This window comes from Phocoena phocoena, chromosome 6 (assembly GCF_963924675.1).
Source record: "Phocoena phocoena chromosome 6, mPhoPho1.1, whole genome shotgun sequence".
In the NCBI taxonomy this organism is placed as follows: domain Eukaryota; kingdom Metazoa; phylum Chordata; class Mammalia; order Artiodactyla; family Phocoenidae; genus Phocoena; species Phocoena phocoena.
This window is the reverse complement of record NC_089224.1, coordinates 66,100,361-66,244,539: the sequence shown is the minus strand read 5'-3', so window position 1 is coordinate 66,244,539 and position 144,179 is coordinate 66,100,361. Positions and strand designations below refer to the sequence as shown.

Here is a 144,179-nt window from a genome sequence, read left to right as displayed (position 1 = left end):
TATTGATGCCCTTATTTATTTTATGAGAGGGGGTTTCCACTGGATTTTTCCATAAATCATCCCCTAGGCTTTTAACCTTTCAAAAATTATTTTGAACTTCTGAGTGGTGACTTTTGCTCTCATGGCTCCTCAGTAACGACTAAGGAGACTTCAAAGATGTGTACCTCTCATTCTATTCATTTGGAACCACATGACCCCTTCACTGTTTAATAAAATGCACTTGAAACTATTACTCGATATTAATGCATTTTAAATGCCAGAAAGATGGTAGGTACACATAAGAAGAATAACTAAAGCAATAATTCAGTGTCAGTGTTATACCAACATCCATAAAGGTCTAGAGTCATATGTTTACAATTTCAATCGAGTCCTAACTGATTATGACTATTGAGTTTGAAGAGAGTCCAGGTAAAGGGGAAAACTTGAGCCAGGATTTGGAAACAGGAATATGCAAGGTACATTTGAGGAATAGAAAACTGTCCAGTTTGGCTAAGTCATACAGTAGATCATAAAGCAGAGCAAGAGATAAGGCTGAAAGAAGACACTCAGAATATAAATCAAGGGTTGAAAACCAGACTGAGGTATCTGTACATGATTCTGAGGGCAATAAGGGCATGCTGAATATTTTTAAGCATGGACCTTGCTTGATTCAAGCCAGGCTTTAGGAAGATTAACAGAGCAGTGTCTTGCAGAACAGAATAGAGCAGTCAGGGGAGAGCAGGGAAATGGAGTCAGGATTGGAATCAGGGGGCCCCATTAGAGCCATTACAACATTTCCACTTCGATGGTCCCAGGCATCTCAAACCTAAGATCACCAAGACAGAACTCTTCATTTTTTTTCCCACCAAATATACTCCTCCCTTAATCTGCCCCATCTCAATAAATGGTACCACCATCGATCTAGTCCCTCCAATCAGAAACTAGACATCACATTGGACTTCTCCCCTACTCCTACCCCAACATTTGATCCATCAGGAAGTCTTGACAGCACTACCCCAAAAAGACACCCTTTATCCAACCACTTCTCTCCATTTTCCCTGCCCAAACTCGAGTCTGGGTTTCTGCACCATAAACCTTCACCTGAACAGCTGCAACAATCTCCTGAGTGGCGTCCCTTTGCTCACATTCTGTAAATGGCACCTCAGAGAGTTCTGTACAATGTGTAAATCAGATCATATCACCTTCCAGTTTACAACCCTCCAATGGTTGTCTGTTGGGTTAAGGATAAAATCCAAACTTATCTTAGCCTAAAAGGCCCTATATATTCTGCCCTCTACTTAAGCCTCAGATTTCATTTCTCTCTTCCTCTTATTTATGATGCTTTAACCTTCTCCCAGTCACTTGAACATATCAGGCTTATTCCCACCTCACGGTCCTTTTTAGTCTCTGGGAACCGTAGTGTAACTAAAAACAAAAGCCAGTGGAGTAGCAACTAGGACTCATTCTTTCACTGTGAATTTTTACAGAGCAGGGATGAGATCTCACTCATTAAATCTATTCATAGCTTTTCAACAGCCACATGTAAAGATTTTTGGTTTGTAGTTGCAGTAGCTATCGTAGAAATTGACGGTAATAAAGAGGGTCTTCTCGTGGAGAGCACCCAAATAGAAGACTCTGCTAGCTTGTTTCCTCCCCTTGACTCTCTGGAGTGACGTTTGGTTGACACAAACCAAAATATCAAAGGTGGTAGTGGGAAAGGAAGGGAGGGCTGAGATTTCTTCTGCAAAAACCTGCTCTGAGGCCGCATGGACCACTCCCACTCCATCTCCAACACTGTTCTCTCCACCATGTCAATTTCTCTCTAGAACTCTTGGTTCATTCAAATACACAAAGCTTCTACTACTTCATGTCACTGTAAAAGAACATATTCCCTTTAACATGTAAACATTTCCTCCCTTTTCCTACTATGTATCTTCTCCCAATCATACCCCCCAAACAAACCCATCCTTAATATTTTAAAAAATATATATCCAAAACATTTTCTATGTATATATGCATCACTGATTTTTAAAAGTTATCTCAAAATTCTGTGGCTGAAAAAAATCTTTTTTCTTTCAGCACAGGGATTCTATAGTTTGAGACTTTAGATAGGGAATGATAAGAATGACTTGTCCCACCTCACAGTGTTTTGGGTTCAGCTGATTATTCAGGAAGACTCTCTCACTTGATGCTGGAGACTGAAACCAACTGAAGATTTGATCACTCACATTCTGGAGCCTCAGATGACTCAAAAATTAGGACTGTTGACTAGACTGCTCTATTTCCTGAAAGAAACCTCGGCTAACACAATAGGAACAAAGGTGGGGACTGTACCCAGGCAGAAGGAAAAGCATCCACATACCAAGTTTCCCTGGTGAGAGGGAGCACAATGCATTAGAGGTAATGAGAGAAAGCCAGTGAGGCTAGACACATACACACACACAGCAAGAGTGAGAAAGAAGTCCTAGGTGAGGGGCTAGACCCCACATGCCCTTATAGCCCAGTTTTAAATTTGTGTTTTACCTTAAGAGCAATGAGGACCCAGTTAAAGTCTTAAGCAAGAGGGTGAGGCATTGGGGGTTAGGACTCCAACATATCTTTTGTGGGGGGACACAATTCAACTCATAACACATGCTAACAGCATTCCACTGTTGCCAGTCCCTTGATGCTCCACCATGGTGCTCCACCATTTCTTGTACGTTAGCTGGGGCTTTTCCACACCACTATAAATGTTCCCTTCATTAAAGTCTCTTCGGTGAAACCCTTCAAGTGTGCCAGTGTTGTTCTGGGACCCTGACTCATAAATCCATTTTGAGAGCTATTTAATAAATAAAATGGGATGGACTTGGTGATGGGCTGCATGGGTAGGGAGTGGAAATAAGAGAATGGGAAATATCAGGTATAATTCCCAAGTTTCTGTCTTGTTGTTTATTGATGGGTGTGGTACCTTTCACTGAGATCAGGCATGCATAGAAGGACCACTGCACAGGAGATAACATATGTTATGACATATGAAGAATGCATAACCCACAAAAAAAAAACTTGAATGTCTGTGCATGACAGAGTTTATATGCTCTGGACATATAAAGTCAGTCAATTTGGATTCAAATTCTGGCCCTGCCACCTTATTATTTGAGCCACCTAGGACCTTATTATGTCCATTTTTATCTGTAAAATAAACATCACAATATCTGTGTCATAGTGTTGCTGTGAGGATTAATGAGAAGAGCCATATAAAGCACTTAGCAAAGTGCTTGACATTTAGTAAGGGCAATAAGTGCTAGTATTAGCCAGTATTACTCTTACACACTTAATTTCCATCTGGGGAAAGTATCACCAAAAATAGAGGTTTTGAAATGATCCGCGTGAATGTTGGATTTAGGAAATAGGAAATAATTCCTATTTTCCACTGCAAATTTAAAACTATTTTAAATGTACTGCAGGACTAGAAAAAAGAAAAAAGTTGCTAGCAGGCTTGTACTTCTAAAGCTTTCTCTTTTCTATTTCATTTTGAACTCAGTATGCCTATTTAAAACAGTTACTAACCTTGATGCTGGATATCCATTGGAGATTTGGATAAATTTCAAAGCAATGTAGATATTCTAGGATGTCAAGGGGGCTTTGGAAAATTATGTAGTCTGATGTCTAATTCTTGGATGAGGAAATTAAGATCTGAGAGGTTAAATGACTCATCTGAGGTCACACAACTAGAGGCAGAGTTGGGACTAAAATCCAGGCCTTGGGACTCAGAAACTGGCCCTTTCATCTCTAACATGGCAGCCCCCAGCAAAACAGTCCAGAAAGAAGGCACCCATCTACAAGCCGGGAAGAGAGCTATCACTGAAAACAGAACCATGTCAGTCCTTGATCTTGGAATTCCCAGCCTCCAAAACTGTGAGAAAATAAATTTCTATTGTTTAAAAAAAAAAAGTCCAGAAAAATGTTTATTGCACAAATTTTAAATTTATATGATGAACACAACGCTACTCTAAAAAAGTATATATATAAGTTAAAATGAAGAACGAGGCACCAAAGTAGGAGTTCAAAAACATACTGGAGAGCTTCCCTGGTGGCACAGTGTTTGAGAGTCCGCCTGCCGATGCAGGAGACACGGGTTCGTGCCCCGGTCCGGGAAGATCCCACATGCGGCAGAGCGGCTGGGCCCGTGAGCCATGGCTGCTGAGCCTGCGCGTCCGGAGCCTGTGCTCCGCAATGGGAGAGGCCCCAACAGTAAGAGACCTGCGTACCGCAAAAAACAAAACAAAACATACTGGGTTTTGATAAATTCACTCTAACAACTTCGTTTGAAAAATAGGTGAATGCTACCAAACGTAAAAATAGTGGGAAGCAGCCGCATAGCACAGGGAGATCAGCTCGGTGCTTTGTGACCGCCTGGAGGGGTGGGATAGGGAGGGTGGGAGGGAGGGAGACGCAAGAGGGAAGAGATATGGGAACATATGTATATGTATAACTGATTCACTTTGTTATAAAGCAGAAACTAACACCATTTAGTTAGTTAGTAAAGCAGTTATACTCCAATAAAGATGTAAAAAAAAAAAGAAAAACAGATGAATGATGATTTAACTGGCATTTAAAATTTTTTAAATGTATGTTCTTAACGAGGTGTCTGACTACTTTTACATATGGGAATAGACTTTTCTCACACTCCTGAACTATGAATTGTCATTTTTGGAGTTTTATTTTGTAGATTTGGTGATTTTTTTTTGTCCTCTGCAGCAATGAATTAATGCTGTGTTCAAAAGTATTCATCCTAAAGAGATTCTATTTTATTTTATTTATTTATTTATTTTTGCGGTATTTGGGCCTCTCACTGTTGTGGCCTCTCCTGTTGTGGAGCACAGGCTCCAGACGCACAGGCTCAGCGGCCACGGCTCACGGGCCCAGCTGCTCCGCGGCATGTGGGATCTTCCCAGACCAGGGTACGAACCCGTGTCCCCTGCATCAGCAGGCAGACTCCCAACCACTGCGCCACCAGGGAAGCCCAAGAGATTCTATTTTAAAGAATTCAGACTCAATAAACCAATAAAATGGTTATATACCTTTTAATAATCAACCTGGTTTTCAAAGATTGAGTTAAAAAAAATCTGAACATTACAACTGAGTCAATCTTGTTGTGATATTTGTGTGTAATTATGTGGAACCAATGAAATCAGTTTTCCTGCTTAGATATAATTAAAGCCAGAGATATTTATTTCTCCAAATCATCTTTTCTAGTGAAAAAAAAGAGGAGCTATAAGAATATGAAAAATTTCAGGGCAAAATTGGAGAAAAAATTAAAATACACTTTCTGATGTTGGGAGAAAAGGGTGTAATTTTTTGTATTTAAAAAGAGTATGTTGCCCCAAGAAAACCATAATTCAAAAAGAGTCATATACCACAATGTTCATTGTAGCTGTATTTACAATAGCCAGGACATGGAAGCAACCTAAGTGTCCATCAACAGATGAATGGATAAAGAAGATGTGGCACATATATACAATGGAATATTACTCAGCCATAAAAAGAAACGAAATTGAATTATTTGTAGTGAGGTGGGTGGACCTAGAGTCTGTCATACAGAGTGAAGTAAGTCAGAAAGAGAAAAATAAATACTGTATGCTAACACATGTATATGGAATCTAAACAAAAAAAAAGGTCACGAAGAACCTAGGGGCAGGACGGGAATAAAGACACAGACCTACTAGAGAATGGACTTGAGGACACAGGGAGGGGGAAAGGTAAGCTGGGACAAAGTGAGAGAGTGGCATGGACATATATACACTACCAAACGTAAAACGGATAGCTAGTGGGAAGCAGCCACATAGCACAGGGAGATCAGCTCGGTGCTTTGTGAACACCTAGAGGGGTGGGATAGGGGGTGGGAGGGAGACGCAAGAGGGAGAGGATATGTGTATGTATAGCTGATTCACTTTGTTATAAAGCAGAAACTAACACACCATTGTAAAGTAATTATACTCCAATAAAGATGTTAAAAAATAAATTAAATAAATAAAAAGAGTATGTTGGGTAGACATAATAGTTAAGAAAAAAGCCAACCTAACTGAACTGGATTATGTTAAAAGAATTCTATTATCTCAAAGACTTGGTATCCATAGCAACTGAGACATCTCTATACTTACTTTTTCTATCCATAACAAGGGAAATAAATAGCCAAAGAGCTTGCTATTTCCTGATGTCATTATATCATAGCTAATAAATCACTATTTGACTGAGACCCTTTAACAAACCCTACTGTTGTTTTACTTTAAAAACTGGACCCCCCCCCCAAAAAAAGAGAAGAAATAAGAAAATGTAACCAAAACACAGGAATGAAAAATCAGCTCACAAGGGAGAGTTGCAACAGCACATCTAAAGAGGGAAGGAGTTACTCTCTGAACTTGGCCCCATGCTAGCTGATGCCCAAGGCAGAGAAGCATATTCTGGGCTCCTGCCAAGCTACAGGTCACTGGTCCTCTGATCATGCAGATTCGCTTGGTTTGAAAGGGAGTCCAGACCCAGTCAGGCCAACCGCAGACAGACCAAAGATATTTTAAACAGAATGTCCAACCACTGACAGAGGTGTGCCTTTTGCATATATAATTGATTGTAGTTACAGAATAACTTTTTTCTTTAATTAAACATTTGCTGTATGTCTATATGTACCAGTCACTGTGTGTGTAAGGTGCTAAGGATGTTAGATGTGAACAAGGCAGTCCCAGCTGACAAGAGGTTCACATCTCGTGTGGAACCTAGATATATCAAATTTTCTACTAAGAGCAGAAGAGACTCATTAACATCCATCTATGATGGGCACATCATTATATAATATCCTTAGTACACAGGACAGTTTTTTGCAAACAACTGACACAAAATAAATGTTGACTGAATATAAGAACTCAAGGGTATGATCAGGATGAAGCTAACAAACAACATTGAAATTATCTGTAAGAGGGAGATCTTCAAAACACAAAACCTCAAGTTTTAGTTAATGAAAGGAATGCAGTTTAAAAATTGTTATAAATAAAGATAAATAAAATTAAAGTTTTCAGAAATTCATGAGAAAGCTGGGATTTGAATCTATGCAGCCTGGCTCCAGAGATTTCTTTCTTTTTTTTTTTTTTTTGGCCACACAGCATGTGGGATCTTCCCCAACCAGGGATGGAATCTGTGCCTCCTGCAGTGGAAGCTTGAAGTCCTAACCACTGGACCGCCAGGGAAGTCCCTCCAGAGATTTCTGTGCTTAACCACTGTACTATGCCACCTTTTAGAGCAAAGCAGAACAGAAAAGGAGGATGGATGTTAAATTCTTTCTACAGCTGCAGTAATTAAAAAATAAAATAAAATAAAACCAGTCCAAAAGTGCAAACTGCAAACCTTTAGGAGCCAAACATACAGTTTGAATTACATCTATTCATTCATTCATTTATTCAACAAATATTCATTGTGCCTCCCTGAGCCAGGCATTATTCTGAGCACTGTGGTTTTCATGTATAAACACTTTAAACCATTGCTCTCATGGTCTCTTTTCTCCACAGGATTGGCTACCTTCAAACACACCTATGATTTACTTATTTATTAAGCTTATTGTCTCCTCTTAACAGAATGTACATTCCATGAGGACATAAAATTTTGTGTTTTGCTCCCTGAGAAAAACTGTCCTTAGAACAGTGCTTGGAACACTGTAATAAACATTTGTTGAATGAATGAATCATGGAGTTTACTTTTTAGTGGGAGATAACGTAGGTTTTTAGAATGAAATAATACTTAGGAATATGTGCCGGGTAAGATCACAAATTTCCTGTGCCTCATTTCTCTAAAATACAGCAGAGATAACTCTTAATTACTATTGGATTTGGAAGGACATTGTAAGTTTTAAGCTAGATGTGCGAACACTTTGGAACCCAGGGAAGATTGTGGTCCCTAACATACAAGAAAGCATTATAGTTTCTGTTTCTAAATGCCTTCTATTTTAAAGTATTAGGGAGATAAATCTGAATGTGTATTTATTATTTTCAGTGTTACTCCAGCATATCAATAAATGTTACAGGTAATGCAATGACCAGGCATCCTGACCTCACAGATGCTCAAAACCCCACACTGGCCAACATCCTCACTATTTTAGGTATTTTATCCCTATATTTGTCTTCCTTCTTTCAGCAACCCTTTATCTTTTAAAGATTTGGGGGAATCCCCTGGTGGTCCAGTGGTTAGGACTCCGCCCTTCCAATGCAGGGGGCATGGGTTCGATCCCTGGTTGGGGAAGTAACATCCCGCAAGCCCTGCAGCACAGCCAAATAAACTAACAAAATTCCCTCCCCAGCCATAAGCAAACATTAATCTACTTTTTGTCTCCATAGATTTCCCTATTCTGGATTTTACTTCTGAGTAGAAGCATAAATATGTGGTCTTTTGTGACTGGCTCCTTTCACTTAGGATGTTATCAAGGTTCATTCAAGTTACAGTATGTTTCACTGTTTTATTTTTACCTTTTGGCCAAATAATGTTTCATTGTATGGATATACCACCTTTTGTTTATCCATTCATCTGTTCATGGATATTTGGGTTGTTCCCACCTTTAGGCTATTATGAATAATGTTGCTATACACATTTATAGGCAAGTTTTTGTGTGAACATATGTTTTCTTTTCTCTTGGATATATACCTAGGAATAGAATTGCTGGGGCATGTGGTAACTATGTTTAATCATTTGAGGAACTGTTTCCAAAGCTGCCACATTTTACATTCCCACTGGCAGCTTATGAGTGCTCCAATTTCTCCACATCTTCAGCAACACTTGTTATTATCTGACTTTTTAATTCTAGCCATCTTAGTGTAGTGTCAACTCACTGTGGTTTTGATTTGCATGTCCCTAATGACTAATAATGTCAATCATCTTTCCATGATTTGTATATCTTTCTTGGAGAAATGTCTATTCAGACCATTTACCCATTTTCTAGTTGGCTCATTTGACTTTTTCTTATTAAGTCATAAGAATTCTCTATATATTCTAGGTACAAGTTCTTTATCAGATGTGTGATTTGCAAATATTTTCTCCTATTCTGTAGCTTGTCTTTCTTGATTGTGTCCTATGAAGCACAAAAGTTTTTAATTTTGATGAAATTCAATTTCTGTTTTTTCTATTGTTGCTCCTGGTTTTGGTATCATATATAAGAATCCTTTGCCAAATTCAAGGTCATGAAGATTTACCCTATATTTTATTCCAAAAATTTCACAGTTTTAGCTCTTACACTTAGACCTTTGGTCCATTTTGAGCTGACTGTTATTTAAGGTGTGAGGTAAGGTTCCAACTTCATTCCTTTGTATGTGGTTATCCCATTGTCCTAGCACCATTTGTTGAAAAGACTATTCTTTCCCCATTGAGTGATCATTGGCATCTGTGTTATAAATCAGTTAACCATAGAGGTATTTATTTATTTATGGACTCTCAATTCTACTCCATTGATCTGTGGTAGCCCTCCTTAAAGGGGGTACATTTGTTCCAAGATCCCCAGTGGATACCTGAAACCGTGGATAGTACCAAATCCTCTATATACTATGTTTTTTCCTATACATAATACCTATGGTAAAGTTTAATTTATAAATTAGGCACAGTAAGAGATTAACAACAATAATAATAAAATAGAACAAGAGAATATAACAATATACTATAATAAATTTATGTCAATGTGGTCTCTCAAAGTATTTTATTGTACAAATTTAATGCCCTTTTCATCTTAACTAAGTACGTATCATGCACTATGGCCATAACTTTTGTAGTTTGAGGTACAACAGCAAAACTAGCATGAATTTCCTTTTTCTTCCTCACAATTTCATGGACAGAAGATTTGTTTTTACTGTAGAACTTAGCAACTTCAGCATACAATTTCTTTTCTTTCCTTATTAAGTTGAGAACTTTCACCTTTCCACTTAAAGGAAGCATATCTTTGGCATATCCAAACAGCCAGCATCACTACTCTTGCTCTTTGAGGCCATTATTAAGTAAAGTAAGGGTTACCTGAATATAAGCACTGTGATACCACAACAGTCAATCTGATAACCAAGGTAGTTACTAAGTGACTAACAGGTGGGAAAAACTGGACAAGGGGATGGTCCACATCTCAGGTGGGATGGAATGAAATATTGTGGGATTTGATCATGCTACTCAGAATGGTTCACAATTTTAAACTTGTGAATTATTTATGGAATTTTCCATTTAATATTTTCAGACTATGGTTGACTGCAGGTAACTAAAACTACAGAAAGTGAAAACAGGGGTAAGTCTGTATATGTCTATTATTGTGCCAGTGCCATGCTGTCTTCATTACCATTGTTTTGTAGTAAACTTTGAAGTCAGGAAGTATGAGTCCTCTTATTTATTCTGTTTGCAGGATTTTTTGGCTATTTTTGGCCCCTTCAGTTCCATATGAATTTTTTTTTTTTTTTTTTTTTTTGCGGTACGCAGGCCTCTCACTGTTGTGGCCCCTCCCGTTGCGGAGCACAGGCTCCGGACGCGCAGGCTCAGCGGCCATGGCTCACGGGCCCAGCCGCTCCGCGGCACGTGGGATCTTCCCGGACCGGGGCACGAACCCGCGTCCCCTGCATCGGCAGGCAGACTCTCAACCACTGCGCCACCAGGGAAGCCCCCATATGAATTTTAACATAAGTCAATTTCCACAGTTGGCAATTTCTACAAAGAAATCAGCTCAGATTCAGGTAGAAATTGTGTTGAATCTGCAGACCAACCTGGGGAGTATTGCCATCTTAACAGCGTAATTTTTCCAATCCATAGATCTGGGAAGGTTTTCCATTTACTTAGATCTTAATTTCTTTCAAAATTGTTTTGTAGTTTTCAGAGTATAATGCTGAACTTTTTTGTTAAATTTGTTACTAAGATTTCATTCGTTTTGATGCTACCATAAATGGAGTTTTCTTAAATTCGTTTTTGGTTTACATGTTGCAAAGTATATAAAAATACAATTGATTTGTATCCTTCAAACTTTGGGTATGCCCTCAGTAAGCCTGGGATGACAGTGATATTGGTAGGGCTCCCTTTTTTTATTCTTTCTCTGACCACACCCAGCTGTTAAAATCCACTAATTGCTAGCTAGTTGTGCTATTGTTTTGTATAACACCCATAAACAGCTCCATAAATTAATCCTATCAAATTATGGCTCCTTTGAAGGAATGGTTTCTGATATCAGCATTTGGTATTTGTTCTCACCCCAGGAGGGTTCCTTCCAACTGTCTTATTCTGGTGCTCTCTTGCAAAGTAGCCAAGATGTAGCCAACCTCCATCTAAGCTCTATTTTATTAAATCCACAAATTTGCCTCACAACTGCATTTCACCACTATTTCCACTGTTCTTTGGCTTGTATTTCTCCATGGTTTATTGTGAATGAAGTCAGTTTGGGGGGGAAGAGATTGATTGCTGTCTATTTTATGGCCTGCTTCTTTGCCCAGGTGAAAATCTCTGAGCCAGGGCTCTGGAGCTGGGGGTGGGAACAAAGGCAAATTTCTCTCTGAGTGACACCTGTGCTCTAGGAGCTGCGAACTTGGTGGATGGGGGAGGCAGGAGCCTGAGTTTGCTTATCCTGGCGTGAAGCCACTATGTCATAAGCTGGGGTAAGGGTGATGGAGCCCCGGTACTCTCAGCATGTCATGCGCAAGGTAAGTCACCATTCCGTGAGTGGGGCCTGATGGGAAGGGTGCCCTCATTTATTGATTGTACTGATCCAGGCCTTAGCCTCAGCAACAGAGAGTTGGAGAGCAGGATAAGAAATGCTGAAGTCCTATGGAACCATAAAAGACCCAGAATTGCCAAAGCAATTCTGAGGAAAAAGAACAAAGCAAAAGGCATAACCCTCCCAGACTTCAGACAATACTACAAAGCTTCAGTAATCAAAACAGCATTGTATTGGCACAAAAGCAGACATATGGATCAATGGGACAGAAGAGAGAGCCCAGAAATAAACCCACACACCTACAGTCAATTTATCTTTGACAAAGGAGGCAAGAATATACAATGGAGAAAAGATAGTCTCTTCAGAAAGTGGTATTTGGAAAGTTGGACTGCCACATGTAAATCAATAAAGTTAGAACCCACCCTCATACCATACACAAAAATAAACTCAAAATGGCTTAAATATTTAAATATAAGACATGACATCATAAAACTCCTAGAAGAGAACATAGACAAAACATTCTCTGACATAAATCATACCAATGTTTTCTTAAATCAGTCTCTCAAGGCAATAGAAATAAAAGCAAAAACAAACAAATGGGACCTAATCAAGCTTACAAGCTTTTGTACAGTAATGGAAACCATAAACAAAATGAAAAGACAACCTATGGACTGGGAGAAAATATTTGCAAATGATGTAACCAACAAGGACTTAATTTCCAAAATATACAAACAGCTCATACAACTCAGTAACAGAAAGGAAGAAAGAAAGAGAGAGAGAGAGAGAGGGAGGGAGGGAGGGAAGGAGGGAAGGAGGGAGGGAGGGAGGGAGGAGGAGGAAGAGAGAGAGAGAGAGAGAGAGAGAGAGAAAGAAAACACAACCAAAAAATGGACAGAAGGCCTAAATAGACATTTCTCCAAAGAAGACATACACATGGCCAACAGGCACAGGAAAAGGTGGTCAACATCGCTAATTATTAAGAAATGCAAATCAAAACTACAATGAGGTACCACCTCACACCGGTCAGAACAGCCATCATTAACAAGTCTACAAATAACAAATGCTGGAGAGGGTGTGGAGAAAAGGGTACCCTCCTACACTGTTGGTAGGAATGTGAGTTGGTACAGCCACTGTGGAAACAGTATGGAGGTTCCTCAAAAAGCCAAAAATAGAACTACCATATAATCCAGCAATTCTACTCCTGGGCATATATATGGAGAAAACCATAATTCGAAAAGATACATGCACCCCAGTGTCCATTGCAGCACTATTTACAATAGCCAATACATGGAAGCAACCTAAATGTCCATCAACAGATGAATGAATAAAGAAGATGTGGTACATATATACAATGGAATACTACTCAGCCATTAAAAAGGATAAAATAATGCCATTTGTAGCAACATGGATGGACCTAGAGATTATCATACTAAGTGAAGTAAGTCAGAAAGAGAAAGACAAATACTATATGATATCACTTATATGCGGAATCTAAAATATGACACAAATGAACTTATCTACAAAAGAGAAATAGACTCACAGGCATAGAGAACAAACTTGTGGTTGCCAAAGGAAAGAGGGAGTGAGGGAGGGATGGACTGGGAGTTTGGGATTAGCAGGTACAAACTATTATATATAGAATAGATAAACAACAAGGTCCTACTGTATAGCACAGGGAACTATATTCAATATCCTGTGATAAACCATAATGGAAAAGACTATGAAAAATAATGTATATATATATATATATATATATATATATATATATATATATATGAATCACTTTGCAGCACAGCAGAAATTAATACAACATTGTTAATCAACTATACTTGAATAAAGGAAATTTTAAAAATAAGAAAGAAATGCTGAAGTCCTTTTTCTCCTGGGAAGAAAGCCCTCCAACTGGGAATGGGGAGGAGAAAGATCCCTGTCCTGTTGGCTGCAGCAGTCTGGCATGAAGTCTGCCTCACTGAGCTGGGAGAAGAGAAGGAGAGAGTGCTCCTCGTTCACCTTTCTTACCAAATTTTTGTAGATTTTCTTGAATAGATGTTTCTTCACTTGCTGTTTGTTCTTAGGACCATTTCCAGAGACTTTAATATTTTTTAAAGTAGTTTTCAGCAGTTTCTCTGTGAAGCAAGTCATCAGATCTCCTCACACTATAATGCAAGAAGTCCAGCAAACCTTCATTTTAATGGGTTTATTCATTGCTAACTTATAGCAGAATGGCTATGAAGTACATGCTGTCCATTCATTAATGTCAAATGGATTTGTATCAACTAGTCCCCAATTAATAGCGGCAAGGTCCCCAATTAATAGCGGCAAGATGCTTATGGTGAAACCATGCTTTGCGCTGGTGAGATCACAGGCACTAACAGAAAACAGCTCATAGAAGTTCTCGGTTTGTCAGTAATCAGATAGACACCGTACACTAACACAAATGATTAAACTTCTAAAACTCAACCTGTTGTATGGGCTTTGAAGAAGCTGTGAACCAATTAGTCTTTTTATCTTTCAGAAACAGCCTGGAAAACAGGATCTTAATTCTAGCTCAGCTTGATTTCTGGGCTGAAAATAAGAGATGTCGGTGATATAAAACAGGGAACAGTTGATTAAATCTCATCTGAATTTTAAAAGCTAAATGCTTGGAAAAGCTCTAGTCATTTGCAATAATCACATTTACATCTACCTTGATGAAAATGAGGTACTGCTAAACCTCAGAATCATTCTCAGCTCTGGAAGGCATTTCATGTTGTCTAAAGTCTTCAGAGAGGTGCCGAGGAAGCACCTGATGTTACATTGTGAATATATTAAGAACACAGAGTCCTTTTGTTTCCAGTTGCGCCTTTCCTTTGATGCTAAAACCTAGCACCCAAGAACTACCAATGAGTTTGAAATGTCCGATGCAGCGGACATGGGTTCGTGCCCTAGTCCGGGAAGATCCCACATGCCACGGAGCGGCTGGGCCCCTGAGCCATGGCCGCTGAGCCTGCGCGTCCGGAGCCTGTGCTCTGCAACAGCAGAGGCCACAACAGTGAGAGGCCCGCATACCGCAAAAAAAAAAAAAAAAAAAAAGATGTTTCGGGAGGAAGAGAGATGTGTTGTGCTCAGATATAATTATTTGACTTTTGACTCTAGGGGTTGCTATTTCCCAGTGGACTTAAAAAAAAAATCATTCCCATAATGATTTTATATCTTCTAAGCGGAAAATATGGGAACAGCAGGGGACTGACATTTCATTCATTAGGTTGGAACTGAGGTTTCCCACACTGATGCCTCTGGGTACTGAAAAGGCACACTCTTCCCAGAGAATAACCTCTCCCCCACATCTGTGTGTCCAGCACCAGCATGAGGTGGTATTTATTTAGCTGGGTCTCATTTTGTAAGTTGTCTTTTTAATCCTTTCTTAGAATTTATATATACCATATTAGTTTTCCTTGCACTTACAAATCGAGTGATAATAATGTAAGTGGATACATATATGTGCTTACTATATACCAGAATCTGTTCTAATGGCTTCGTGTATATTAGTTTACTATTCACCACCACAACCTCAGGAGGGATGTGAGGCATAAAGAGGTTAAATAAATTTCCCAAGGTGAAACAGCTGGCAAAAGGCAGAGCTGGGGCTTGAAGCTCTGGCAATCACTACAATGGACTGCCTCCATATGAATAATAACTTAACATTGCTTCTTGAGGCAGCAGAATAAGTGAGCAGTAGAGTGGTCCAAACAAAGTCAGAATGGCTTTAGGGCTCTATTCTCTCTGCTTACTAGTTCACTATTAGGTGAGGGTCTGTATACACACATACAGGTATGTAGGAATGGTGTTACTATAATGGATGTGGAAGTTCCAGTAGGCAGATAAAAGTAACATACTGAACTGATTACAAAAGATTTACATAGGCATTTTAGCATTGCAAGATGAGCTTAAGGTTGAGACTGCTGGACCAATAAATAGAACCAGATATGCAGATGTGCTTTCTAAGGAATCAACTTATGAAGAGTCTAACATTTCCATTAAAAAACAACTTTAGATTATTCACTGAGAGAATCCAAAATCATCTTCTACAGTAATAATGAAACCAAAATTTTACAACCCATCCCAACACAAATATCACCCTCTCATTAAAATCACTAATTTCCAGTTCAGAAAGCCAGTCAATCCTCACAGCTAGCTATATAGGAACCAACACCCAATCAAGGAGATTAAGTGGCTATGCAAAGAAATTATCAATTGTCTGTCAAGAATTAGTGTTTCTTAATGTGAAAAAGGTCACTTAATTTGGCCATTTGGAGTTGCAGACCAGGTAGCTGTGTTTAACCTGGAATCATCATTCATACAACTTAATGAACTACAAGCTCTTTGAGGAGCAAAGATCATGTCTCACACATTTTTGTATATCTTTTTCTGACACGTAGTAGGCCATCAAGAAATATTTATTAACTTATTTTGATGCAGTAATTCCTATAAAATGTTAGAGACATGCATCATACATAATTTATTATACATGCACAGTTGGTCAATCAGGCAATTTCCATATGCACGAAGATTGGAAAAACCTGAGCTATGAACCCCTGTCCTGCATATGCTTTTTGGACCTCAGTTAAACGGAAGGGAGGGAAAGTATCATATCCTCCAGTAGAGGGAGCCAGACTTTAAGCGTTAACCAGATCACAATTTATTCCATAGTACTGTGTGCCAGATCTAGAAAGAGGAAACAAGAATTTTGATACATAATCTTCATTTCTGGGTCTTAAATAACACAGTAAAAATGGTATCATAGAGACCGACACTAAAGACAGGATTTTTCCTAGCAATAAATAGTAATTGTTTCTTCTGTTTCAACCATTCTCTATCAATTTCATCAGAAGTGGTAGGAGTTTTACAAACATTTACTCAGCTTGTGAGTTCAAGTTCAAGTAAAACTTAGATATATAAAGGTGTCACTACAGTTTGGTCATTTTTTTTAAGTGGGAACTTTTTCATTTACAGGTAAAGAGAAAAGTCTTTTTGTTTTTTATTGAGATATAATTGACATAACATTGTATTCATTTTAGGCATACAACATAATGATTTGATACATGTATATATTGTGAAATGATTACAATAAAGTTGGTTAACATCCATCACTACACATAGTTACAATTTTTTCTTGTAATGAGAACACAAGAAAAAAATTAAGATTTTTCTTAATTTTTAAGAAAAAAAGAAAAATTAAGATTTTTCTTCAAGTAAATCAAGATTTACTTTCTTAGCAACTTTCAAATATATAATACAGTATTATTAACTATACTTCTCATGTTGTACATTACATCCACAGGACTTACTTATCTTATAACTGGAAATTCGTACATTTTGACCACCATTTCCTCCACTCCCCATCCCTGCCTCTGGCAACCACCAATCTGTTCTCTGTATCTATGAGTTTGGTGTTTTTTGTTTGTTTGTTTCTTTGTTTTAGATTCCACATATCAGTGAGATCATATTTGTCATATCATATTTGTATTTTTCTTTCTCTGATTTATTTCACTTAGCATAATGCCCTCAAGATCCATCCATGTTGTTACAAATGGCAGGATTTCTTTCTCATTTTATGGCTAAAAAATAGTTCGTTTTATATATATATATATATAAAAATAATATGTTTTATCCATTCATTCATCAGTGGACAGTTAGGTTGTTTCCATGTCTTGGTTATTGTAAATAATGCTATAATGGTCCAGATATCTTTTCGAGATAGTGATTTCATTTCCCTTGGATAAATACTTAGAAGTTGAATTGCTGGATAATATGGTAGTTCTATATTTAATTTTTTGAGGAAACTCCATACTGCTTCCCAAATTTGCAGCAACAATTTAAATTCCCAAGAACAGCGTTACAAGTGTTCTCTTTTCTTCACATCCTCTCCAACATTTGTTATCTATTGTTTTTTATAATAGCCGTTCTAACAGGTGTGATGTAATATCTCATTGTGGTTCTGATTTGCATTTTCCTGATTAGTTATGTTGAGCATCTTTTCATGTACCTGTTGGCCATCTGTATGTCTTCTTTGGAACAATATCCATTCACTTCTCCTGCCCATTTTTTAATCGGATTGTTTTCTTTTTCTGCTGAGTTGTATGAGTTCTTTATATATTTTGGATATTAACCCTTTATCAAATATATGCTTTGCATATATTTTCTCCCATATGTAAGTTGCTTTTTAATTTTATTGATGATTTCCTTTGCTGTCAAAAACTAAAGATTTTAACAAATATATATGGAATCTATAAAAAGAAAGGTTCTGAAAAACCTAGGGGCAGGACAGAAATAAAGACGCAGATGTAGAGAATGGACTTGAGGACACGGGGAGCGGGAAGGATAAGCTGGGATGAAGTGAGAGAGTGCATGGACTTATATATACTACCAAATGTAAAATAGATAGCTAGTGGGAAGCTGCCGCATAGCACAGGGAGATCAGCTTGGTGCTTTGTGACCACCTAGAGGGGTGGGATAGGGAGGGTGGGAGGCAGACGCATGAGGGAGGAGATATGGGGATATATGTATATGTATAGCTGATTCACTTTGTTATAAAGCAGAAACGAACACACCATTGTAAAGCAATTATACTTCAATAAAGATGTTAAAAAAAAACTAAAGCTTTTTAGTTTGATGTAGTCCCACCTGTTTATTTTTGCTTTTGTTGCCTTTGCTTTTGGTAGCAGATCCAAAAGGTCATTGCCAAGGCCAATGTCAAGGAGCTGCTTTCGGGTTTCCCTGGTGGCACAGTGGTTAAGAATCCACCTGCTAATGCAGGGGACATGGGTTCAAGCCCTGGTCCAGGAAGATCCCACATGCCGTGGAGCAACTAAGCCCACGCACCACAACTACTGAGCCCGCGCACCACAACTACTGAGCCCACACACTACAACAACTGAAACCCTCGCACCCAGAGCCTATGCTCCGCAACGAGAAGCCACCGCAATGAGAAGCCCGTGCACTGCAACAAAGAGTAGCCCCCACTCGCCACAACTAGAGAAAGCCCGCATGCAACAACGAAGACCCAATGCAGCCAAAAGTAAAATGAATAAATTTTTTTAAAAAACGGAGGTGCTTTTTTTCTAGGATTTTTATGGTTTCATGGCTTGGAGTCTTACATTCGGCTCTTTAATCCATTTTCAGTTGATTTTTGTGTATGGTGTAAGATAGGGGTTCAGTTTCATTCTTTTGCATGTGACTCTCCAGTTTTCCCAACACCATTTATTGAAGAGACTATCACCTCCTCATTGTAAATTCTTAGCTGCAAAGTCTTCATTACAGTATTTTGGGTGAAGAGGTCAAGATGGCAGAGTAGGAGGATGTGGCGCTCACCTCCCTCCACAAACACATCAAAAATACATCTACATGTGGAACAATTCTCGTGAAAAACTAACAGGAACTGGCAGAAGAACTGCACAATCAAAGCTATAAGAAAGGTCTCCATGTAACCGAGTAGGTTGGAAAAAAAGGCATCAGGTTGGAATCTGCGCCCCAGAAGGGTTCTGAAAGGAAGAGAAGGTCCACATGGGTGGACCCTTGCCCTGGGAAGTGAGCAAGTTGAGCCACAGTCTGGGCATCCCAGTCCTGGGGTCCTGTGCAGAGGAGACAACCCCCCCTCCATGGCTGTTGGGAAAACTTCTGGGACAGACAGAAGGGCTGGAGAAGCCTGGACGCTACTCGCGAGGAGTGTATGCGTGCTGGCTTGCCAACAGTCAGGGCGGAGAAAGCCTTGCACTGATGGCTGCCGCCTTGCCGCACTCCTCAATCTAAAGGGGAAAGCACACCAGCCCTGCTCATTCTACACCACAGCCTGGTGTGAGATCTGGGCCAACTGAGCCCTGGGAAAAGATTCAGTCTAGCTATGCAGAGACAGACTGGGGGGCCTGGGGTGTGATCTGGGTGGGGCAGAGGTGGCCATTGGCAGTGCAGGCATGGGGCGGTAGTGCTGCAGGAGTGTACAGCAGGTCATCTCCCAGAGCACTCTGGCCCTGCCCACTCCATACCACAGCTTAGTGCTACATCTGGGGCAGACAGATCCTGGGAGAAGACTGCCACAGAGGCAGCCCACATCTCTAGCAGCAGCACAGCCACCTCAATTCCTGCAGCCACAACACCCTGACTCCCAGTCCCAACCTAGCGAATATTCTGGCCCCAACCACTCCACACCACAGCCTTGCACTAGATCTGGGATGACTGCAACAAGGGAAGGGATGCTATCTTAGGCTGTGCTTATACAGAGCCACGGACACCCACACAGGTGGCACATCAGTCCTCTGTGAGCACACAAACCCCACTTGCTTTAGCAATCGCCTCCTTTAGGGCACAGCATGCACTCAAGGGGAATGGAGACTGACTGAGATTGGCCCTCAGGGCTTCTATTCCAACAACTGGGGAGCAGACCACACTCCTGACAAGGTGGTGACAGCCACAGAGCAGAGGAGAAGTCCCACCTCACACCCTGCACAGGCTTTAGATCCCTCAACACCAACCACACGCCCTATCAAGGTGATAACGTCCAGCAAACCTTGAGGAAAGACGTGGCTGGTGTCCATATCAAAAATAGCCCTCACACCAAAGACACTGGACACACACAGTCTACAGAGGGATGCTCCCACATAAAAGCACTCCTTCAAGACCACAATAGATAACTGTTTCTCCTAAATTCATAGAGTCTGAGAAAGTTAGGTAAAATGAAAAAGCAGAGGAACTACTCCCTATTAAAAGAGCAAGAGAAATCCCCTGAAAGAACAAATAATGAAACAGAACTCACTACTCTACCAGACACTGAGTTCAAAAAGGTAATAAAAATGCCAACTGGATTAAGAAAGATCATCAATAGAAATGCAGATCACTGTAACAAGGAACTAGAAACTATAAAGATGAACCAATAAAAAACAGATAATTCAACTTCCAAGATAAAAAGCAATCTAGAAGCAATGAATGGCCGACTAAATGACACAGAAGAACAAATAAGTGTCATGGAATATAGAATAAGGGAAATCACCCAATCAGAACAGCGGACAGAAAGACAAATTTTTAAAAAATGAAAGCAACATACAAGGTCTATGGGGGATAATATAAAGTGTGCCAACTTATGCATAATAGTGGTTCCAGAAGGAGGAGAAAGAGAGAAGGGGATCGAAAATACATTTGAAGAAATTATAGCTGAAAACTTCCCGAACCTATAGAAGATGGATATCTAGGTACAGGAAGCACAGAGGATCCCAAGCAAGATGAACCCAAACAGACCCACAGCAAAACATATCTTAATTAAAATGGCAAAAGTAAAAGAGAGGATTCTAAAAGCAGCAAGAGAAAAACAGAGAGTCATATACAAGTTTTCTAAGAATTTCAACAGACTTCTTCGATCTCATCCTATCCATTAACTTCCCCCTCAGTCTACTTTAGTGATGCCCCATTCATCTATTCAACAAATATTTACTGAGCACTAATTATGTGCCATACTCTGTCCTACATACTGGGCATACAGAATTGAAATACTCCTGTTCTCATGGAACTCACATTCTATTTATACTCAGAACTAGCCCAGCCTGAATATCTTAACCTCTGGTAATATACTCTCTCATCACAAGCTCACACCCTTTTCATTTTCTCATCCACTCACTCTTCCAAATCCCATAATTCCATCCCACAAGGTCCTCCGGTCTCTCGGCCACTCCATACATCCACACTTGACCACGCTTTCCTTCTTAAAGAGTTTGGACCCATGCACATAGTACAGCACTTCAGCAACACTCTTAACAGTTTCAACTGTTTAACCCTTTTATCTACACACCCTCATCCATGATGATCTTCTTACTCTTCACAAGTAAACTCAGTTTTAATTACTAACTATGTATCCACCACAGAAAACTCTCATAGCTCCAGATCATTCTTCTGGGCCCCATTCCATTATATCCAACTACCTGTTAGACGTCCCCACCTGGAGGTCCCAAATTCAACATGTCCCAGACAGAACTCATCTTCCTCCACATTCCCACTTTTCCTTTGGTGCTCTCTATCCTCATCAGTGGTACCACCATGTCATCTTGGACTCCTACCTGTCGCCCTCCCTAACAAATTAATCACTAAGACCTGCCAACTGTAAATCTTAACCTTCTCTGTGTGCTGCTCTCTGTCCACACTGACATCATCTCTCTCCTCACTCTTACAGTAGCTTCTTCACTGGTCATTCTGCTTCTAGTCATGCTCCTTCCAAGCATTCCTCCACACTTCCTTTGAGTTATCTTTCTAATCATATTTCTTATCATATTACTCACTGCTTAAAGCTCCTAATCTCCTGGATAAAGTCTTTTCTTCTCCATGATATATATGGCTTTTTATGATCTGGCTCCCGTCTTCCTCTATTGCCTCAGTGTCTTAGTCAGTTTTGACTACCATAACAAAACACCATAGACTGGGTGGCTTAAACAATGAACATTTATTTCTCACAGTTCTGGAGGCTGGAAGTCGAAGATTAAGATGCAAGCAAATTCAGTGTCTAATGAAGTCTCTCTTCCTGGCTTGCAGACAGCCATCTTCTAACTGTGTCCTCACAGGTGGGGAGAGAAGCGGGTTGGGGGGGGGCAAGCTCTGGTCTCTTCTTATAAGGGCACTAATCCCAAAATAAGGACCCCACCCTCATGACCTCATCTAAACCTAATTACCTCCCAAACACCCCACCTCAGGTCAGACACCCCACACTGGAGGTCAGAGCTTCAACTTACGAATTTCAGGGAGGACATAAACATTTAGTCAATAACACTTAGCTTCCATCACTTCCTGCCACTCTCCCAATCAAAGAATTTTCCAAAATTCATCCTGCCTCTGTGACTTTTCTCTAGCTGTTACCTCTGTCTAGAATTCTCTCCTCATCTCACCTTGTTCAATGTTAACAATACTCACTCTCTTTTAGGCAAATGTGTACTCTTTCATCATGTTTCAACTCATGTGTCCCTCCTTATTGAGTAGCCTTCTCTGACTTTCCCCTAACAGACCAAAGAACATCTCTAGAATTCCATTACATTTGCACACATATCCATTATAGCAATTATCATATTACTGTCTATTTATAGATTTATTTCCCATATAATCTATGGTTTTAGATACAAGCCAGTCCTAGGTGTTTAATAAATATTTGTGGAATGAGTGAGTAAGTGTATGGACAACATACATTTCTAACAACACAGCACTACTAGGTCTTCTTCTTTGAAATGTGTTTACTATTCAGAAACTATTTATAGTCCACATTTTTTTAAATGTTGAAAAGCAATTTGGCAAACTTCTCAAGTTCAGCTGTTTTCTTCAATAAAGTTTTAAATTGAAGTATAATATACATATCGAAAATAAGCATACAAAAGCTTACAGCCCAGTGAATTTTCACAAAGTGAATATAGTGTGGTAACTACCATACAAATCAAGAAAAGGAGCATTATGCTCCCTGAAGCAGCCCTAATGCCCCTCCTAGTCATATCCCCCAAAATAATCACCTTTTCAACTTCTAACATTCTAGATTAATTTTCCCTTAATTATATGTTGAACTTTTTATAAATAAAATTACAGAGTGCTTTTTTTCATCTGTGGACCCTTTTCTGTACTTTTCACTTTTTTTTTTTTTTTTTTTTTGCCTACCAGATTTCTTTTTTGGAACTAGTTTTGCTGAATGCATGTAGAAGTATTTTAGCCATTTAAAAAATAAGGTATTTCATCCAAGCAAATCAGTTTATGGAAAAAACAAGTTTCACATCACAAGTCTTGGCTATCAAATATTAAATATCACATCTTTGTGACAATTTCTCAGCCAACATCTTCAGGTGCCAGCATTCATCATACATGCTTTTTAAAAAATGTTTAAATAAAATTTTCATTTTAGAATAGTTTTAGATTTACACAAAAGTTGTGAAGATAGTACAGAGTTCTCATATATCTCTCACTCAGTTTTCCCTATTATTAGCATTAGAATGGTACATTTGTCACAATTAAAGAACTAATGTTGGTGCATTATGATTAAGTCCCTACTTCATTCAGCTCTCCTTAGTTTTTATGTAATGTTCTTCTTCTGTTGTACGATCCCATGCACGATGTCACATTACATTTAGTAATCACGTGTCCTTAGGCTCCTCTTGGCTATTACAGTTTCTCAGACTTTCCTTGTTTTTGATGACCTTGACAACTTTGATGAATACTGGTCAGATATTTCATACAGTGTCACTTAATTGGGATTTATCTGATTTTTTCCCATGATTCAACTGGAGTTAGGGGATTTTACAGGAAGACCACAGAGGTCAAGTGCCATTTTCTTCATATAGTATCAAGGGTATATACTGTCAACATTACTTATCACTGCTGATGTTGACCTTGACCACCTGGCTGAGGTAATGTTTATCAGGAGTCTCCACTACAAAGTTACTCTTATTTCCGCACTTACATATGGTACAGTTTGGAAGAAAGTCACTATGTGCCGCATACACTGAATAAATTGGACGTTATGCTCACATGCCCTACTGTTCTGTTTAGTTCTTCTGTTTAGAACTAAAATTCTAGAAATATTTTCTACTGTTTAGTTCTAAAAGTCTAGAAATATTTAAAAATTTCATCACTGATATTTTCCCATGAATAATCATCACCTTCACTCCACATCAGCAGCAACTGAAAGGTGAGATGATCCATTTATCCTCTACTCAGAAAAACTCCTTCCCCTACTCCAGGACTTCAACTGAGGCAAGCTCATCTTCAGAGAAATCGAAGGTTCTTTAGCATGCCATCTGTCTGGCAATCTCTTGAGATACTTTTCTCTGCCTGATTTCTCTGAAGTGAGAGGCATTAAATTTGCCTCCACACTTACTTCATCTACTTTTTTTTAAACCGTCTTATCGTGCCTCTCAATTACCCATTTCCTTGAGTTTTTTTTTTGTCTTTCATAGCTACTGTTTTGCAGTTATTCAATAAAATCAGAAATGCCAACAGCTTTTCCCCCTATTTTCCTGCTTTATGAAAGAGCTTTTTGCATACTCCACTGAACTTTAAACTACTTATGAGAAAGAGGCATTCTGAAAGAAATGCTCTTTGCTTTATGATTTCCCTATGTTCTTTTCTTTTCTTCAGCTGGCTTGAACAGAAAAGTGTTTTCAGATTCCTGTATTTGCTGGAGCCTTTTAGAAATATTTGTTTAATGTACTTGAGTTTTTTAAAAGCCATTATTTACACTATGCAATTTGTTTTTCAAGCATTGACTAAGGGCTTTCATGTGGCCAATTCTTGGGTCTCATTAAAAAAAAAAGCCCAATCAACTCTTTAATTGCCAGTGTTATATCAATTATCTTATCAATATACTATCTGAAATGTCTACTCAGAGTTTGTATAATTTTTTAATAAAAATGTGAATTAAATAATCAAAAGTGTACAATATTGAAAAATATGCTACTTTTAATCCATTTTTTCTCTTCTCACTTTCCAATTACTACTTGAATTTCTCCTCTCCCAAATATTTCTAAATTTGCTTCAGATTATCCCTTTCAGTTTGTTTTCTTACCTGGCAACTCTATCCATTTGTATAGACTTAAGTTTAATTAAATGCAATTTTTTTCTGATAGTTCTTAAGGTTAGGCTAAGAACCGACAGAATCTTACATTCTCATGTTCAATAAATAAATGGACATTTATTAGGCATCTACATGAATTCAACACATTAAATTTTAAGGTAGGACTTCCCTGGTGGTGCACTGGTTAAGAATCCACCTGCCAATGCAGGGGACACAGGTTCAATCCGTCGTCCGGGAAGATCCCGCATGCCGCAAAGCAACTAAGCCCATGCGCCACAACTACTGAGCCTGTGCTCTAGGGCCTCCGCACCACAACTACCGAAGCCAGTGCACCTAGAGCCTGTGCTCCACAACAAGAGAAGTCACCGCAATGAGAAGCCTGCGCACGGCAACAAAGAGTAGCCCCCACTCGCCACAACTAGAGAAAGCCCGTGCATAGCAACGGAGATCCAATGCAGCCTAAAAATAAATAAATAAATAAAAATTTTAAAAATTCCAACCAAAATATTTTTTTAAAAAGTTTTAAGGGGGTCTTCCCTGGTGGTGCAGTGGTTGAGAGTCCGCCTGCCGATGCAGGGGACACAGGTTCGTGCCCCGGTCCGGGAAGATCCCACATGACGCGGAGCGGCTGGGCCCGTGAGCCATGGCCGCTGAGCCTGCGCGTCCGGAGCCTGTGCTCCGCAACGGGAGAGGCCACAACAGTGAGAGGCCCTCGTACTGCAAAAAAAAAAAAAAAAAAGTTTTAAGGTATAAAAAGACTCTTGTTAAGTCCTTGGTCTGGTAGTACAATATAGAATAAAATATTTATGACCTATGAATACTTGATTCTGCCTATAATAAAATGATAATTGAAATCCTAGGCCACAAATTTTAGTGGCTTTTAATGAAAATCTCAGAGTGAAATGTGACACAAGCAGTTTTCAGAAGGTAAAGCAGAGTTAGCCATTACCCTTCATTTAGAAAGATAAGGGAGAAAGAGTAGAACATGTAAATGCCAATTACCATAATATTTAAGGTAAATCTATATTTTGTCATCATGAAGTTGGGTTTCTGTCTAAGTCTGTTTACTAAAAGAAGTACTTGGGCTTTTTTTCCTTATTAGTGGTATTGGAAATTCTTCCTTTTTGGAAATTAGGAAAATACCTTTATTATTTCTAAAATGTTCCAATATTCAGGGTAAAAGCCATGATAATGGCTTTTTCACAACTTCAAATATTATAGAAAAATGACTTTCCACCTTCTTTACAGAATTCCCCCCCACCCCCCACCCTAAATTAGACAGGGCTCCATGATAGCTGACACAGGGCAGGAAGGAGGGACAGAGAATACAGCAGGTAGAACCAGGGCTGTCTTAAGCAGCCCGAGGCTTTTCCGGCACATTTAAAGCCCAGGCTGAGTCCCAGAAACCTGTGAGCCCTGTGAGGGAGGCTCAGCCCACACACATCTGTGGCACACTGAGGCTGGCCTCTGTCTCAGAGGCAGCCCTCTGTCTCAAAGGCAGGCCACCCACAGAAGGCCTGCAGCATGGCACTTGCGGCTGGCAGGCCTCAGTATTGGAATTTTTTAAAAAATCTACTTCACCTATGAATATGGTTCTTACTAGACACTCAATAAATATTCATTTTGTTCCCCATCCTTATTTAGAAAATGCTTAGAGTGATGTTTTCCCTATTTTCCATGAAATACTAATATCCCAGGATATATGAAAACATATTCCCAGCAAAAATGATTTTGTGATGAAGTAAATCCAGGAAATGTTAGATTAAATAGGGGTTAGCTGCCTTCTGTTCTACAGAATTTCTCAGGGTCTTTAATATTTGAATGTGCATTGTAATGCTCCAAGACAGGGATATGGTATATAGTATTCCCCAACAGCATTTGGCCAACAGAACACTTTCTTCAAGCAACACCTATTAAATCCCCAGATCAAATTTTGGGAAGTGCTAGATTAATAGAAAGAGCAATGGAGAAAGAAATTTAAATGACTGCTGGGAGGACAGTGATGCTGTTAATAGCAATAGGAAACAGGAGAGATAAGTTTGCAATGGAAGACTATTTCATTTTGAACATAATGAGGTTCCTTTCCTGTCTGGTGGAGATGAGCAGCATATATGAGACTCAAGCTCAGGAGGGAGGTCAGGTTATCAGTTATTATTGATTAGAAGTCCTCTACTACACAGTCTCGGCACTCTGATCCATTGCAATTGCTGTGAGATAGGTCACAAGTAAACTTTTACTAATATTGCTTAAAATACCAAGTTTGCAAAAGCTTTACACTTTCAAAGAAAATAGAGTATTATAGAGTTTTCTCTACATAATGATATGAAGAAAATTTCTTTTCTCAGCAACTGCTGAGGAAATGGCTACTTTGATAAATCTGAGGGTTGCAGCTGGGCTTTCAGGGCCACAAATCAATAGTAGTAAGCAGAGATTCCCTGCATGAGACAAGGAAAAGGGTGTGAGTTCAATTCCTGAAATAGAAAAGGGGAGAGAAACTATATGAGGATTTGATGAATGGAGGGATGCAAGAGAAGGGGGAGGAGGAAGAGACATGAGAGCAGAGACACTTAATGGGGGTTTTCTATTAAATTGTCACGTGCTATATGATTTAACATCCTCACGTCCCAGTAACTGAAGTAAGTTTTCAAAAAACCATATAATGAATGTGGTTTGATTCTTTTTTTAAAGAAAGCAATCATTTGTTTAGCAGAGTACCAAGACAACACCCAGTTGCATGAAAAAAAGGGACAGCCAAGATCCAGGTGACTCACTTGATGGACTTTGTTGGCTACCTGCCCAACATCTGCTTGCTCCTTCTTTCTTCTTCACACCCTGCTTTGCTTCAGGTAACCATGCAACAGGGTCCAGTGGAAGCCAACCCCATTTGCAGCTCAGGAGGAGATTCCAGTTTGTCTAAGCCAATCATGGTATCCCCCTTGCCAGGGATAGTTTTAGGAATGTGCATATGACCCAATTCTGGCACTGAGATTACATGAAGGAGACTTTCAGGAAAGTTGTCCTAGCTTCTGAGAAATGCATCAAAGAAGAGACAATCATTCTCTTTCCTCTGAACATTTTCATGCCTGGACATGAGGCCTGGAACAGCTCCACCCGTTATGTAGCCAGTCTGAGGAGGGCAGAGGCAAGAGAACTCAAGAGCCTAGACACAGCAGACCAAGGGCCTGTCCTACCTTTGAACTTCCTGTTCCATGAGATCATAAATGTGCTTATTGTTTAAGCTAGTCTAAGAATTTTGTTTCTTGCAGGCAAAAGTATATGAACTACGTGTGCCAATAATAAATTCGCTCTCACTGACCCGCATTCTGAAAAGCTTTCCCAGGTGGGAGAGAAAGCAACACAGTTAAACCCAGCCCACCTAAATATTTTATAATCTGCAGTCAATCTAATCCATATCATACCTTTGTAAACTGCTTTAGTGACTGTCATGCCCGCCCTCTTCCCCCACCTGAAAGCATTCTATGCACTATTACATTAGTCAGGGTTCTCCAGAGAAACAAAACCAATAGGGTGTGTGTGTGTGTGTGTGTGTGTCTGTGTGTGTGTGTGTGTGTGTGTGTGTGTGTGTGTAGATAAACAGATAGGTAGATAGATAGATAGATAGGAGATAGATTTTAAGGAATTGTCTCTTGTGATTATGGAGGCTGGCAAATCCAAAATCTGCATGGTGGGCTGGCAGGCTGGAGACCCAGGAAGAGCTGACGTTGCCGTTGAAGTCTACTGCAATATTCCTTCTTCCTTAGGGGAGGTCAGCATTTTTGTTCTCTCCATCAAATGACTGGATGAGGCTCACCACATTATAAAGGGCAATCTGCTTTACTCAAAGTCCGCCAATTTAATTGTAAATCTCATACAAAAACACCCTCACAGAACACATCCAGAATAATACTTGATGAAATATCTGGGCACCATGGCTCAGCCAAGTTGACACATAAAATTAACCATTACAACTATTTTTTTAGTTCCAAACCAATTTCTTCAGACCTCATCGCACTTTGGGCAAATTCAAGGCATTATGTCATACACGTGAATATTTTCTGTCATTGGCATCATGATAAATAAAAGAATAAAATCAGTTCTACATAAAGGTAATAGTTGAATCCAAGATATTGTATACAGAAAACAGGGTAAAAGTCAAACCAGGGAAATACCTGGATATTAGAGGTAGGAAAAGGAAGACATCCAGCAAAGAGGAGTTGAAGAAGGGAGAGGCAGTGCATCCACAGTTCACAAAAGGAGTCTAGGGTCAACATTGACACTGCTGTGAGAAACAGAGGGTGCCAGGGTCCAAAAGACAATGTTGGGACTAGATCTGTAAGAGCTCATCTGTTTAGGGATCCAAGCAGGAAATAGATAACATGCTCAATCTGGGCTATTTAAGAAGCATTTAATAAAGATAGTATTAAAAAGGTATGGGGGACTTCCCTGGTGGTCCAGTGGCTAAGACTCCACGCTCCCAATGCAGGGGGCCTGGGTTCGATACCTGGTCAGGGAACTAGGTCCCACATACAGCAACTAAGAGTTTGCATGCTGCAGCTAAAGATCCCGCATGCTGCAACTAAAAGATCCCGCATGCTGCAACTAAGACTGACACAGCCAAATAAATAAAATTTTTTAAAAGGTATGGGCAGTGTGAGAAGGAAGTAGGGAAATGACAAGGGTTAACGAAGTACCCAGGTACTATTAACGAGGAACAAAGAATGTGAACATTGGAGAAGTATTTACCTTCCCTAGGTCAGAAGGCACTTGGGAAAGGAGAGGTTCCTGGAACACAATGACTGCCTGACAGGAGCTGTGACCATCTGTCAAGGGATAAAATCAGCCTGTATCAACCCAGCCAAGAGGGAACAGGGCAGGGAAATACTATGACCTCACTCTCATTTCTTCCGTTACCTGTTAGTACTCCCATTGACTAAACCAATGGGAAGCCAGAGTAGGGCTGTCAGATAAAATACAAGACACACAGTTAAATTTGAATTTCTGGTAAATCTAAGTGTTTATATTCATATGGCATGGGACATACACTAAAAAATTATCGATTTACTGGAAATTCTAATTTAACCAGGTGACCTGTGTTTTCATTTACTAAACGGGTCAACCCTAAGCCAGAGGGCAATGGAGTCTACTGAAGCATCTCTAAAGTACAGCCTCTCAGGGTCCAGAATAGGAGGAAGTGTGGGGAGTGGATCCGAAGGGCAATAGTTGATATGCAGCACAGATGAACGCAGAAGCCAGACAGGAAGGAGTGGGTGGGCAGAAGGTGCAGACAACTAAGTATTGTCCATTTTTTGAGAATGACACAGTGGTTTGAAAGAGTAGCAGGATTAAGGGGTGGGATGCATAACCGATGTAACAAGGTGCAGAAGGGACAACCTCTCAAAAGCCCAATTGGAGAGGCCAGGGCCCTTTTCCTTCCAATTTGTGGGACTGCTTTAATGCTTCTCCTCCAAAGGAAGTCACCTATGTTTCTCTAGTTGGTGCACTGGATGCTCTCTAGAAAACATTCTTGAAGGATAAAGATCTAGAAAATGAAATTTGTGGATAGGCAATACTTTTAAGATTTTATATGTAACTTTTAACCAGATTGCTCATTAGTATTAACAAACTCAGGAGAATAGAATAACCTACTTCTTCTCAAGACTCCTCAGAGTTGAATTATTATAATTCTTTTCTTCAAGTACATCTCTTCATTACATTGCTGTATACCAAGACTGCAGACTGCCTGCCTTCTCCTGTTACAAATTTTACTATTTGGTCAACCTCTATATTTTTAAGACCCAGGTACTCTTAGTATAAATTGAGCTTTCATAAAGAGAATATAAATTTTAAAATAATATTTTTATCTGGAAGATGGGAATTGGTACCCACCATCAATGTTGTTTGTCTTTTTCTTTTAATTGCAGCTCTGTAGAGTATCTACTTCCATGGTTAATTCTTGGTCATCTATGATGCTGTAAATAGGTATACCATGGAGAAGTCAAATTTGAATGTCATTCATTTTGATATTTTGGTTACTTATTTCAGCCTTTTGGTTTGTTTACTTGTTTTACTTCACTGGGACAGCTGCCATCCACTCCTAGTATATGATAGGAAGGTGACATAAGAGTAAGTTAGTTTGTATACAGACAACAAAAAAAATGACAAAATTCTGTCACTTACTCATTAAATATTCCTCAAGCCCATAACACAAACAGAAGGCATGAGTAGAGATAAAATAAGCCATCACGAGTGACCTTCAGAGTACTTATGAAACAATTTCATTTTCTACAATAAGAATTTTGAGTGAGGAGGGCTGAGACAAACACAAAAAGGCAAACTATACCATATTAAATATTTATCCTCAAACATCCGATTCATGACTGTCATTCTCCAAGTTTACAGCTGCCATGGTCTGTTACACTTTAGATAACCAAGTCTGTACAATGACTGTGGACCTGAGAAAGGTAGTGTGCATACTGATTTACTTTCGGTGCAGCATTTCTTCAAAACAGCTTTCCTCTCAGCTCCTCTTCCACGCCAGCTTTTCAGCTCTCAGTCTCACCAGCTGCCTTCATCACACCTATTGTGCGACATCATTCAACTTTCACCATCTTTGGGACATGAGCATTATTTGTTCAAATTGGCGCTCTGGTTTGTGAGCAAATTTTTTTTTTTACTTTAAGGAGGATTTCAGTCACAGTAATGGATGCTCAGGCAAACTGCCTTGCCATACAGGACATAAAATTTTCTTAGGCCAATTTTGCCACTCCTCCCATTTCCCAAGATTACCACTGAAGCTCTTGGTAATATAAACCTGTTAATTATCTGAGTCTTTTTAGCTAAAACCATTCTGATCATATGGATTGCAATTATTATCAATTACCCATGCACTCACTATACCAGCATATGATTATGACAGATGTCTTTATGCCAATTCCCTCAGCATTTCTGAGTGCCCACTGTGTTTTAGACACAAGTGAACCCCAATGAGTAGACATGATGCCTGCTCTCCAAAAGCTGTTAAATGGTAGTAAGAAAAGCAGGTGAGTGCCACAATAGAGAGACACACAAAAAGCACAAATGACTGGGGAGCAACCAATCCCAGACTTAAGGAGAATGAGGGAATATTTTAGAGGGGGAATGTTTCTCAAACAGTCAGAAATGGTCACAAATCTATGTTTTGAGCCTCCAAGTCCATAGCATCCTTTATCTTCTAGTTCATAAAAACAATGGCTGATAAATTACATGGAAAAACAAGGATTTCACATACACATAACATCAGGCAGAAGGTGGTTGGGCTAAAGAAGTAAAGAGCTAGCTTTCTATTAGGAGGATCAGGTGGGCCATGGATTGTGTGGCCATTTGACAAACTGGCCACAACACAGGACACTGGAAAGTCACAGGCTAAATGAACAGTATCTCCTTAATCTCCAAGAGTTGAATCATACTTGCCTCAGCAGTGAGGATATGGAGTTCTGAGCTCATTTTCAGGCGATCTTGGTTTGCATTCCAACAAGTCCCTTCACCAACCGGAGGCTTAAGTGCCAAAGTGAAGTACTAATGATAATCACACACACACACACACACACACATGTACATACGCACACACGCACATATACACATCCAATATCCACTGAAGTTGTTGTGATGATGAAATGTTATAGTATACTAAAAGTGCTGGCACATGTTGGTTCTCAGCTCTGGTAACTGACTCTAAATCTGTACGTTCTGTACTCTAGCCCCTAACCACTTTTAAGAAACTCAGTTTAGTCTCCTCACCTATGTAACTGTTGCCTCCTCCAACTTCTAAGCCTGGATGACTTGGCTTCAGGGTATCAGCAAACCTCCCGAAATGGTACGCAGCATTGGATGGGTGGTACTGTCCTACAGTGTGCCAAATTTAAGGGCTGGCTGCCTCCCTGAGCTAGAAACTGCTTTAATCCTTTAACTGCAATGAGACAGTTCTAGGATACCAAGAGATAGAGAGAAGTCAACACATTATTTTTTTCTTATTCCTTCATTCTCTATTTGCACTATTTCCAGATCTCTGACAAAGGAGGAACTCTTCACAATTTTCAGCTATCCAGGACCCCTGAGTGGCGGGGTTCACTTTGTCTCAGGAATGGATCCAGAGGGGTTATCCTAGCCCATAACTAGGCTCCATGAAGACCAACAACTACATGAGCAAAGGGCCTCAAGTGACAAAAAAGCACCAAATTATGTTATCAGTTTAACACAAATGGGGAAAACTCCCTCTCTATTCTCTAGTAGAAATACTGGACAGGAGGAGGCATAATTTCTGTACAAAGGATTTTCGTAAGAAGCATGCAACAGTAAAGACTGTGGTAGATTGTAAAAATGGACACAAATTACCCCCTCCTTCTACCCACACTCTTTGGTAGAGCCCACCCACACAGACTCCAGGCTGGCCTCTTGACTTGCTCTAGACAGGCTTTAGTAAACATGACACAGGCAGATGTCTGACAAGTCCTTGTGCACAGAAGCATCCCCATTTGCTGCTCTTGGGATCCCTGCCACTACTACCAAATGAACAAACCCAGTCTGTTATGCCACATGATGAACAACTCATGGCCAGGGCGTCCCTGACATCCCAGTTGTCTTTGAACCAAGTGCCAACCAGGAGAGGCCATCCTAGAACTGTCCAGCCCCAGAACACAGAAACCACCCAGTGGACCACAGAACAATAAGAAATAACATTTGTTAAGTCAGTATGTTTTCAGGTGGTTAGCAAAAGCTAATTGATAAAATTACGCATTCTCTTTCACGGTGGCCAAATATAAACACATTATGTGTGTGTGTGTGTGTGTGTGTGTGTGTACATATATACATATACGCATGTATACTTTGTCTTCTGGAAGTGGACACACAAACCTAATATGAACTTGTTAAATATTCACAATTTAGTTAATCTACTTCCAAAGGAAAGGAAAACTTCATTACTTGGTGATGTTAGAATGTTTCCCAATGTTCTTAACAGGAATATTTGTAACTTTTTCAGGGCAAAAGGTCTGGATTTCATTAGATCATCAAAGGAGTTTATAAGCACAGCAGGTTGAGATTCACGCTTAAAGGGGAAATTCTAGTACTAGGGAAGAGTGTTAGAGAATGAGATGAGTTTGATTCCTGCAGAGCAAGCCCTAGTTATTACCCTGACAAATGAAAAGTATAACTATGTGATGAAAAATTAAAGAACACATTCCCCCAGAATTTTATGAATAATTTCAATATTACTTTATTGACTTACTGTACCATCATTATCACTACCATTATCAAAAATATTGATTAAACCATATACGTGCATTATAAATTTTCACTTGACAGTGCCTGCCTACAAGATCTTCCAAGTTCTATTCATTTTCAAATATTCTGTGGCATTGGAACAGAAATTCCAGTATTTGATTCTAAATGAAAGCTTCTAAGCTACTTCTCAAGCCCAAACAAAAATCTTTTTTTTCAGATTATGTGTTCCAGTTTTTTTGAAAATTATGTTACAAAAGGTTATGATCATAAAAGCTAAATAACCCAATTTAAAAATGGAAAATGGATCTGAATAAAGATTTCTCCAAGGAAAATACTACTTCTCAAGCCCAAACGAAAATCTTTTTTTTCAGATTATGCGTTCCAACTTTTTTGAAAATTATGTTACAAAAGGTTATGATCATAAAAGCTAAATAACCCAATTTAAAAATGGGAAATGGATCTGAATAAAGATTTCTCCAAGGAAAATACACAAATGGCCAATAAGCACATAGAAAGATGCTCAACATCACTAGCCATCAGGAAAATACAAATCGAAACCACAACTAGACACCACTTCACACCCACTAGGATGGCTATAAACAAAACAATGGAAAATAACAGATGTTGGCAAGTATATTAAGAAATTGGAACTCTCATGCATTGCTGGTGGGAATGTAAAATACTGTAGAAAATAGTTTGGCAGTTCATCAAAAGGTTAAACATAGAGTTACCATATGACCCAGCAGTTGCATTTCTACATATATGCCCAAGAGAAATGAAAACATATGTCCACACAAAAACTCATACATAAATATTCATAGCAGCATTATTTAAAATAGCCAAAAGGAAGAAGTAACCCAACGTCCATCAACTGATGAATGGATAAATTGTGGTATAGCTGTAAAATGGAATATTATTCAGCCAAAAAAGAATGAAGCACTGATACTTCATTCAACACGAAACCTTGAAAACATTATGTTAAGTGAAAGAAACTAGTCACAAAACACCACGCATCATATGATTCCACCTATATAAAATATCCAGAAAAGGCAAATCTATAGAGACAGAAAGAAGATTAGTGGTTGCTTAGAACTGAGAGATCGGGAGGGAATGGGGAATGACAGTTAATGGATATGGGGTTCACTTTGGGGGTGGTGAGAATGTTCTAAATTGATTATGGTGATGGTAGCACACCTCTGTGAATCTACCAAAAATCATTGAATTACATACTTTAAAAGGGTGAACATTATGGTTTGTGAATCATATCTCAAAAAAGCTGTTAAATTTTTTATAAAGCTCATGATCTTAATATTTGGGACACTGATTTATTGTGAGATTGTTAGGGTTTTCCACTTTGATTTACAATATTTGCCTCACGCTTGCCCTACCATAGCTATTTGGAGTGGGCTTTCAGCTACTGGCAAACTGCACTGTTGCTGACTCTAAAATAAAGTTAGCTTTTGGTCAACATAGCTTTGAGAAAGAATCTGCTGCTCTATTCTTTTTTTTTTTTTTTTTTTTTTTTTTTTTTTTTGCGGTACGCGGGCCTCTCACCGTTGTGGCCTCTCCCGTTGCGGAGCACAGGCTCCAGACGCGCAGGCCCAGCGGCCATGGCTCACAGGCCCAGCCGCTCCACGGCATGCGGGATCTTCCCGGACCGGGGCACGAACCCGCGTCCCCTGCATCGGCAGGCAGACTCTCAACCACTGCGCCACCAGGGAAGCCCTGCTCCTCTATTCTTGATGGTGGCTGTGCCAGGCACTTCTGTCTCTACCAGCCTGCCACCACTACTCTGTGTCCCAGAGGAAGGACTTCACTATTTCTGGCTAGAGTCTTGGTGAATCTGGAGTTTCTCTGTACCTCTAGAAAAAGGAGCACTGAAATCCAGGGGGTGATTTTCCTCTGTAAATAAACCAGTGAGCTGGCTGGGCCCTGCTTCTTGTCTTCATCTGCCAGCTCCATATTCTAGGGGTTGGGTCTGGTATCCTCACTTCCTGCCTCAGCACAAATGGACTCCTAGTATAAACCGGTGAATCTGAGATTACTCTATATTTCTAAGGTAAAGCGCTTGGCCCACTCTCCATCTCTATTTTCTACATCATATACTCCGGGATCTTGATGCCTACTTGAACTTAACCAAACTTGCTGTCTCTACTATTAGGATGTGGCTTCTGCCTTTATTGTCCTAATCTCAGTCACCAAGAAGCTGCCAATTTTGCCATTTTTCTACCAACCCCTTCCCTCTACAACTTGTTATTTCATATTTGTCTGACCTCTCCTTAGGTAAAGGGTCACATTGCCTCCATAAATAAGTATACCAGGTGAGAATAACAGCAAAATGATGAACTCACCCCCATCCAAAGAGGGTCTCCTATCATATCCCTGCTGATTGTTGCTGTATCAAAATCAGACCACTGCTGCCAGATCTGCAAATGTGCCAAGGACATAAAAATTCAAATTTTAAAGTATAATGTCCTAGTCTATAAAATTGGGCTCAATTTTTTAAGATTAATGAAAAAAAACACTCTGAAGACTAAATAAAACTTATCTGTAGGCCAAATTTAATCAAGGACCACCACTGCCATACATCTACTTGGGATTTGCCCAACCAATTATCCATTCTCCCAGCAGCAGTCTGCATTCTGCCATAGTGAGCTCACACCAACAGTTCTGACATAATAACACATAAAGGCCAAAAGAAAAATACTGACCAAATATGAATGCTAACTGTATAAACACACAAGATACAGTGTTATTTTGGTGTCTCAGGTGGAATCCTATGAAGTATACATGTGGAACCATCAGAAGTCAGTGTGGTCATTTCCTAAGGAAGATACTCTCCGATGATCATATCTGAGTTCCACTTTTTATTGTTTGAAATGGTCTTTGATACTGGTGAGGTGAACCATTAAAGAAGTTATCTAAAGAAATCCAAATCAACACAAAATAATTATACCTGAAAGATCTAGGTAATCTCTATTTTTTTCAAGGCATCATTTTATTCTACTAGTTTAAATAAAATCCCTCTAATTTCATTCTCCTTCTAACCAAACAAAAACTGATTTCTAAATTGATCCCTCATGGCAGACCCAGGTCATTTATGTAAAATGCAATGTTATAGAATTGTGATGATATAGAATTCCTGCTAAAGTAGGTGAATTTTTTTCTAAGTAAAAGGCATTGTTCAAAGGTAATGATATGGCCATTAAGACTTTTTCTCCTTCCAAAAGGAAAAAAAAAAATCAAATGATGAGTAGCTTGACATATAGATTTGCATTCTTCAAACATCTGTCCACCCTAGATAAACTTGATTTTGATTTTGATTAAACTTGAATTTGTAGTCTGTGGAAAGAAAGGTAATCCTAGGCAGGTATCCCCTAGAATACGTAATATATAAAGAATTAACAAACTAATGCACCATTGTGAAGCAATTATACTCCAATAAAGATGGCATGTACATATATACACTACCAAATGTAAAACAGCTAGCTAGTGGGAAGCAGCCACATAGCACAGGGAGATCAGCTCGGTGCTTTGTGACTGCCTAGAGGGGTGGGATAGGGAAGGTAGGAGGGAGACGCAAGAGGGAAGAGATATGGGGACATATGTATATGTATAAGTGATTCACTTTGTTATAAAGAAGAAACTAACACACCATTGTAAAGCAATTATACTCCAATAAAGATGTTAAAAAAATAATAAAATAATTAAAAAAAAGAATTAACATTATGTATTTATATATGATATACATATTTATACATATATATTTGTGTATATGTACAGACACACTTTAAAGCAGCTATAAATTATAGTAAAACTCTGCTGGTGAATGCTTCCTTGGCATATCCATATTTTCTTTATTTATTATCATTTCTCTCCTCACAAGGCTTATAGTTTTCCCCATATTTCGCTAATCAAATTAGCATTTATCATGAAATACTCTTTCATAAATTTCTTTTTTAAAGAAAAACAATGAGAGTAAATTTAACCTAGGCCAAAATAAATAAACCCATCCTCAGAAAAAACAAAAGTTCAAATGTACCTCAAAGATCAACTAGAACTTATTTATGTAACCCTGGGCAAGCTACTTGAACCTTTATGAGTCTCTGCTCATCTGGAAAACGGGAGTGCAAGTCAAAACAACTGCTAAGATTTATTCTAAATCTAACACTAGATGATTGGATTTTCCATTAAACCCCTAAAGTTTCACTAAGATTCCGTCTGCATCGCTGCTACTTCATACAATAAAAAGTGTTATATTGTATAAGGAAAAACACCATGCTGAATGATAATCCACAGAGCAGCTAGCCACCATAGATATGTTAAAGTGTATAAACAGACACACTCCTCCCCAATAAACACACACACACACACTCAACATTATTATAGGGCCCGTGTTGCTCAAACTTAAGCCATTTGAGTTTCATGTAGAATTTGAGTACCACCTAAATTTTTATTCACTCAAAAGTGGAATTTAAGTTATCTCTTTTTTTTAAATCAGACACACCCTAAGCAATCATGAGCTTGATTGTGTTAGCTTTTTGCATTTTTTCCTAATAAAATTTAAAATAAATCCAGTCAATAAAATAAAGTAACATAAAATAAAATTCCTCCAAGTACCATCTAGAATTGGGTTATATACCTTCAGTGGAAAACATACTAAACTTTGGAAAATACCAGAGTAGCTTATAAAAAGAAAGATATACACACTGGTCTAGAATATAAGATTTTGTGTTAAAGGAATCTATTATTGTAATATTTCCACTGCATTTATTAGGATAGAAAATCATCAACTGCTACATCCATTACCTTTCATTAGTTATAGAATCTGATTCCATACATTATTTTAAAAAGGGAACAACAAGGCCACTGGTTAATGGGTAGAGTTTTTGTTTTACATATGAATTGGCATAAGTCCCACTCTCGTCATGCCAGGTGTTGATGCCAAATCTTTTGGAACCATTTAGATCTGTGAACTGAGAACAGCATTTTCTGTGGACAACTGAATAATCATCATCTTGACAAGGATAACCCTATGGGGGGAGGGAGAAAGATAATATTAAATGACTAAAATATGTAAAAAGGAGTGATTTCCAAAAGTTGATCTTTAATGTGTTAGTTGTATTATGATCACAGGTTAATTTTCCAAAAATTGATTAATTTAATCTCTCAAATTACTAACACCTCTTGTATTTGGCTATTGCATTTATAAGTACTTCTAATTCTGAAAGAAGAATCTAGTTCATGGCTGTTTTATTTATAAAATTAAAATTATAAATTATCATATATGTGAATTTTTCTAAACCATAAATATACAGCATAAAGAACCATTTAAATTGTATGACCATCTGCAAAAAGACAAAAACAAGTACAATTTAACTACCATTCAATATCTTTTTTACTAATATGTTATAATCATTCCAAAGAATAATATCTTGGGTTATATTTTTAATAATTGCTATCAAGTCATACTTGCCAGCAAATGCCAAGCTAGAAGATTCATTCCTATGAGAAATTTATATCAGTATAACCCAGTATAATATTTAAGGTATTTATCCTTAGAGCACTTCATAAAAGCTTCTATAGTAATAAAACAAGACACTATCATTGACCATTTCCCAAAGGAAATATTGATTCTCTCAGATTATATCAAGGGTAATGGTAGACAAGAAACATAAAGCCCTTGCACTGATTATCTAATTTCTGCTTCAAACTGGTACTAATTTTAAAGCACTAGGACAATATTGAAATTAAATCACCAAAATGATAAAACAGTGAAAGAACACCAAAATAGTTCTAACCTTAGATTGGCTTTATTGAAAATAAATGAAAATTCTAACCATATAATAATCATTATAGTGTCTATTTATTTACCTAGTGCCTATTATGGGTTGAACACGGTAGTTGAGTATTTACAACTTTTAATCCACAACAGGCTCTGAAGTAAGAATTATTACTCCCACTTCACATATAAGACCATTTGCTTAAAATCTCAGGAGAGAATCTAAAGAATGCTACTGATTCAGCCAGGGCTTCAAGCTATCTACCTGTAAGACACATTATCCCACCAGCACCCTCATGAAATTCTTAATATTTAAGAGATAAAATATATAAACAATAAAATCCAAAAGCTACATAATATCCATGTCACTTTCTATATAGTTTTGGGCTTTTGCTTTGTGTTGTTGGGGGTCTATTTCTTTGGGGTTTGTTTTTGGTCAGCTAGAGGCCCTTTAAATGAGATTAGAGCATCACTTGCCAAACTGCCCTCTAAGTAGGCGGCAGGATCTGCTGATTTCTACCCCAGTTGCAGTGGAACTGAGGACAGCTTCACAGGCGACGTCAGCGCCTTCCTTTAGCATCTCCCAGACAGAGTGGACAATATATTTTGATATGATGAGTGACAAGAATAAATGTGATGTTTTAGGAAAAGTATTCCAGCCGCAGAAGGTACTAAAGACTGAAGGTGAAAAGGACCGGATTCCAGAACTATGATTAGAACTGGATCTCAACAACTCACATATCATTAACTGATGGATGTATAAACAATTCACGATGTGGTCTATTCACACGATGAAATATTATTTGGCAATAAAAGGAATAAAATACTGATAGTTGTATAGCATAGATGAACCTTGAAAACATTATGCGAGGTGAAAGAAACTAAGCCAAAAGACAGATTGTATGATTCCTTATATGAAATGTCCAAAATGGGCAAGTCCACAGAGACAGAAAGTAGTTTTGCCAGGGGATAGTGGGAGGGAAGGAATGAGGAGTGACTATTAATGGGTGTGACTGGATCACGAGGCACCAAGATATGTGGCTAAACATTATTTGTGGGTTGTGTCTGTGAAAGTGTTTCCAGATGAAATTAGCATTTAAATTGATGGACTCAGTAGTTTGCCTTCCCCAGTGTGGGTGGGCATCATCCAATCTGTTGAGGGTCTGAATAGAAGAGAAAGGCAGACAAAGTAAGAATTGGCCCCTTCCTGCCTGATTGCTCAAGCTGAGACATTAATCTTATCCTGCTCCTTGGTACTCCTGGTTCTCAAGCCTTCAAGCTCGAAGTGAATTACATCACTGGCTTTCCGGGGTTTTCAGCTTTGGTTTTGTTTCTGTAGAGAAACCTAAATACTACAGTGGGTATGGGGTTTCTTTTGGGGGTGATGAAAATATACTGAAATTGACTGTGGTGATGATGGTATGACACTGGAGATACACCAAAAATCACTGAATTGTATGTTTTAAAAGGGTGAATTTTATGGCAGGTGAATTAAATCTCAGTAAAGCCATTATTTTTAAAGAGTGGTAAGTAGGGGTGTGCAATTCTGAAGTTAGGAAAACTAATTAAGAGAATGTTTGTTGCCTGTTAACACATAAAACTGAGTGCCTCCCATTATCAGAGATGTATTGGTAAACCAGCTCCCCCCACCAAAAAAAAAAAGCCCACACAACTGATTTGTAATATTTGACAATTTCTGTGGTATAAATACTCCTGCCATGGTTGACTTCAAGCTACCAAGTGAAGTCAGTAGTGAACATTGAGTTGGGAAGACATGAGCATGCTCATCTCATGCAAACTTTAAGAGATGACACCAGCTCACCATGAATCCACTTCTCCCATTTCACATTGTGTAGTAGCCATGCAGTTTGAGTAGATTAACCCCCCTCCCAGTCTAGGGGTAGAATCTAATTGGCCTAAGACAATAAGGACAATCTCACTCCACTCTCAAAGACAGTGATTGGTTCAGTGTTAGGCATGTGACTTGAGTTTGTCCAAACAGCTTAAAGCCTGAGATTTTGTTCAAGGGTTTGGGGGAAAAACATTCTTTTTCCACTATTGGACATAAGTAAGGAAGCATCTAGCCCAGGTTGCTGTTGGCAGCCTGCCTACTATCAGTATAGCATGAAACCAACACCATAAAAGGCAGGCTTGAGAGTCAGTAAAAAGTATCAATGACATTGCCATATCAATCCTTTCCTGAAGCCAGACTTTTCAAATAAATACGTGCCAATAAATTACTTTTACTGTCTGATCTGGTTTGAGTTGGTTTTTGCACAACCTACTAAAAGCATCCTAATACATACTGAATAATCTGCAATATTGAAACACCGAGGTTCTGAGAGTTAGAGCAAGGAAATAGAGCAAAAACAAGGGAGCAGCTGGGCATATATAAAAAAGTAGGAGTCAAGGCAAGCAGTAAATTTGTGCCTAAGCATATACTCAGGAATTAGAAGGATGTAAACATGGAATAGGTGAATAAAGAAGGTTTTCAAAAATAAGAACAAACTATTAGGAACCAGGAGGGTATAATTGTTATAAGGAAGCAGAACAGAGTATGTTTTCCAAAGTTTAATACAAAAGGCACAAAACAGAATAGAAAAAAGCAGCTTCACCAAGAAGGTCCTACCTCAGAGGACCTTTATATTGACTGCAATTAATACCCAAGGCTAAATTGAGATGGTGGGAGTTTTGGACAAGTGAGTAACTTGGTGTACCTCTCAAACCAAGTATACAGGGAGGGCGTAATCATTCAAAATTATTAGTAGTTTTCCCTTTTTGGTGTGTGTAACCACCCATTTTCCCAAGGGGAGATCAAAATTTGTTTTAGAAAAAAAATGGCAACCAAAATGCAAAGTAATATCACCTTCTAATGCAAAATAGGGTTTTTCCGAAAGACAACAGCCTTGCAATCCAGTTCAGTCTTGAAGATTTTAGAATATCAATGACCATACCTGGAAGACTCAGATCATAGATTTCTCCAAGTATGTAGAGAAAACATCCTTTGCCATGAAGGCTTAAACAAGAGTTGGAATGGAGAGTAGGAAGATAGGGAAGAAGTCTGGGGCATTGTAGGAAGACGAAAATAAGGGAAAAGTAAAGCAGGACAGCAGAAACAGTCGATGCATTTCCCAATTTTCCCATCTGTTGACTTAAATCAGACAGTCTCATTGACATAGACAGAGTTTCATTGATGTGGACAGAGGGAAGTGCACTGGATAAATGAAAATAATGGCACAAAGGTATAAGGGGTCTCCTGGCCCCCCATCTCTCATGAGAACTCAGAACAGACCACCACTCAGGCTGTTCTTTCATTTGCCTGGGGCACAGCCAAACCCAAACTGGCGGAACAGCGTGGTCAGGCAAAGGGAGGCTCTGAGAATCATCAGTTCTGAACCACGTTTGTATCCTGTGGCATAAACAAGACCCTGAAGTAGTTGTAAGTCTGCAGAGGGAGTTCAACTGTTAGCTGCAGAGCTGAGCATTGGAGCTAGGTACTGAATGGGAGTCACAGAAGGCTTCTGTGGGGCCCACAGTATCTATGGAAGTGGAAATGAGGCTGAGTCATCTCAAACATGCCATCTCAAACATGCCATGAGGGCTCCAACAAAGCCCAGAGAAAAAGAGTGAGAAACAGAAAAAGACTGACAGTTAACAACAGCCACAGACTATAGCCACTTATGCTGGCAAGGGAAAGAGCAACAAGCTGGACTTGAGATATCATCCCAGTGACTACCACACAGAAAATGCTGCTCTTCCCCTCTGGCATCAGGATGCTAAGTTGCACCCCTCTGTCCATATACCCGGATGCCATCTCAGAGAAAGATACAGTTGCTATTGCTGCATAACTGGCCAACCCATACATAGCAGTGTAAAACAGTAGCCATTTCCAGATTCTTTGGGTCAGGAATTTGGAAAGGTACAGCAAAGCCATCTTATTGCTTCACAATGTCTGAGGCCTCAGTTGGGAAGACCTGAAAGCTGAGAGTGACTTAAGTGCTGGGGTTGGAAACGTCTCTCGTTCCAATTGGTAGTTGATGCTGGCTATCTGCTGGGACTTTAGCTAGGACTGTTGATGGAACAACTGTACAACAACTCCTTGTGCCTGCCTGGGGTTCCTCACAGCATGGTGACTGGGTTCTGAGGATAAGGATGGCAAAAAGAGAACCAGGAGGAAGTTGCGTTACTTTTAATCAACTACTCTGGAAATCGCATAGCATCACTTCCATCATAGTTACAGTTCACCCAAATTCTAGGGGAGGTAACATGGACTCTGCCTCTCAATGTGAAGAGTGTCAAAATCACATTGTAAGAGCATGTGCGATGCCATCACATGTTGCAACCATTTTGGGAAAATAACAATCTGCCACAGGGAGAAAAGTAGGGTGTGTTGGGATTCCTAAGACCACCCCTAGATACAGTGACTTGCCAGGAGGGCTCATAAAACTCAATATATAATTGTACTTGTGGCTATGATTGATTACAGCAAGTTGATTCAAAGCAAAGTCAGCAAAGGGAAAAGGCACATGGGCTAAAGTCCAGAAAAAACCAGGTACGAAATTCTGAGACCAAGAGCCCCCCCTCAGTGAGTCACACAAGATGCACTTAATTCCCCCTGCCATGTGTTGTGAAATGCTATCTACTCGGGAAGCTCATCAGAGACTCCAAGCCCAAGATTTTTCTTGGGGGCCGGTCACACAGGCACCCTCTGCCTAGCACATACCAAAATTCCAGACTTGCAGAAGGAAAACAGGTGTTCAACATAAACCACATTGTTTGTGCAAACAGTTTAGACACAGTGAGCTACTCTTATTCAGGAATTCTTACCTCTAGATGCCAACCAAAGGCCAACCTTGTAAGTAGGACTTATAACAGATAGCAGTCTCAGATCTGCTTTTCTACACATAGGGTATGGGAGAGGATCTCTGAGAAGGTGAGAGTTTTTTCAAGGAAGGTTAAATATCTCCTATAGGAACTATTTGAATTATGGAATCAGACTAAGCTTTAAGAGTATTGAAGAGTTAGTGTTTTCCCACTGGTTATGGGCTCGGGAAGAGGGCCAGTTATCAGTTAGACATACTTCCTCTGCATATGTGAGTTGCAGATAGTCGTTATGGTTTCAACACCCTAACATACTATTTAAATGTTTATTCAACAACTATTTAGTGGGGGTGGGAAGAAGTATTTAGAAACTGTGTATAGAAAGAGATTCGTGAATTATCACACATTATTGGCTGATCCACTATTCTGGGGCCACACAGACCCTGAGTTCTGACAAAGTTTACTTAAGATAGGACAATCACTGCAAGCTTTTTCTGAGTCCTCCAGATAGATGAGGGTAACTGAAAGCATTTGTCTGAAGTGTGGAATGGGTGGGCATCAGAGCACAACAGCTTAAGAGGGGACTAGAGGAGACATTTCACAGAAAGAATTTAGAGGACTTACCAGCCTAACTGGGGATAAAGAACCAAAGATGTTCCATAACTTCAAACCCAGATGTCTGAGAGAGTTCTAACACCACTAAAAAGAAAAAAAGAGACATGGAGATGGAGAGGACTTGTTTAAGGAGGGAAATGATGAGTCACTTCTCAGACAGTTTTAATTAGAGATGACATCAGTACAAAATGTTTATTTTAAAGGCAGTGTGGTGGGACAGATGTCCTGGAGAGAAGTCAGTGCCCTGTGCACAGCAGTGATCATTGGCTGGGGAAAGAGCTATAAAGAACATTACTGGGATCATGGACTATATTTGAATATGGACTGTGGCTTAAATAATTATACTGTATCAATTTTCCCCTAGGTTGAAAACTTTACCATAGCTATGTGTCTTTGTTATTAAGAAATACACATTGAACTGTTCAGAGGTAAAGGGGCACAAAGTCTCCAGCCTATTCTCAAATGGTAAACAATCGCTGACTCCAGGTAAAGATTATATGGGAGCTCCTCTTGCTAGTCTTGTAACTTTTCTGTAAGTTTGAAATCATATAAAAATAAGTTACCCCAAAAAAGTGATGGTTATAGAGTCATGGGAGTGGATGAATTCTCTGAGATTATGTAAAATGAGAGGAGCAGGGTTCTAGGACCCAAATCTTTGGGACATTCATGACTGGGTTCATAAAGAAGCCATGAAAGACAGAGAAGAAAAGGTATGGAGAGAGTGTTGCAATGTCATGAATTCTGAGGAAAGGGAGGGCAAAGAATGCTGCGGTAGCCAACTGCTCACTTCCAAAGAAGCATCACAGAGGTCAAGACCAGACAAAACACAACCAACAATAAGAGCCAATCTCTTTTCACCTTTGAGTGTGCTGATTCAGAGAAGGGTTGAGGAAGTTGAGTGAAACATCCTGATAGAAGACGGAAAAAAGTGTCAGAGAAAAGAATGCTAAGGGCAAACAGGCCCTGTAGAAACAGGAACCACTAAAGACCCAGCAAGACAATCACTCTAGGGAAAATCTGCGTTAGGGTTAATAAAGCTTTCTTCTTCCTTTTCTTCTCTTTCTCTTCCTTCTTCTTTTTAACAGATCACAGAAAGACAGGTTAGGATATTACAGAAGGGTCCTCTTGAGTCCCCAGTCGACCTTCCCTCATTGTGAAAGACAAATAGAACACAGTTTTACCACTTATATCAGGAAAATGTATCAGTGTATCTTTAAGTGATGGGTATCCAATTCTTAGATTCCTATCCCCTTCCCACCCTCATTCCCATAGCCTCTAAGCATCAATATCTCTCAAACCTTTCTTTTTTTAGAATAAGATGACATTACTGTTTCTTAGACAACCATATACCCAGTCCTTACCCATTTTTTCCCAATCTTCCAAGGGGTTGTTCTGTGGTTACACTTATTCTTATTTGATTTCAACCTTTTTATTTAGGACCTTTTATTTTTCATAGTTTTATTTTTCAAGGTTATTTTCAATTTTAGGCCTGCCTTCTGGAACATCAGTAACTCTGCCTAATTTAATATTACAAGATAATTTGAAAGCACAGTCTCAATTCCTTCATCTAGATAGCTCATCCATAAAACTATATAATGGGTTATGTTTCCTGGCCAAATCAGTTACTGCAAACTAACCTTGTGTCCACCATTATGGATAGCTATTAGCCACCTGGCATTCATACAGCAAAGGTCATTCTTCCCTAGCATGCCTATAAGTATCCTCATTTGGTGTACTCCATTTACTCTTAAAAAGGTATTGAGGCAACAAGCTTATTTATTTGAATGTCACATTGGATGGAATGAAAATAGATATTAAAGTAGATTGCTGTGATGTTTTGTTTGATTATTTTCAGTATATATTATGTATAAAATTCTTCCCCACTTACGTGCACTTGACTGAAGACCCACCTTCCCCTAGTAAGGTTGTCTTCTAAGCACACATGCAAAGTGATGTGGGAAGAAAAGAACAATTCCTGTACAGCCAAAATTACTTTACTAACCCTGGGGATCACATGGATAGGCATCTTAGACAGATCCCTTCACTACTTTTAAAATGATTTCATTCCTATTGGATATTTTTTCTCCCAGTGATTGAATTACAGATAAGAGTAATTGGCAAATGCAGCTATAAAGAACATGTAATTAGTTGGATATATTATTGTTACCTATTTAAGAAACCTTTACTATCTCTTTTTATTTGATAAAATTTTACAAAGAAGAAGCATTTGTAAGAAATACAGGTATTCAACTAAAGAAAAAATAGTTATGGGAAATGCAGGGAATTGTATGCTGTGAATATAAGTATAAACATCTATATCATTAATGAGTCTGGTCATCACGAAGAAAAATATGGAGATCTACATGAACAATCACATCACAAAATAAGCTGACTTTTTTTTTTAAAAAAGTACAGATTTTTACATGTATGTTAATGAAAACCCAAAGACGTGGTTAAGTGGGTCTCCGAGGAACCCTGGTTCTTTTTCTTTATATAAATTTATTTATTTTTGGCTGCGTTGGGTCTTCACTGCAGTGCACGGGCTTCTCATTGCAGTGGCTTCTCTTATTGCAGAGCACGGCGTGTGGGCTTCAGTAGTTGTGGTGTGCAGGCTCACTCGTGGCACACAGGCTCTAGAGCACAGACTCAGTAGTTGCAGCGCACAGGCTTAGTTGCTCCGTGGCATGTGGGATCTGCCCAGGCCAGGGCTCGAACCCGTGTCTCCTGCATTGGCAGGCGGATTCTTAACCACTGTGCCACCAGTGAAGTCCCTAAGCTGACTTTTAAAGACTAATATCATTCAAACTTTAGTAATGGCCAGCATCAAAAACTAAGCAATACACTATTAAACCTTAGTTATTGACACGTTTTTCTTTCTTATGCACAAATTTTGATTGTTCCTATCATTTTAATATAAAAAATAAACATCACCTTTCTTATTCCTCAGTCTACATTCTATGAGGACACTTGCCACTGTTTTATATTTATAGTGGTGTGGTTAGATATAAATTTGAGGCCCAGGGTTCTTGATTTTTCAATTCTTTTTCTTTCTTCTTTACAAAAGTCAAATATGCTCACTATAGAAATTTAAAGATAATCAAAAGGAGGAAAATAAAATCTCCCAGAATCCCAAGTTCCCTGAAGTAGAACTGAGCTTTTATGACTTGACTCAGAAACAAAAGGAGGTCATGGTTACTTAACTTCAGAAAGCAACATAAGATTAAGGTACACTATCAAAGGAAACAGGGTTCTTTCCACTAAAAGGACACATGCTAAAAAATACTTCGGGATCTGAGTTTCCTGAGAATCAAAACCCCAAATTTCTCAGCTGTTGGTGATACATAAGGTGAGCAGGAGTTAAAATATTTATTTTTTAATTTTCAAGTAGACTTGAATTAAACATCTGCCAAGGTACTTATTCAAAAAGTATTTGGTCATAAATAACTATTAGGATGAGAAAGGGTCAATGAGAATCAAATCAAATCAAATCACAGAATTTGAGAGCCAGAGAACTCATAAAGATCTTTCTGTCTATATCAGTGAGAGTTCTCCAGAGAATCAGAACCAATAGGAGACAGATAGAAAGAGAGAAAGAGAGCATAGAGAGATATGATAGACTATCTACCTATCTTATCTATCTCTCTATCTTATCTATGTATCTACCTGTCTCTGGGGAAGCCCTGTGGAGCTATATGAGCAGCGGCCAGCAGATCCTAAAGTTGAAGCTGGGGCCTAGGAAATGCAGTCCCTTAGTGCTGGCAGAATGCCATGAGACTCAGATTCAGAATTGTTTGCCTATAAACTACAAAATCATGCCTGTATGTATACATATAAGGTCAGCACACATATGTGCAACACACATTGAATTTAGGTGGAGGAATTTAGGTGGAGGCATGAATTTAGGCGGTGGAAGGCCATCATCTCCTTCTGAACCCAAGTAATAGAGGGCTGTTTCTCTGGTTAACTAGCAGCAGCATTTTGGAACACCTTGACATTAATCAAAAAATACTATGTACAATCATGTGGCCCCCTTCCCTCTTCTCCAATTCCACTCCCCCACCAGCATCTCTTTCGCAGAAGAATCTAAAATTCTAATTTCATCTCAGTCAATAGCACATAATAAGATAAACAAGCATAATCAGCAAATGGCCATGATTCTTTTGTTAATAGATAGTGATTCAGAACCTTAACAGGACAAAAAAGAGAAAATTAAATAGTAGATATATTAAGATGCAGTACAAAGCAAAGTAGTACTAAAATAAAAGTCATGAAGACACATCATTAACTCTGAAACATTACCTAATTAAAGTTCAGCCTTAATTTTCCGAATAAAAGTTTGGCAAAACCACACTTTAATCTAGACTACAAGGCTTACACATGATTATTCCCTGTGGCCAGAATTACATCGCACAACTTTTCGTGCTATTATGTTTTTTAAACAGAACAACAAAAACAACAAAAGAACAAGAAAAAAGGAAAAAGACTGCCTATACTGGAATGAAATTATGGAAGATCATGGGGACACAGAATGGAGCAAAGATACAAAGAGAGGGCCTTAAAAAGAAGTGGGAATGAAAGCTAATTTAGTTGACAGGTGATACTTCCTATAGAACCACCAACCTGTTCTAGATTAACTTTCTGACCCAGCTGTTGGTGGTTTTCAGCAAATCACTCTTTCCCTTATCTTCTTTTTAAAGCCACTGTTAGACATCCCTTCCTAGGAAGCAGGAAACTAAAGACAATTCTAGCCTTTGGGGAGTTTCTTTCATGTGACTGAGCCTAAAAGAACAATAAAAGGCTTTTTTTTTTCAGTACGCGGGCCTCTCACTGTTGTGGCCTCTCCCGTTGCGAAGCACAGGCTCCGGACGCGCAGACTCAGTGGCTATGGTTCACGGGCCCAGTCGCTCCACGGCATGTGGGATTTTCCCGGACCGGGGCAGGAACCCGTGTCCCCTGCATCGGCAAGCGGACTCTCAACCACTGTGCCACCAGGGAAGCCCAATAAAAGGCTTTTGATGATGCTCACCTGACTCCTTGGTCTGGGATGATACTCAAAGTATTTATAAATCAGTACACACCAGGCAGTCAGATTAGGCAAGTTCTGGATACCCCTGGTCAGGCAGGTGTTAAACTACCAGAAGGTCCAGGCTGGGCCCACTCAGCCATGAGGCACAAAAAGCCCAGTGCCTATGGCCCATAGTATTTTAAAGGGCCCACAAAAATGTTTTCATTTTTTATAAATCAGAATTTTCAAAATGAATATAACAATAATGTGAATGTACTTGGTGCCACTAAATTGTACACTAAAAAAGGGTTAAAATGGTAAATTTTATATTATGTATATTTTACCATAATAAAAAATGCAAATGCCATTTTGAAATACCAACTCTATTAAGTGATAGAAACTCATACTGAAGCCAGGAAATGATGTCAGTAATTTAATATCCATAAACATCTTAGGGCAGTAAACAATGGCAGCTATTATACAGAAAATTTTGCTTAAAATAGGGTACAAAAGTCCAAAAGTACTTCTCAGAACAAAATGAGTACTGTATGATTTAGTTTTGTGTAATAATACTCATTAGTATATTGGTAATAATTTCAGGAGGCTTAACAATAACGTGGTCACATAACATGGCCATAAAATACCATAATATAGTCACAAAAAGTCATAAATAGCCAAGAAGACAAAACAGTATAAAAGTATAAAAGGAAAAAGGATAGGTAATCTTTACAAAATGCCAACGAGAGGTACAGCCTAAGAAATATATCTCTTGGGCTTCCCTGGTAGCACAGTGGTTGAGAGTCCGCCTGCCGATGCTGGGGACGTGGGTTCGTGTCCCGGTCCAGGAAGATCCCACATGCCATGGAGCGGCTGGGCCTGTGAGCCATGTCCACTGAGCCTGCGCGTCCGGAGCCTGTGCTCCGCAACGGGAGAGGCCATAGCAGTGAGAGGCCCGTGTACTGCAAAAAGAAATAATAATAATAAAATAAAGGTATCTCTTTAATAAGCCTTTAAATCCAAAAAAAATGAATATAATCCAACATGGATTATATTTGTCTTTATAGCAATGCAGTGGTAAAATGTATTAATTTTTTTTTTCTTTCAATGGAAGAAACTCAAGGCCACAGTAAATTTCCAAATAGCACAGAAATATCAATATTTTAACAATGCTATATCTGTACCAGGGCATAGAACGCCAGTGATAGGATAGGCCAATCCTACCACTGTTGGTAATATTTTAAACAGATACAGCCTCTTTTCTTACCTACTATGAAACACTGCTTGGATCCCTTGTAATCAATTTGGAATGCATGCCAACTTTAAAACATAATTCTATTAAAAACTTCCTCAGCTTTTTATCTCTGAAACAACTAGGATATGCAACACTTTTTGCTTTAAAGCTACTTATACGTCTGGAAAGATAATTCAATAGGCAGCTATATTTAGGAAAACAAAATGGTACTTCACACAAAATGATCAATCAGATGTACTCAAATGGCAGCTGCAGGGCTGAGAGGAGCCATGTACCTCCAAAATGCTCCCACTGAGGGACTGGTCACTTGAATCAATCTTTGGCCCTACCTTTCTATCCTGATATATTGTAGGTTGACTTCCAACACCCATATTTAGAATCTAGCCAACACTCTGGCTTACCATTTTTTCACCTTCTCAAGTCAATGGCTTGGATTCCATTATAGAAACTCATTCCCATGACCACATCTTGGGATCTGTCATTCCCCAAAATTGTTCTACATCTGAAATATCAAAAAATTCCAGGACATTCCGTTTGCTCACTACTTCTAATTCTTCTAGCTCTCTCACTCCTTCACTACTGTTGTGCTTGTTCTTTTTTTAATTCCCTGGACCCTTCAACTTCCTGAGTTTGCTAGTCTGTGCCTGAACTAATTATTTTCCTTACTAATCCTTAGTTTCCTTACCATTACCCTCAGCTCACTTGTCCTTTGTCTCAAAGGCTCACATACCCTACAAATAGCCAGCTTTAGACCAATCTTCTGATGTAACTTCTCTGTAACTTTTCCTTTATTTTGGTTCTTTGGGAGAATGATAGGGAAGCTTTTAAGAGAAGGTATCTTTCATTGAAATTGGGTGAGTCATAATAAGTTCAGTAAGTCCCCTACATACGAACCTTCAAGTTGCAAACTTTCAAAGATATGAACGTGTGTTTGCATGTCCATTCATGTAAATTAGTTCACGTGCCTGTTGTACATTGTCACGTGTGTGCCTCCTCTACAAGTGGTTGTGCTTTTGTGTGCTTTACTGTCCAGCACTGTTGCTGTGCAACACGAGGAGCTTACTAATGAAGACCTACCTGATGAAATTGGAGGCCCAGAGAAAGGACGAAGAGAGACAAGAGGAAGAAGTAACTGAAGAACTGAAGAGATTCACGACACAGGAAGTGGCAAGGGGATTTTCTTTATTTGAGGAGGCACTGTTAGTTTTTGAGGTACAGGACTCGAACATAGAACAGTACATGAAGTTTGCAGCAGCCATTCAGAATGCAATCCAGTGCTACCGTGTCATCTATGATGAGAAAAAAAGAGCTACTACCCAGACATCACTGGATCGTCTTTCAAGAGGGAAGATAGAATTGAATCCAGCAAGGAGCCAGAACCTGTGCCATCAATGTCAGGCATGAGTGAAACTGCAGCTTGCCCTCCGTCTCCTATTGCTGACTATCCTCCAGCTCTACCATCTCCTACCTCCACCATCTCCCACCTCCTCTCCCTCCTCCAGTCAGTAACTCTTCTTGCCAGTTCACTCGATGCCAGCCCCTGTATGCTGGCTGTTGTACTGTACTACTGCACTTTTCAAGGTACTGGACTGTAAGATTTTAAATGTTTTCTTTATTTTTTGCATTTGTTTTTTATGTATTATTTGTGTGAAAAGTATTATAAACCTATTACAGTACAGTACTATATAGGCAATTATGTTAGTTGGGTACCTAGGCTAACTTTGTTGGACTTAACAAATTGGACCATGAACACGCTCTTGGAACAGAACTTGTTTGTATGTTGGTGACTTACTGTACCCAGCTTTAAGAGGTGGAGTTCTGAAGAAGTAGCTTGCAATTCTCTTTCATTTCTCTCCTTGGAAATGATTTCATAGCTTCCTAATATTCTGTATTTATTCATTCACATCTAGAGCTATGGGGAGATAATTTGCATTCTCCTTAAGACTTCTTATGATGCTATCCCACTTTATGCAATTATGAATTAAGCAAATGTAAGAGACCATAATATAAAAATTTATAAAGTCTCAATTCATGCACAAAATTTAAAATAATACGAATCAAAATATTTTAAGATTTCTTCAGGAATTGCATAATTGCAAAGGTGGTAGCCTGAGTGAATGGTGAGCTATGTTTACGCTAAGGCCACATGGTGAAGTCTCTAGCAAGTAAAAAATATTCTCCTTATTTTGTCAGTATTTTATGAATCATACATTTGTTTATGTACACAGTAACTTCTAAGTCAGAGTTCAGTCACTCTCCTGCTGTTACTTAACCATTCACTGTCATTACAATTTAAAAGATTTTTTGTATTCTATAACAATGTAATGCAAGCATTCATTAATGGGGTGCTAGAAGCAGGGCTAAAAACATGCCTTAAAATCAATTCCTTTGATAAAGAACTTAGAAGTGAATGAACAAAACTCTAAATAAAGCCAAACAACTGCCAGTGCATGCTGCATGCTGTACTGTTAATGTGGAAACAAGCAACATGAGAAATACTAGAAATAATGCTGAAAAAAATAAAGCACAAATATACAACACAATAGCTAAAGATTCATGCACCCTGAGAACACATCGCACATGCTTTATATTTATGCTCTTGGGGAAACCAGTCCTCTGAATTTTGTGAGTTTTTAATTACGTGTCTTACAACTTCCTTTTGTTTGGAGATGGAGCCAAATCCCATGTATATAAGGAAATGAGCCTGAATTGCATTTTTAAATAATATATTTGTTTCCTTGTGGGTTTTCTGATTATAAAACACCATGCTTACTACATTAGAAAATGCTGAAAAGTATAAAGATGAAGAAAATCACTTAGAATTTCACCATTCACTAGTCAACTTTACTAGCATTTTGACAGTTTCTTCAGGCTTTTTTCCTCTATACTTTTACATAGTTTGGATAAAATACACATACAATTTTGTATCTTAATGTTTTTCTTGACCTTAAATAAGAAGATTTATCAAGACATTAAGAACTATCCATGGACTTTCTAAAGGCTATAAAATATCTCTTCATGTGATTATAACCTATTTAATTAGTACTGTCAGAGAAGAAAAAAACTTTCCTTTACAGTTCTAGGTTCTTCTGACTGGTCTAAGAGTTAAACTGACATGAGACAGATTAACAGGAAAAAGTCTAATTTAATTTTATACATACAGGAACCCCACATACATGAGAAGGTCAGAGTCCCTAAATACATAAGAGGTTCAAAGACAGAAAGGTAAAATAAGGTATACACGTCATCCTGAGCTAAGGAATGGGATAGGGGCCTGGAGCTTCCAAGAAAAGGAGGTTTCACAAGACAATAAGAAAAGCAGATGTTTGGCAATTAGACATTTGCCCTACCATACAGATGGGGCTACTTAGCTCAAATTTATCTCTGTAATAACTTTTTTATTTTCTGGGAAAAATTCCCAGTTTAAATTCTTCTAGGTAGTTAAGGGAGGAACAGTAGGTTATCTTGAACACACAGGGTCTCATGTCTTTAACTCAAAAAAAACCTCATGCAGGAGTGACAAATTTTGGGGAGGCTCATTCTGAATCCCTAGAGCACTACACCTAATACTAAAACATTAGGTAATTTCCAAGTTTTGCTGTAATACATAATTCAATGATGAGTATCTTTGGATATAAATTTTATCCCTGGTATGAATTATTTTTCTTTGGGGAAATCCTTAGGAGAATTATTAGATCAAATAGTATCTCAATTCATATCACCAAATTCCTTTACAGAAAGATTAAAATAATTTACAATATTCCTGGCAATAGAAAAAAGTACCCATATCACCCCACCTTTACTCAATTGAGTATTATTATTTTAAAAAATATTGCCAATTTTATTAGCATAAAAATTTATTGCTTTAATTCATATATTCTATTATTTGTAGATTGGGATTTTCCCTGTATTTATCAGCTGGTTAATAATAATAATTTCCTACTTTGTGAATTGTCTTTATATGACCTTTGCTCATTTCCCTAGGGTTTTAACATTTTTCCAGCCAATAGGTTTGAGTTCTTTATGTATTAAGCATATTAATCCATAAGCCATCATATTTGCTTTTCTTATGGCTTGAATGCTATTTTTTAATGAGAAGAAATAAATAAGATTAAACATAACGAAAGTAGTATCATGAACAGTTTACTTCCCTAAATTGGTTATGCCACTGTTTCAGAAAACTTGTGATTATTCTCATCTGTTTATACTTTCAAATAATTTTCAGAATCTTAGAGTTCTGATAGAAAACAAAATCAATTGGAATTTTTAATGTAATTATATTAAATTTATAAATTTAACTTATAATTTAGTTTTCCAGTCCCCTCAAATGGTAGTTATTCCCTTGTATTTGAGATTTCTGTCTTAGTTACCTTTGGTGTATATTTATTTATTTATTTATTTATTTATTATTTTATATATATATATATATTTTTTTTTTTTTTTTTTTTGCGGTACGCAGGCCTTTCACTGTTGTGGCCTCTCCCGTTGTGGAGCACAGGCTCCGGACGCGCAGGCTCAGCGGCCATGGCTCACGGGCCCAGCCGCTCCGTGGCATGCGGGATCTTCCCGGACCAGGGCACGAACCCGTGTCCCCTGCATCGGCAGGCGGACTCCCAACCACTGAACCACCAGGGAAGCCCGGTGTATAGTTATTAAAAAAAAAACAAAAAAAAACAAAAACAAAAAAAAAACCTTAATGCCTTCAGTAACAATTTATTATTATCTTCTTGGAATCTCTCATGGTTTGCAGTCAGATGGCAGCTGGAGCTGCAGTCCAAGCTTATTAGGGTGGATGTCCAAGATGGCTTTGTCGCTCATAAGTCAAGCTCATCAGTGTTCCTTCTCATGGCCTCTCCCTCCAGCAGAGTAGCCTAGATTTCTTACATGGTGGCTCAGGGCTCCAAGAGTTGGAAGCAGTCTTATTAAAGATAGCCTAGATTTGGCATAGGATTCCTTTTGTCATGTTCTATTGATCAAATCTATCTAAATTCAAAAGGTGGAGGAACATTTACCTCTTGCTGGGGAAGTGGCCTGTCCACCATCTTTGGAGACGATCTACCACATATTCATTATTAATCTTTATTTGATCTAGAATTTTCTTCATAAAAGTATCTAAAATTTGTGTTGTTATAGTAGTTTGCATGTTTTTTCTTTTATAGCCTACTAAGCAGTTATTGCTAATATGAAGGAAAGATATTGTCTTTGATACATTTGATACATTTATTTATTTAGTAATCAGCTTACTAACTGGTCTTATTCATTCTAGTTACTTATTTTAACGTCTTGGTTCTCCTGAGAAGATAATCATACTATCTGAAAATAAAGATTTTTTTCTCCTCTTTTTCAATAGTTAAGTCTCTTATCTATTGCACCAGTTAAGACTTCCTAAAAAAGACTAATAGGAAGCAGCCTTGTTTTGCTTTTGTATAATTGTTGTATAATTTTTAAGTACAAGTTTATTGAAGTTGTAAGCTGGACATATTTTATCAACATACATATTTCCCAGAGCTAAATTAAACCACTTATTTTCATATGCTAATACAATACAAATGAATAGAAAGGTAGGTTCTTATGCCAGATAAATTGAATTTAGGGAGGGGGACAATAAAATAAGATGAGGAAGAAAGTAATATATTTTGGACACTGCAATATTTTCTCCCTGAAATCTATAAACTTATTCCCAAAATAAATCATAACCACAAAATATTCCATTAACTCCCACAAATAGCTAATATCTCTGAATAAATATAAAACATCATAAATCTCAGCAATTTGTCCTTTCTTCTCAAGCATGACTATTTACACTACATGTAAAGAATCATATTAAGTACATAAATATTTAGAATATGGCTTTTCAGCCCTCTTATACTCACAAGTGGCTGATATTCATATGGTGGAGCATATTCTTCAGCATATGTTGTCAATGCACACCTAAAAAGGGTAAGTCAGTATTTAAGAAAAGAATGACTCCAAAAGAAAAATATTTTAAAATTTTAGTAGCATGTGTTTTATACGCAATAAAAACATTTCAAGGAAGATTGGCCCTTGTAAAAATTTAAAACTTTTAAAATTCCCAGGCCTCATTTATAGTGTTAACTAACACCAGCAAGGTGCCTTCCTTCAATTACTTCCAATTCAGCACCACCTACTATTCTCCAGTCCTAATGATATGCTACCAACTCCAAGTCCCTAAGCTCAGGTGCATTCCAGACAAAGCGTTCTCTTTTCCACTCACTTTCTGCTTCTCAAACCTTTTTGACCCTATGCCCCGTGTTCTCTGCTAGATGACAACTGAAAAATAATAGAAGACAACCAGTTGGACTGAGATTACATAGCTTCCCCAACCTCCACCCCATGACACACATAGAACGGGTGAATGAAACACATCCTCCTCCCCCAAGTCTACAAACACAGCCAAGGGAAACCACGCAGTGCTAGTAATGAAGAGGATATTCATTAGAATGGGAGGCCATAAGCTGATGTCCCAAGACTCAAAGCTGGAGTTTGAACTGCCTATCAAGGGCAGGAGACATGGCCTTGCGTTCACAGAAGGCACAGAGCTAAACTGCTACTTACAGCCAGGAGTCTGTAAAGGCTGTACCTCATATCAAAGAGACCAAAGAAACTCCAGCCATCAGACCAGAAACTTGCAAGAAAGTTTCTCTCTGTTCAGCACTCAGAATGGGGGAAAAAATTATTCTCCTATGAGAAATTACAGTCCTGCTTCTGTTCCTGGCAATATTATGGGATTAGATGGTCAAAGAAACTTCTCTGAGAACTGCACTCCTAAAAATATCGGGTACAATGAAATTTAAACATTTTAACGCATGGCTGGCCTGGTGGGAAAGCAGAGAACTCAACAAGTAAAAGAATTCAAAAATAATTAGGAAGTCAACTAGGAATGGTTATTGGGTACAGGTGCTAATATTTACCTGCTGGTAAGCACCAATTGCTGCCGGTCTTTCAAGGTGTGATTCCCAGAAGGGCAGCATTAGTATCATCTGGGGACTTGTAAGAAACGCAAATATTGGAGGCTAACCCAGATCTGAATTAGAAACTCTGGGGGTGGGCCCAGCAATCTATGTTCTAACAAGTACTCTAGGTGATTCTAAAAGTCTGAGTATTGGCAATTAAAAGAATAAAAATTAGAAATGTAACGTTCAAACCAGCAAATAGGATATTATTTTTAAATAACAATCTAATAAAAAGCAGAAGAGGAGAATAAAAGATAAAAATCAGAAGAACAAATTAAAATCATAAAAAGTTAAATATCTTGCCAATCACAATGAAAGTAAAGGGACTAAACCCATCAGTGAAAGTATTTTCTCGAACTTAAATTGAACATCAAGTTGTATGATACAGCCCAACTCTATGCTTTTTTTTTTTTTTGGTTTTTGCTTTTCAAGTATAGTTGATTTATAATATCATATTAGTTTCAGGTACAGGCATAGTGATTCAGTATTTTTATAGATTATACTTTATTAACAGTTATTACAGGGGGAGAGTTCCAAGAAGGTGGAGGAGTAAGACATGGAGATCACCTTCCTCCCCACAAATACATCAAAAATACATCTACATGTGGAACAGCTCCTACAGAGCACCTACTGAACGCTGGCAGAAGACCTCAGACTTCCCAAAAGGCAAGAAACTCCCCATGGACCTGGGTAGGGCAAAAGAAAAAAGAAAAAACAGAGACAAAGAATAGGGACGGGACCTGCACCTCTGAGAGGGAGCTGTGAAGGAGGAAAAGCTTCAACACACAAGGAAGCCCCTTCACTGGCAGAGACGGGGGTGGTGGGAGGGAAGCTTCAGAGCCATGGAGGAGAGCGCAGCAATAAGGATGCAGAGGGCAAAGCGGAGAGACTCCCGCACAGAGGATCGGTGCCGACCAGCACTCACCAGCCCAAGAGGATTGTCTGCTCACCCGCTGGGGCGGGCGGGTGCTGGGAGCTGAGGCTCGGGCTTCGGAGGTCAGACCCCAGGGACAGGACTGGGGTTGTCGGCATGAACACAGCCTGAAGGGGGCTAGTGCGTCACAGCTAGCCAGGAGGGAGTCCGGGAGAAAATCTGGAACTGCCTAAGAGGCAAGAGACCATTGTTTCGGGGTGTGTGAGGAGAGGGGATTCAGAGCACCGCCTAAACGAGCTCCAGAGACAAGCACGAGCCGCGGCTATCAGCGTGGACCTCAGAGATGGGCATGAGACGCTAAGGCTGCTGTTGCCACTAAGAAGCCTGTGTGCGAGCACAGGTCACAATCCACACCTCCCCTCCCGGAAGCCTGTGCAGCCTGCCACTGCCAGGGTCCGATGATCCAGGCAGGGGCAACTTCCCTGGGAGAATACACGGTGAACCTCAGGCTGGTGCAATGTCACGCTGGCCTCTGCCACCGCAGGCTCGCCCCACATTCCGTACCCCTCCCTCCCCCTGGCCTGAGTGAGCCAGAGTCCCCGAATCAGCTGCTTCTTTAACCCCGTCCTGTCTGAGTGAAGAACAGACGCCCTCAGGTGACCTACACGCAGAGGCGAGGCCAAATCCAAAGCTGAACCCCGGGGGGCTATGCGAACAAAGAGAAAGGGAAATTTCTCCCAGCAGTCTCAGGAACAGCGGATTAAATCTCCACAATCAGACTGATGTTCCCTGCACCTCTGGAATAGCTGAATAGACAACAAATCATCCCAAAATTGAGGTGGTGGACTTTGGGAGCAACTGTAGACTTGGGGTTTGCTTTCTGCATCTAAGTTGTTTCTGGTTTCATGTTTATCTTAGTTTAGAGCTTCCTATCATTGGTAGATTTGTTTATTGATTCTGTTGCTTTCTTCCTTTTTTTTATATATTTTTCCTTTTTCTCCTTTTGTGAGTGTGTATGTGTATGCTTCTTTGTGTGATTTTGTCTGTAGAGCTTTGCATTTACTATTTGTCCTAGAGTTCTGTCTGTCTGGGTTTTTTTTTTTTTTTTTTTAGTATAGTTTTTAACGTTTGTTATTATTGGTGGATTTGTTTTTTGGTTTGGTTGCTCTCTCTTTCTTTTTCTTTATTACTTTTTAATTTTTTTAAGTTTTAATAATTTCTTTTATTTTTTAATTTAATAACTTTATTTTATTTTATTTTATTTTATTCTTTCTTTTTTTTCCCTCCCTTTTCTTCTGAGCCATGTGGCTGATGGGGTCTTGGTGCTCCAGCCGAGTGTCAGGCCTGAGCCTCTGAGGTGTGAGAGCCGAGTTCAGGACATTGGTCCACCAGAGACCTCCCGGCCCCGCATAATATCAAACAGCGAAAGTTCTCTCAGAGCTCTCCATCTCAACGCTAAGACCCAGCTCCATTCAATGACCAGTAAGCTACAGTGCTGGACACCCTATGACAAACAACTAGCAAGACAGGAACACAACACCACCCATTAGCAGAGAGGCTGCCTAAAATCATAAGTTCACAGATACCCCCAAACACAACACCAGATGTGGTCCTGCCCACCAGAAAGACAAGATTCTGCCTCAACCACCAGAACACAGGCGCTAGTCCCCTCCACCAGGAGGCCTACAAAACCCATTGAAGCAACCTTACCCACGGGGGGCAGACATCAAAAACAACGGGAACTATGAACCTACAGCCTGAAGAAAGGAGACCCCAAACACAGTAAGTTAAGCAAAATGAGAAGACAGAGAAATACACAGCAGATGAAGGAGCAAGGTAAAAACCCACCAGACCAAACAAATGAAGAGGAAATAGGCAGTCAACCTGAAAAAGAATTCAGAGTAATGATAGTAAAGATGATCCCAAATCTTGGAAATAGAATGGAGAAAATAAAAGAAACGTTTAACAAGGACCTAGAAGAACGAAAGAGGAAACAAACAATGATGAACAACACAATAAATGAAATTAAAAATTCTCTAGAAGGAATCAATACCAGAATAACTGAGGCAGAAGAACGGGTAAGTGACCTGGAAGATAAAATAGCAGAAATAACTACTGCAGAGCAGAATAAAGAAAAAAGAATTGAGGACAGTCTCAGAGACCTCTGGGATAACATTAAACACACCAACATTCGAATTATAGGGGTCCCAGAAGAAGAGGAGAAAAAGAAAGGGACTGAGAAAATATCTGAAGAGATTATAGTTGAAAACGTCCCTAATATGGGACAGGAAATAGTCAATCAAGTCTGGGAAGCACAGAGAGTCCCATACAGGATAAATCCAAGGAGAAACATGCCAAGACACATATTAATCAAACTATCAAAAATTAAATACTAACAAAAAATATTAAAAGCACCAAGGGAAAAGCAACAAATAACATGCAAAGGAATCCCCATAAGGTTAAGAGCTGATCATTCATCAGAAACTCTGCAAGCCAGAAGGGAGTGGCAGGACATATTTAAAGTGATGAAAGAGAAAAACCTACAACCAAGATCACTCTATTCAGCAAAGATCTCATTCAGATTCAACGGAGAAATTAAAACCTTTACAGACAAGCAAAAGCTGAGAGAATTCAGTACCACCATACCAGCTTTACAACAAATGCTAAAGGAACTTCTCTAGGCAGGAAACACAAGAGAAGGAAAAGACCTACAATAACAAACCCAAAACAATTCAAAAAATGGTAATAGGAACACACATATCAATAAATATTTTAAATGTAAATAGATTAAATGCTCCGACCAAAAGACACAGACTGGCAGAATGGATACAAAAACAAGACCCGTATATACACTGTCTACAAGAGACCCACTTCAGACCTAGGGACACAAACAGACTGAAAGTGAGGGGATGGAAAAAGATATTCCATGCAAATGGAAATCAAAAGAAAGTTGGAGTAGCAATTCTCATACGAGACAAAATAGACTTTAAAATAAAGACTATTACAAGAGACAAAGAAGGACACTACATAATGATCGAGTGATCAATCCAAGAAGAAGATATAACAATTGTAAATACTTATGCACCCAACATAGGAGCACCTCAATACTTAAGGCAAATGCTAACAGCCATAAAAGGGGAAATCGACAGTAACACAATCATAGTAGGGGATTTAACACCCCACTTTCACCAATGGACAGATCATCCAAAATGAAAATAAATAAGGAAACACAAGCTTTAAATGATACATTAAGCAAGATGGACTTAATTGATATTTACAGGACATTCCATCCAAAAACAACAGAATAAACTTTCTTCTCAAGTGTTCATGGAACATTCTCCAGGATAGATCATATCTTGTGTCACAAATCAAGCCTTGGTAAATTTAAGAAAATTGAAATCGTATCAAGTGTCTTTTCTAACCATAACGCTATGAGACTAGATATAAATTACAGGAAAAAAATACTGTAAAAAATACAAACACATGGACGCTAAACAATACGCTAATAAATAACCAAGAGATCACTGAGGAAATCAAAAAATACCTAGAAACAAACGACAGTGAAAAAACAACAGCCCAAAACCTATGGGATGCAGCAAAAGCAGTTCTAAGAGGGAAGTTTATAGCAATACAATCCTACCTCAAGAAACAAGAAACATCTCAAATAAACAACCTAACCTTACACCTAAAGCAAGTAGAGAAAGAAGAACAAAAAAACCCCAAAGTTGGCAGAAGGAAAGAAATCATAAAGATCAGATCAGAAATAAATGAAAAAGAAATGAAGGAAACAATAGCAAAGATCAATAACACTAAAAGCTAGTTCTTTGAGAAGATAAACAAAATTGATAAACCACTAGCCAGACTCATCAAGAAAAAATGGGAGAACACTCAAATCAATAGAATTAGAAATGAAATAGGAGAAGCAACAACTGACACTGCAGAAATACAAAGGATCATGAGAGATTACTACAAGCAACTCTATGCCAATAAAATGGAAAACCTAGAAGAAATGGACAAATTCTTAGAAAAGCACAGCCTCCAGAGACTGAACCAGGAAGAAATAGAAAACATGAACAGACCAATCACAAGCACTAAAATTGAAACTGTGATTGAAAACAAAAGCCCAGGACCAGATGGATTCACTGGCGAATTCTATCAAATATTTAGAGAAGAACTAAAACCTATCCTTCTCAAACTCTTCCAAAATATAGCAGAGGGAGGAACACTCCCAAACTCATTCTACAAGGCCACCATTTCCCTGATACCAAAACCAGACAAAGATATCACTAAAAAAGAAAACTACAGATCAATATCACTGATGAACACAGATGCAAAAATCCTCAACAAAATACTAGCAAATAGAATCCAACAGCACATTAAAAGGATCATACATCATGATCAAGTGGGGTTTATCCCAGGAATGCAAGTATTCTTCAATATATGCAAATCAAACAATGTGATACACTATATTAACAAACTGAAGGAGAAAGACCATATGATCATCTCAATAGATGCAGAAAAAGCTTTTGACAAAATTCAACACCCATTTATGTTAAAAACTCTCCAGAAAGTAGGCATAGAGGGAACTTACCTCAATGTAAGAGAGGCCCTATATGACAAACCGACAGCCAACATCATTCTCAATGGTGAAAAACTGAAACTATTTCCACTAAGATCGGGAATGAGACAAAGTTGCCCACTCTCACCACTATTATTCAACATAGTTTTGCAAGTTTTAGCCAAAGCAATCAGAAAAGAAAAAGAAATAAAAGGAATCCAAATTGGAAAAGAAGAAGTAAAACTGTCACTGTTTGCAGATGACATGATACTATACATAGAGAATCCTAAAGATGCTACCAGAAAACTACTAGAGCTAATCAGTGAATTTCGTAAAGTAGCAGGATACAAAATTAATGCACAGAAATCTGTGGCATTCCTATACACTAATGATGAAAAATCTGAAAGAGAAATTAAGGAAACACTCCCATTTACAATTGCAACAAAAAGAATAAAATACCTAGGAATAAAACTACCTAAGGAGATAAAAGACCTGTATGCAGAAAACTGTAAGACACTGATTAAAGAAATTAAAGGTAATACAAACATATGGAGAGATATACCATGTTCTTGGATTGGAAGAATCAACATTGTGAAAATGATTCTACTACCCAAAGCAATCTACAGGCTCAGTGCAATCCCTATCAAACTACCAATGGCACTTTTCACAGAACTAGAACAAAATATTTCACAATTTGTATGGAAATACAAAAGATCCTAAATAGCCAAGCAATCTTTTTTTTTTTTTTTTTTTTTTTGCAGTACGCGGGCCTCTCACTGTTGTGGCCTCTCCTGTCACGGAGCACAGGCTCCAGACGCGCAGGCTCAGCAGCCATGACTCACGGGCCCAGCCACTCCACAGCATGTGGGATCTTCCTGGACTGGGGCACGAACCCGTGTCCCCTGCATTGGCAGGCGGACTCTCAACCACTGCATCACCAGGGAAGCCCGTCAAAGCAATCTTGAGAAAGAAAAACGGAGCTGGAGGAATCAGTCTCCTGGACTTCTGACTATACTACAAAGCTACAATAATCAAGATAGTATGGTACTGGCACAAAAACAGAAATATACATCAATGGAACAGAATAGAAATCCCAGAGATAAACCCATGCACGTATGGTCACCTTATTTTTGATAAAGGAGGCAAGAACATACAATGGAGAGAAGGCGGCCTCTTCAATAAGTGGTGCTGAGAAAACTGGACAGCTACGTGTAAAAGAATGAAATTAGAACACTCCCTAACACCATACACAAAAATAAACTCAAAATGGATTAAAGACCTAAATGTAAGGCCAGACACTACAAAACTGTTAGAGGAAAACATAGGCAGAACACTCTATGACATAAATCACAGCAAGATCCTATTTACCCACCTCCTAGAGAAATGGAAATAAAAACAAAAATAAACAAATGGGACCTAGTGAAACTTAAAAGCTTTTGCACAGCAAAGGAAACCATAAACAAGGTGAAAAGACAACCCTCAGAATGGGAGAAAATATTTGCAAACAAAGCAACTGACAAAGGATTAATCTCCAAAATTTACAAGCAGCTCATGCATCTCAATATCAAAAAAACAAACAACCCAATCCAAAAATGGGTGGAAGACCTAAATAGACATTTCTCTAAGGAAGGCATACAGATGGCCAGGAGGCACATGAGAAGATGCTCAACATCACTAATTATTAGAGAACTGCAAATCAAAACCACAATGAGGTATCACCTCACACCAGTCAGAATGGCCATCATCAAAAAATCTACAAACAATAAATGCTGGAGAGGGTGTGGAGAAAAGGGAATGCTCTTGCACTGTTGGTGGGGATGTAAATTGATACAGCCACTATGGAGAACAGTATGGAGGTTCCTTAAAAACTAAAAATGGAACTACCATACGACACAGCAATCCCACTACTGGGCATATACCCTGAGAAAACCATAATTCAAAAAGAGTCATGTACCACAGTGTTCATTGCAGCTCTATTTACAACAGCCAGGACATGGAAGCAACCTAAGTTTCCATCGACAGATGAATGGATAAAGAAGATGTGGCACATATATACAATGGAATATTACTCAGCCATAAAAAGAAACAAAATTGAGTTATTTGTAGTGAGGTTGATGGACCTAGAGTCTGTCATACAGAGTGAAGTAAGTCAGAAAGAGAAAAACAAATACTGTATGCTAACATATATATATATGTAATGTAAAAAAACCAAAAAACAAAAAACACATAGTTCTGAAGAACCTAGGGGCAGGACAGGAATAAAGACGCAGATGTTGAGAATGGACTTGAGGACACAGGGAAGGGGAAGAGTAAGCTGGGAGAAAGTAAGAGAGTGGCATGGACTTATATATACTACCAAACATAAAATAGGTAGCTAGTGGGGAGCAGTCGAATAGCATAGGGAGATTAGCTCGGTGCTTTGTGACTACCTAGAGGGGTGGGATAGGTAGGGTGGGTGGGAGACACAACAGGGAGAAGATATGGGGATATATGTATACATATAGCTGATTCACTTTGTTGTAAAGCAGAAACTAACACACCATTGCAAAGTAATTGTACTCCAATAAAGCTGTTAATAAATAAATAAAATAACATGGGGAAGAAAAAAAAAGACGACATCCTTCCCTAATGGGAAAATACTGAGAACAAGTCTAAGACTAGAGGATTTGAACATTGACTTTCCAAGAAAAAGACTTGGAAAGTATGCAAGACTATAACAGCAGTCTTGGGAAGGCACTGCTCTGGGGACTAACAACGTAAAGAAAAATAAGAAATCAAGCCCAGAAATTAAGGGTCCTAGAACCACCACTCTTCCAAAAAAGATGCCATTAATTAAATAAAGTTCACTTCACTGATTCAACAGAAGAGGGCACTCTTGAACCAAGATATTGAGGAAACTGTCCAACCTTCTCATTCCCCCTCTGTACAATTACCTGATTGCTACTAGTCCAAGAAAATTCAACATACTTAAACAGCAAAGTGCAACATTACTATGAGAAGAAAACAGTAAATGAAAATCAAAACTAAGCTGATGAAAATCCTCCCAAGAAACGTTTTCCCAAATAGTCACAGAAGTCCATCAGCATTTCTATTCAGATGTACTAGAGATTCTAGCAAATACCATAAAATAAGAAAAAGAAGAAAAGAAGAAAACTGCAATGGAAGAACAATATTTTCACTTTCCAACAGATGATAAGGTTGTATGTTAGAATACCCATGAGAATCTACAAATCATAAAAGGAGGCAAGTTCCAGGAAGGTTGTTGGATACAAGATCAATATACAAAAATATCATAGCAATACACCAGCAACAGGAAATTAGAAAGTGTAATTAAAGTGGTAAAATCCCACTTATAATTGCAATAAAATCTCTAAGCTTCCAATAGGAATACAACTAATGTAAGATTGACATTTATGGAGAAAATTTATTAAAATTTTTAAAGGACATAAAATAACTCCTTTATTTATGATGGATGACTCAATGTATGTTACATATGTGTATGTATATGTATATACATATATAATTTCTAAAAGGTTTACTGTCTGACATTTTATATATAGGTCTTGATTAAATTATAATTTAAAAGTCCTATTGCTAAAAAGACAGTATAAACAGAGTTACAAGAGAAGGTATAGACTAGAAGAAGGTATTACAAAATTAACCAAAACAAGATTAGTACCGAGAATAAAAAATTATTATAAATCAATAAAAGACAAAATCCCATAAAAATGGATTTTTTAAATAACTAGCCAATTCACAGTAGAAGAAATTAGAATGGCTAATTATTATTTGAAAATAAATTCAGGCTTAAAATTCAGTCTTAAATTCAGTAATTAGTGAAATGCAAAGTAAAACAACAATGATGTACCATTTTATATCCATTAGACTGTTAAAAAGGAAAAATTTTCTACAATGTTGATAAGGATATGAAACAATAAACATATTCATACACTACTGGTGGCAATATTTTTCAAAATTGAAGGTGCACATATCGTAATACCCAGCAATTCTATTTCTGAGTATAAAGAAACCCTTGCATATATACTCAAGGAGACAAGTATACAGACACTCAATGAAGCCTTATTTGTAATAGTGAAATTTTGGAAATTAATGTTCATCAGTAGGGTGGATATATGGATGGCTAGATAAATCATTTCTCAAAAAAATTATGAAGCAAATTTGGTAAAAATATTAAGTTACATTATAACTGGATAATGAGTAGATGGGTGTTTGAAAGTATTTTATATGGAAATATTCCATCTTAAAATGTTTAAGTGTGAATAGATGACAACGAACTTGTTTCCCTGCTTTATTCTCATCTAAAGTTATGACTCAAATGATATAATTATCAGGCAAATATCAGAGTTTGCTTTAGGCAGGCTGACCTTGCAAGCCAGCATCCGGCATCTCTCAACTCACTCATCAGGCGTTTCTCACAGGCAGAAACCTATTCCCCATGTTCAGGCTCTTCTCCCTCTCTTTATTTTCACCTCCCAGCACAGAGTCTGATACAAGGTAGCACTGAAAAATATTTACTAAATGAATAAAGCAATAAAAATAAAATATAAAGAGATATCGATTTACCACAATGAGAATTCAAAGTAAATAGAGGCAGAAGATTATTAAATTATCTTTTTGAAAAGGCAATGTAGCTTGACCAAATGGAAACTTTTACAGCACTGAATGATGAATTTCAGTCAGTTACAGTTACTTATAAACTCTTTGTGATTCCCCCTTCCTTTTTTTATAAATTTGAAGAAGGGGGTAACAATCTTTAAGTGATATATTTAATCAAATTTGTCTTTTGAGAATAAAAATATGAAAAACCAACATGGATCTTCCTCTTAGATATCAGCTTAAAGTTGTAGCCAAATAAATAATATAAGGAAGGAAAGATCGAGTCCATTAGAAGAGAAATGGCCTTCAGAGAAACTCAGGAGAGCAAAAGGGGAGAAAGGTAAGAGAGGCATTGGTTCTAGGCATATCCTGGGGAAGAGGTGCTCTGGCTCATAAATAGACCTCTCTGGTTATAGGAAGAGAGCTGGAGTATATCAATGTCAGGGCTCCAATCCAACCTATGGCAGCCAACAATGAGTTTAATTCATGTCTGGAGCCACAGGAGCAAGTCTATGCCATGTGGCCCTCCTCTACCACTCCATCACTATCCATAGCTGATAGGTCCAAATGTCAGCCTCCAGCCCATGTCAGTCAGAGATCTCCCATGGGATTTCTTAACAGACACCAATGGGAAAGGGTCAGTCACTCTCCTGTGATGAGAACCATGGGATGTAATGTCCCTACACTCAGAGGGAGCAAATGAAGGCAACAGGAAGAGAATCCTGGACGTTTTCTAGTCCTGATTCCAGCAGTCTCTGAAGCCCAGCTCTTCAATGGACCTTCCCAGAGTTCCATGAGGTATTCCAATACTGTTTTTAATTAACTCCCTTTTTGGTCCAAGATAATTTTAATTGTGCCTTCTCTCACTTACTACCAAAAGAGTCTTATTACAATCAGGCGGTCAAAGTCTGAGGCCATTGATCATTGTAATCATATAACTAACTCCCTTCACTCTGATTCCAAGCAAACTGGCAACCATTTGATTACAGTTTGGCTTTCTATACAGTTTTTTTTTTTACTGAGAGAGAATGCTTTTATTAGGCTGACATGACTAGTGTGCTTGAAGATTTTATTTCTCATTATAAATTAACTAATTAGAATTCTGGCTTTTCTTGTGAGTTTAATGAGCACAAGTCAGTTTCCATGAGTCAGATAAATTCTGAAGCACAGATAAAATTGTCTTTCTGGAAATGTAAAACTAAAGACCAGATGCTGGTAAATTCACCAAGATAATGCCACCATGAAAGGATGCTTGGAAGTTCGCCAGCTGGCTTTCACCCAGCACCACCCACAGTTTGCCACATATGCCCTCTTCAACCTTTAACAGTTGTAAGGTAGAGAACAACTAAAGGTGTTTTGTAAGATGAGAAAGGAATAGGAGTCTGATATTGAAGTTATCATTAAAGCCATGGTATTATTTAAAATACCTAGAGCTGCAATAACACCAGTGGTAACATGTGATTCTATGACAAGATGATGTACCAAAATCTAGGACAAGATGATGTACCCTGGAATCATTTCTTAAATCTGGAAGAACTTTAAAGGTTAACTGATTCTTTTCTGTTTTGTCAAGAGAAGGGGCAGATATTTTCTTACCCACCTTCCCAGCAGCCAGAATAATGGCATGTGACATCTATTCAACAAATCAGATGGTCCCACCTAAAAATCTGCATCTAAGTTAGTAACTCAAAGAAGTAGAGAATTAATTTGGAATTAATCCGATCACTGGCAGCGGTAGAAGCAGCATCCATTATTTAGAATGAGTACAGCCACAGAGGGCCACGAATTCTACTTGACTCTGTGTGGTACTAGGGAAGGGGGATCTTACAGCCACTCTGGGAAATTCTGTCTCATTCTCGACAAGCAACCATCATTTAAAAAAAAAAAAATCTCATATTGAGCTAAAATGGATATCCCTGTCATTTCCTCCTTCTATTTACTGAGGAAGCCACGAAGACCAAATCTGACAGTTCTTCCACAACTGCTGAATGCCAGGACTATTTATCAGAAACCACCCTTGAAGAAGCCAGTGGGAAAGAGGTGGTGAGGAAAGATGAAGTGGAGGATAATTTGAATCTGCTTTTACTCTTGATCCAAGCCAAGCCCTGACTTAGTTCCCTAGCAGTTTAGAAGCAGTATTCCCCTCCCATCAAGAACACAGAGCTCTGAACCCAGAGATTCTAGTCTCTGCTTTACAACCAAGTGGTCATGGGGCCTTGAGCAAGTAATTTAAATGCTGTGCATCTTAATTTCCCTTATTAGTATCCAATCTATATATATTTATAGAAGGGATGGATTAATTAATGAGGAGTTGGAGTCCTTTATTACCTCTGTGCTTTGATTTACTCATCTATACAATTAATAAAATACTTACCCAAATGACCTTGTAATGAATGTTAGGAGGAAAGGGATAGTGGACAATGCATGTGAAAGTACTTTGAAGGATACGGAGCACTCTATCCGCTTAAGCATGAAAGACAGCGTACTATAGTGGTTAAGAGCAACACAGCCTCTGCAGTCAGACAGACTAGACATGAATTTAAAGCCCAGCTCTGGTGCTTACTAGGTAAGGAACTTTTGGAAAGTTACTTTACCTCTCTGAACCCCTTTGTAATGGAGATAGGTGCAGCCTCCATTTCAAAGAATGAGAATTAAATGAAATAAGGTATGAAAGCCCTTAGCTCAGTGCCAGACACATAGTATGTGCTCATTAACACTAGAAGAAAAAAACAATACTGCAATGATATTAAGTAAACAGTAGAAGAACATGATTTACTTTGCATTTTAATTGATTATTCAAGCTGCTGGATGGAGAACGGTTTGAAACGGACAAGACTGGAGGCAGAGGAACTAGTTAAGATATTTATATTAGCAGCTGGGTCTGGGTCAGTGACCTCTCTTATGCTCCAGTCTCAAATATCCACTTGCTATCTGACATTTGCTCTTCCTCCCATCTTCACTGCCTCAATGAATGGCCCCATTAACCCCCAGTTGCCTAAGCCAGAAGCCTGGTATTCTACCTCGACTCTTCTTTACCCTCATAACTAACCAATCATCCAGTAAATGTCTGTTCCTCTCTTTTAATACATCTAAAATCTGATCCCTTTTTTCCCTCCACACCACCATCATTAAGCTCAGGACCTTATTATATCTTGCCTTGATTAGTTCAACAGTCTTCTGACTGTAGTCTCAGGTGCCTACCAATCTGTTGTCTGCTTTATGAACACAAATCTGATCATTCCTACACCACACTTGAAAACCTTTCACTCCTGCCTGCAAGATAAAGTCCAAATTCCTTATCATAGCTTTCAGGCCCTGCTTGCTTTGTCCCCAGCATCTCTCTCCACCTTTAGCTGTCATCAGTGCAAACATGTACTCTGTGAACCAGGTATGCCCATCATAGGTCCCACTCCTCCCTGCCTTTGTATGGCCTATATCCTCTGCCCGGGGTGCCCTTCTCTCCTGTTGGTCTGGCTAACTCCAACTCCCATTTCATGATTCAACTCAGGTATCACTACGTTTACCCTAGCATGTTGTAGGGTATAAGTTGGCTTATTCGACCCCTATTCCAACCTCCCTTCTCTCTTGTCTTTCTCTAATTAGAAGACTCTTGTAGCCAAGGGTGGCCAGCCAAGGGTGGCCATCTCACAATCTATCCAATAGATGTAAAATGAAGATCCTGAAGAGGGTTTCCTTTATCTCTTTGTTTTCCCACGTCTTCCTTTCTAGAACAGATTGCTGTTGGGAGACATAGTAACCATCTTGAGAGTATGGGGATGAAAGCTACCTAGCAAAGCTGGTAGAGAAGAAAGACAAAAAGACCCTGTATCCTTGGTGACATTGTTTAGGTGCCACATCAGTCTTGAACTCCCTTATATTTCATGCTAGAAGACCAAATTCCTTAATTATTCAAGTTGCTACTAGTTAGGTTTTCTGTTACTTTCAGTCAAGTATATTCCTTACTAATACATGAATATTGACTGGTTAATTTTCTGTTTCATACATGAGATAATGAGCTACTTCAGGAATGGGGGTGTCTTTTGTCTCTATACTCCTAATACATAATAGGCACTCATTAAATGTTTATGTTGAAAGAATAAACTCAGATATGTGGCACAAATATAATTTCTTCAGGCCTAATAACTTTTGGAAGCCATTTGAAAACAATATATTGTTCTTACATGTTAGGGTAATAATTTAACTATGTAAGTAGCAAATATGGGACCAAATTAAATATGGATAGCAGCAAAGACTTCTGTAATTCTGGAAAGTTCTTATTCCTGTGAAACCACCTCTGTGGCTCAAAGATGCATAACATAGTACTATCCACTGGGACCCACTGAAGACTTATTTTAAGTAATTATAAATAATGATAAATTTATGACAATCACATAAATTTCCAATATTATAAAGAGTAATACTAGTAATAGAGGCTCATCATTAATGGGCATGGGATAAAAGGAAATGGGATTAAATATAAATTACACGACATTGACATTTTGAAAACCTTTACCACTCATTTGTTTTATTAGCTCATCAGTTTCAAAAGTTTGAACTGCTTGCATGCCTGATGGATTAGCAATGACAAAACTATACCAATAGGCCAAATAACGGTAGAAGTAGCCATGTAATCATGGTAGTTAGAGACATGAAGTTTGTTTTAATTACCTATTGCTGTGGCTTAAATGTTCCTGACTTAAAATAACAACCATGTTATTATCTCTGATTATTATGTAAGATGATGGGCTCAGCTGGGTGGTTTTTCTGCTCCATGTGATGTCAGTTAGAGCTACAGTCATCCAGGTATTTGACTAGACTGTAATATCCAAGATAGTTCACTCACATGGCTGGCAGCTGGTTTTGTCTGTTGTCTGGGAACTCAGTTGGAGCTGTCAAATACAGTGTCTTAGTTCTCCACCATGTGGCTTGGGTTACTTATAGCATGTTAGCTAGAGTCCAAGAATCAGAAAGCAACAACTACCAGTCCCTTTAAGGTCTGCACTCAGAAGTCTGAGGACGTCAGTTCTGCTACCTTCATAAGGTAGCAGATCATAACATCAAAGCCAGTCGTAAGGCCAGCTCAGAATAACCTCTGCCTCTTCAACGGAGCTGTAGCATGCATGTACAGAGAGGGAAGGAACTGTTGGCGGCCACCTCGGGAGACAAGTGACCACACTTTCACCAGTACTTCCTTCAAGAGTTTGGTGCTCAAGGCTAAATGTAGCAATTATCAGCTCTGGGTTTACAAAGGAAAGTGATATTCAGAGTCTTAGTTGATCTATCATTCAGAGAAGCAGCTTAGTAGAGTAGCTAAGACCATGAACTTTGAGGTGTGACTGTCTCAGTTAAAATCCTGGCTCATTATTACTTACCAGCTGTGAGAGTTTGAACATGTTACTTGACTTCTCTGTACCTTTTTTCCCCCCTCCATAGAATGTAGATGATGATGGAACCAACTCACAGAGTTTTTAAAGGGAGTAGATAAGTCAGCACATGTAAAACTCTTATAATGGTGCCTGGCACATAATAAACACCATGTAAGTATTTGCTATTATTAGTATTACTCAAGTCATAAGTTATTCAAGCTTGATGATGAGAAAAAAAAGGGGAAATACCAGCTCACATAAAAAGAATATAATCAGAACTCTTTTTCCACACCTCTGCTTAGCTTCATTTACAGATAGATGCTCCACTAGCAGCAGCAAGATGCCCTCTGTAACTTGTCACCTGGAGCACTAGAGGGCACCTTGCTGAAAACTCTGATTACTATCCTAGAGTGCTTCTGATTGACCTGGCCTGGGTCATATGCCCAACATTTGGGTTTGTGGGGAGGTGGGAGTGGAGAACAGAATCAGCCCATTTATCATACAGACTAACTGGACTGCACTGAATGGGGGAGAGAATGTTATCCAAAAGAAGAAAGCTGGACACTCAGAAATAAAAGGTCCTACAACAAATAAGAAGGGGAATCAACAAAAAGATACATGCACCCATATGCTCATAGCAGCACTATTCATAATAGCCAAGACATGGAGACAACCTAAATATCCATCGACAGATGAATGGATAAAAAAGATGTGGTATCTATATACAATGGAATATTAGCCATAAAAATGAAAGAAATAACACCATTTGCAGCAACATGGATGGACACAGAGATTATCATACTAAGTGAAGTAAATCAGAAAGAGAAAGACAAATACTATATGATATCACTTATATGCGGAATCTAAAATATGACAAAAATGAACTTATCTACAAAACAGAAACAGACTCACAGACATAGAGAACAGATTTGTGGTTTGCCAAGGAGGAGGGATGGATTGGGAGTTTGGGTTTAGCAGATGCAAACTATTATATATAGAATGGATTAAAAAACAAGGTCCTACTGTATAGCACAGGGAACTATATTCAATATTCTGTGATAAACCATAATGGAAAAGAATATGCAAAAGAATATGCATATGTATATATATATACCCATATATGTGTATGATATATATATATCTGAATCACTTTGCTGTACAACAGAAATTAACACAACGTTGTAAATCAACTATACTTCAATAAAATAATTTTTTTTAAAAAAGAAAGGGTATCAAGAATTGAATTCAAAGGACTTCCCTGGTGGCACAGTGGTTAAGAATCCCCCTGCCAATGCAGGGGACACGGGTTCGATCCCTGGTCCAGGAAGATCCCACATGTCACAGAGCAACTAAGCCCATGTGCCACAACTACTGAGCCTGCACTCCAGCGCTCACACACCACAACTACTGAGCCCACGCACCTAGAGCCCGTGCTCCACAACAAGGGAAGCCACCGCAATGAGAAGCCCCCGCACCACTGCGAAGAGTAGCCCCCACTCGCCACAACTAGAGGAAGCCCGCGCACAGCAACGAAGACCCAACACAGCCAAAAATAAATAAATTAAAAAAAGATAGAATTGAATTCAGGTCTGTCTCATTCTCATTCCATAGTCTTTTCACCACACCATTCTCTTGTCCACATTTTCTTTGTTGTTATCCTCATCACCATCACCATACGGCAATTTCTAAACTCTTTTTCTTATGGACAAATGTCCAACAACTGGGTGGTATTTTACCAAGAGACAAGACACAACACAAGCCCCTGAGTAGAAAAGAAAGTAAATGCCTTGCACTTTGAGAAAAAACAAAAAAAAAACCTCCTGCTATTCATATTCAGTCCCTTTCCTCTGAAGAGGGCTAAAGGTTTTGCAAATGTTAAATGCTCCAGTGAGAGGAGTAAATTGAGAGAGTTTAAACTGTGGCCTAAGCTTGCTACTGCTGCTGTGAGGCAATCACTCTACACACATATGGATAAGTGCTCTCTGCCAACAATGAAAACGTAACTGTCTGAACTACTTTTTTTTTTTTTTTTTTTTTTTTTTGTGGTACGTGGTCCTCTCACTGCTGTGGCCTCTCCTGTTGCGGAGCACAGGCTCTGGATGCGCAGGCTCAGTGGCCATGGCTTACGGGCCCAGCCGCTCCGTGGCATGTGGGATCTTCCCGGACCGGGGCAAGAACCCACGTCCCCTGCATTCGCAGACGGACTCTCAACCACTGCGTCACCAGAGAAGCCCCTCACCTACTTTGTGGCCGCATTTAACTTGTCCATTTATGTGACTACAGATGCCTTTCTCCTTTAGAACCATAAAATTTTAGAGCAGGAAAGGACTTTACAGATTAATTGGTTCAATCCTCTCATTTTCCAGATGGAAACAACTGGAGCCCAGAGAGGGTTATTAGCCAGCACAAAGTCACATAGCAGGTTTAGTATAGGTCCCAAAGTAGAATCCAGGTCTCCTATTTTCCTACACCCTTTCTTAAAAACCACACTATGTCCAGAAAGCTACCCAGTGATCTAAAACACTACTAATTTCTTTCTTCTCCCGTCATGTGGATCACATAAATGTTTGGATGATTCTGGAAACTAGGCACATTTATCATAAAATTTCAACAATAAACACTAATCACTACCACCAGAAGGCAATGAAATTTAGCAAAAATGACAGGACACATTAGTTAGAGCTGACCTTATGAGAGGTCTACCTTGCTTCTTCTCTATCCTCTAGTAGGTGGTCAGTACTTCTGGGCTGACCTCAAACTGACCCAGGAGCCCATGGACCTGCTTCTCACCCAGCAAATATTCTATGCCACAATTGGCTTTTTCCAGTAAAAAAAAAAAAAAAGAACTTCTCCTGTGAACCATTATCCCAGGACCACATACAGTTATATATGTATATTTAAATAAGGGTTTCTGAGAAATAAGATCTTAAAATTATATTTATACTATATCTCTTTCAAAATTGGATTTGCTTTACATAGTTTTTGTTCTGTTGTTCTATCATTTTGCTTTCTTGTTTTTTGTTTGTTAAATGGTCACAGACACAGTAGAGATACTATATGTGGAAAACCTTCTTAGAATAAATCAGCTACAACTGTCTGGTTCTACAGACAAATCATGTGATTTTGTATTAGATAATCAGACATCGAGGAGCCTTCTGATAATTAGTGAGTGAGTTTTCCATGCCTCATAAAGAGTACTTCCAAATTAAGTGAACGTTCCTTGAGGATTCTTGAGAACAAGGTAGGAGGGCAAAGAAAGACTCTTAAATTAACTTACATCTTCGTGTTCCAATCCACTTTTCCTATGTGCCTTAAAGGCAATGTGCCTCACTACTTTTCTACAACTTTAAAGTCTCTATCCATGTAGTAAAAGTAATGTGTGTTAGAGACCCCTAAACATGCAGCTGTATCCATTTGAGACCATAAGAGCACTGTTAATGTCTAAGAGGTCTTTGAGCCTCCTTGATTTCACCCCTTCCATCACTGGCCAACGCCAATTTCTTGGTAACTCACTGATGCGATCGACTGTCAAGAGAAGCAATAACTCTAGTTCTGGATGAGTTCAATCTAGCCTCAAAGCATACTGATCTCATTTTTAAAGTGTAAGTCATCAATATCACTTTTGGTCTCAACCTGACTGTTCCATATATTGGATTTGTTTAAAATTTATCTCCATCTGTGACATATGTAGAAGGAATTATCCACCAAGCCCTTTTCTCTAGTTTAGGTGAGGAGTGATAAGTCCAGTGGTGTCAAACATTCTAGTTGTTCTGATTTTCACTATGTTCCACTGAGATGTTTGCCGCCAATTTAAGGAAGAACAGTGTTGCGTCTCCATCACATTGGTTCAAAATAAAGTAGGTGGGCTATTGCTTGAGATGTGAGAAAAGAAACAGACTGTCAAATGCCATCACCACATAATGGATGTTATCTAAAATTAAGATAAATGCATCTGATTAATGTCTCCTTAATAACAAAGCTATACCTATATTCTGATTTTTTCCACTGAGGTAACCTTAAATTTACATTATGATTACAGCTTTTCTTTTATAAGTTGAAGCACATTATTTTGGTCCATTGAGCAAACTCATTTTTATTCGTTGCCTTTTAAAGTTGACATTTAACTCCTACAGCTGTACAGTTGGCAAGAAGCAAAAGAATATTTAATATTCAAGACAGCAGATTCTAAAACACCACATTGGGCTTCCCTGGTGGCGCAGTGGTTAAGAATCCACCTGCCAATGCAGGGGACATGGGTTCGAGCCCTGGTCCTGGAAAATCCCATACGCCACAGAGCAACTAAGCCCATGCACCACAAATACTGAGCCCGTGCGCCTAGAGCCCATGCTCCGCAACAGAGAGAAGCCACCACAATGAGAAGCCTGCACACCGCAATGAAGAGTAGCCCCCGCTCACTGCAACTAGAGAAAGCCCGCGTGCAGCAATGAAGACCCAACGCAGCCAAAAATAAATAAAATAAATTTATTTTTTTAAAAATAAAAATAAATAAGAAATAAAACACCACAGCATTCCATGGTATGGAACATCCTATAATCAGTGTACATTAACTGAAAGAAAGAATTACATATGGAATTAGTGGAGGTTGGTTGATGGTGCTCATGTATTTATTTCTTTGCTAATACTTGTGAATCAAGTAAAACAAACAAGTAATTCTAGCATTTCAAACTAATAAGGGCTGATTTTCTAAAAGACCTTGTCATTTAATGTATTTACCAGAATAGAATTGAGAACAACTTTGGCTCTTCAGGCCTTAAAGTCCTAAATCAAGTAAAATAGGAATTAGTCATACCCCTTTTCCATTATAATTTGCTGTTCAACATCAGAAATAACTAACTGGTTCATTCAAGAAATTAATTATATCTGCTGCAGGTCAGGCTCTCTGTTAAGACTGGGGGAGAGTTGCGACAGCCTTGCGCTTCAGAGCACTGAATTCAGAAAGAAAGACAAATAAGAATATAAGTAACATCAACCTAAATGAATAGTGTAAGGATAAAAGAGGTACATGGTGCTATGAACACCCACAAGGGACCTATCAGATAGGCTGGCAATAGGAAGGGAAGGTCCTCTGGAGGAGGTGACATTTCAGATGAGACTGAATGACTTCAGGGTTAAAATTGAATGTACACATCGATTCTTGCTTTCTCAAAAAGCTCCACTAAAATCAAAGATACTCAAAAAAAAATAAAAATAAACCCACAAGAACAAGGAGAACATCCTCTGGAGGAGGTGACATTTCAGATGAGACTGAACGACTTCAGGGTTAAGATTGAATGTACACATCAAATCTTGCTTCCTCAAAAATCTCCACTAAAATCAAAGTTACTCAAAAAAGTAAAAATAAACCCACAAGAACAAGGAGAACAGAAAAGGGACAAGAGAAATAAATTTTGGAACCTCAAGAGATGGACGACTGGTCTATGACTTAGCAGAAAGCTGAATAAATCCCAAATCAGCAAAGGAGGATTGGGGGACAGCTGTTAGAGAAGAATATGAGCTCCGGGCTCCTCCTCCACACCCTACTGCTGGATAATGGCCCCTCCCCTACTCCAGCAGGAAACTAGAAATTTATTCACTAGGAAGGGAAAAAGAGAAAGTTCTTGACCAACAACACAGTTCGGTGACCATACACGACGAAGGATTAATATTGATGTCCTAGCCAATTGCCCTACTCACTTCAAGAACACAGGCACCAGCCCTTCGCCATTCAGATGGGCAATTTGGGGAACTTCCTCTGGGGAATGTGACTAGTCCGTGAGGAAAGACTAAAAATACTGATACCAGGACTTCTACAAAAAAAAAAAAATGGCCCACCTAGATTCCTCCAGGGAAGCTCCAAATCAACAAGCTTCACACACAGGTTCTGACCCTCATCTCTTAATCATGCACAGAGAACCAAGAATTAATTACCAAACATCTGAGGAAAGCTTCTAGTATGGAAGATAGAGACCAAGCAAACAAATAAAAGGCAAACTAATAAAAAGTATCTTGGAGGAAATAGATACGATGCATGAAGAAAAGAATTAACGAAAACAAACTATTAACATCCCCACACAGATAAGATAGTTCAGTCATGAAACAAACAACAAAAAAGAATTCTATAAAAACAGAAAGGATTCAGAAAACAAAAAGAGAACTCAATAGTAGGGTTGAAGACACAGTGAGTAAAGTAGACAATAAAGATAAATATAAAATAGAGAGAAGATGAGAAAATTAGAGAACCAGGCCAGGCAAACCAACATCCACATAAAGGATTTCCAAAACGTGAGAACAGAGAAAATGGAGGGTATAAATCATCAATGAAATAAATAAAGAATATTTTCCTGAGGGCTTCCCTGGTGGCGCAGTGGTTGAGAGTCCGCCTGCTGATGCAGGGGACACGGGTTCATGCCGCGGAGCGGCTGGGCCCGTGAGCCGTGGCCACTGAGCCTGCACATCCGGAGCCTGTGCTCCGCGACAGGAGAGGCCACAACAGTGAGAGACCCGCGTACCGCAAAAAAAAAAAAAAAGAATATTTTCCTGAACTGATAGATATGTGTTTCTAGATGAAAAGGGTTTGCCAAGTGTCTAGCCCAGCTGATCTACATAGCATTTACCATGTATGTACAAATTACTATTTTAACTGTTTTACATGTATTAACTTGCTTAATTGTCACAACAACCCTATAACATGGTGGCTTTATAATTATCATCCCCATTTTACAGATGAAGAAAAATGAGGTACAAAATGGTTAGGCAATTAGCCCAAGTTCACACAGCTAGTAAGCGGCAGGGCCAGGATTTGAAAGCAGGTAATGGAGCCCTAAAGCCCACTACACAATACTACCATGCAGGAAGGAGTACCATTGTGAAATTTTAGAATACACTATAGACAGTTCTATTTGATTTTTTAAAAGCAGGAGTATGTACTATTTTGATAGTGCATGCAGAGCCCAGCCCCTGACTAAGAACCTGAGGGAAATCCCATGCAGACTACTGTTCCCATCTCCAAACACAACTTCCTTCTGTCCAATACTGTATCCTACAAATTCCAGTTACATCAGAAGCTCTAAATTCCTATTCCCATCTCCCAGCTCAACAATAACACTGCTCTACTCATGGGCTCACCCCACTGCGCTGCAGCCAGGAAAAGTGACTTCAGTGCATAAGTGATGCTCACATCTCATCTTCAGGAGCACAGAACCACACTGGTTGCTATCCAACCCTTGACAACAGTTGCCTAATATGTTTTGCTCAGTCCTGTAGCTATCTGTGGCAGGATAGTAAGTCTGAAACCAGTCCTCATATGCCTGAAGATATCTTTATTTGACTCTCACATTTAAATAATTCTGGGTTCAAAATTCTTTTCCTTCAATATTTTAATATTATGCTCTTGCATCCAGTGTTGCTGTTGGGAAGTTAATGTCAACCTGATTTTTATTATTTTATTTTATTTTGTAACTGTCTTTATTTCTCTAAGTAATAAAGCTTTAAATTTCGGTTCCATTGGTTTTAAATTCCTATTACATTTGTTCCATCAGGTCTACTTCATCTGGTATAGGTTGCCTATATCTTTTCATTCTTCATGATGCTTTTGTTCTTTACATGTGTCATGATATTTTTTTAAGACCTGGAATTCATCTGTATTATTACTAAGACGATCAGTTGCCTCTGCTTTTTTTTTTTTTTTTTTAATGTGTGCCTCTGCTTTTGATGACCACATAAGTGGTCCACTGAAAAGTGAGGCTTAGCTGGTGTCTTCAGTGTATGCATAGGAGATATGAGTTGAGTGCCTCTACTGCACTTCTCTGGGCTTAACTGCACTTATTTTCCCTGGCATTTCTTTCTCCTCAAGATATACTGCCTAGTTCCTCTATATCCGAGATTGCTTTCCCTAACTGGAGTTGGGGAAGACAACTCAGGGTCCTCCTGGCTATCTGTACTGGCATTATAGATCTCAATGCTGAGGTCAGAGCTGCAGGGAGGTAGGTTGCTGGCATCAAAATTTCTATTATGTAAAGCCCTGGGTGTCTCATTTTCTGTCCTGGGCTGAAAACAGCAGTCAAAATCAATGCAGAAAAATCCAACTTGGAGCATATAATCCAAGTTTGAAAACGCAATAGATAAGCCTTTTTCAGCTCCTATCCAAGCCTGGCCCACTGAGATTACAGCTCTCACCCTGGGTTGGCCCAAGTCTCCATGTAGAGACCTCAACCCTGCCTTCTCTCTTCTCCCTTCATCCCATCCCTCAGCAATCTTCTGCTCTAGCGCATCATTTTCTAAAGATTTTCTCAGAGTTTTGATATAGCTGTCAAAGTCTGCCTCTGGATTCATTCTGTCTACCCATGTCTTTATTGGAATTTCTAGATTTCAGTGCAAGAAATGGAGCCAGTAGGATGTTTTTAGTTCATCACCTTGATAGAAGCCAGAAGCCCACCTCCTCAACGATCATTCTGGGAATACTCCCTGTGGATCCTCCAGCCTACTTAAGAGATGCTACAGCAGGCTGTAGGGGACACAGACCAGGCCAGCCTTGCAGGAGTAATGAAGATTAGAACCCGCAGTTTAAAACACCCGGCCAAAATTATAACAGATGACTATGAAATGGGGTGGGGCATTATTATTTAGGGTACTCTCCACCCCCACCCTAGGCAGACTCTGCAGAACAGGTTAGCTCTAATGCCAGATAGCTCTCAAAGGAAGCAAAAACATCTAAATTTCCACTGATGATATGTACTCATATCTTCATAATACACAATCCAACACTTAGAATTTTTTCATGCTTGTAAGTACCTATATTTCATCACTTATCTATTTATCATTACAGAAATTATGAAAGTTTGTCTTCTTTAGAAAGATGAGTGGAAATTTCGTTTCTGTAGTAACAAGTCATGCTGCCCCCAAAAGAAATTTATGTATCAGTAAAGAATAGTAGTTTCTTGCTATACATTCAATTCTCATTATTCACAGTAATATTCTATAAAGCCACTGTGAACACTGAATTAGCAAATCCTGAACCCCTTCCTAGCTCTGTAGGAAATACAGAGCTAGGTTCCTTCAAGCCTCTGGTCACAACATTTTCATCAACCAATCAATACATACCTTGGTTTTTTTTTTTTGTTTTTTTTTTTTTTTTTTGCGGTACGCGGGCCTCTCACTGCTGTGGCCTCTCCCGTCGCGGAGCACAGGCTCCGGACGCGCAGGCCCAGCGGCCATGGCCCACGGGCGCAGCCGCTCCGCGGCATGTGGGATCTCCTCGGCATGTGGGATCTTCCCGGACCGGGGCACGAACCCGCGTCCCCCGCATCGGCAGGCGGACTCTCAACCACTGCGCCACCAGGGAAGCCCCATACCTTGGTTTTATGTGTGTTTCTGTTTGAGACATTTTATTCATTATATAGTTGCCTCATTAATGTTGAATATGGCCAACCACACTGTAACTCATGCCTGAATGAAGCTTATCTAACACACCTATTTTCTTCATAAGGCACATCACAGCCTTCTTGCCCTTGGAAACACTAGATAGCACTTTAGCACTACACTTGGAAGCCATTTCAAACAGCAAAATCACCAACAAAAAACACAAAAAAATGCAAAAAAAATACATGACCATGAAAAGGACACTTGCATACAGTATGAGAGTTGGACCAAGAAGGCAGAGTCTTGCCTTGTTCCACCTCAGCTGAGAATGTGTGCATTGGGTGGCTCAGATTTTTTGCCACTTTATGTATATCCATTAATGACTGCAACAGCACCCTTAGTATTGATTTGGGGGTTAAAAATAAATTTTAGCAAGTAAGAGAATTTGTAAGTATAGAATCTACAAATAATGAGTATTGACTACTATATTATTATTGCTTGCATATTGATGGGAAAAAACTTTTGTTAAAGGAAAGAAGTCTAATGCTGATTTTTTTGTACACACACACACATATCACTGTTTATAATTGTTTTTAAATGATAATCTATTTTTCTTCTAACAGGTTTGTTGGTATTAATAAGTTGGAAAAAAATAAACACAATTTTTTTAAAAAAAGGAAAGAAGTCTGTAAGATGGCACATAAAGGGCACTTTGTTGACCTTGGTTCACCCCTCACTCCTTCACCCCTGCAAACAAATCTCCTGAACCATTAAGAAACATTTTGTGCAATCTGCAGCAGTTTAGGGACTACAAACATTTTGAACATTTCGTACCAATCTGATGGGTGTCTAGGAAAGAGAGCTCCAAAACCTGTGGCTGGCAATCCAGTGTCCCTGGAAACAAGATAACAATTTTTAGAAAACATGTCAAGTTGATATTTATAAACTTTCAGAGCTATATAAAACTAATTTGGGAGCTGAATTTTTATTATAATATTTTTAAAGGATTTCCATGTTTGCAACTTTAATGCACTTTGCAAACTAAAATGTCCCAGCAAGTAAATGGAAAGAAATTTCAGCATTTTGTCCAATAACTACAATACAAGATGAAGTCTATGTCACACATTTCCACGGAAAGGCGCTATGCCAGGCTGCAGGACTACAGATGTGACTAAGAAACAGTTCCTACCCTCAAGGAACAATCTCAGAGGAAACACTTTCATATAAATAACTTGAATGTAAGTCCAACTGCTATGTAGAACATAAACAAAATGCTCAGAGAGCAAGAATATGAGAGCAATTAATTCTGATTAATGACAGCTTACCTAATTCTTACTGCATGTCAGGCAGTATTTTTATGCACATTTCATACTTTTCATCTAAACTTAAAACAACCCTATAAAGTAGATACTTTCATAATTCCCATTTTATGAACTGAGGATTATAGATACCGCATAATTTTCACAAGTAAATTGTGGAGATGGGGTTCAAACCTAAGTCGTCAGAACCAGGACCAGAAAACAATGTGTAAACGGGAAATGACATTTTAGAGGGACCTAGAATGCGTAGTGCTGATTGGCAAACAAACAAGGGAAAGGAATTCCAAACAGAGGGAACAGCATGAACAGAAAGCATGGAAGCTTGAGATGTGTTCATTGTGCTTGATGTGGTCCTGTAATATGTACCTGGGGCCACTATACCTCTTCACTACTTATATAAACCCTTTCCTGAATGTGCCTGTTCTAAGCAAAGGACAGTATGAAGCATACCTTTCAATAATTCCAGAGCTCATCGTTTCCTCATTCAATAAAGCCTTGCTCTTTATTTCAGCCAATTCTGTGTTTAAACAAACTTGTGCCATTTTCTCATGTGTTTCTGATATCCAAATCTGGAAAAATAAAAGCCGCATACAAGGAAAATAAATGAATTGCCACAAATGCTCAGTTATTAAAATATATTTCTGAAGTACATTCTGATTTTAATTGTTGACTCCATTAACATTAAAAAATAAGAAATGTCCCAAAGCAGTCAACGATTACATCATAAATATGTGAAAGTGGCAATTCTTTACTATGTTTTGTTGGAAAATAAAAATCAAGTTGGTATTTCCATGAAATGGAAAGTACCGCATTCAACTACATTCCAGTGCTTATTTGCTTTCTATTTCCTTCTCAAGATTAGTATATTTTAACTTCTCTAAGTAAGAAAATGTACCAATCACTTTGTAAATCACATAGGACTTCAGAAACCATCATCATTATCCATTATCTATCACAGAGGATAATTCAATGAATTATCAAGCAATTAATCACTATGAGAAAAACCTGATAATTACAGGGTGTACTAAAGTCAATTGCAGAAGCATCATGGTAATATCTAGAGGATCTCAGAAAAAAATGGATGCTGAGGATTCAATATTCTTCCCATACAAAACTCTAGAAGACCACAAATGTGGAGGTTCACAGCAGAGATTCAGAACTCACCACCACCGAGAAACCAACTACTTTCTCCAAATTTGAAGACTAGCTTCCCTAAGACATCCAATGAAGCCCAAGATCACATTAATTCCACTAGATTTGTTCAGAAAAGATAAACTACTGTTTAGAAATTTGGAGACTTCAGCTGCAAGAGTATCATAGCTAGAGTCAAATTCCTTTGGTCCATTTTTGTTAAGTATAAAAAGGCTCTGTAAAACTAAGAACCCATCCTATACAAAGCAATTTTAACTGTAGTCTCTGATCCTGGCTCCCTGGTCTCCTCCTAGGCTTCTATGACCACTGCCCCCTAAGACCTCAACCTTCTAAATCACCAGCCTCCAAGCCTAATTTCCTAGCTCTGACTCCTGTACTCTTAGCTCAACTACTCTTCCTCATAGATTCCAAAGTTCACAAGTCAATGGCAGGGGACACTGTATTGGGCTTCATATTTTATACTTTAACGAAAAATAAGACATTATCTTTTAGGGAAAAAATTACTAGGTATCATTTTGTTTTAAGGTATAAGGTTGACCCCAAAATTAACCTTAGATATGCTCTCATCATTTTTTAAAATTTTATTGATTTATTTACTTTTATACAGCAGGTTCTTACTAGTTATCTATTTTATACATATTAGAGTATATATGTCAATCCCAATCTCCCAGTTCATCCCACCGCCACCACCACCACCCCCACTTTCCCTCCTTGGTGTCCATCCGTTTGTTCTCTACATCTGTGTCTCTATTTCTGCCTTGCAAACCAGTTCACCTGTACCATTTTTCTAGATTCCACATATATGCGTAAATATACAATATTTGTTTTTCTCTTTCTGATTTACTTCACTCTGTATGACAATCTCTAGGTCCATCCACGTCTCTACAAATAACCCAATTTCGTTCCTTTTATGGCTGAGTAATATTCCATTGTATATATGTACCAAATCTTCTTTATCCATTTGTCTATAGATGGGCATTTAGGTTGCTTCCATGATCTGGCTATTGTCTATAGTGCTGCAATGAACATTGGGGAGCATGTGTCTTTTTGAACTATGGTTTTCTCTGGGTATGTGCCCAGTAGTGGGATTGCTGGGTCATATGGCAATTCTATTTTAAGTTTTTTAAAGAACCTCAGAACTGTTCTCCATAGTGGCTGTATCAATTTACATTCCCATCAACAGTGCAAGAGGGTTGCCTTTTCTCCACAACCTCTCCAGCATTTGTTGTTTGTAGGTTTTCTTATAATGCCCATTCTAACTGGTGTGAGGTGATACCTCATTGTAGTTTTGATTTGCATTTCTCTAATAATTAGTGACGCTGAGCATCTTTCCATGTGCCTCTTGGCCATCTGTATGTCTTCTTTGGAGAAATGTCTATTTAGGCCTTTGGCCAATTTTTGGATTGGATTGTTTGTTTTCTAAATATTGGGCTGCATGAGCTGTTTATATATTTTGGAGATTAATTCTTTGTTCATTGATTCATTTGCAAATATTTTCTCCCATTCTGAGGGTTGTCTTTTCATCTTATTTATAGTTTCCTTTGCTGTGCAAAAGTTTTGAAGTTTCATTAGGTCCCACTTGTTTCTTTTTGTTTTTATTTCCATTACTCTAGGAGGTGGGTCAAAAAAGATCTTGCTATGTTTTATGTCAAAGAGTGTTGTATGTTTTCCTCTAAGAGTTTTATGGTGTCTGGTCTAACATTCAGGTCTTTAATCCATTCTGAGTTTATTTTTGTGTAGGGTGTTAGGGAGTGTTCTAATTTCATTCATTTACATGTAGCTGTCCAGTTTTCCCAGCACCACTTATTGAAGGGATTGTCTTTTCTCCATTGTGTATCCTTGCCTCCTTTGCCATAGATCAGTTGACCACAGGTGCGTGGGTTTATCTCTGGGCTTTCTATCCTGTTCCATTGATCTATATGTCTGTTTTTGTGCCAGTACCATATTGTCTTGATTACTGTAGCTTTGTAGTATAGTCTGAAGTCAGGGAGTATGATTCCTCTGGCTCTGTTTTCTTCCCTCAAGATTGCTTTGGCTATTCAGGGTCTTTTGTGTCTCCATACAAATTTTAAGATTTTTTGTTCTACTTCTGTAAAAAATGCCATTGGTAATTTGATAGGGATTGTATTGAATCTGTAGATTGCTTTGGGTAGTATAGTCATTTTTACAATATTGATTCTTCCAATCCAAAAACGTGGTATATTTCTCCATCTGATAGTGTCATCTTTGATTTTTTCATCTGTGTCTTATAGTTTTCTGAGTACAGGTATTTTACCTCCGTAGGTAGCTTTATTCCTAGGTATTATATTCTTTTTGCTGCAATGGTGAATGGGATTGTTTCCTTAATTTCTCTTTCTGATCTTTCATTGTTAGCATATAGGAATGAGAGAGATTTCTGTGCATTAATTTTGTATCCTGCAACTTTACCTAATTCATTGATTAGCTTTAGTAGTTTTCTGTTGGCATCTTTAGGATTTTCTACATATAGTATCATGTCATCTGCAAACAGTGACAGTTTTACTTCTTCTTTTCCAATTTGTATTCCCTTTATTTCTTTTTCTTCTCTGATTGCCATGGCTAGGACTTCCAAAACTATGTTGAATAAGAGTGCCGAGAGTGGATATCCTTGTCTTGTTCCTGATCTTAGAGGAAATTATTTCAGTTTTTCACCATTGAGAATGATATTAGTTGTAGTTTTGTCATATATGGCCTTTATTATGTTGAGGTAGGTTCCCTCTATGCCTATTTTCTGGAGAGTTTTTTTCATAAATGGGTGTTGAATTTTGTCAAAAGCTTTTTCTGCATCTATTGAGATGATCATATGGTTTTTATTCTTCAATTTGTTAATATGGTTTATCACATTGATTGATTTGCGTATATTGAAGAATCCTTGCATCCCTGGGATAAATCCCACTTGATCATGGGGTATGATCCTTTTAATGTGTTGCTGGATTCTGCTTGCTAGTATTTTGTTGAGGATTTTTGCATCTATACTCATTAGTGATACTGGTCTGTAATTTTCTCTTTTTGTAGTATCTTTGTCTGGTTTTGGTATCAGGGTGATGGTAGCCTTCTAGAATGAATTTGGGAGTGTTCCTTCTTCTGCAACTTTTTGGAATAGATTGAGAAGGATGGGTGTTAGTTCTTCTCTAAATGTTTGATAGAATTCACCTGTGAAGCCATCTTGTCCTGGACTTTTGTTTCTTGGAAGATTTTTAATCACAGTTTCAATTTCATTACTTGTGATTGGTCTGTTCATATTTTCTATTTCTTCCTGATTCAGTCTTGGAAGGTTATACCTTTCTAAGAATTTTTCCATTTCTTCCAGGTTGTCCAGTTTATTGGCATAGAGTTGCTTGTAGTAGTCCCTTACAATGCTTTGTATTTCTGTGATGTCCATTGTAACTTCCCCTTTTTCATTTCTAATTTTATTGATATGAGTCCTCTCCCACTTTTTCTTGATGAGTCTGGCTAAAGGTTTATCAATTTCATTTATCTTCTCAAGGAACCAGCTTTTAGTTTTATTGATCTTTGCTACTGTATTTATTTCTGCTCCGATCCTTATGATTTCTTTCCTTCTACTAACTTTGGGTTTTGTTCGTTCTTCTTTCTCTATTTCCTTTAGGTGTAAGGTTAGATTGTTTATTTGAGATTTTTCTTATTTCTTGAGGTAAGATTGTATTGCTATAAACTTCCCTCTTAGAACTGCTTTTGCTGCATCCCATAGGCTTTGGATCATCATGTTTTCATTGTCATTTGTCTCTAGTTATTTTTTGATTTCCTCTTTGATTTCTTCAGTGATCTCTTGGTTGTTTAGTAACGTACTGTTTAGCCTCCATGTGTTTGTGTTTTTTATGTTTTATTTCCCTGTAATTGATTTCTAATCTCATAGTGTTGTGGTCAGAAAAGATGTTTGATATGATTTCAATTTTCTTATATTTACTGAGGCTTGATTTGTGACCCAAGATGTGAACAATCTTGGAGAAGGTTCCATGTGCACTTGAGAAGAAACTGTAATCTGCTGTTTTTGGATGGAATGTCCTATAAATGTCAATTAAATCTATCTGGTTTATTGTGTCATTTAAAGCTTCTGTTTCCTTATTTTCTGTCTGGATGATCTGTCCATTGGTGTAAGTGAGGTGTTAAAGTCCCCAACTATTATTGTGTTACTGTCGATTTCCTCTTTTATAGCTGTTAGCATTTGCCTTATGTATTGAGGTGCTCCGATGTTGGGTGTATATATATTTATAATTGTTACATCTTCTTCCTGGATTGATCCCTTGATCATTATGTAGTGTCCTTCCTTGTCTCTTGTAACATTCTTTATTTTAAAGTCTGTTTCATCTGATATGAGTATTGCTACTCCAGCTTTCTTTTGATTTCCATTTGCATGGAATATCTTTTCCATCCCCTCACACTCAGTCTGTATGTGTCCCTCTGTCTGAAGTGGGTCTCCTATAGACAGCATATATAAGGGTCTTGTTTCAGCCAGCCTGTGTCTTCTGGTTGGAGCATTTAATCCATTCACTTTTAAGGTAATTATCAATATGTATGTTCCTATTACCATTTTAATTGTTTTGGGTTTGTTTTTGTAGGTCCTCTTATTCTCTTTTGTTTCCCACTTAAAGAAGTTCCTTTAGCATTTGCTGTAGAGCTGGTTTGGTGGTGTTGAATTCTCTTAGCTTTTGCCTGTCTGTAAAGCTTTTGATTTCTCCATTGAATCTGAATGAGATCCTTGCTGGGTAGAGTAATCTTGGTTGTAGGTTCTTCCCTTTCATCACTTTAAATATATCGTGCCACTCCCTTCTGGCCTATAGGATTTCTGCTGAGAAATCAGCTGTTAACCTTATGGGAGTTCCCTTGTATATTATTTTTCATTTTTCCCTTGTTGCTTTTAATAATTTTTCTTTGTCTTTAATTTTTGTCAGTTTGATTACTATGTGTCTCGGCATGTTTCTCCTTGGGTTTATCCTGCTTGGGACTCTCTGCGATTGCTGGACTGGGTGGCTATTTCCTTTCCCATGTTAGGGAAGTTTTCGACTATAATCTCTTCAAATATTTTCTCGGGTCCTTTCTCTCTCTCTTCTCCTTTTGGGACGCCTTTAATGTGAATGTTGGTGTGTTTAATGTTGTCCCAGAGGTCTCTTAGGCTGTCCTCATTTATTTTCATTCTTTTTTCTTTATTCTGTTCCTTGGCAGTGATTTCCATCATTCTGTCTTCCAGGTCACTTATCCGTTCTTCTGCCTCAGTTATTCTGCTATTGATTGTTTCTAGTGTATTTTTCATTTCAGTTATTGTTTTTTCATCTCTGTTTGTTCTTTAATTCTTCTAGGTCTTTGTTAAACATTTCTTCCATCTTCTCGACCTTTGCCTCCATTCTTTTTCTGAGGTCCTGGATCATCTTCACTATCATTATTCTGAATTCTTTTGCTGGAAGGTTGCCTATCTCCAGTTCATTTAGTTGATTTTCTGGGATTTTATGTTGTTCTTTCATCTGGTACATAGTCCTCTGCCTTTTCATTTTGTCTCTCTTTCTGTGAAGCTCATCATTTTTGACAGTAAAATATTTCAGTAAATCAATCAACACCATTGAAAATTATATGAAACAAAAATATTGCCAAACTGAAATAATGAGTATGAAAAGGAAATAGATAACAGCACTAGTGGTTCTTAAGTTTATTGACTGCTTATTCTGTATCAGACACCATATTAAGCACTTTATATATGTTATTCCCCTAAATACTTAAAGCAACCCTGAGTGTTGTATATCAATCATCATGGTGGAAGGAAAAGAAAAATCAAATGGGGAATGAAGAGAGTTTAATAAAGAATCTATTTATAAAAGTGTGGCCAGAATTCAGAAAATAAACAAACAATGATGAAGCACCCTGAAGACAGCAATATTGGGGAGGCATAGGGTAGGGCAGTTATGGAACCCAGAATGATCTACAGCTGTAAAGAGAGGGTCACTTGATACTTGTGGCTTTCAGAACAGACACAGTGTTTTAGTCTGTTCTGGCTATGTCACAAATATCACGGACTAAGTGGCTTATGAACAACAGAAATTTATTTCTCACAGTTCTGAAGGCTGGGAAAGCCAAGATCAAGGCACTAGCAGTGACTGGTGAGTGCCTACTTCCTAGCTGATAGACAGCCATCTTTTCACAGTGTCTTCACAATGGCAGAAGTGGGGAAGGAGCTCTCTGGTGTCTCTTTTATAAGGGCATTAATCTCATTCATGAGGACTCCACCCTCATGAATTAATCACCTCCCAAATGCTCCATCTCCTAAGTCTATCACACTAGGAGTTAGAATTTTAACATTTGAATTTGGGAAGGATACAAATGTTCAATCCATAGCATACAGCCACTGCCAAACCATGGCCCTGCAGGGAGGAAATCACAGGAATAAATGTCCAAGCCAACTCTCCTCCCACTGCTGATCAACTGGCAGTGCCTTCCAAAGGCCAATTCCTGGCAATTCACAGGAGGCCAGAGGGCAAAAAAGCTCACTGATGCAACCCATAAAGGTCACACTGCTTGGCACAGAGCAGGGTTGAGAAGGGTGGAGAGTGGATCTGGAGGGAGAAAGGAAGGACCTTTGGCATAGTTTATCTTCATTTTAAGGAAGGGAAAACTGAGGCTGAAAGGGATAAAGTAATGCCCAGCTAAACTAGAGAGAAAAGTAGAAGTTCCACAATTCAAAACATGCAGTCTGACTCTTTCATTCATTCATCCATCCATATCTCTGAAGTGCCAGGCACCCTACTAAGTTCTAGAGCTAGAGTATTAAATAAAACCCAGAGGCTATCCTGGCTGTAGCTTAGTTGAGTTGCAATAAATCATGGGGATAATGGTAATAACAAGAGCACATGGCCAGACACCATTCTAAATGTCTTCACATTAAATGCTCATGAAAACTCTATCCCCACTTTACACCCAAGGAAATAAAGACATGGAAAACTGTAAACTCTTGACCAAAGTTACAACCTAGTAAGTGGTGGAGCTAAGAATCAGTAAGAAGCCATCTGACTCCAGAGCCCACTTTTTTTTTTTTAACATCTTTATTTGAGTATAATTGCTTTACAATGGTGTGTTAGTTTCTGCTTTATAACAAAGTGAATCAGTTATACATATACATATATTCCCATATCTCTTCTCTCTTGCGTCTCCCTCCCTCCCACCCTCCACATCCCACCCCTCCAAACAGTCACAAACCACCGAGCTGATCTCACTGTGCTATGTGGTTGCTTCCCACTAGCTATCTATTTTACGTTTGGTAGTGTATATATGTCCATGCCACTCTCTCAATTCATCCCAGGTTACCCTTCCCACTCCCCATATCCTCAAGTCCATGCTCTAGTAGGTCTGTGTCTTTATTCCCGTCTTACTCCTATGTTTTTCATGACCTTTTTTTTTTTCCTTAGATTCCAATTTGTATGGAAACAAAAAAGACCCCGAATAGCCAAAGCAATCTTGAGAACAAAAAATGGAGCTGAAGGAATCAGGTTCCCTGATTTCAGACCATACTGCAAAGCTACAGTAATCAAGACAGTATGGTACTGGCACAAAAACAGAAATATAGATCAATGGAACAGGATAGAAAGCCCAGAGATAAACCCACGCACCTGTGGTCAACTGATCTATGGCAAAGGAGGCAAGGATACACAATGGAGAAAAGACAATCTCTTCAATAAGTGGTGCTGGGAAAACTGGACAGGTACATGTAAAAGTATGAAATTAGAACACTCCTTAACACTATACACAAAAATAAAATCAAAATGGATTAAAGACCTAAATGTAAGGCCAGACACTATCAAACTCTTAGAGGAAAACATAGGCAGAACACTCTATGACATAAATCACAGCAAGATCCTGTTTGACCCACGTCCTAGAGAAATGGAGATAAAAACAAAAATAAACAACTGGGACCTAATGAAACTTAAAAGCTTTTGCACAGCAAAGGAAACCATAAACAAGACAGAGCCCACTCTTAACCTCCTGTTAACTTTCCTGTATCAGAGGTAAATGTTATCCCCCAATATTAGACTTCCCATCTTCATCAATAATAGAACACCCAAATTTTAGCTGGGCCCGTGAGGTTTCAGACTACATTTTCTAGTCTCCCTTATACACAGATATGACCAGTGACTGGTTCTGGACAGCAGGGCATAAATGGAATAAATATATACAACCTCCAGGAAAGGTCCTGCTTCTGTTTCTCTTCTTGCTGCATGGAATGTGGACATAATGACAGGTTTCCAGCAGCCATATTGGGCCCTACACAAGGGATGGCAGAGCAAGAAGCTAGAAGCAGTAGGTCTCTGACAATTTATGGAAATTTCATACCAGTCCTGGCCTGCTATCCTCTAGACTTTTTACATAAAAGAATAAAACCTTATATGCAGAGCCACTGTTGATTTTTGGTTTCTGTTGCACATAGGCAAACCTAATCCTACACCATCTTAATGTAAAAAATCACTTTGTTCTAGAAATGTTCATAACCTGACATAGGGTGGATAATTTATAAAAGCACTTCCATATGTTTAAAAGTCTTTGGGGCTTTATATATATATCACAAACTGGAGATTGGCAATTTGATATGTGAGATAGCTAAATTAACACAGCACCAACTCACAGGCTAATCACTAAAATTTCCATTTAATTTGCATAATAAAATCTACTTTGAGTCAAATGGTAATATAAAAGATATCTAATGTGTGTATAGGATGTGCACTTCATGATATCATTCTTTTCCCCATTTTCCTGAGTATCAATTTTTTTAAGTCCCAATTTCTAATCTTCCAAGATGAACTCTTCCTATATGTGCTACACTTAAGAAAACCCAGGAACTTCCCTGGTGACACAGTGGTTAGGAATCTGCCTGCCAATGCAGGGCACATGGGTTCGAGCCCTGGTCTGGGAAGATCCCACATGCCACAGAGCAACTAAGCCCGTGCACCACAACTACCGAAGCCTGTGCACCTAGAGCTCGTGCTCCACAACAAGAGAAGCCACTACAATGAGAAGCCCATGCAGCACAACGAAGAGTAGCCCCCCGCTCAACGCAACTAGAGAAAGTCTATCAACACAGCCAAAAATAAATAAATTTATTTTTAAAAAAAAGAAAACCCAGTAAACATATAACCTGGGTAACAGGTACAGGAAAAGAGCAAGTCACTTAGGGCTTCCCCTCAATTTCCACATTTGAGTGTAACCAGCCTCTTTGTGCTGAGGATGACTTACCCCCTGGCAGAATCTCTCTTGGCAAGATTCATTTCAAATGATGCCCAATTGACATTTCTTTTTTGGCTTCCCTATAGGGTTCCCTGAAAGCATGCTCCTCTGACCCATACTGACAGAAGTGTAGGTAATTCTCAAGTCAAGTCTCCCCTCTGATGCCACAGGCTGCTTCAGGAACAAGTCAGATCCCAATCCACCTAGTCCCCTGACTTCAGGGGAACATTTATCAAATTGCCTGTCTGATAATGTTCAGGCCCCACACTATAGCTTGATGAGCAGGACATGCTTCCACCCCCAGCCAGTGGGGACAAGAGGGATGGGACCCAGCATGTACACCCCTCCAAATGACTCCCCCAAATTCCAAATACTCTCATCCAGGTCTCTTCAATTTCAACATTTTCTTTCTTTTTTCCTTTTTTTTTTTAACCTTCAATGTGGATGAGAGATCAAGAGTTTCAAAACCAGTTACCGCCCAAATGCTCTGCATGTTCTCATTATGAAATGGAGAAGTTGGCATCTTTTATCTTAGATCTTCAGTCATAATTGAGGAAGAGTCTTATTTTATCTTGTTAAACAGCACTCCCCCTACCACTGCCAAAAAAGTCATCATCAAAAAGTAATACAGATACTTTGTTAAAAGTCTTTACCTTTAAAAATCATCCAAAAGGCTATTCTTATTTCTCAGCAGTAGTTTTGTCCTGTTTTCTGTTTTCGTGGCTCTACTTTCATGTCTAAGTGAACACAGTAGTACCACATACAGATTATTTAAAGGATCCAAGAGAAGCAGAGAGTCCCTCTTCCCGTCATTATTTTGAACAACTGAGACTTACGGGGTGCAAAAAATAATTTCATTATTTTTCTTTACTGCCAGTTCCAGTTAGCCTTTACGGGATGGTTCTTTCCCTGCACCTAGAAGAGATAAATTATGGACAAGTGCCATATTTTCTTCTGGTCACTTTCAGATAACAAAACCACTGCTTGTCACAGAAGCAGTCTCAGTTAAGTAATTAATATTAGTAGAATAATCACAAGAGGGCCTTTTATTTGTCTAGTTGTCTGAGGGAAGGACGGAGCAGACTAAGCAAAGAAATAGAAAATCAGCTAACCCTCCTTCTACACACACATTCCTCTGCAGACTTCCCTGGCCTGGAGCAGACTCTAGCTGGAGGAGAAGAAAATCTTTAACCTTAAATAAAATTCATCATTTTGATGAGATATTTTAATTATTGAAATGTGACCAAAAGACTATTAATTATCTGAGAGTGACCATAAAAATTATGGAAATTGCACAAGATCTTATCCAGGGGTAGAGAAAGAACTAATTCCACAAAGTAGGGTGAATAGACAACGGAGGCAAAGAATGTGTGTGTCTGTGTGTGTGTGTGTGTGTGTGTATGTCTATGTGTGTGTGTGATTGCACCTTTTGAGTGCCATTTGTTCAACCTAACAGTTACCTGCTTGAGCAAACTGATATACATGAAATATTAAAATCTAGTTTCTCTAAAAGTTAAATTAGGGCATGATTATTGATATAGAGAAAGAGTTGCAAAGGAGGGTAATGGAATCAAAATGGCAGATGTCTCATTTCATTCATGTTCCAAATCCCTATAAATGACAAAGAAGATACTTGATAGAATTAATAAGCCCATAGTTACAGCATAAGGAAAGTACACTCAAGTTGGCCAAAATTTATACAGAATTCCCAAAACAGGAAAGGCAGATGCAATTGTGCTGATATTGGAATAGACAATCCAAAGTAGATCCAGGAGAGAATGCTGGAACCTGTGGCATTAACTCCAAACTCAGAGATTATGGAGATAGGAAGCAAGAGGGAGCCCTGACTCAACAGCCCACTCTCCCTAAATATCTTCCTTTTCCCTGGTGTAAGTGATTCTCCTGCACTGACATTTAAAATTACTCCATTTACAACAATTTGATCCATATGCCTCTTTCAGGTACTTAGATCTGAATGCTAGAAGCATCTGTAAGATTGTAGTGCTCAAAATACTATTCTACTATGTTAGTCAAAGAAAAACATACCTGAACCAATTAAGTAAATGATAATTGAATTTCTCAGATCCATTATAATTATATCCCTTTTAGGGTCACTAATTTTTTTTTTTAATTTTTCTTATTATTTTTAAACATCTTTATTGGAGTATAATTGCCTTACAGTGGTGTGTTAGTTTCTGCTTTATAACAAAGTGAATCAGCAATACATATACATATATCACCATATCCCCTCCCTCTTGTGTCTCCCTCCCACCCTCCCTATCCCACCCTTCTAGGTGGTCACAAAGCACGGAGCTGATCTCCCTGTGCTATGTGGCTGCTTCCCACTAGCTATCTATTTTTCCTTTTTTATTTTTTTAACATCTCTGTTGGAGTATAATTGCTTTACAATGGTGTGTTAGTTGCTGCTTTATAACAAAGTGAATCAGTTATACATATACATATGTTCCCATATCTCTTCCCTCTTGCGTCTCCCTCCCTCCCACCCCTCTAGGTGGACACAAAGCACCAAACTGATCTCCCTGTGCTATTGGGCTGCTTCCCACTAGCTATCTATTTTACATTTGGTAGTGTATATATGTCAATGCCACTCTCACTTCGTCCCAGCTTACCCTTCCCCCTCCCCGTGTCCTCACATCCATTTTCTATGTCTGTGTCTATATTCCTGTCCTGCTAGGGTCACTAATTTTTAAATGTTGTATTTTCATCCACTAGAACAGCTCATATTTGAGACCTGCTTAGGTATTCATCTACTCATAAAATGAATGTTAGCACACATTTGTATACTTTTAGCACACTTTTTTCATTTATTTGTCATTTTTAAGTCCAAAGTGACTGTGATGCTGTTAAAACTAATACTAGCCTAATTTGCTCATCAGTGTTGTCCTGTTAGTTCCAAAAATGCCTTGGCATTGATCCATTAGCTGTATAAGAAAAATCTGTTTAATGAAATTTCTCAAGTTCCTCTTTGTTCCTTTATATCTAAAATTTCTCACCTTCTATGACACAGCATCAAATCTGCCCTGTATTTAGTCCTTCTGAGTTTATGGGATTCAACATGCAGCACTTCCTCAGAAGTGGTCTTACGTAAGTCATTGTGACAGGGCCTGTGGTAGTGCCGTGAGGGTCCTTGGGTGAGGAACTTTACAAATGAAGAAACAATGATAGAAGTACTCTTGATCATTTATTTTGCATGGGACTCACTCTGTTATAGCTAAGTAGTACCTCAATAAAGTCCAAATAAAATACCGAAACGAAATATTGGAATTTAAAACACTATTTCCTATAATCACTTGGACGAATAAGACAATCAGAGAAACTCCAGTGGCTTGAATTAAATTACTGCTCTGCTGTGAATCCATGGCCCCACTCAGCCTCCTGAAGCCAGAGAGGCCACTGGGGTAGGAATTTGATTATGCCACTACTGAAACCTAGGTAGTATGTTTCCAGATTCCACCAACAGATGGCTCCTTTAAGCATTCACCTCAGGAGCTTCACGGTGGTCACCTCCACTAGGAAGCCATCTTTTTTTTTTTTTGGCTGTACCACCGCTCAGCTTGTGGGATCTTAGTTCCTCAACCAGGGAGTGAACCCAGGTCCTCGGCAGTGAAAGCACAGAGTCCTAACCACTGGACCGCCAGGGAATTCCCTAGGAAGTCATCCTTGACCCTCCCATCAATCCATTTCAGTTCAAGTGCCCCTCACAGCATCCTTATTTCTCCATATCTTATCATCCATCATGCACACTGTCACTGTGGTTGTAGGTACCCATTAACCACATAAGCCTGTGAATTCCTGATGTACAGTGACCTTGCTTTGAATTATGTTTCTTACCCCAGCACTCAGCATGGTAACTTGGCATACATTTCTTATCCCAGCACTTAACAAAATAACAGGACCTCAACACATGTTTGTTAAATACAGTCTTCTTTCCCTTCTTCCTTCCACAAATATTTATTGAGCACCAACTATGTGTCAGACACCATTCTGGGAACGGGAGATACAGCAGAGAACAAAACAGACCAAATGAAGCTTGTATCCTAGTAGGGGGAGAAAGACAATTAACAACTAAAAAGTCTTAAGTATGTCCAGTCATTGAAGTGTCATGAAGGAAACTAAAGTAAAGGAAAGGGATAGAGAGATGTGAACAGACTTCTATTTTACACACAAATGGGCAACTGGCTCATTGAACAAGTGGGACTTGTAAGTAGGTACAATTAGAAAACAAATTTATTCTTCTTCCATCGCTGCCCATTCATAGTTACTTGGAGGGGCTTATTCTTTTTTATGCTCTTTGATGAAATATAGGACAGGCTCCAGGACTTTTCTGGTCACTCTCAGATAATATATTGATAAAAACCTTCTTGCTACTTCTGTCTCAAGAAGAGCTTTTTTGAGGTAAGTAAAATGCCCAGTCCCATGTACTAGCCAAAACTTCATTTAAAATGAAAGATTCTCATTCCTCCACCTTGGGCATGTTTTAGTCTGGTCTGCTTCAGTTGACTTCTTCCCAGTTGTCCACGTTGGACTTCTTCCTTATACACCAACTCATTCTGGCTCCTTGAGTGTTTAAGATGAGGGTGATGGGACATGAGGAAGGAGAGAAGCAAATGCAGGAAAAGTGGACATGTAATCTTGTTTTGGTTTCCTCTGGGCGTGTCTGTGTCTGACCCTGTCTGGTACTGAAGGACGTTCAAAGCTGACTTTCTCAGGGTGTTCTAATAGAAGCTGAGAGCCTTTCTGGGAACATTCAATGGTATGTTCTGTGATGCAGGATGCCAATTTCTGCACTTAAATGTCCTGTCTTAGCCCATAGGAATACAGTCGATCCCTCTTCCATCCCTACATGAGGTGCTCTTGGGCAGGCTCTAAAATGGCTCCCTGTCATCTTTCTCTTTTACATGGCCCATATCTGATCCCCCAAAGCCACATCTGGGCCTGAATACTCACTTATCCTTGCCCCACCACTCATGTATATGTAGCTAGTTCCTCTCTTTCTGCTCTGCTGCTTCAGACAGATCACCAGAGCCTCTTATCTATAACTTCACGAGGAACCCAAGGGGGTTTGCAGATGAGACTTACAGCACACCTTTTTCAAAATCCTGTCTCTATTTTCAAACTGAATTTTGGCTTTGCTGAATGTTGGGAAGCAGACCCAAGTTTGGTTCAGTAACATTCCTATCTAATACACACTGTAAACCTGGTAGAGGAACGACAAGGTTTCAATGACTATGAACGAAAGTCATAAAGAAGGTAAATATTATTTGTACATTCTCTATTAAACTAAGGCTTAACTGCTACAATGCATGGAATATAAGGAATGAATATTTGAGGTTCCTACACCTCATATTTCACTTCATCTCACTTCCTCCCACAATCCAGAGACCAAGAAGATTTTCACTTATCAAAAATAAATGTTTTTAAGAGTCAAAGATGCTAAGTGCATGCCAGGCAATGCCTGCCTTGCCCAACTTGTTCTTGTCCTCACCATGCTCAAGAAAGCAAGGGTAAGCTGGGTTTGGGAGAGCAGGGCAGAGTGGTTATTTTCTGAGTTGGGCATTGGCCTCTAGAGCTCCATCAATGTGCTGGCTAATGACCAATTAGGCAGCCTGGTGCAAAGGCAACAGGGCAGGGTTGAAACTGAGGAAACCATCAGAATGCCCCTGAGATTTAAGCTGTGGGACAAGAGGAGAACAGAGCAGAGAGAAACAGAGACGCCAAGAGAGATTGTGTGTGTGTCAGACAGAGAGAAGAGAGAGAGAGACAGAGAGAATGCCTTGCTTTAGAGCCACCTTGGTTCCTGTAAGTGTCCTCGTTCCACATCCAGGCAGCCGTATTTTTATAATATATTCCCATTTTCAGGCTATCCTTATTGTTCTCTGTCTATGGTAAACTATAACAGAAAGGGAGGAAACAGCATGGACTCTGCTAAGCTAATTCATTCCCATCACCCTGGAGAACACAGAATTTTCTAGAACCATTCCCAAAGTAGAATTATGGATCTTCCTAGGCTTACCCTTTTTCAAAGTAGCCCAGCCCAGCAGAATATGATATACAAACACAGTCTTCTCAACACATTCACATCCATCCTTGTCAAATTACCAGCTCTTCAGGCCCCAAGGCCATCCTATAAGGTTGAATTGAATCTTCAACTAGTCCCAAAACTCTTGACATTGTAGGACACAATTTGGGACTCTTTAGGGAGTTGAGTTCCTGCACACTGATTGAGCAGACACCTAAATAGCCAAGGAGTAACCCACAGCAATTCAAATAGGAAGTACCTATGCAATGGATACTCCTTTTGTAACTTAGCTGTACAAATGTTATGAGAATAATAACAGCATGCTTAAATTACTCACAATTCCATCCCCTTAAGACAAGTACAAAAGACCTGAAACCCAAAGAGATGGGTTCAGATTCTCACTCTTCCACTCCCTGGCTGGGTGACTTTGAGTAAATCACCTAACCTCTAGGAGAGTCTCCCCAGTTGTAAAACAGAGATAATAATACCTACTTCACAGGGTGATGGTGAAGGTTAGAGGAGACATCTAGCAAGATGTTGCAGCTGCAGCAACAGCATCATAACAATAATAATAATTTCTTGAGTACTTTCTATGTGGTCTTGAGTTAAGCACTTTTTTGCTTTATTTTACTTAATTTTCCAATAACCTTATGAAGTGCACCCATTTTACAGGTAAGGTCACTGAAGCACACAGTGGCTAGGTCACCGGCCTAAGTTACTAACACAGCTAAGAGGAGCACTGACAAAGTGCTCCTCCCTCTACTTTTTCATGTTTTACTAGGAGGAAGATTCCAGACTTAAAGAAATTAGTAGCTACTACTTACTGGGGGTTCGTTGGTTCCAAGTCGCCAATATGTTGAATTACACAGTTTTTTTACTTCTTCAGGACCCTCTATATCATAATCTTTGGGATAAGTTTCTCTGTCACTGTGCCTTAAGAAAAAAATTAGAATCTGTTAAGGGATAAAGCTTATTTATCAGGTATTGCATTTGAACGTTGTAAAAATTATGCAATGAAAATTTACTGTATTTGTGACCTTGTTCTAATAATAAATTTACTGGATTTGGGACATGTATTTCCCATCTCTTTTCAAGTAATGCTGAGGCTACTTCCTAAAAACAATTTAGCACATGTGATAAAACTAATAGTATCACGAAAACAATACTTATCCAACACAGTAATTATTCAGTGACTCCAATGAAGTGAATCTTATTTAATAATGTACATTCGTTACTGAAATAAATTCTAAAATAAGACATGTAGTATATTAGAAAGGCAACTTACCACTTTAGAAATTTTTCTACCATGAATTTTAATTACAATTTTTTTTCAAAACGAGAGCAAAATATTTACTCATATGGATTTATAACAGTGCTTCCTGCTCCGAAAGAGGGTCTAAAGGAAAAACAGTTCTTAAAACATGTAGAAGAAAGAGGAAAAAAATATTCTGAACGTCTTGACTGAAAGGGTAGTTGGATAATAATAAAGGAGGGATTTGGGGATAGGAAAGGAAAAAGGAGGTGAAGTGGCCCACAACCGAAGTATCTATTTTCGGAATAAATTCTAAAATAAATTCTAAAATAAGACATATCTAAAATAAGACATATGTGTAATAATATTGTGTCTATCTAAAATATGCTTTGTTGGGTATTCTTAAATACCAGACAAATCCACATGCTCTCAACTTCTCTGGCCTCCTCCATCTTCAGTCCATGAACTATTCATCTACTGTGGGAGAGGGCAGCCCAGCTCTTCATCTGTTCTTCCAAATCTATGGTGTAATCCTAAAACCTAAGCTTTTGAACTCCAAAGCCAAGAATTTGGCTCTTTTGCTGCCTGCTGGGTCATTCTTCCCTGAGGTAATAAAACCAGAACACCTCCCTAGGAGCATAGGAACAAAGGGGCAAAGCACCAGTTAACATTTCAATGTATTATTTCCAGGGCCCACCTCTTTTTTTTTTTTTTTTTTAAACATCTTTATTGGAGTATAATTGCTTTACAGTGGTGTGTTAGTTTCTGCTGTATAACAAAGTGAATCAGCTGTACATATACATATATCCCCATATCTCCTCTCTCTTGAGTCTCCCTCCCACCCTCCCTATCCCACCCCTCTAGGTGGTCACAAAGCACCGAGCTGATCTCCCTTGGCTATGCGGCTGCTTCCCACTAGTTATCTATTTTACATTTGGTAGTGTATATATGTTCATGCTACTCCCCCACCTCTTTTTTAGGCACTGTAGGCACAGTGCCCAGGGCTTGTGATACTTTTAGGGCCCACGAGAGTGTTTTAATCATTTTTAAATCAGAAAATAAAAGAATATAATCCAGTTTGAATTATATCCATCTTTATACCAAAGCAGTCATAAACTATCATTTTAAACTTTTTTTATTGGAGGAATTGGAGGCAAAGGTAATTAGTGTCCATGAAAGTTAGAATGCAGCCTGATTATCCCATCATGTATTTTAAGTTGTATTATAACTAGATTATTACAAAAAATTCAGTTATGTTCCTTTTCTTACCGCAATCTCAGATAACAGCCAAAAGCCCAGCAATAAAACATGAATCTATAATGAAACTTTGGAGGACTGAGCTAATGCAGTTGGCATTCCCTAATGCCTGCTAGCTGCCCACAAATGATGTGCCCACAGCCTGCAGGCTCTGAGAGATACACAGCTGAAGACCTGTCCCTACTTCACAGAGGCTGCCAGCCTAGCAAAAATAAACATACATGTTTAAAAAATTATAAAATATATAAAAAATGTTAAAATATAAAATATATATTTACTATATCCTAAATATGTATTTGCTACATATAATAACAGTAAAAATGATTAGTGTATTATGAAGGAAACGGGAGGGCTAATTATTCCCTGACTTTATTATGTCAGTTGAACGTTGGCTTGTGCCTCAGTTTCCCCGAGATGAACTGAGAATCATCCATTGAGGACAAATCAATTGATTGAGAGTCTCAAGTGAAAAGTGACATAAAAATGCAAATATTATTATATGTAATAATATTGTGTCTATCTAAAATATGCTTTGTGGGGTACTCTTAAATACTTTGTCAATACCAATTAAGTTTTATAGCATCTTTGTAAGACAAAAATATATATATATATATATATAAAAATAAAAATAATCTAGGTGTTTTATATATATATATATATATATATATATATATATATATATATATATATACATTTTATATAGCCTTGTTTGCCTTGCTACCTGCATTTATTTATGGTTGCCATGACTTCTCATTTACTGCAATAAAAATTCTTTATGGGAAAATAATGAATATAATCATATAAAATTTACAATGTCTCTAGAACAGTAACTTTCAAACTTAGTGATAACAGACCCTACCTATATACCATTACAATCCACCCTGAGAGTTTGCCAGTGTCTGGAGACATTTTTAGTTGTTGCATCTGGGTGGGGTGGGTTGTTGCTGGCATCTAGTGGGTAGAGGCCAGCAATGCTGCTAAACATCCTACAGTGCACAGGACAGCCCACCACAACAAAGAAATATCTGATCCAAAATGTCAAAAGTACCAAGGTTGAGAAAGCTCTAGAGAATGACTGTGTACCAGATTTTTAGATCAGTGGTCCCCAAACCTTAGCATTTCATGGAGTAGCAAAACTTTACACTCAAATTTGTAAAACCAACCTAAAATTGCCAACATTTTGTCTTGACAGGAACATTAAAAATAAAATAACTATCTATCACCTTTAATAAGGAGACTTTTAACACCAAAGATAAGTAAAAACAATCTTAGAGTCTTTTAAGCTGAATAAATTTAGCTATATGAAAACCTTGCTACACTGTTATGCTGTCTTTACAGTTTGTACATCACTTTGGATTAGTAAAAAAAGTCATTATTGACCAGCACTGGTCTAGTCTACAGACTGGATCTGCAGATACTAATTTTCCCCAGACATGAATTTGACAGCAGCAGTCAGTTCAAGGCTAAAGCAGCTTGAATATAGGTATTCTGTGCTACTAACTGAAGGGAGAGCTGTGTTTTTGATGTCAGGTGTGCAGACACAGGCTGACATTCTTGCTGGGAGGAGAGCCTCCAGGGCCTCCTACCAGCAAGGCCAGAATCTTCCTTGACAATCAGCCTTGCTTCTGCTGAGGACTTTGCTCTATCAAGCCCAAAGCTAAATGCTGTGGCTATTTCTTTATATGAGAAATCTTTACGTAAGACATCCTTAATTACAAGAAAGGAAATTTGCTTTCTCTACCCTACTGTGGGAGAAATAGTATGAATATGAAGAATTACAAATGGGGCAAAGGCTGACAGGACAGGATCAGACCTGTCAACTGTATAAAAAGGAGCTTGGAACCAGGACCCTGCTGTCAAAAATGCCACTTGGACTGATTCAGAGAGGATTAAGGTCAATAGAATCTAGTAGGGCAAAGATAGCATGAGCAGGTCCCATTCTAGACAACTCCCCACCACCCATCCTACAATCACCTGAACACTCTAGATCCTGAATTTCCTGTCTTCTCCAGCCTAACATAGTCCCACGTAAAGCCTTGTGAAAAGCACTTTCTGGATCTGTATCTGGGGTCCTTTGGGAGCTTGAGTTTCCTACCATAAGAGTTGGATGATTTCACATCAAATCAAATCTGTAAGTTCCCCTTGACTGAATACATATAAATCCTTAAGTGAGTTGCAGGACTAAACAAACAACTCCAGAGCATACTCAGATAGGGATCTGCAGCTCCCCTCAGGCTGCCCTAAGCCATCGTGGTCCAGTTCCCAGAGAAGGACAGGTGGGGTTAGACCACAGGATTATCCTTGCAGAAGAGGAGACCAAGCTACTCTCTACAGTTTCTGTGGTCCCATGACTAAGTGAGGGAAGCAAAGTGGGGATTTGCAAAGAAACCATTATCTTTATCACTTCTCCACCTTTCACATTTTAAAATAATTGTCCATTAATGAATCTTCCTTTTCATTAGACTAAGAACATTTAGACACAGGGATCACTTTTTATTCATCTTTATGATCTCAGTGCCTAACAAAGACTAACACGTTGTAAATACTCATTAAATCTTAAATGATTGATTGATTGAATTTCTTACGTTTTGTTACTGTCACCTTAATATAAATGCTGAAAGTAATGGCTTTCAAATGTGTCCATAAAAATAAAGAGTATCCCAGCGTACTCTACAAAAGCACACATAAAAAAGGAGTGATTATGCATATAGAGATGCTAGTTCTTTGCAACAAAAACTTGTCTCTAGAGGAATTATAAATCTGCTTGCTGAATGGGAAAACTCTCAGCATACATAAGCATGACACTGATTGCAAAGCGGGTGTGGATCCGAGCAATATCTGATATGTGAACAATGAAAATCGAGCTGAATTCTGGTTTCTGGTTACTTGACAAGAGACACATTTTCTTTGTGAATTTCAAAGATGTTAAAATTATGTTTAGTTGGGCTTCCCTGGTGGCGCAGTGGTTGAGAGTCTGCCTACCGATGCAGGGGACACGGGTTTGTGTCCCGGTCTGGGAAGATCCCACATGCCGCAGAGCGGCTGGGCCCGTGAGCCATGGCCGCTGAGCCTGTGCGTCCGGAGCCTGTGCTCCGCAACAGGAGAGGCCACAACAGTGAGAAGCACGCGTACCGCAAAAAAAAAAAAAATTATGTTTAGTTAAGACTCCAGCTGGCAGAATATATTAATTTTAAATTTTAAATTTTAGAATTATTAATGTAGTTCACAACTACTGTGTCAGCTATTGTTATTTTCTGATGTATATCTAAGCCAAATGAGAAGAGAAAGATACCTTTTCCATTAGGTTTTATAATCGTCTGCTATCTAGGACTTTAAGAGAAAATTACCCCAGAGAGTCAGCTATATTTCCTGACACATTAGAAGCATTAAAACCAATAGAATCAAAGACTACAAAGAAATATTTGACAATCCTCTTTAAAAATTTCACAGGCAAATGATTTATATGCCAAGATAGTGCTATTTGGCGGCACATTTATCAAACTGACAGATGAAGACTTTTGGATGTATTTGGAAGAGTCATAAAGAAAATCTTACGTCCTTGGGAGAAATGGTGACATTTCAGACTTATGAAGAGGGACACTGTTTTTCAATGTGTCTCATGCTGTATGCAATTTGTGCATCTACAACTATGAAACCACACAATTTGAAACCTAAACTGCACTCAAAAGAAAAATATTTGACCGAGACAGGTAAGTGAAGTTATTTTCTTCACCCAACATATATTGAATGGCATGTAAATAAGACCCATCATTATTATGAATTTTTTTCATAAGAAACTCTTCAAAAACAGGAAGCCCTATGGAGAATATTGGGAGTAAACAAGAGGAATACAGCATGGGAGCCTGTCTATCTTAACAGTTGAAACGTTAAATAAATGTTGTCAGTATGATTAACTGCCAAACACATGACTTTGAAAACAGCTGGAGGAACATGTATTAAATGGGGTGACACTATAATTGATTATTCCACCTGGGACACTGTGAGAGGGGAATTAGGTAATAGGTACACTGGGAGTGGTGAAACCAGGATTGTCCTGGTCAAATCAGGATTGGGACATTCTGTTACCTTATGTTTTGATTACTGGATCTCAATTATCTTAAGATCCTAGGAAACTTCTTATGGTTCCTTTGATCTCCACTCCAGAAACAGCTTACATTGGCCGGCCATAGACACTCTGGGTGGTGGAACAGTAGGACTAAAAAGAGACCGAGTTTTTAAAGTGTATTATATAACAGTAATTACTGTTATCCAAAGAACACCTTGACAGTATATTGGCATGAATGGCATGGAGACCAATTTGGCCCCTGCAAAACAAGAAACAAATGTCTGATTACCTGCATAAACTCCTATCCCTATAGTCTTAATATTACCAGCTTAGATAATTTGAATTAATTACTCTAGAATAACATCAAATGATTATATTATGTGAGCTTAAGGACCATTTTAATGCACATTTCCATGAATCCATGAGCAATGCATACTGAGTAGATAATACAAGGTTCTGTAGTTTCAAAGCAATTCATTTCATTCACACTAGAAACAAATGAAAAAGCCTTTCTTCATAAATAGTATCTATAGTTAAAACAGTCTTCCATTATGAACATAGCTACACAAATGAGCACTTTTTCCATTTCTTCCTAGAAATCATTCAAAAGCAGCAAAGGAAATGGAAAAATTAAAAGAAAACTAATTTTTAGCGAAGTTATTGTATAATCCCTAGATTACATCATGTGCAAGGGTTACTTTAAGCAGCCAAAATCCAGCTGAAGACAAGTGGAAGAAGCAGAGACAAGAAAGAGGATATAGGAAGAAATCTCAGTAGTGAGATTGCCCAGAAGCAGGAGCTCCCAGAGCACCAGCCAAACTACATTCCCATAGTTATGCAGATAAACTCTTTCACTGAAAACAATGGAAAATGCTAGAATATATATATATATATATATATATATATATATACATTTTGACACATTAAAAGTATTTAAGAGCTGAAAATCCAGTGGGGAATTTCCAGGCCAATTTTTGGATGAAAGCCTGTAACCAAAGGGGTAAATAGAACTTTAAACACCAAATCTGCTGATGCCCTTGGGATATTTGCTAATGTTGCATAGGGGCAATGGCTTCAGGGGCTAGAGGGACTGAAGTCTAGCCCTGGAGCTAACCTAGGAGGGGAGTTTTACAAGGAAGTCTTCCATATGTGGTAGATATTATGCTTGCCAATACAATTTCTCCTTTTTACTGGGAATATAAGAGGTTAAATTCCCAGCACCCTTGCATTTAGTGAAGCCATGTGACTAGCTCTGGCCAATAAAATAAAAATGAGCAGAAATGAAATATGTCATTTCTGGGCTAAGACAGTGAAAGCTCTTATGTAATTCTCAACTCTTTTTTTCCCCTGCCAGAGCAATTGATGACTTTCTAGATGGTGGAGCCTCAATCAACCCGAGTCCCAGAGTATCTATGTGGAGGAGTGCCTATCCTCCACCAAAAACCTAAAGCAGACTCTGTGTGAGCAGGAAGCAAATCTTTATGTGTTAGGCCACTGAGATTTTTGGAGCTGTTTGTTAACATAGATTAAGCCTAGCCTATTTTAACACAAAAATAAGTACCAGAAGTGGGGTAGGTGTTATTATAGCAAAAATCTAAAATACATGGCACTGGCTAAAGACCAGGCAAAGACAATAGGAAGCTGGTATCAGAGGCTGGAGAGGTCAAACATTTGATAGCCTCAGTAGGTTAAGAGTCAAACCAGGTACCTAGTGAGACTGGGAAAGAGACTGGAAGACAGTTGTTAGTTCTTCATGCAAATAGCTACTGATAATTGGTTTTGCCAAAGTATTTTAAAAAAAGAGAGAGATAAATTCAGGAAATTGTCTTGCTTACAAGAAGATAGAAGGAAATGAGATATTCCAGAAATTTTGAGCCTTGAAGTGTTAAAAGGGCCAACAACTTTTAGATCTCAAACAGAGAGATCTCAAAAAGAGAGAAAACTGAAAAAGACTTTTTCAAGACAAAGTTCCATTAAAGCTTTGCCTGGCAGCAAAGTTCATCCTATTGTTAGACCCTCCCAGTGAGTTAAGTTGCATTGGAGCAAGCATATGCTTAAGGAGAGAGTCAGAAAAAAATTCCCAGGGTTTCTGATTTCTGTAACTACAATAGTATCAAAGTGACAGTCAAGGTATTACAAGGATAAAAAGTAAAGAAATATAGCAAGTCTGAGGACTTTATCTAGAAAGAATTGAGAATGAGGTTACCAGCAGCTGGAACTAACTGGATTCAAACATGTAAGAAACTTCCTAAGCTTTAAAGAATTGTACTTCCAAGTAAGCCAGGGGTTTGCATTTAAAAATCCTTTAACTGTTCAATACTTAAAATAACTTTTGGCCCCCAAACTTCTGGGAACAAAAGGTGCACTGAAAAAGCAAAACAACCCATAGAAGGGCATATACTACAACATTCATTGCAGGTGTGGTCAAAGAGAATATTGGAAAAGAAAAGATGATACACAGGGCAGAGCCGAGGGCCATAAAGAACAATGGGAAAAGTATGCTGCCAGAAAACAGAATCAGGGTCTAAGCAAAGAACATTTCTGACACCAATGCAGGACTCCCTAACAATGTCTGCCTGACAGGATTTAAGGACCATAGACAAATGACTGCCCTTTCCATCCTTCCTCTTTCTGAATCAGAGTGCTTATTACAGTTATCTTGTCTCTGTCCTGCCACTTTATATTGGTTATATGGAGACCAAGCAGAAAAATTTTCTGCTTTATAGATTTTTGAACCAAGTAGAGCCACACTAGACTTGGTAGAAAAACAATAGCATAACATATGGAGATCTTGGACTTCTGACCTATGACTAGATAGAATTTGGGTCAGTTTCCTTGGGTAAATGGGTAAACATAATTGGTCTGCATGTGGAAAGAGTAAAACCAATATTTGGTGACCTGCCTAAAGAAAACAACTTCAAGTGCACGTGGAACTTTCATAAAAATTAAGAAAAAATATTTCAATATGTTTGAAAGATATAAATGGTAATACAATAAAACTAGAAATTCATAACACATTTAAAAAGAGATCCTTCTTCAATCTGGAAATATGTAAGCATTTTATCAAACAACTCTTTAATCAAAGATCAATACAAATTGTTGAATTTCTCAAAAATACCAATAAATAGAAATACCACTTATAAGAATCCATAGGATATAGCTAAAGTAGAACCCAGAGAAAAATTCAAGTTTTAAGTACTTATATCAATAGAACAGAAACAATGAAAATAAATAAGTGAAATATCTAATTCAAAAATATTAAAAAGCACAAGTAAGCCAAAAGAAATCAGAATGATAGAATAATTCAAAATAAAAGCAAAATTAAATAAGTTAGAAAACAGAATAAACGAATAAGTAAGCAAAATAGACAAACTCCTATCTAAAAAATCAAGGAAAAGGGCAGGGGGAGATACAAACAGAATAATATTCCATACATAGGAACATATATTATATGACTCCATTCATATGAAATGTCCAGAATAGGCCAATCTGTAGAGACAGGAAGTAGATTAGTGGTTGTCTAGGGCTCGAGGGCAAAGGGAGGAGGATTTCTTTTAAGGTTAATAAAACTGTTCTAAAATCAATTGTGTTGATGGATGTACAACTCCATGAATATACTAAAAGCCTTTGAATTATACACTTTAAAAGGGTGATAGTATAGAATGTAAACTATATCTTAATAAAAATAGGATATAACCATCAAAAGAAGAAAACATTTTAAATCATTAAAGACTACTTTCCATAACTCGATGCAAATATATTTGGAAAACTAGACAGCACACATAACTTTCTAAAAAAAACAATTTACAAGTGTTCTCAGTAGAGACAAAAAGTCTAAACACACAATTTCCAAAGAAGAAATAGAGAAGCTGTCAAAGGAAAAAAGAGCTACCGCCTGAAACAGTACTAGGCCCAGATGGTTTTACTGTGGGAGGAAATTTCTTATCTGTGCCTGAATGTCTAGCAGGACATTTGAACTGCCTTGAGCTGCTCACTTGTCAGAGGTACACAGGCATTGGTGGCGTCAATAACACTTATAATAAATCACATTACATTCACTATACTCACTTTGACATAAGTGTAAACCAACCTGAAGTGGTCTTTCCCAACTATTTATATTTATTACAGGATTGTTTTAAAATACCAAAAAATTCCTGTAAGTAAAATGTAATTTATCTAGATGAAATTCTTCTAATTCATACAACACACATACTTATTATTTTAAGGTCTAGGTAGAAGCCCACAATATCTTAACCTCTAGATTGCCTGCAATGAAAATTTGGTTGCTTTGTTGGCATGCACCCCTACAAAGAGAGCAGGTGCCAATGAGCTCTGAAAGCTCAGGATTCTTATACGAGTAGGGAATTCCTTTTCTGTGAAGATCTTTCAGAGACTTTGCTGATCACACCCTTGCTCTGAATGGCCATATGCAAACTAGCCAACATATATCTGTTGTCCCTACCCATATGACTGTAGGTTTATGGATATGTAACTTGGGCATCATATAGATAGATGGATAAATGCTATTAAGATGCTGTGGCCACCCCAGGAATAGGAGTCACAATTCTTGCAATCACACACTTGACATCACTAGTTATCAGTCATTGTGCAATAAAAATTGCACACATATTTTCAAACACTCTAGGGGAAGGAACAGTAATGCCCTCAGTTGAAAACTAACTAATGTGCCATCTTTAGTTCTTCATGTGAATCCTAGGAGCTAGGACAACCTCCTCTAGAAAACTTTTCCTGGTCTAATAGTCTGTGTGCTCCTCTTGGATGTCCCCAGAGAGCTCTGCTTACCCCAATCCTAGCACGTATCACAGTGCATAGTAATTGCCCAGCAAGCCTCCTCAACTCCCGTCTCCTCAACTCCGTATTTTAAACTTTTGCTATAAAATTGGGTATTTGGAAATTGGAATTCAGCCTACACTGTAGTAGCTCTTTATAGGATATAGCAGATATCTATAGGATAGGATGGGATATAGTAGATATCTATAGGATTATCAGCCTAGCTCTCCTCCTTTCTCCTGGATATGTCCATTTTGCCCCATGGCTATCGGAAAGCTGTCATTTTCCACCAAACCTTGCCCAGTCAGATGACCCCAAACAAATACTTGGCCCAAAAATGGACCTCTGACCTGGAATTTTTAAATTCAGAACTGAAAATACCTTAAAAACAACATTTTTGGTGGATGAAGATGTAAGTTATAAATTCCTGAACCACAGCAGCCATGTTTCCTATAGTCTTCAATGATAAGATGAGGCAAACACAATGAGGAAGAGAGAGAAGAAATGAGCAAGACCCAGATGCACTAGCATCCCTTATGCCTGTTGTTCCTGAGGTCAAGCTGCACCCGTGCCCTCCTTCTTATCTAGTGATCAACCATTCCATGAATATCATGAACTAATTCATTTTCTTGCTTCCTTAGGCTAGTGCAAGCCGAGTATCTGTCAATTGCAATCAAAAGAAGCCTGATCAGTACACACAGAAAATAGTACCGATGGGGTGGCTTCCAAGGCCAACTAAGAGAAGTTTTTCTGACAGTGCTAATTCTAGTGCTATTGAAAACCTTGAGCCCTGAGCCTGGGTATCCTGCGTCCATAGACTGAAACTCTCCTTATCAAAATGTCACCAAGCCCCATATTCTTCTCACCTCCTCCTTCACTCCTTACATCTTTACCTAGAAAAGGATCATCAGTAAGAGAAAGAAAGCTGATGAAAAAGCACTTGTGACTATCTGTGAGGAAGACTACAGTAGCATTATGACAAGCCTCTGGTGACTCCTGTTGTCCAGGAAAGAGATGGTTTCAAGGACATGTAGGGAGTTGGCTCAGGCAGAGGTACTTGTATACAGCAATGATCTTTCCTAACCCAAGTGCACCCACATGAGGAAATGCCTGTCCTACAATACTCTGCCTTGCAGAGCAAGGGTTATCTTGCAAGTAAAGCTGTTTTATTTTGGCCACCAGTTAAATTGAGCAAAATCTCACGAAAAGGTCAAGGCACAATTTTATAACCACTGGTTTTCAGAAAATGAATTTGGTTGGGATTTCATTAAAGAGAATAGCATTGAAAGAAAAATACAGTCATGACAAAAGGATGTAGAATGTCCTGCATCATCCTGAAAAATAGAAAATAAGGTGCTCCCCCCCACAAAACTACTACATTCAAAAGCATTTGTGGATATGTGTGTATGTTGAGGAATAAGAATGTAGCACTAGATTAAAAATAACCATGGCATAGGATCTACCATTATAGAACACAGACAAGAATGAAAGCGTGGTTAAACCAAATGAATGTGAATAGCATCATCCTTTTTACCCAACATAAACTAGCAATTAAAAAGATATTTTAAAAAGACTCATAATAAACCATGAAGAATGACTCAGACTCTGAAAGAGATGAAGTATTCTCTTTAAATCCTGATCATTTAGAGAATGTTTGCTTCAGGGGAAGAGCTGTAGAAAGTGATATCAAAGTTTTCAAGTAATTTTACTTGAAATAATACACATTCATTATGGAAAACGTAAAAGTGGCAAAGAGGAAAAAAGAAAATGACAAATAGTCCATAAATCCACTATCCAGTAATATTTTGTGTTACATGGTAAATATCCTCTCAGTCTCTTTTCAATACATACAGACATATATTTTTATCAAAAGAATTCATAACATGCTGCTCCTTTTTTTACTTAAAGTAAGATTATATTTTCAAATATTAATCTTTGCACTTTGCTTAACTCTTTAAAATGACCTTTGTTCTAATAAATCAGAGGCATCTACATTTGCCTTGGGAAGATATAGGACTGTTTTGCCAGGAATATGAAGAAAAATAAAGTGCTGGTGATTAACTTCTGACTAACGATAAAATTTTTTAGTCCTGAGTGAGATGTTTTTCTTGAAAGTCAGGACCTGCTAAGAAGTAAAATGTCTAAATTTCTCAAACTTCTATTAACAACCAGATCCAGAAGCTCACAAACATGGCATAAGTAGGGTGACCCTATCATTTATTTTGTAAAGAAGATCACTTTAAAAAATGAGAGAAGGGCTTTTAATAAATCTCAGGCCAACGGGAGTAAACTCTACTGGGCAAACCACAGCATACGCACACCCTCTCTGCGGGGCATTTGATGAAAGCTGAATTGAGTGTCAGTGGGCCAGCTACGGGGCCACCATGTTCAGGGATGAGGTGCCCCTACCACAGTGGCTACCACCAGCCTAAGTCAGGGACCAGGAGAGGATGAGCATGACTTAAGGACCTATAGTCCTAAGGAGAGCCAAAATGGAAATGAGTCTGAAAGCAGGACCTCAGGTCTTTAACAAACCAAGTGGATTAGTCAAAAGTTCACCAGCAGCAGGCACAGAAGTTGGATAAAGGATAAGGTGAACAAGAACAAGGACCCACATGCAGATCTGGGAGCCTCACTCCCCCATCCCCCAAATGTCATATAACTTCAGTCCCTTATGCACACACACACCACTAGGAAAAGGAGAGGGTGGATGAGGTAGGATTCAGAAGAGTGGGCACTGTTCTGAAAGAGACTATTTTAGCCCAAAACAAACTGTTTAAACTCAAAGAGACAGAGAAACCCTTCAATTGGCATGTTTGAACTTTTCTCTGGTAACCAACAGTTGAAAAACCATGAGGATCAGTTTTAGAAAACAAATTTTATATATGCATCTGACTTGAATGCAAATTTCTAATTCTGCTACTGACCAGATAGTAAATATATTTCCATGTCTTTGGTCTACTATCACATCATCTTAAATGGTCACACAGTATTATAATTTACAATGTTTTTTAAAGTATGAGTTAAGAAATTAAGATGTCTCTTTAAAGTGTGAATACCATTTGTCCCTATTTAACTCAAAATTTCCTAAGTACCCGTCAGTCTCTAGTAAGTCATGTACTGCATCTAGGAAGAACATGAGTTTAGCTCCCATTTTTAAATTCTTTACCATTCTAATCGGAAGCCTAATGATTTATACCCCTCTAAATTCACCTATACAGAGGTGACCAAACGTGCTTCAATGTCATACTGTTGTATCAGGATCAGGGCTGTGCATTTGCAGAAACATGGATGGACCTAGAGATTATCATACCAAGCCAAGTAAGTCAGAAAGAGAAAGACAAATACCATATGATATCTCTTATACGTGGACTCTAAAATATGACGCAAATGAACATATCTACGAAACAGAAACGGACTCACAGACAGAGTACAGACTTGTGGCTGCCAAGGGAGAGGACACTGGGAGAAGGAAGGATTGGGAGTTTGGGATTAGCAGATGCAAACTAATATATATAGGATGGATAAACAACAAGGTCCTACTGTGTAGCACAGGGAACTATATTCAATATCCTGTAATAAATTATAATGGAAAAGAATTTGAAGAATAATATATATATATGTATAACTGAGTCATTTTGCTGTACAGCAGAAATTAACACAACATTGTAAATCAACTATACTTCAATAAAATTTTTTAAAAACAGGATCAGGGCTGTGAAAATCAGCTCTGGCTTTATTACAGATTTGCGTTATCCTGTAGTCCTTACCTCAGGGTCTTCTTAAAGCATAAAAAAAGAGGCCCCCAGCCTGCAGTGCCTTTAGTGTTTGTGTGTGTGTCCTTCCTCTCCATTCATTTGTTAATTTCTTTGATAAACACTATTTGAGCACCCACGGTGTTCTTACCCCTTGCCCCAAAGCTTGCTCTTCTCACATCTCATTACTAACCGAAAAAGCTTCTTTAAAGTCTCTTCTCTCGCCTTTCCACATAATCAAACATTTAAAATGCACAAAATAAGAGTTAAAAGCTTTCGGTTGAGGGCTTAAGTTGTTAAAGTAGAAGGATGGAGGCTTGCTGGAAGGGGAAGCATGTATGGATTTCAACAGAGGCAGGCTGCAACATGTGGTTACTAAAGGGCTTTCTTATTTTCTTTGCCTTTTTATCCTGAGTGTGCGTTGGAGATGTGAGAAGATGGGATTGCTGGCTAGAGAAGATCTATAACTCTAGCTTGGTCCTTAGTGGTGTGAAGGACTCTAAATACTTCCAGGTTAGTCCCTGAGAAAACTGCTGTATTTACAGGACGAACATACAGCAAATTAGAAAATTCATCTCTGTTTTCTAATAAGTATACTAATGATATCCTAGTGCCTTGAAACTGGATTCTCCTCTGAATGTGGAGTACCTTGAATACATATGAACTCCCTGTTCAAAGAGCACAATAGGGTATAAGTCTGAAGAGCATCATAGAAAGCTCTTTAATTTCTTTTTCCAGCCCAAATGATTTTCTGTAAAAATCTTTAAAACTATCAAGTTCCCTACCCCACAATTATCACCGGATTTAATTTTACTTCCTTTTTTCCCTTTCTCTTTCTATTTTCTTCCTATAATGCAGACAGGGTGGGGGGAGGTCAGTAAAATACCCAGGCTCTTTAATTTGGGGCTTACGTAGGAGAGAGAAGTAATTGAAATTACAAATATATAAAATTAAGCTAAGTCCTTAAAACTCTTGTCACCATGGAGACCAGAGCGTGAACTGTTTCATGGAAACTCGAACGAATTTTCTGGCTCATCAGTTGTTAACAGATGTCAATTTGGCCAAGGTAGAAGAGAGGAGAATAAATAAATAAATAAATAAATAAGAACTAGCCTTACACCAGAGAATTTATTAAGGGCAAATGTAGTTGTTCTGGTTCTTAGTATTCCATTATTCCAGTGAGTGGGAAAATATCCCAAGAGAAAATTTCCCCTTGACTCATAATTTCCGATGGAAACATCTGATGATATAGCTCCATAAATGCTGTAGGAATGAATAGAGAAAGATAATTTCTAGAAAAGGCCTTTCTCACTCAGAAGCATCAAGGTGTGATGCAGGTAATATGGCTCTCTATCCACCACTCCAGCTACAAGGAAGACAAGGTTCCTAGGCAACCTCTTATCCAATGATGGACCAGAAATATCTCTAACAACCATTCTGGATATTTCACTTTATCATGTCTATTATACACAACTGTTTTTAATATGTATAGTGAAGTCAAACAGACTGGTATTACATTCCACATAAAGAGTAACACAGGAATCATCCAAATGTTTACTGTATAAGCAGAGGTACCTCAGAATTTCTCCCAGTTAAATTCTATTTTGCAAACCTATAGGCACAGTCCCTTTGCTGATCAAATACTCAGTTGGGAGGCCACCCAAATGGTGTATTTTAGATAGTAGGCATTCATCGATTAAATAACCACTAATAAAAGGTTAAAATTCAATAAATTTTAATATATAATAAAATAAGTCAATAGAAAGCAAACAATTATGACCAGAATGCATAAAAACAAAATGGTCAATGACATTTATTCATTTGGAAGTGTACACAATTTGAACTTTACGCAGTTTTCTAGGACAGACCTTGGTGACTGGTTGAATACAGAAGGAAAACAAGGATGCCAGTAGCACAGCTAGCTCAGAGAAATGCAAGTGCTTCTCAAATCTTACAACTGATTCTCATTATTCAAGGTTGTTATGTTCTATAAAGTCACAGACAATTAGCAAATACTGAATCATTGCTCCTAGGGGAAATACAAGATTAGGTTCCTGTGAGCCTCTGGTCACACTTTCAACAACCAATTAATACATGACCCGGTTTTATGTGTGCTTCTGTTTAAAGACATCTTGTTTAATATATCTTGTTGACTCACTAACACTGAACTCACAGCCAACAGCACTGTAACTCATGTCTGAATGAAGCTTATGTAATGCTCATATTTTCTCCATAAGGCACATCACAGCCTTCTTGCACTTAGGAACACTAGACAGCACTTCAGCACTATGTTTGGGGGCCATCTGAACAATGATATCACCAACAAAAAGTAAAAAAATGCAAAAAACATGGCACTAAATAGACCATGAAAAGAATACTTGTTTACAGTAAGAGGAGCTGAAACAAGAAGGCAGAGTGTCTGACATCAACTGAGAATATGTGTGTGGGATGATTCAAATTTTTTGCCTCTGTGCATATGTCCATAAATGACTATGAAAGTGCTGCAAGTATTGATGTAGGGTTCCATATAAATTTTTGCAAGTAGATGAATTTGCAAATACAGAATTTACAGATAATGAGATCAACTGTATTTACCAACTATAAAGAACTCTATTTCCCTATGATGCTGCTTCTTACTATTACATTGTACTTGACTGTTCTCTTTTGTATACCTATGGAACTCCTATTCTTCCTTCTAAACCTTGCTCAGAAAACCATATACACACTAACCTCCCCCTCCTGTTACTTTTGCCTCTTATCTCTATTTTGCACAAATAGATTATACTGAATTTACTGATGTTTTTCTTTACTGGCCTATGAAATTAGTTGAGGTCAGTGACCATGTCCTAGTACATGTATATAACCTTTACTGTGCTTACTATGTGCCAGGCTATATGTCAGAAGATACTTCACATACAATACCTTGTTTAGTCTTACAAGAATCCTATCACCCCCATTTTACAGTTGCAGAAACAGAGGCCTAGAACAGTCATGTCACTTGTTATATCACAAGCTGCAGAGTTGGTATTCAAACCTAAAGCTCAAGATTTTAACCATTATGTTATCCTAAATAAATATTAGTTACCATATATTATTGACTGCTTACTATGTGCAGGGCATGGTATTAAATGCTTTATACAAGTTATCTCACTGAATCCACTTTATCCATCTCTGTGTCCCCAACACACAACAAAGTGCATGACACAAAAATGTTTGTTGGGTTGAATTTATTTCTTCCTGCCCCAAAACCTTTCTAAAACCAACAGCATGAGAACTCTCTACATTTCCAGCAATGGCCAGAATGACTCTGTGTTACACCACCCTTCTCTCCTACCAAGTTCCTCATCTCCTTCTCATCTATATTCTTCTGTGGTTTTGCTATTGATGTCTATGATGTCCACAAGGCAACTTTTCAAAGCAAAGGTAGTACAGAAGGGAGCAGAAGCACTGTCCACTTGAAAAAGGTCTTTCTCTTTAACAGTAATTTCTGGCAGTGATTTATATTATGACCTAAATCCTTATGGAGTAACAAAATCATGAAAGAGCTAAGTGTTTTGCTTGAGGGCTGTGAGGTAAGCCCTGTATGAGGTTAAAGGAGGATTTTCTGCTTCCCAATGTAGATTTTTATTCTAAATTAATATAGCCTCTCACAGTGAGCTCAATATAGGCAGAGAGTTGGTTTTAGGGATGAGAAGTAAAAGGGAGAGAGTTCATGGGAAAGTGAGTAGGCTGTAGAAAGTTTGCAAGACAGAAACAACAGGATTCACATATTATACATTACATGAATGAATGGGATCAAGGAGGACTTAGCCTTAGGGCTAGAGTCAAAATCATTCATCTTCTTTCAAAGGTGAAAGCATAAAGAAGACAAGATTTGAGATTTCATTTCAAATCTTCCTCTTTCCCAGAATATTCCAAATAGTTCAAAAACAATTACTGTCAATAGTACAGCCAGGAAAATTGACCCAAAGGATAGAATTCTAAATACCCTAAAAGGCCCCACTGTTCTGCCAATTAAATGTCATGGTTTCACTATCAGTCACTGTAATATTTAATAAACAGGAGAATCTCTAAGTGAATTCCAAACCCAAAGCCTAATGCAGAGGAAGTAAAGAAAATGTTTCCTGAATCCAGGAAAGAACCTGAAATTACCACAGAAAGAAGGAGTAGACTCATCTTAAGGAGTAGCCAGTGTTCAGCTCCAGTACATTCATAGTTGTCAGAAAGAATAAAATGCTCTGTTGCCAAGCCTTCCAGATTTTCAAGAGAAGACACAATCCTAGATTTCCACGTGAAATCTCCTGGTTTTAAATGTGGGCAATTAATTTAAAAGAAAAATGTAAATACAGTGCATGTCAAATAAATTATGTCTGTTGGTTTACCCAGTGAGGGATGTCAGTCTGCAGTCTTTGGCCAGAATAGTCCTAGTAGCCTAGGGACTATTTTAAGGACCTCTTTCAAATCATTCATTGTGCCTCACTGCCCCCAAGAAACAGCAGTCCTGGAGGCCATCCTCTGAACAGACATCTCCTCCTCCTGTGCCCTTGGTCTCCTAACAGACCCTGCCTTTTGTAAGTAAGCACTTGTCTCAGAACATGATTTCCAGGCCTCTGCAGACACCCTCCACCTACACTGTGTGGGTGATCTATGACCTCTGGCAGACAGGGTCTGGCTGCAGCAGGTCTCCATGTGTGCTAGGGAGCTGCTCTTGGAGGGCTTTCCTATCTCATCCTCCCTGCCCCTACTCTCACTCTGACCCTCGCCATCTCTCCTTTGAAGATGTTTCCCTTTCCTTTCTCTTTCTTCTTTCCCAGTTCTCTCTCTTGTATGATTTTTTTCTTTCTTTCTCTGCTTTTCTTTTCCTCTTCTCATTCTTTTCTGTTTATTTTATCCTCTCCACCCTTGTCCTCTCTCTCTTATTCTCCTTTCCTCTCCTCCCCCATCCCTTCCCTTCTTCTCCCTCTCCCAGCACCTAGAAACTGCAAGAGAGCTCACTCACCAGGAATACACCAGCACTGGCTTCGAGTATTTCTTGTGATGGGAGCGGAGGGTTAGAGAGCCCTTGCGCTCCATCAAGTCCATGGGTCCGAGTTCAAACCAGTGTTGCCTACCGCTACACCAACCCTGGCAGGAGCTGTCACAGCTCCCCATGGCTGCCCTCCTGTTACAGATCTCAGAGGATTTCTCTCTGCACCTATCCTGTTGCCTGTGCCGACACAGCCCAAGATTCGGCTTCTCTCATCTCCTAAGCAACCTGGGGCGGGGTCAATGTAAAGGGCGGGGCCAGTAGAAAGACGTATCTCTCAAGCCTAAAAGCCCTGGTTTCCTAGACAGTGAACGCAGATACGGCTTAGAAAGAAACTACACTTCCCAGAATGCAATGAGGAGAGCGAGCAGGCTATATAGAGGTTGAGAGGGACAACTGCATCCTGGGATCTGTAGTTTCGCTCTCCTAACAGTCTACTCCTCAGAGTGGGCGGAGTTAAGGGGGAGCGCTGGGTCACTTAAGGAGGACCAAGTGGACCTGAGCCCGGAGCTAGTCTATTGGGGCTGTCCTTGGGGAAGTTTCTTTTTACCATTCATCATCTGTTGCCACCACACCTTCTGCTTACAAGTTATGTAAATTTAACTAAAAGGCAGCAAGAGAACATCCCTCAAACCATAAAATATGTCTTTTCTATATAGCTTTTCTAAATAAGAAAGAGGAGCAGAATTGTTTAGCAAATCAGCTAAAAAGTTTGAGGATGAAAAAGGCTTGGCTGGTTCCAGTTTCAGCTGTTCTCTCAACCTTTCTGAGCACGAATTTCTTCCTCTGAAAAACGAGGGAGGGAATGGGATCGTGGAGGGGGCTGAGAAGGACACAAGAATCAGAGGTCCCTTCAGGCTGTAATGGCTGAAAGACTCAATCTCTAGGTACAGTTTAGGGCTCTGGGGCATTCAGCTCCCCAAGATTTGCCAAATTCTTCTCGCCTTAACATTTAACAGTTAATATGTGGTGACAATACAAACTCATCACATTATTGTTTTGTAAGTTATATGCAAGAAGGAGATTTTAAGAAGATTATCTACAGCATTGCCATCAGGAAATCTTGTGCTTATTCCACTTTTGAGTTTCCAAGAAAAGAATATTTAGCACATCAGAATTCTCCTCCCCAGCCTCAGCTGAGCACCTTAAGGGCATTAATGAACTTAAAAATGGCCATCCCTCGGACCTGGCATAGCGCTTAATATATACATACCATATATACATACCATCAGTGAACTAATGAATGAATATTATGTTTGATTACCTTAGATTTATCCGGGCTTCCATAAATTACAGAAGTTTCTTACTTTAAGAAGGCCACATTACACAAATATTCAAACGTAAAAACACAAATTAAGAGATATTTCACATTACAAATAGATTTTATAGTTCACAGAAGATTTATTATGGCATTCCTATAGATAGTGAAGTGCTCTTCTGGATCAGATTTCACAAATTTGATTACACACAACTACTAAGTGCTTTTTTGTGGCCTGTGGTACTCAGTGTGGGCACCTGTGGTACCCAGTGTGGGCACCTGTGGTATGCTTAGGCCCCTATTTTACTGACAGCTACAGTTAAGCCATGTTTTTTAGAACCAAATAAATAGTCCACTGTCACCAGCTTAGTGCTAGTAGAGTGCTGACAGCTATTTTAGCCCTTTTCTTCTTGAAAGAATGAAAAGAAAAATAGAAATTAAAAGGGTAAACAAGATACAAGTTAAGCTCAATTCTGTCCAAAGCATAGCACATTGCTGTCACTCCAAAATTATTACCATCATACTATCTTTCGGTTTATTTTATTTTATTTAAGCTTAAAGTGTATTTATTTTACTTATGCTTTAAGTGATAGCAACATAATATATGTGCAACCAAGATGTCAGGTCTCTGTAGCCAATCTGACTCAGAGCCAAGCCCCTTCTCTGGTGCTGCTGAGATTTAAAAGCTCTTTAGCACACCAAGTAGCAATATAGTATGAAAACAAACAAAACAAACATAATTTGTTATTTTAGAGTTCCTTAAGCCAAGGTGACAGCCTTTTGAAGTCTAAGAAAATGCTTTTTCCCTCTTTATATCAGCTCTTTCCTCTTTCCTCTTTATATCAGCTTTATAAACTTTATTGTCTTCTGTGTCTACTAAATACTTTTCAACATCCTCGAGCTGAGATGTAGGAAATTAACTCTCTGATACCCTCAAGTTCAGACGTATTCTATTCTCTTTGTATACATCAGTACATTCTGTGGAATTTTTCGTTCCTGATTCCGTCCTTACCAGTAATAGAACAGTATTTATTGCAGAGGGGTTTTGTGAGAATTACATAAGATGATAAATATATTGAAAGCAGAAGGAACAGTTCCTAATACATGCTCAGCCCTCAATTAAATTTCAATTACTAATGCTATTACTACATCCCAACTTTGTCCTTATCATTTTGGAAAAGTATTCTAAAATGTGCTTGTTGTTCGTGTAGAGTTTCCTAACTATACTTCACTGTTCTTCAAGCTTTGTCTGTCTACAAGGTCTATTTAATGAATATCTTTTAATCATATTTTAATATGAAATTTAATAGTCTGAATCAGAAAAATGTTGGCAAGATATTTTGATGTTACCAGTGATAACAATGGTTTCGTATTCATATGGAATCTTTTCAAGACCATTAATAAGCTTTATTCTTTATAAAATCACTGATCCTCAACATACTTGAGTTATTCCTATTTTCCTCAAGCTTCATCAAACCAATGTAGTGTAGGGCTTAATGCAATGCCTTCTATTATATTAATCTCTTTTCACCGTAACATCCTTGGGGTTAGAAAATCACAGCTCAGGTGGCTGAAACAGGACTTCTCTGTAAGATAATTACAGGCAGACCAACTCGGGAAGTGGGAATCCCTTCATCTGAGCCTACTCTAGTATACTTCTTTATTAGCTTTATCAGATCCTTAAAAGGTTGCCAAGAAGACCTGACAAGAACAGCAAACCTAAAACAGATGTAACCCAGCCAGATGTAAATGCCTACAGAGGTTAACCTCTTTACCATCTCCTTTCCTTCCTGTCTTAATAGTCTGCTCAGTTCTTGGAAAAGCCCCTGCTCAGGACCTTCCAAAGTCACCATCATTGTATCCTCTCCCAGCATTAAAATTCTTCTACCAAATGTCATGCAATTACCTGAGAGAAAAATTTTAATTATGTAAGAAAATTAATTTGTACCATCGCCATGTTGAATCTAGTTTAAGTCTATTGAAAACTTGTATTTAAATTGTATAAAACTTAGAAGCTTAAAACTGAGTATTTATGTCCTAATCAAGGGTTGCATAGTAATTTTTTAGTTCCCCAGAAATAAGGACCTCCATATATACATCTAGGGGCCCACTTTCAAATATTTTGTATAAAAAAGTTAGAGTTCACCAGTTTGTCAAAATGAATGAGAGGTGTCTGGTCCTCCCCGCTCCCTCTGTCCCCCCTATCTCCTGACCTCTCTCCCACCTCTCCCTTCTTCTTTTCCTTTTCCCCACTTTTCCTCCACTTATCCCTTCCTCTTGCATCTCTACTCATCTTCTTTCCTTCTTTCCTCTTCTCTCTTCTGCCTTCCCTCTCCCTGCTTCCTGTTCCTCTTCTTCCTTCTGTGAGAAGCAGTATGGATATTAGAATCAGAATCTACTGCTGAGCACCCAAGACAATCTGGTACAATTCAGTTACATGAAAAATATGAAAGAAAAATAGTAAAACCTAGAAATCAGGGCCAAAGTTTTTATGAATAAGCTCATGTTTAACGACCCAGGAACTCTCAAAGGAATCAACACCAATGAAAGCTTCAATCTTCTTTCCTTTCCTTTAACTATTCATAACTACCAACAGTCTTTTCTAGAAGAATTTAACCTTGAGTGTGATACCTCTGTGCTTCTAATTTGTATTGCAAACATATTAGGCATTGACCTGCCCTCAAACCATTATTCACAAGTATTGATTAAGTCCTGTCATGCAAGAGGCATTACTTCTGGAACTGCAACTCTCAGCATGGGGATTAATATATTAAATATTCAATTCAGCATTTCCCTTATTTTTTTAATGTCTTTATTGAAGTATAATTGCTTTACAATGTTGTGTTAGTTTCTGCTGTATAACAAAGTGAATCAGCTATATGTATACATATATCCCCATATCCCCTCCCTCTTGCGTCTCCCTCCCACCCTCCCTATCCTAACCCTCTAGGTGGTCACAAAGCACTGAGCTGATGACCCTGTGCGATGCAACTGCTTCCCACTAGCTATCTATTTTACGTTTGGTAGTGTCTATATGTCAGTGCTACTCTCTCACTTCGTCCCAGCTTACCCTTCCCTCTCCCCGTGTCCTCAAGTCCATTCTCTACGTCTGCGTCTTTATTCCTCTCCTGCTCCTAGGTTCATCGGAACCATTTTTTTTTTTAGATTCCATATATAGGTATTAGCATACAGTATTTGTTTTTTTCCTTCTGACTTACTTCACTCTGTATGACAGACTCTAGGTCCATCTACCTCCGTACAAATAACTCAATTTCATTTCTTTTTATGGCTGAGTAATATTCCATTGTATATATGTGTCACATTTCTTTATCCATTCATCTGTCGATGGACACTTAGGTTTCTTCCATGTCTTGGCTACTGTAAATAGTGCCGTAGTGAACATTGTGGTACATATTTCTTTTTGAATTATGCTTTTCTCAGGGTATATGCCCAGTAGTGGGATTGCTGGCCATACGTTAGTTCTATTGTTAGTTTTCTAAGGAACCTCCATACTGTTCTCCATAGTGGCTGTATCAATTTACATTCCCACCAACAGTGCAAGAGTGTTCCCTTTTCTCAACAGCCTCTTCAGCATCTATTCTTTGGGGATTTTTTGATGATGACCATTCTGACTGGTGTGAGGTGATACCTCACTGTAGTTTTGATTTGCATTTCTCTAATGATTAGTGATGTTGAACATCCTTTCATGTGTTTGCTGGCCATCTGTATATCTTTGGAGAAATGTCTATTTAGGTCTTCTGTCCATTTATGGATTGGGTTGTTTGTTTTTTTGATATTGAGCCGCATGAGCTGCTTGTAAATTTTGGAGATTAATCCTATGTCAGTTGCTTCATTTGCAAATATTTTCTCCCATTCTGAGGGTTGTCTTTTCGTCTTGTTTACAGTTTCCTCTGCTGTGCAAAAGCTTTTAAGTTTCATTAGGTCTCATTTGTTTGTTTTTGTTTTTATTTTCATTACTCTAGGAGGTTGGTCAAAAAAGATCTTGCTGCCATTTATGTCAAAGAGTGATTTTCCTATGTTTTCTTCTAAGGGTTTTATAGTGTCTGGTCTCACATTTAGGTCTTTAATCCATTTTGAGTTTGTTTTTCTGTATGGTGTTAGGCAGTGTTCTAATTTCATTCTTTTACATGTAGCTGTCCAGTTTTCCCAGCACCATTTATTGAATAGGCTGTCTTTTCTCCATTGTATGTTCCTGCCTCCTTTGTCATAAAGTAGGTTATCATATGTGTGTGGGTTTATCTCTGGGCTTTCTATCCTGTACCATTGATCTATATTTCTGTTTTTGTGCTAGTACCATACTGTCTTGATTCCTGTAGCTTTGTAGTATAGTTTGAAGTGTGTCTTACCCCTAGGTTCTTCATGACATTATTTTTTTCTTCATAAATTCCATATATATGTGTTGGCATACGATATTTGTCTTTTTCTTTCTGACTTACTTCACTCTGTATGACAGACTCTAGGTCTATCCACCTCATTACAAATAGCTCAATTTCGTTTCTTTTTATGGCTGAGTAATATTCCATTGTATATATGTGCCACATCTTCTTTATCCACTCATCCGATGATGGACACTTAGGTTGTTTCCATCTCCAGGCTATTGTAAATAGAGCTGCAATGAACATTTTGGTACATGACTCTTTTTGAATTTTGGTTTTTTCAGGGTATATGCCCAGTAGTGGGATTGCTGGGTCATATGGTAGTTCTATTTGTAGTTTTTAAAGGAACCTCCATACTGTTCTGCATAGTGGCTGAACCAATTCACATTCCCACCAGCAGTGCAAGAGTGTTCCCTTTTCTCCACACCCTTTCCTGCATTTATTGTTTCTAGATTTTTTGATGATGGCCATTCTGACTGGTGTGAGATGATATCTCATTGTAGTTTTGATTTGCATTTCTCTAATGATTAATGCTGTTGAGCATTCTTTCATGTGTTTGTTGGCAGTCTGTATATCTCCTTTGGAGAAATGTCTATTCAGGTCTTCTGCCCATTTTTGGATTGGGTTGTTTGTTTTTTTGTTATTGAGCTGCATGAGCTGCTTGTAAATTTTGGAGATTAATCCTTTGTCAGTTGCTTCATTTGCAAATATTTTCTCCCATTCTGAGGGTTGTCTTTTGGTCTTGTTTACGGTTTCCTTTGCTGTGCAAAAGCTTTGAAGTTTCATTAGGTCCCATTTGTTTATTTTTGTGTTTATTTCCATTACTCTAGGAGGTGGGTCAGAAAGGATCTTGCTGTGATTTATGTCATAGAGTGTTCTGCCTATGTTTTCCTCTAAGAGTTTGATAGTTTCTGGCCTTACATTTAGGTCTTTCATCCATTTTGAGCTTATTTTTGCGTATGGTGTTAGGGAGTGATCTAATCTCATATTTTTACATGTATCTGTCCAGTTTTCCCAGCACTACTTATTGAAGAGGCTGTCCTTTCTCCACTGTATGTTCCTGCCACCTTTATCAAAGATAAGGTGTCCATATATGCGTGGGTTTATCTCTGGGCTTTCTATCCTGTTCCATTGATCTATCTTTCTGTTTCTGTGCCAGTACCATACTGTCTTGATTACTGTAGCTTTGTAGTATACTCTGAAGTCAGGGAGCCTGATTCCTCCAGCTCCTTTTCTTGTTCTCAAGATTGCTTTGGCTATTCGGGGTCTTTTGTGTTTCCATACAAATTGCGAAATTTTTTGTTCTAGTTCTGTGAAAAATGCCAGTGGTAGTTTGATAGGGATTGCATTGAATCTGTAGATTGCTTTGGGTAGTAGAGTCATTTTCACAATGTTGATTCTTCCCATCCAAGAACATGGTATATCTCTCCATCTATTTGTATCATCTTTAATTTCTTTCATCAGTGTCTTATAATTTTCTGCATACAGGTCTTTTGTCTCCTTAGGTAGGTTTATTCCTAGATATTTTATTCTTTTTGTTGCAGTGTTAAATGGGAGTGTTTTCTTGATTTCAATTTCAGATTTTTCATCATTAGTATATAGGAATGCCAGAGATTTCTGTGCATTAATTTTGTACCCTGCTACTTTACCAAATTCATTGATTAGCTCTAGTAGTTTTCTGGTAGCATCTTTAGGATTCTCTATGTATAGTATCATGTCATCTGCAAACAGTGACAGCTTTACTTCTTCTTTTCTGGTTTGGATTCCTTTTATTTCCTTTTCTTCTCTGATTGCTGTGGCTAAAACTTCCAAAACTATGTTGAATAACAGTGGTGAGAGTGGGCAACCTTGTCTTGTTCCTGATCTTAGTGGAAATGCTTTCAGTTTTTCACCATTGAGGATAATGTTGGCTGTGGGCTTGTCATATATGGCCTTTATTATGTTGAGGCAAGTTCCCTCTATGCCTACTTTCTGCAGGGTTTTTATCATAAATGGGTGTTGAATTTTGTCAAAAGCTTTCTCTGCATCTATTGAGATGATCATATGGTTTTTCTCCTTCAATTTGTTAATATGGTTTATCACATTGATAGATTTGTGTATATTGAAGAATCCTTGCATTCCTGGAATAAACCCCACTTGATCATGGTGTATGATCCTTTTAATGTGCTGTTGGATTCTGTTTGCTAGTATTTTGTTGAGGATTTTTGCATCTACGTTCATCACTGATACTGGCCTGTAGTTTTCTTTCTTTGTGACATCCTTGTCCGGTTTTGGTATCAAGGTGATGGTGGCCTCATAGAAGGAATTTGGGAGTGTTCCTCCCTCTGCTGTATTTTGGAAGAGTTTGAGAAGGATAGGTGTTAGCTCTTCTCTAAATGTTTGATAGAATTCGCCTGTGAAACCATCTGTCCTGGGCTTTTGTTTGTTGGAAGATTTTTAATCACAGTTTCAATTGCAGTGCTTGTGATTGGTCTGTTCATGTTTTCTATTTCTTCCTGATTCAGTCTTGGCAGGTTGTGCATTTCTAAGAATTTGTCCATTTCTTCCAGATTGTCCGTTTTATTGGCATAGAGTTCCTTGTAGTAATCTCTCATGATCTTTTTTATTTCTGCAGTGTCAGTTGTTACTTCTCCTTTTTCATTTCTAATTCTATTGAATTGAGTCTTCTCCCTTTTTTTCTTGATGAGTCTGGCTAGTGGTTTATCTATTTTGTTTATCTTCTCAAAGAACCAGCTTTTAGCTTTATTGATCTTTGCTATTGTTTCCTTCATTTCTTTTTCATTTATTTCTGATCTGATTTTTATGATTTCTCTCCTTCTGCTAGCTTTGGGGTTTTTTTGTTCTTCTTTCTCTAATTGCTTGAGGTGCAAGGTTAGGTTGTTTATTCGAGATGTTCCCTGCTTCTTAAGGTGTGCTTGTATTGCTCTAAACTTCCCCCTTAGAACTGCTTTTGCTGCATCCCATAGGTTTTGGGTCATTGTGTCTCCATTGTCATTTGTTTCTAGGTATTTTTTTCCTCTTTGATTTCTTCAGTGATCACTTCATTATTAAGTAGTGTACTGTTTCAATTTCATTACTTGTGATATGTCTGTTTATATTTTCTAATTCTTCCTGGTTCAGTCTTGGAAAATTGTACCTTTCCAAGAATTTGTCCATTTCTTCAAGGTTGTCTATTTTATTGGCATATAGTTGCTTGTAGTAGTCTCTTATAATCCTTTGTATTTCTGTGGTGTCAGTTGTAATTTCTTTTTCATTTTAATTTTATTGATGTGAGTCCTCTCCCTTTTTTCTTGATGTATCTGGCTAAAGGTTTATCAATTTTGTTTATCTTCTCAAAGATCCAACTTTTTCTTTTTTTTTTTTTTTTTTTTTTGCCGTATGTGGGCCTCTCGCTGTTGTGACCTCTCCCGTTGTGGAGCACAGGCTCTGGACACACAGGCTCACGGGCCTAGCCATTCCGCAGCACGTGGGGTCTTCCCGGACCGGGGCACGAACCCACGTCCCCTGCATTGGCAGGCGGACTCTCAACCACTGTGCCACCAGGGAAGCCCAGAACCAACTCTTAATTTTATTGATATTTGATATTGTTTTCTTCATTTCTATTTCATTTATTTCTGCTCTGATCTTTATGCTTTCTTTCCTTCTACTGACTTTGGGTTTTCTTTGTTCTTCTTTCTCTAGTTGCTTTAGGTCTAAGGTTAGATAGTTTATTTGTGATTTTTCTTGTTTCTTGAGGTGAGATTGAATTGCTATAAATTTCCCTCTTAGAACGCTTTTGCTGTGTCCCATAGGCTTTGGGTTGTTGTGTTTTCATTGTCATTTGTTTCTATGTATTTTTTAATTTCCTCTTTGATTTCTTCAGTGATCTCTTGGTTATCTAGTAGTGCAATGTTTAGCCTCCATGTATTTCTGTTTTTTACAGCTCTTTTTTTTTCCTGTAGTTGATTTCTAATCTCATAGTGTTGTTGTCAGAAAAGATGCTTCATACAATTTCAATTTTCTTAAATTTACTGAGGCTTGATTTCGGACCCAAGATGTGATCTATCCTGGAGAATGTTCCATGTGCACTTGAGAAGAAAGTGTATTCTGTCACTTTCGGGTGGAATGTCCTATAAATACCAACTGAATCTATCTGGTCTATTGTGTCATTTAAAGCTTGTGTTTCTTTATTTATTTTCTGTTTGGATGATCTGTCCATTGGTGTAAGTGGGGTGTTAAAGTCCCCAACTATTATTGTGTTACTGTCGATTCCCCCTTTTATGGTTGTTAGCATTTGCCTTATGTATTGAGGTGTTCCTATGTTGGGTGCATAAGTATTTATAATTGTTATATCTTCTTCTTGGACTGATCCCTTGATCATTATGTAGTGTCTTTCCTTATCTCTTGCAACAGTCTTTATTTTAAAGTCTATTTTATCTGATATGAATATTGCTACTCCAGCTTTCTTTTGACTTCCATTTGCATGGAATATCTTCTTCCATCCCCTCAGTTTCAGTCTGTATGCGTCCCTTGTTCTGAGATGGGTCTCTTGTAGACAGCATATAGATGGGTCTTATTTTTGTGTCCATTCAGCCAGTCTGTGTATTTTGGTTGGGGCATTTAATCCATTTACATTTACAGTAATTATTGATGTGTATGTTCCTATTACCATTTTCTTAATTATTTTAGGTTTGTTTTTGTGGGTCTTCTTCTTCCCTTGTGTTTCCTGACTAGAGAAGTTCCTTTAGCATTTGTTGCAAAGGTGCTCTGGTGGCGCTGAATTCTTTTAGCTTTTGCTTGTCTGTAAAGCTTTTGATTTCTCTGTCAAATCTGAATGAGAGCATTGCTGGGTAGAGTAATGTTGGTTGTAGGTTTTTCCCTTTCATCACTTTAAATAATCATGCCACTCCCTTCTGGCCTGTAGAGTATTTTAAATGTAATCATATAGCTCATGCTGTGTCATCTCTTCTCATTTAGTGTCTGTCCTATTTAGTTTCAGATGAACTAAATTTCTATTTTTGAGTGAACCTTGTCATTATTCTTGAAAAATACGTCATATTTTCTCCCACTGTTGATATGCATGAGGAGAATATTTTGTGTAATAATTAACTGCTTTTTTTCTTGGCACATTATGAGAATTATTTTGGAAGTAAAATATATTAACGATTACTCTTATTTACCAATTTGAAAGTTTTCTTCAAAACTGTGACACAAAATTTCCTTCCATTATAGTCAGAATGTGGGATAAATGTTTCTTCCAGATGGGTATCATTTCTTATTTTTTATCTAAATGTGTAAGAGTCATGGAATAAACAAGCCTAGAATCTGGGCTCATAGGAAGGGAGAGTAAAGGTTATTTGGTACAGCATCTTAGTCAAAGTAGAAATGTACTCCTGGCCTCTAAACTACTGCTGAGAATAGTTATCTTACCTCCACATAAGCTCAGAGTCTAGAGCACACAATTCACAAAGGCGGCCCATTCCAATACTGTACAAGTATAATCATAGGTTCCATCTTATGCTGAGCTAATGTGAACCTCCTTGCTTGATGCACCTGTTGCTTCTGCTTCTTGAAAATGAAAGATAAGCCTTATTTCTCTCGAGCACAAGATCCTTTCAGAGATTTGAAGAGTTATAACATGGCTTCTCTTTTCCCAGGTAAACAAAGTAAACAAACTTACCTGTTCTTCATCTTTATTATGGCTGAACCTCTGGATGTACATCACTTTGATCATGATCTCCTTAAAAAAGTGTTCTCAGAATAGAGCACAATATTTTACTCTTACCAGTGCTGAGTACAGTGGAGCTACTGTGTCCCATACATTTGATTCTGTGCTTTTATTAGCACAACCTAAGCAGGAGAGGAAGTAAGTAAGAGAGGATATGAAAAAGGAAGGAAGAGAGAGAGGGAAGGAGGGAGGAAGAAACAGAAAATAGGTGAACTGAAACCAGATCAGGGAGAAATAAACAAATTCAAAATGTATGTCCCAAGACTAATCCTAGGATCAGAACTACCATCTGGAGACAAAGCTTTTGGACCTCTGGCAAGGTTGGAAAGCTTATAGCAAGCCTCCTGCATGAAGCCTAGGGCCTTTAAAACAACAATTGAAGGAGTCTATGAAAATACAAATCCTCTCTGAAGCAAACTATCCCCAATTTAGACTCTCAGGATTCCCCCAGATTAAATTCAACAAATGTGAGCTCACAAAAAGTACTGGCAAATTTAGAAGGAAATAAGCTAGGATGAGCAAAAGCAACAAAGAACAGATTTAGGTCCCCTACCACTCCCTAAATCAGATATTCAAATTATTAGATGCAGCATGTGAGATAACTCTGAACCAAAATTCTAAAGAAACAAATCTCGGAATCAGAAAACAATTTGATTAAGGGATAAATCACTCTCAAAAATAGAGAAACTTTCAATGTGAACATGGATGCATTAATCAGTAGTTTCCCCCTCTCATCATGGAAATCTTATGAAAGCCACAAGTATGTGGAATACAAAAATTTTAATTTTGTTAAAATTAAGAGAGAGACTACAAAATATACAAAGGCTGCTGAGCCTTTAGGATTCACAAGGTAGTAAGTGCAGAAGGACCTAAGAGCAGTGTGGTAGGCAGAATCCTAAAATCTATGCTCCCCTCCACCCCAAGATTTCCTGCACTAATCTGGGTACGAATATGATGAATACAATATTACACCTGTGATTATGTTATATTACATGGCAAATGGGATTTTGTAGATGCAATTTAAAGTACTAATCAGTTGATTTTGGGTTAACCAAAAGGGAGATTATCCAGGTGAACTTAATCTAATCACACAAGCCCTTTGAAAGCAGAGTTTTCTCTGTCCATTGGCGGAAGGGAAGCTCAGAGAGATCTAAAACAGAAGGATTCAAGGCACTGTTGCTAGTTTTAAAGATGGAGGAGTCATTTAAAGGATGGGAGAGTGGCCTCTAGGAGCTATAAGAGTGGTCCATATCTGACAGCTAGTAGGAAAATGGACACTCCAGTCCTACAATTGTAGGGAAGTGAGTTCTGCCAACAACCGGAATAAGCTTGGAAGTGATTTCTTTCCCCGATACTCCATAAAGAGCCCAGTCCAGCTGACACCTGATCTTGGCCATGTGAAACTCTCTTTAGAGAACAAGTGAAGTCTGCCCAGACTTCTGACCTATAGAACCGTGAGCTATTATATGAGTGTTGTCTTAAGCCATTAAATTTGTGGTAATTTTTTATGCAGCAAAAGAAAACTAAAAGAAGTGATATTTCAGAAAGTTCTACTAAAAAATGCCCAAAGATGATAAGCCACATCTTGATGTACAGAAAGTATCCCTAATGAGCAGCAAGTAGATTGGGAAGGTGAAGTGAAAGGTGTCAGATGGCCCTATCAGTCATATGACTGATGACTGACATTAAGTAGAAGAGGGCTGAAAAAAGTCTGCTAGTTTATACTCTCCAATGAGCCTAGTTCTTATAATCTTTGCTAAAAGAGGATATTTTGATTGCTATTTTCATCAATGTAAAATTGTGTCCTTCGTTCCATTTTAATTATTTTGACTTTGAATTACACTTGTTTGAGATTAATATTGAAACATCTACTCTGTGGTTATTTGTGTTTTCCTGGTGCATCTCACCTCACTTTTTATTCTTAGTCATCTAGCATCATTTAGGATAGGGTTCATTTATAGATAGAATGTAGTTAATCTTTACTTTTCACAAAGGAAATTTAAACCATTTTCTTTGTTATAACTTATTTTTTGTCTAGTTATATTATCTTTTTTTCTTTTCAATATTTTCTTGCTTTCCTTTTATTTCTGTCTACTCTGTGGAGTATGCTTTATTTGCTACTATATTTCCCATTGACTTCAAAAGTGAAACTACTTTTAATTTTACTAGTGGTTCTTATGAAGCTTTTCCAACATATTATTTTTTTTTTTTGCGGTACACGGGCCTCTCACTGTTGTGGCCTCTCCCGTTGTGGAGCACAGGCTCCGGACGCGCAGGCTCAGCGGCCATGGCTCACGGGCCCAGCCGCTCCGCGGCACGTGGGATCTTCCCAGACCCGGGTACAAACCCATGTCCCCTGCATCGGCAGGCGGACTCTCAACCACTGCACCACCAGGGAAGGCCCAATGTATTCTTTAACTTGCACTTCTTTATGTTTCAAGATCAGGAATAAAATATCATGCCTTGATAATATATAAGATGACAGTGCTCAGAACAAGGTATGCCGTCATTAAATGCATATTCGATTAGATTGAGTTGAAATTAGTTTGTTCTTCAATCTCACTTGAAATTACTTGAGACACAGGATTCATACAACATCTCAGACAGCTGGGGGTTGGGGAAGCTTAAGTAATATGGCCTCTGGTAATGCAAGCAGAAATGTTTCTAAATGAATGTTTCTAAATGAATGAATGGTACGAAAACACTGTCAAAGTTTCATTATTGCTACTACTCATTGTTAGCCACTGAAGCGCTATATTTTTAAATGCATGTATAAAAATAAGTTCAGTAATAGACAATTAATCTCTCTTCCTGTTCAAACAAAACCCAAGGGAGAAAGATTGGCTCATTTACTTTTCAGTGTCTTTTGCTTCCTTCCAATCTAAACTCCCATGCCAAGCACATAGCAGTACCTCTACAATTCCCAGAAAGAGTCTCTGAGCACATGTATGTGGTATCCTGTCCAAGGGTGATTTAGCTGTCAGAATATATCATCAAATCCTTCAGCAAGTTTCCCAACTTATCATTACAGCTCCATGAGTAGCTTTATCAGATGACACAGTACTAAATCACTTAAACCTGAGAGACAGCAGTGGAGAGCTACTGCAAAGGCTTACACAGTGGTTGCATTAAGGTTTGTGGATGAAACATGATGGCCATGAAGGTGTTTTGGGAGAACAACCAGTCATCACTTCTGTTTGCTTTCCATTTCTTGTTCATATTACTTTTCTAATTTCAGGATAAACTTTACAGCTGATCTAAGGGTTTGTTAGCATGACTCCCAGAGGCTTCTGGCAAAGTGACCCCATTCTGGCTCTGCATTGCTAAGTTTAAGAATATACCAGGATTGGGACTTCCCTGGTGCTCCAGAAGTTAAGACTCCACGATCGCAATGCAGCAGGCCCAGGTTCAATCCCTGGTTGGATCCCACATACTGCAACTAAGAGTTCACATGCTGCAACAAAAGATCCCGCATGTCACAACTAAAGATCCTGCACATGGCAACGAACATCTTACATGCCGCAGCTAAGACCTGGCACAGACAAATAAATAAATAAATAAATGTTAAAAAAAGAGAGAGAGAGAGAGAGCTCTACCCACCACCAGTCCCTCCCATCAAGCCTCTTAGATAGCCTCATCCACCAGAGGTCAGACAGTAGAAGCAAGAAGAACTACAATCCTGCAGCCTGTGGGGGAAAAAACCACATTCACAGAAAGATAGACAAGATAAAAAGGCAGAGAGCTATGTACCAGATGAAGGAACAAGATAAAACCTCAGAAAAACAACTAAATGAAGTGGAGATAGGCAACCTTCCAGAAAAAGAATTCAGAATAATGATAGTGAAGATGATCCAGGACCTCGGAAAAAGAATGGAGGCAAAGATCGAGAAGATGCAAGAAATGTTTAACAAAGATCTAGAAGAATTAAAGAACAAACAAACAGAGATGAACAATACAATTACTGAAATGAAAACTACACTAAAAGGAATCAATAGCAGAATAACTGAGGCAGAAGAATGGATAAGTGACCTGGAAGACAGAATGGTGGAATTCACTGCTGCAGAACACAATAAAGAAAAAAGAATGAAAAGAAATGAGGACAGCCTAAGAGACCTCTGGGACAACATTAAACGCAACATCATTCGCATTATAGGGGTCCCAGAAGGAGAACAGAGAGAGAAAGGTCCCGAGAAAATATTTGAAGAGATTATAGTTGAAAACTTCCCTAACATGGGAAAGGAAAGAGCCACCCAAGTCCAGGAAGCGCAGCTAGTCCCATATAGGATAAACCCAAGGAGAAACACACCAAGACACATAGTAATCAAATTGGCAAAAATTAAAGGCAAAGAAAAATTATTGAAAGCAGCAAGGGAAAAATGACAAATAACATACAAGGGAACTTCCATAAGGCTAACAGCTGATTTCTCAGCAGAACCTCTACAAGCCAGAAGGGAGTGCATGATATACTTAAAGTGATGAAAGGGAAGAACCTACAACCAAGATTACTCTACCCAGCAAGGATCTCATTCAGATTTGATGGAGAAATCAAAAGCTTTACAGACAAGCAAAAGCTAAGAGAATTTAGCACCACCAAACCACCTCTACAACAAATGCTAAAGGAACTTCTCTAAGTGGGAAACACAAGAGAAGAAAATGGCCTACAAAAACAAACCCAAAATAATTAAGAAAATGGTCCTAGGAACATACATATCAATAATTACCTTAAATGTGAATGGACTAAATGCTCCAACCAAAAGACACAGGCTTGCTGAATGGATACAAAAACAAGACCCATCTATATACCATGTTCTTGGATTGGAAGAATCAGTATTGTGAAAATGATTCTACTATCCAAAGCAATCTACAGATTCAATGCAATCCCTATCAAATTACCAATGGCAGTTTTTACAGAACTAGAACAAATCATCTTAAAATTTGTATGGAGACACAAAAGAATCCAAATAGCTAAAACAGTCTTGAAGAAGAAAAATGGAGCTGGAGGAATGAGACTCCCTGACTTCAGACTATACTACAAAGCTACAGTAATCAAGACAATATGGTACTGGCACAAAAACAGAAACATAGACCAATGGAACAAGATAGCAAGCCCAGAGATAATCCCACACACCTATGGTCAACTAATCTATGACAAAGGAGGCAAGGATATACAATGGAGAAAAGACAGTCTCTACAATAAGTGGTGCTCAAAAACTGGACAGCTACATGTAAAAGAATGAAATTAGAACACTCCCTAACACCATACACAAAAATAAACTCAAAATGGACTTGAGATGTATATGTAAGACTGGACACTATAAAACTCTTAGAGGAAAACACAGGAAGAACACTCTTTGACATAAATCACAGCAAGATATTTTTTGATCCACCTCCTAGAGTAATGGAAATAAAAACAAAAATAAACAAATGGGACCTAATGAAATGTCAAAGCTTTTGCATGGCAAAGGAAACCATAAACAAGATGAAAAGACAACCCTCAGAATGGGAGAAAATATTTGCAAACAAATCAACAGACAAAGGATTAATCTCCAAAATATATAAACAGTCATGCAACTCAATATTAAAGAAACAAACAACCCAATCCAAAAATGGGCAGAAGACCTAAATAGACATTTCTCCAAAGAAGACATACAGATGGCCAAGAAGCACATGAAAAGCTGCTCAACACCACTAATTATTAGAGAAATGCAAATCAAAACTGCAATGAGGTATCACCTCACACCAGTTAGAATGGGCATCATCAGAAAATCTACAAACAACAAATGCTGGAGAGGGTGTGGAGAAAAGGGAACCCTCTTGCACTGTTGGTGGGAATGTTAATTGATACAGCCACTATGGAGAACAGTATGGAGGTTCCTTAAAAAACTAAAAAGAGAATTACGATATGATCCAGCAGTCCCACAACTGGGCATTTACCCAGAGAAAACCATAGTTCAAAAAGACACATGCACCCCAATGTTCATTGCAGCACTATCTACAATAGCCAGGTCATGGAAGCAACCTAAATGCCCATCAGCATACAAATGGATAAAGAAGACGTGGTACATAAATACAGTGGAATATTACTCAGCGATAAAAAGGAAAGAAATTGAGTCATTTGTTGAGACGTGGATGGATCTAGAGACTGTCATACAGAGTGAAGTAAGTCAGAAAGAGAAAAATATCATACCTTAATGCATGTATGTGGAACCTAGAAAAATGGTACAGATGAATCGGTTTGCAGGGCAGAAGTTGAGACACAGATATAGAGAACAAACGTATGGACACCAAGGGGGGACATCCACGGTGGGATGGAGATGGTGGTGTGCTGAATTGGGCGATTGGGATTGACATGTATATACTGATGTGTATAAAATTGATGACTAATAAGAACCTGCTGTATAAAAAAACAAAAGAAAACAAACAAACAAAAAATGAATGTACTAGGATCAGGATACAATAGTTTGCATGCACCAAGAGTGATGAATAGGGGCTGTTTAGGCTTAGCTTCACTGTAGTGTACTGTACTGTACTGCCTCCTATAATCATATTGTGTTCTGTATTGAGAGGTTTAATGTAAAAATAACAATGACCAAATCATATATAAAAATAGATCTCTGACCCACAACCTGCAACAACTTGGCCAGGAAATCAACCAGCCCCAGGAAGTCAGCGTGCTATAAGTCAGACTTGCAGGAAGTCAAACTTCTATCTCCAGTGATGGTCCAGGAAGCCAAACAGTAACCCCTGTAACAACTGATCTCAAATGGCCAGGACTTGATTAATAACTGACAGCTTTACTAATATTTGTCCCCAGCCTGCCTACAGCTTCCTCATGCCAACAGTTTCCAATCAGGGCATACATGAAACCTTCTCTTTTTTCCCCTCCTCTGCCTGCCTTTGAGTCTCTGCTAAAACACAAGTGACAGTGGCTGACTCCCTTACTATAGCAAGTTCTGAATAAATAGCCTCTGCTTGCTTTCATTTGGTTAGTCTTCATTAATTTCCACAGTATAAATCTGAGTTTAAAGAGGTGCTCCTGGCTCCAAAGAAGTGGTCCCCAGCACATATCCAGGCAGTCTACTTAGAGAACTGATCCAGTCCTGTGTACTTAAGTCTAAATGCAAAGTGAAAGACTACTAAGAATAATATTACTCTTATTCAGATGTTATTATGTGTAACTATGCACCCAGTGGTGAGGATTTCAGAAGCAGGAACCCCCATCTGTCCTGAAATATGTTGCTGACCTCTGCAATGTGTATCATGATTGTGCTGATTTCCTTTTATATTTACTTTAGATAATTAAACCCTGCTTGATCTACCCAAGGAGCGTGTATCTGGTCTTTCCATCAGTCTGAGCTTACAAGTAACACTGTCAATACAATGATCATGCACAGTCTGCTTCTCAGATTAGATAGGTAGGGCTTGTATATTTTGGAGAGGAATATAAAGATTTTTGTCTTCTGTCTAAGGCTAGAATTTATAGATAACTGCTAATGGTAGTATTTCTTAACCTAGAGCCAGGTACCATTTGGGGAAGAAAGGGCAATAAAGGCAGAGAGAGCAGCATAAGAAAGGTGAGGAGGCAGGAACATATAGAGCAATGTTGTACATCTCAGGAGCCTCCAAAATATGCCATATGGTTTACATCAAACTTCAAATGCAGACTTCCAACTTCTACAAGCTGAGGGAATAGGGGAAGGAAATGCTCTGAAGCAAACTTTGCCATGAGGAGAGTTTTTTTAACACCATTTATTTCTGGGTTCTCTTGCACTAAGAGGACAAGCAACATCTATAGCCAAATATAGAGTTAAAAATTTAACAACTAACTTTCTCTTTTAACTTATGCATTAAATCAAATAATGTACACATGCTGTTTCTCTCTGCTAACTATGCTGATAAGTGCTATATTGTTTGAATAGCTCTTCTTGAGTCACAGGTGCATAGGACCAAGCAGTCAGCAGAAAAACAGTCAGCACATCTTGACTGGAAGCAGACAACCGTAATGGCCAAGAATCACGGAAATATCAAAAGAAGTAGCGCCAGCCCAGAGAGGTCTCAGTCATGTAGTCCTGCCAACCCCACCCTCAAATTTCTCCTTAAACAGACCTACCCTCTTTCAGAGAGTAGGACACTAATTTTCAAGATGTTAGTCTGCTGCCCTCCTCATTTGCTGGCAAATTACTAAATTTCTCTTTCCTTTATCCTCAAAACTTTGTCCTCATTATTCTCATTCGGCATCAGGGACAGGGACGGAATTTTCAGTTTTATATCCAGGTAGGTGCCACTAAACTCCCAAGACATCCCCATCTGCTGTTCTCCTTCATTCTCACTGCACAAGGATCACCATCACATTTGACTCTAAGTGGGACCGTGACACAGTCCAGATGTTCATTTTCAATCATTTGAGACCTAAATTTGTCAACAAATATTTTCAAAGGGAACATTAGGGAAAACAATTATGTGCTAAATACGAATGTCTACTTCTCTCTTTGCATTGCCAATTCCCTCTCTGGTATTAATCACAGTTGCTAATATTCATGTCATCATCTAATAGAGTTCCCACTTCTGTCGATTTGCAACATATCATTCAAGTAGCAGCAATTTTCTTTTTTTAACCTCAAGATTTTTCTATCCTATATATATGCATCATAGAAAATAAGAAAGAGAAATGAAAGAAGGAAAGAAATATTGAGGGAAGGAGGGAGGGAGGCAGTTTTTAGTACTGCTTGATTAAATGGCTCAATAAAATCATTCTTCTTCTCTCTACTTTGCCCTCAGGATTACAAGATAGTTGAAGCAGTTCTGGGCTGAACATCCCAGCAAGACCAGAACCAGAAATAAAAATGGACCATATCTCCTTGTGTCTCCTTACTAGGAAGAGGAACTCTTTCCCAGGAGCCCAATAGCAAACTTCCCTCAGGTCTCACTGGCTGGAAATGGGTGACATGCCCTCTCCTAAACCAGTCGCTGATAAGAAGAATGGGACTACCAGAAAGACTTTATAGCTAAACCTTAAGCCTATCTGGATTCTATCCTAGAGTAAACATAAGGATTCTGTCAGTAAAAAAAAAAAAAAAAAAAAAAAAGTTGAGGTGGGATGAATCTTGGTAAGAAATCAGTGGTATCTGATAATACAGAGTATTAACATTAAAAAAAGAACTTTGAAAAAATTTTTGATGAAGAGTTATTATTTAAAATTGCATTTATTTGACTACTAGTTTGCTTTAACATTTCCTCATATGTTCTGCTCTCTATTCTATCTTTTTAAACTCCTTTGGGAGGGCACAGCCCTTTTTGGTGCCAGTAAAATAGAAGAGAAGAAAGAAAGGAATCCAATCTGCAGACTGACATCAATATTAAAATCTCAAGGTAGTTTACAAGAGCCACCACGTCAGAAGTCTCTTTATAGTTGCCAAATCCACGAGTTTCATCCAAGCACTGCTGACTGCTCAGTAGAACAGGTGAGGCAATATGAATCCACAAAACATTATTTGCACTAACCATATCTTCATTGGCAGGTTGATGCCAATAGGACTAAGAAGTTTCGCAAGAAGTTTCTTAAGTTTTGCTGACAGCTCAATACTACTCCCTTGTAATTTCCTATTATAACGTGTTCTAGACCTCTCCCAAACTTGTGCCTAGAACTTCCCTAAAAGTAGAACAAGTTAGAGCACACATAGCTTCAACTCCAGTTACCCTTTGGCTTATTTTATTATGGGTTTTCTATTATAATATCATTAACTTAGGGAGTAACTGATGCCACTGATAGTGGAATCCACACAGTATATTCTAATTAGACTATTAGCTCCATTAATTTGAACTCCATTGCAACAATAAATCCTCTGCAATGTCTCCTTATCTTAACCCGCTTTCTGCTAACATTTCCATGTTGCTAGTTAAGTACATTTAAATGATAATAACTAAATAATAATACATTTCCTTCTTTTGAAAAGATTTACCTTTTGAACAATAATAACATGTTCATTGGACAGTTATTGGTTTGCTTATCATTTGCTGATTTCTATATGGGCTATTTATATATTAAGAATATTGACTATATGTCTTTTTCTTATTTTATTTTTGTCTTTCAAACTTGATTAATGTGATTTTATATATATATATATATATATATATATATATATATAAAATCTATCAATCTTGTTTCTTTATGTCTTCTGACTTGGGTAACATGTTTAGGAAGACTTTCCACTCTGAGATCAGGTATATCCACCTTCCTTTTCAAAGATCTTAAGCCTTCTGATTTTGCAGTAAATGTCAGACTTTATTTATGTGTATAATTATATATTTAGCTAATGAAAACCTTTCAAATACCAACAAGAAAATTACTTGGTGCAATACATTTAAATTGTAATAATAAATGAGGTCTTCCATGCACAGCATTGTCCTATTGATACTGTTCCTTTCTTTCACATTCATTTGCTCTCCCTGGATGACAACATCATTACTCACAGGTACTGCATCCACACCAATGACCACTAAATCCAGGTTTCCAGGTCAACATACAAAGGAATTCCCCCAGCCCATGAGAAGTAGGAGAACATTAGAGTTAGGAGGAAAGAACTGAGACTCAGGGGCAAAAGGATTAAAGGAAAGGTGACTGTTGTGAATGGTGAGCTAGCTCTGTCATTCGGAAGCTAGGGGTTAGCTCTATTTCATTAATCTTCTATTTGTTCTGGCCAAGGTCAAAGTGATTCCAGCCAGTCTGCCATAGCAAAAAAACAAAAAACAAAAAAAAACTATTTAGAATCAGAAAATAAAGAATTGTGGGGAGGCTGAAGAAGGAAAATATTATTCATGACTTTTTCTCAAAATGTGCATTGGTGGAGAAACCAGCAATCAGGGATCTCATAATAACTAAAGAATACACACCTACTTAACTGCCATAATTACAATTCATGAACTGAAAGGGAGGAAAGAGGTTTTCAAGAGTCTTTTCCCTCTGAGTATATGTCTTAAATATCTATTTTTTACATAAAGTGATTGGTACACTGATAGTATTTAAAAAACTATTTTCTATTTGAAATTAAAACCTGCAAATCAAAATAGAGAGATCAGTTAGGCTTAATTTTCCAGAGATAAATCAATGAAATTCTTCAACTATTCTCACATGGTACTCTGAGGGTTTTCATAGAAATTAATTTAAAAGTGAGAGAATTCAGGATACAGATGTTTGAGGTTGTTTTGTTTTTACTGAGTTACTGACTA

General features: G+C 38.4%; 1 protein-coding gene across 1 annotated transcript; it reads right to left on the bottom strand.

Annotated features, from left to right (window-relative positions):
- Positions 1-39,233: 39,233 nt before the first annotated feature.
- Positions 39,234-121,777, bottom strand: CFAP95 (cilia and flagella associated protein 95). The gene is made up of 6 exons (XM_065879595.1): positions 121,565-121,777; positions 102,269-102,377; positions 85,466-85,584; positions 84,522-84,590; positions 57,824-57,881; positions 39,234-39,508 (listed from the first exon to the last, which is right to left on the bottom strand). The coding sequence occupies exons 1-6, from the start codon at positions 121,714-121,716 to the stop codon at positions 39,317-39,319; spliced, it is 699 nt and encodes a 232-aa protein (XP_065735667.1). The 5' UTR covers positions 121,717-121,777; the 3' UTR covers positions 39,234-39,316.
- Between the last annotated feature and the right edge of the window lie 22,402 nt (positions 121,778-144,179).

Excerpts from the sequence above, each read along its gene's own strand:
- CFAP95 (XM_065879595.1), bottom strand. The coding sequence starts at position 121,716 with ATGGGGAGCTGTGACAGCTCCTGCCAGGGTTGGTGTAGCGGTAGGCAA. Across the intron at positions 102,378-121,564 it reads CCAGTGCTGGTGTATTCCTG|GCACAGTGACAGAGAAACTT; the intron begins GTGAGTGAGCTC and ends TTTTTTCTTAAG. Across the intron at positions 85,585-102,268 it reads TTGGAACCAACGAACCCCCA|ATTTGGATATCAGAAACACA; the intron begins GTAAGTAGTAGC and ends TTATTTTTCCAG.